The 114170-nt window shown below is 41.2% G+C and overlaps 25 non-coding genes across 25 annotated transcripts; 11 read left to right on the top strand and 14 right to left on the bottom strand.

Moving 5' to 3' along the window:
• The first annotated feature begins 14499 nt into the window (after positions 1-14499).
• Positions 14500-14587, top strand: trnay-gua (transfer RNA tyrosine (anticodon GUA)). The gene is given in 2 exon segments: positions 14500-14536; positions 14552-14587. It is a non-coding gene; the product is annotated as a tRNA-Tyr (tRNA).
• An 11274-nt stretch (positions 14588-25861) lies between these two features.
• trnag-ucc (transfer RNA glycine (anticodon UCC)) lies at positions 25862-25933 on the top strand. Its single transcript has one exon. It is a non-coding gene; the product is annotated as a tRNA-Gly (tRNA).
• Positions 25934-34542: 8609 nt separating this feature from the next.
• On the top strand, positions 34543-34614 carry trnaq-cug (transfer RNA glutamine (anticodon CUG)). The gene has a single exon. It is a non-coding gene; the product is annotated as a tRNA-Gln (tRNA).
• A 1065-nt stretch (positions 34615-35679) lies between these two features.
• On the top strand, positions 35680-35751 carry trnam-cau (transfer RNA methionine (anticodon CAU)). The gene has a single exon. It is a non-coding gene; the product is annotated as a tRNA-Met (tRNA).
• Positions 35752-36884: 1133 nt separating this feature from the next.
• trnay-gua (transfer RNA tyrosine (anticodon GUA)) lies at positions 36885-36972 on the bottom strand. Its single transcript is given in 2 exon segments — positions 36885-36920; positions 36936-36972. It is a non-coding gene; the product is annotated as a tRNA-Tyr (tRNA).
• A 1560-nt stretch (positions 36973-38532) lies between these two features.
• trnal-aag (transfer RNA leucine (anticodon AAG)) lies at positions 38533-38615 on the bottom strand. The gene has a single exon. It is a non-coding gene; the product is annotated as a tRNA-Leu (tRNA).
• Positions 38616-48567: 9952 nt separating this feature from the next.
• On the bottom strand, positions 48568-48649 carry trnas-uga (transfer RNA serine (anticodon UGA)). Its single transcript has one exon. It is a non-coding gene; the product is annotated as a tRNA-Ser (tRNA).
• A 364-nt stretch (positions 48650-49013) lies between these two features.
• trnaq-cug (transfer RNA glutamine (anticodon CUG)) lies at positions 49014-49085 on the top strand. Its single transcript has one exon. It is a non-coding gene; the product is annotated as a tRNA-Gln (tRNA).
• A 1492-nt stretch (positions 49086-50577) lies between these two features.
• On the top strand, positions 50578-50649 carry trnaq-uug (transfer RNA glutamine (anticodon UUG)). Its single transcript has one exon. It is a non-coding gene; the product is annotated as a tRNA-Gln (tRNA).
• Positions 50650-53316: 2667 nt separating this feature from the next.
• On the bottom strand, positions 53317-53388 carry trnaw-cca (transfer RNA tryptophan (anticodon CCA)). Its single transcript has one exon. It is a non-coding gene; the product is annotated as a tRNA-Trp (tRNA).
• A 10126-nt stretch (positions 53389-63514) lies between these two features.
• Positions 63515-63586, bottom strand: trnag-ucc (transfer RNA glycine (anticodon UCC)). Its single transcript has one exon. It is a non-coding gene; the product is annotated as a tRNA-Gly (tRNA).
• Positions 63587-68685: 5099 nt separating this feature from the next.
• trnay-gua (transfer RNA tyrosine (anticodon GUA)) lies at positions 68686-68773 on the bottom strand. The gene is given in 2 exon segments: positions 68686-68721; positions 68737-68773. It is a non-coding gene; the product is annotated as a tRNA-Tyr (tRNA).
• Positions 68774-70260: 1487 nt separating this feature from the next.
• LOC116682524 (U5 spliceosomal RNA) lies at positions 70261-70374 on the bottom strand. Its single transcript, XR_004330444.1, has one exon. It is a non-coding gene; the product is annotated as a U5 spliceosomal RNA (small nuclear RNA).
• A 1955-nt stretch (positions 70375-72329) lies between these two features.
• LOC116682522 (small nucleolar RNA U3) lies at positions 72330-72545 on the bottom strand. Its single transcript, XR_004330442.1, has one exon. It is a non-coding gene; the product is annotated as a small nucleolar RNA U3 (small nucleolar RNA).
• Positions 72546-76740: 4195 nt separating this feature from the next.
• On the bottom strand, positions 76741-76812 carry trnaw-cca (transfer RNA tryptophan (anticodon CCA)). The gene has a single exon. It is a non-coding gene; the product is annotated as a tRNA-Trp (tRNA).
• A 10006-nt stretch (positions 76813-86818) lies between these two features.
• trnag-ucc (transfer RNA glycine (anticodon UCC)) lies at positions 86819-86890 on the bottom strand. Its single transcript has one exon. It is a non-coding gene; the product is annotated as a tRNA-Gly (tRNA).
• A 4913-nt stretch (positions 86891-91803) lies between these two features.
• On the bottom strand, positions 91804-91876 carry trnaw-cca (transfer RNA tryptophan (anticodon CCA)). Its single transcript has one exon. It is a non-coding gene; the product is annotated as a tRNA-Trp (tRNA).
• Positions 91877-92239: 363 nt separating this feature from the next.
• On the top strand, positions 92240-92327 carry trnay-gua (transfer RNA tyrosine (anticodon GUA)). The gene is given in 2 exon segments: positions 92240-92276; positions 92292-92327. It is a non-coding gene; the product is annotated as a tRNA-Tyr (tRNA).
• Positions 92328-93067: 740 nt separating this feature from the next.
• On the top strand, positions 93068-93155 carry trnay-gua (transfer RNA tyrosine (anticodon GUA)). Its single transcript is given in 2 exon segments — positions 93068-93104; positions 93120-93155. It is a non-coding gene; the product is annotated as a tRNA-Tyr (tRNA).
• Positions 93156-94295: 1140 nt separating this feature from the next.
• On the bottom strand, positions 94296-94367 carry trnam-cau (transfer RNA methionine (anticodon CAU)). Its single transcript has one exon. It is a non-coding gene; the product is annotated as a tRNA-Met (tRNA).
• A 1062-nt stretch (positions 94368-95429) lies between these two features.
• Positions 95430-95501, bottom strand: trnaq-cug (transfer RNA glutamine (anticodon CUG)). The gene has a single exon. It is a non-coding gene; the product is annotated as a tRNA-Gln (tRNA).
• A 1152-nt stretch (positions 95502-96653) lies between these two features.
• On the top strand, positions 96654-96735 carry trnas-uga (transfer RNA serine (anticodon UGA)). Its single transcript has one exon. It is a non-coding gene; the product is annotated as a tRNA-Ser (tRNA).
• A 1684-nt stretch (positions 96736-98419) lies between these two features.
• On the top strand, positions 98420-98493 carry trnan-guu (transfer RNA asparagine (anticodon GUU)). Its single transcript has one exon. It is a non-coding gene; the product is annotated as a tRNA-Asn (tRNA).
• Positions 98494-99832: 1339 nt separating this feature from the next.
• Positions 99833-99920, top strand: trnay-gua (transfer RNA tyrosine (anticodon GUA)). The gene is given in 2 exon segments: positions 99833-99869; positions 99885-99920. It is a non-coding gene; the product is annotated as a tRNA-Tyr (tRNA).
• Positions 99921-104261: 4341 nt separating this feature from the next.
• LOC116682523 (U5 spliceosomal RNA) lies at positions 104262-104376 on the bottom strand. Its single transcript, XR_004330443.1, has one exon. It is a non-coding gene; the product is annotated as a U5 spliceosomal RNA (small nuclear RNA).
• Positions 104377-114170: the final 9794 nt, after the last annotated feature.

Below are 114170 nucleotides of genomic sequence, written 5' to 3'. Positions count from 1 at the left end.
CGCAGAATGAAGTGTTACTGGTGGGGCGTGAAGGGCACATCAGTCTAAATGCACTATAGCAAGTGCTATACTAAGTTTTAACAGCTAAAGTCCAAAACTGCAATTAAACTATAGTGGCCAGACAAGCAAGCCAATTAATACAGCTTAGCACCCACTCCATGTAAAAGGGATTTTTATGGCTGACTTTAAAGCAAGTGAGAAATCATACAATGTTGCTGCAAAAAGCCGAGCGATTTAAGGATGCACCAAATTGTGTTTAGGGGAGACTAAGAACTTTTTTCACATTTGTCATATAGAACAGGTGAATACCAGCAAACAAAGACAGTAGCTTTTACAGCCCAGTTGAGTTAGGAGGAGAAATAGAGACATTGTTTTCATGCATAGAACAACTGAGGGATCTTAGGCTGGAGCTGCATGTGAAGAGCATTTCATCTTTGTGTAACAGAGGGATGGCAACAAATTTCCGCCCATGCTGAACAAGGAATGACTTCTGTCCTATCAGGTCTGACTTACATATCTGACTGTGCTCGACAGGCCATCTAACAAGTGGATGCCATATGTGGTGGAGGACAACGGGTACTCAAAGAAAGAATCATGCATAAAGGTACTATATGCAATGTGCACCTCACTCCCACAGAAAATATGTTCTTTACCCTTGCAACCTGACCATTTATAAAAATGTGACTGTTGGCTCTATTAAGTTTAATGGTAAATGTCTTCTCTTCAGCTCCCTGTACTGTGTGGCACTGGGAAACAATGGCATAAGGGGACTGCAGTGTGTGGCTTTCTGAGCTCAAAGATTTCCTTAGGTGAACAGGATTTCTGCCCCTCAGAAAGTCTCTTCACGATTTGAGCTAATGGACATGTGGGCTTTCTAACGAGCTTTTTGAGCTTGTACAATGCATTTTCATACCTGAAAGCACTAAATCTGTCCAGAACACCATGGTTCTGACATCCTGTGCCAGATGCACAAGATTGGGAACATTGTAGGAAAGATACTTGGCACCATACAGCTCTCCAAAGTGCTTGACAAAGAGAGTAAGTATGTCATTTGCATAGTCCAAGTAGTCATCAACCAGGGCTTGCAGGACAAAATGTGTACCAATGAAAGTAACAGAAAGTTGTGGTATACAGCAGAGCTTACGATGTTTCAGAATCACTGGACCAGTATACAGTAAAACGTCTAAACTCTGTTGCCTTCCACCGATCAATCTCTGCCACTGTCCTAGGTCTGCGGGCAAACTCAATGGGAACCATATGACGAGCTTCCACAAGCCCTGTGAGAGTTTGTTTACTAGAAATGTAGCAGCCTACACGTAAGGGACCCTTGATCCACAGGAGAAGTAGGCGGCGCATGACACCCAGGCAGACAAGATGCATGTAGTCAAGGGGAAATCCGGAACCATCCCAGTGATGTGTTTTCAAGAGGGGAAGTCCCTAGGTGATGGGATTCATCTTTTCTGTCACAGAAGTCTTGATCTGTCCTTACAGGCATGTCTGTTCTTGGAAAAGTGACCCGGTTTTCTACATACAAACCATCCTCTGTGCACTTCTCACACCCGTGATATCCTGAGTGACCTTTGACACATTTAACAAAAGCCCGGGCAGGAGCATCACACACCAGTGCTGCCAGCTTGAACGTGAGTGTGATCCCGTCAAACTCAAAACCTATCTCAAGTTCATTGATCTCAAATCTGCCATTTTGATCAATCCGCCATGATCAAGAGACATATCCTCTAACAGACATTTGTGTTTCTTTAACACCACTGAAAGTGACTCCAGGGCCCAGTTTTTCAAAAGTAATCCACTAGGATTTTGGATAACGGATTGGATCAAATGTTGAAAATGGGTTTTTCAAAAGAAAAAACGGATTACACATCGGATTAGATCACATAATCTAATCTTGATTTTGATCTGGATCAAACCTTTAGTTTGGGTTTTTCAGAACCTTTTTGTAGGATTGGATCACTTTGATCCAAAAAATCTGGATTAAACTGATCCCATCAGAAGGGTGGACTCAGCGTGGATTTCATGCCCAAAATGTAATGAAAACTTTAACAATGTATCAAATAATACTATATTTGGATCATGCGTATCTTACAAGATATCCTATTTATTCATAAGTTTTATTTTATTTGTTCATCCGTCAGGCTACAGTGATTAGGTAGGCTTTAACGTAATCAGCCTTTCAGTATAGGCCTACAGCGAAGTACAAGAGTTTGGCCTCATAAATTATCCCCCAACAGCTGTCAAAATTGACCAAAAACAATACATTTTCTTCTCTAAATAATTGATATATATAAAGGCCTATATATTCATCACAATATTTATTAGTGATGCATGCAATGATTACAGAATAACCAAAAAATGCAAAGAATGGCAATCACTGATTTTTGAAATCCAAAACAAATCCAAATCAGAAATAGTGTCTAACTAACTTGTTGCACTTCCTGTTTGCTCGTTCTTGCAAAATAAACTTATATTGACCCCACACTGGCCATTCTACTTGTTGCTCTTTACATATCTATAGTTCTACATTGTGAATTCCTATCCTGTTTGAACACTGGTTATCCAGATTTGGTGATCCTGAAAGTTCCTATACGGATCAGATTGATCCAATTTGATGTTGCTTTGAAAAACTGGCTCAAAAGTAAGATGGATTACGTGATCACGGATCGCAAAAAAGGATTACTAAATCCGGATCAATTTGATCCAGATTACATTTTTTGAAAAACTGGCCCAGGATACCAAAATGGTGGTACTGGCCACCAGCTTTTTCCTGGACAAGAATCTTGCTGGACCGCAGGGTACCAAGCAATGTTCTGGCATCACTTGGTAACAGTGGATGGTACTGTCCAAGTGTTTGAAGCAATGAATTCCGTGCATTGTGAGTGATGTTATGCAACTGCCCATGCAGCCAAATTTTCCTGCAAAGTGCCTTGTTCTGTGTCTGACTCTGTGTCTGACTCTGTGTCTGGTTCAGTGTCTGGTTCATGTGCATCAAAGAACTCTTCCACTCATCGGCAGGTGTTTGGCACTCCATCTCATAGAAGTCGCTCGCATCTTCATATGCCTCCTCAACATCACAAAGGTCTGTCACACGATTCCCCTCCGCAACTTGAATTAACTGAGCTTCAACCTTGCTCTAGACCTCTTTTCTCCGTGTCCAGTATGACTGTGTATTGCTAGCCAAACTAATGTATTTCTACTGTTTAACTAATAATGCTAACACTAACTAAACTACTTACTAGCTAAATTAATTTTTTTAATTAATTTGCAATGTACACTTGTAAATAAGGTTACTCAGTATAAAAGTTAATGTATACAGTCTGGGGGACCGGTAATGGCGGCTTGCTGAGAGGACGTGTTCGCTTCGGCTCCACTACCTATATGTAAATCCTGGAAAATACTCGTTACAAGTGACACTGAACGACGTTTGGAACATCTGTGATGCCTCTCTCACAAAGGAAGCCTGGTAAAAACCCCAGCAAACCGACTCAATCGAAGTTATCTAACTTCACTTCTAAGGTGAGCTCTGAAGCTAGCTGTGAAAATAGCGAGGCTAACACCACCACGTGCGAGTCAATGGAGGAGGAAAATTGCGAGTTGAATGAGGAAATAAGACGGTTGAGACTGGTCCAGAGGCAATACTGGCTGCAATTGCAAACTTGAAATCAGATTTCTCCTCCAAACTGGATGGCATTCTATCAGCAATAGAGAATGTTAAAAAAGATGTTAACGAATGCGCCGAGCGGGTTGGTGAGGCGGAAGTGCGGATATCTGCGGCAGAGGACAACGTCACCGGTCTACAAGCTAAGGTCCAGTCCTCGAAAATAAAAATAAAGAACTCGAAGGAAAGTGTTGGACTTGGAGACCAGATCGCGACGATCTAACCTGAGACTGGTTAACCTTCCTGAGGGCGCGGAGGGAGAGGACGCCTGCGCCTTTCTGGAAAACTGGCTACCGGAGGCTCTGAACCTGGCACCGCTACGCACCACTCTGACACTGGAAGAGCGCACCGGCTTGGCCAGAAAACCACATCTAACACCGCTGCACCAAGGACTCTTATTATGAAGTTCTTAAACTACAGGGATAAAGCAACTGTGATAAGAGCTGCCAGGACGAAGGGACAGATCCTATTCAAGAACCATCCGGTGAGATTTTTTATGAGGACCTCGCAGCTGGTGTGCATAAAAAACAGAAAGAGTTGACGGTGTGAGACAACAACTCCGTGCCATGGGGATACGATACGGCATGATTCCTCCCGCTCGACTACTGGTGACACACAACGGTCAGTCTCGGATCTTTAACCAACCAGCTGAAGCAGAGAACTTTGTAAGGACTCTGAAATCAGAAAGTGGACCTGGGTGAGACAATGACATCAATACATCGCAAAGTATTAAAAGGGATGGACATTACAATACCTAAAGTTAGTAAAATAAGTAAGACTTAAAAATTTGTTTATTATATTCCCTGTTTGCTATCCCAGAAGCTCATAGACAATAGGCAATAGTAACGAGTTTCTTATTGTAGTGGGGTGGGGTAAGAGGGAAATATTCAGGCCAGTCGGCTGTTCCTCACTTTCGTGTGGACCAGCCTTCAGCTGTTAGATGGGTACCAGAGTACTAAAAGGGGGGAGGAGGGTGGGCAACAGAGTTCGAAAGGGATTTACTGTTCAGTGTTCATCATTACATGGGTATAGTTTTTAACATTCAAATGTTCTTGGTTTCTTTTTTTTAAACAATTTGAAAATAATAGGAAGCCCATTAAGTGTTATACAGTATGTCTGGTGGATTAAGAATTAAAGTGTCTTCTTGGAACTGCAGAGGATTACAGAAACTAAAAAAGTTAAGCAGATAATGACTAGGGTGAAATCTATGCACTCTGATATCGTGTTATTTCAGGAAACTCACCTGTTGTCTGGACAGGAGGCAAGGATTGCAGGAGGTGAAAGGGCAGCATATATTCAGCACCTTTTACTTCCCAAGCAAGAGGGGTTATGATTATTCTGATTCATAAATCCGTACCATTCCGTGTGACAAGGGTTATTAGAGACAAGGCTGGGAGGTACATTATTCTGCAGGGCACATTATTTCAGAAAAAATAAATCTGATAAATATTTATGCCCCAAATGTTGACGACCCAGAGTTTTTTCAAAATCTCTTTCTTACAATTTCATCTTTGTCTGGCAGCTATATTATAGCAGGAGATTTTAACTGCACAATGAACCCAGAACTGGACAGAAGTTCAGGTACTGACAACTCTCACTCTAAAAGTAGACAAACAATTCAATACTTTATGAAGGAACTTAATTTGATGGATATTTGGAGAGACATGAATCCAAAGAGCTCACAATACTCTTGTTATTCAAATACACATAAGTCATATTCACGTATCGATTTACTTTTTACTTTCTGCCTCTTTGAGACATAAAATAAGAGACTGTCAATACGATAGCATCTTAATTCCGACCATGCACCAAATCATCTTCTTTATGAGGATTTAAGACTAAGGAGAGACCCGCCTAGGTGGAGATTTAAACAGAAATGGCTCTTGACCCAGAATTTATATTTTTTGTAGATAATCAAATTAGCATCTATTTTGAAATCAATAGAGATGAAACACCACCCTCTTCAAGGTGGGAGCCTTCAAGGCCTATATAAGGGGTCAAATAATTAGCTTTACGAGCCATAAGGCAAAACAAACTTATCAAAAAACAAAGAGTTGGCAGCAGAGATTGAGCGGCTTGAGAGAGATTATTATCAAACACTATGTCCAAACACCCATAAAAAACTTCTGATACTAAGAACACAGTATAACGAACTTTCTGCCTCAAAAGCCGCCTCACAACTTTTGCGTCTTAAGCAGTCGTTCTATGATCAAGGGGAAAAACCTGGAAAATTATTAGCCTGGCGACTCCGACAATTACAAACTGAGAAAAATATTACCTCAGTTGAAAATAATCAGGGAGAGATTATTACCGATCCGTTAGAAATCAATGAAGTGTTTAAGGTCTTTTTTGAAAAACTATACAGCTCAGACATGACGCATAAGGAACAAGAGCAAAATGTTTTCTTAGAATCTCTCCAAATGACCAATATCTCAGAATTAATGAGTACAGATCTAGCTCAGTGCAGCTATACTAAAGAGGAATATCTATAGCAATAGATCACTTGAGAACAGATAAAGCCCCAGGCCAGATGGGCTGCCAACAGAATTTTATAAGAAATTCAAAGCTAAACTGCTAGCCCCCCTTTTTGACATTGTTGTGGAAGTTTCTGTTCAGCGAGGGAGGAATTTGTAGAATGAAGAAGAGACCTTGTTGAAACAAAAATAAAGACAGGCTAGAGACTGGATTAAAAGTTTGGATATTCGGTGAAAGAGTTTAATATTTTCTCGAGAGAACAATCAAACAAATGACGAGAATGGCAGTTCACAATGAAACAGAGTAACAAGTGACACCACACATTCTGGTAAATACAATCAGTAATACACTTCTTTATATGCAGTGCCCCAGAGAGGAAAACCAACCCTTGTTTGGAAACCAGTTTAATCTCAAACATAACAATCAGTGGACCTCAGGCAGACAGTTGGAGCTCTTACGTATTTCTGAATCTGTCCCTCGTGTGTCCAAGTGTCTTGACCGGTCATTCTATCTTAGCTAAAAAAGGACATCTTGTCTCTTGGATAGGCTCTGGTCTCGACCTGGGACCTGCTATGATAAACACCGTTCTAGGCAACTGTTTCTGTCAGGCTCCACGTCATCTATCCTTGTGGGACAATGCAAAGTCATAACATATCCAGTTGTCTCCTACAAAGAGATCACACTGAGGACAGATACAGGAACCAAATACTCTGAGAGGCATTGAAGATATTATTATGAATAAGTAATATGAAAATCATTGGTTAAATGTAATTTTCCCATTACAACATGTATTTAGACTCATTTGAAAAGGGAATTCTCCCTGCCTCATAAGAGGAGCCCTGATTACTTTATTACCTAAACCTGGCAAACCTTGCAACAAATGTGAAAATCTAAGACCGATAAGTCTTCTTATGTCGATTTAAAGATTCTTTGTAAAGTCCTGGCTCGTAGACTGGAGAGAATATTGCCCGAAATAATTAGTTGTGACCAAAATGGGTTTATTGTAGGAAGACAGGGATTTCACAATGTGAGACGAGTGTTAGATATCATTTATAATATGGAAGAAAAAGCAGACACTGCTTTGCTATCATTGGATGCCGAAAAGGCCTTTGATAGAGTCGAGTGGCCCTATTTATTCGAGATACTGAAAGATTTGGCTGCGGGGACAACTTCTGTCGATGGGTTAAACTTTTATACAATGAGCCTTATGCTGAAATAGTAACAAACGGAGTTATATCTAAATCATTTAAAATTAAAAGGGGTTGTCGGCAGGGGTGCCCCTGTCCCTTATATTATTTATTCTAGCAATAGAACCGTTTGCCATTGCGGTGCGGTCCCATAAAAACATAACCGGTTTGACAATAGGCCAACAGGAACATAGAATTGCTTTATTTGCTGATGATGTCATCCTTTTTTTAGAAAAACTGAAAGACTCTATTCCAGCCTTGTTATCTAATAAATACATTTGGAAAAATATCAGGATATAAAGTAAATAAAGATAAGTCTTCATTATGTTACTTAATACAGAAGAAAGAAACAGTGGTTGGGAATCCTTTCCAATTCAAAAAGGTAGACTGTTTCACATATTTGGGGATTAGGATAGTACCACATATAAATGACATTGTTGCAGTTAACTATACCCAATGGTAGACTCAATTGCTGCCTCTGTAGATAGATGGAATCACCTACCTTTGTCACTTAGTAGCAATCAATCATGTCCTTAAATCCAACATAATGCCCAAACTTCTGTATTTTTTCAGAACATCCCATTGCCACCTCTGCCAATTTATTTTCGGCCCTAAAAAATATTTTCATACGCTTTCTGTGGAATAACAGACGACCAAGGCTTCGTTTAACACTTTTGTATCTACCGTATGAGAGAGGAGCCTCAGGTGCCCCAACCCACTTTGTACTACTGGGCAGCGCAATTGAGGACTATGATGTATCATTTTTCAGATAAATGTCTCTTGCCATGGGTGATTATTGAAAATGTTCTGTTCCTCTCCCTCTACCCCAGTACATTTTCTCAGCAAACATCAAAATGCTGAAAAAAACAACAAAAAACCCTATAGTCAGAAATATGATCTTGGTTTGGTATCAGGTCAAGAAGTATTTAGGTGATTCCTCCTCCCTATCACGCTTCAGTCCAATATGGGGTAATCAATCCTTCCCTCCAGGTAGGGCAGATCCTGGCTTTAGGAAATGGGCTGAAAAAGGTTTAAAGACAATAGGAGATTTGGTGGAATCGGAGGACGGGGTTTTGATGTCATTTGAAGAGTTAAAGGCTAGTACGATATCCCAAGCAAACATTATTTTAAATATCTGCAAGTGAAAATTTTATTAGATCATCTCAAAATCGATGTGAGTCCATCCCTCTGATGTCCACCTTGGAAATTGAAATGAAGAATGATTGCATATAGGGTCAAATGATGTTGTAAAGCAACAGTCTGAATTGCTGAAACTGGACTTTAGGGAACTGCTTGACACAGTCACCCCCCTAAGCGCAAATGTGTTTATCAGTGGTCCTATACCGTCAGTCAGAAGAGGAGATGAGAGATTCAGCCGACTGTTGGGACTAAACAAAGGGCTTTCAACTGAATGTACCGTCCACTCTCTGAAGTTCATTGACAATTTAAACATTTTCTGGGAGCGCAGACATCTTTTTAAAGCAGATAGACTTTCCCTTAACAAGCCAGGAGTAAAGCTGTTCACTCTAATCTGCTTTACTTTCTGCACTACACATCTGCTCCCTCTGCCAAGGTCACAAAACAAAGGAAGACACAACAAAGTGCGGCAGTGATCCAGCACAGCCCCCGCCTGTGCAAAGATTTGACCATGGGAGACCAGAGAGCAGAGACACGAAACCTCCACTCCCCTCTTCACCCGTCCGCACCCCTCAAACCTTCCCAACCCCGAACCTTCTGAGGATTCATCGCTGTCTCTACTGATGTCTCCACACACCCTTTCCCTTATTTCCCCCATCAATTATGCACCCCTTCCACCCCCATGGCTCAACCCGGGCAAAAGTAAAACGCCAAGCACCACTACCAGGATGTCAGAAAACTCCTTCCCCCCAGACTGATAAGGACGCTTGTGTGCAAAATCTGGCAAGCACTATCTGATATGTGCCGGGCCTTGGCTGCAGGACTAGTGATACTAATGACTCTTTTCAAGACAAGCCGGGCCCTGTGGATTCAATTCTTCCTCAATTTCTGTTGTGATAGGTAATAGGAAAAGAATGGTGAATAAGCACTTAACTGCAAACTTAGCAAAATTTAGCATCCATTCCTTGTCAGCTACAGCCTGTCCCAAAAATGAAAACACACTAACACTAGCCTTACTAAACGTCAGGTCTTTGGCAGGAAATCATTTTTAATCAATGATTTTATTACTAAGCACAATCTAGATTTTATGTTTTTAACTGAAACCTGGTTAGACCATAATACCCGCGTGCTGTTCTCATCGAGTCGCTCCCCCTAACTTCAGTTTTATGAGTGAGAATAGAGTGAATAAGAAAGGAGGTGGAGTCGCCATTTTGTTTAATGACTCATTCCACTGTACGCAATATGTTATGGAAATTTTGTTCTTTTGAATATGTTGCTCTTCAATTAAGATCTTCCCCTCAAGCGATGTTTCTAAATATCTACAGGCACCTAAATATTGTGCAAACCTTCATTGATGACTTCACTGAACTGCTGTCTATTATCTGCATTAACTTTGATTGTGTAATCATTGCGGGTGATTTTAACATTCATGTTGACAGCCCCAGGACAGGGGGACAAAAGAGCTGTGTTGTGTTTTTTGAGAACTATGGACTGACTCAGCATGTGACGGAGCCCACCACAATAAGGGCACACTCTGGACTTGATTGTCTCCAAAGGTCTGAACATTTCCAAGGTTGTGGTTACTGACGTTGCTCTCTCAGATCATTCCTGTGTTTTCTTTAACGGCACTATCTCTGTGCCCAAAAGTGTCCAAACAAAGATAATCAGAAAACGGTATACACTGAAAACACCAGTGACACATTTATTCAGCTTTTCTCCTCCACACCAGCCCTCTCTGGGCTATCAGTCAGTGAGCTTGTAGATAATTTCAACTGTAAAATTACAAATGTTATTGATGCCATTGCTCCCACTAAGGTCAAAGTTGTATCTGGTAAGGAAAAGATCTCCATGGAGAAATGTCCTACTGGTGAGAACAGAAAAAAGAGAGTGTAGGAAGCTGAACGAAGGTGGCGAAAAAACAAATCTCCTGGTCCATTATAACTCCTATAAAGAGAGACTTCGCATTTATAATTGGAACTGAGGAATGCAAGAAGGTCCTTTTTCTCTGATATTATCTCTAGAAACAATAATAATTCCCGTGCTTGTTTGCTACTGTTGATAGGTTAACAAACCTCCAGTACCAGTAGCATCTGAACTTTTATCTACCAAGGCCTGCAATGACTTTGCTCCTTCTTCAAAGACAAAATTCAAAAGATTAGACAAACAGTCAGTGCCTCCATATCAAGTCCAGGATATGTGTTGTCACAGTGTTCAAGCAAAAATAGTTCCAATATGACAGAATTTCACACGATCAACCATACAAACTGGAGGACATTATTCAACATCTGAAAACCTCGACCTGTTGCCTTGATGTTCTACCAACGGGACTTTCAAAAATGTTTCCAATGTTTGACTTCTGATCTTCTACAGATTGTGAACACATCTCTTCTTTCAGGTATCTTTCCACAGGCCCTGAAAACTGCAGTAATCAAGCCACTCTTAAAAAAGAACAACCTAGACAAGTCACTAATGAGCAACTATAGGCCAATATCAAACCTTCGTTTTTAAGTAAAATCATTGAAAAAGTAGTCTTTCAACAACTCAACCATTTCTTGTCACTAAGCAACAGTTTTGATACCTTTCAGTCGGGTTTCCGACCACACCACAGCACTGAAACGGCTCTTGTCAAAGTCTTTAATGACATCCACCTTAACACAGATAATGGCAAAATTCAATCTTAGTATTACTTGATCTCAGTGCTGCATTGACACGGTCGACCATGACATACTACTAGACCGATTGGAAACTGCGTTGGCCTTTCTGGCTCAGTACTAAACTGGTTTGAATCCTACCTAAAGAATAGGGATTACTTTGTGTCTATAGGTAATTATGCATCTGAGCGTACAAATATGACGTGCGGAGTTCCGCAAGGCTCCATTCTGGGGCCTCTTCTGTTTAACATCTACATGCTTCCACTGGCTCAGATTATGGAGAAAAACAAAATAAGTTACCATAGTTATGCGGACGACACACAATTTACATAACCTTATCGCCAGGGGACTATAGTCCAATACAAAAACTGACTAAGTGCATCGAACAAATTAACGGCTGGATGTGCCAGAACTTTCTGAAATTAAATGAAGGAAAAACTGAGGTGGTTGTTTTTGGAGCAAGAGAGGAACGATTAAAAGTCTGCGCTCAGCTTCAACAACAATGTTAAAAACAACAGACAAAGCCAGAAATCTTGGTGTAGTCATGGACTCAGACCTGAACTTTAACAGCCACATTAAGACAATTACAAAGTCAGCCTACTATCACCCTTAAGAATATATCAAGGTGTTAAAGGACTTATGTGTCACAGGATTTGGAAAAACTTGTCCATGCCTTTATCTCAGTAGACTTGACTACTGTAACGGGTCTTTACAGGTCTCCCTAAAAAATCAATCAGACAGCTACAGCTGATTCAGAACGCTGCTGCTCGAGTCCTCACTAAGACCAAGAGACTGGATCACATCACTCCAGTTCTGAAGTCTTTACACTGGCTTCCTGTGTCTCAAAGAATTGATTTCAAAGTACTCTTGCTAGTTTATAAATCACTTAACGGTTTAGGTCCCAAATATATTGCTGATCTGCTACTACACTATGAACCACCCAGACCTCTCAGGTCATCTGGGACAGGTCTGCTTTCTGTCCCCAGAGTCAGAACTAAACAGGGTGAAGCAGCTTTCAGTTTCTATGCTCCTCATATCTGGAATAAACTCCAGAAACCTGCAGATCCGCTGCTACTCTCAGTTCTTTTAAATCAAGGCTGAAGACCTTTCTATTGATGCTGCCTTTCTTTAAATGACTAATCATTTCTTTAAATTTTCTTATGCTGCACTGTAAATTTTATTCTTGTGTTTTATGTTTCTCTTTGTTTTTAACTGTCTATTCATGTGTTTTACCGGTTTTTAATGCTTGTGATTTTTAACTGTTTTTTACTTGTGTTTTATCTGTCAACTGATTTTGTGTAAAGCACTTGAATTGCCTTGTTGCTGAAATGTGCTATACAAATAAGCTGCCTTGCCTTGCCTTGCCTTTAGAAAAGGAATTATTTCTAAACTATATAGCATGTTAGTGGAGGGATCCTCTGAGTCATCTCTATGGAAGCTCAATGCCTGGAGGGAGGATCTACAGGAGAACTTGCTTTTGGAAGACTGGGAGAAGGCGTGTGCTGAAGCACAAACACAAACTATCAATACACCGCCTCAAAGTACTGCAATATCATTGGCTAATGAGAACTTATGTGACGCCAGAAAAGCTAATAAATACAATGGTGCCATCCCAGACTTGTGTATTAGATGTGGAGAAGAAAAAGGAACATTCTTCCATTGCATCTGGAAATGCAGAAAGTTTTACATTCTAGGGAGATAAAACAAGCTCTAGAGACGATACTAGGTATAAAGTTAGTTCTTGACCCCAAGTTGTTCATCCTAGGTTATATCCTGACGAATCATCATGTCCCGAAAAATTATACTGCCTTGGATTTATGTTTCTACTTGCAAAAAGGGTCATAGCGCTCTCATGGAAGAGTACCAGTAAACCAAAATTCATTAAATGGATCACTGAAATATCCACAACCTTACCATGGAAAAGATCTCTTTCATATAAAAGGGAAACTATCGCTATTTCAAAATATTGGGGTCCTTTTATGGAATATATAAAAAACATAGATATGAGGGTGGCGGGTGAGTTATAGTAGCGGTTGGTCTTCTGCAGTGTCCTAAAATAATCTTTTTTATTTGTATAATTGACTACTTTACTTTGAATTGTACATTTGAGTTTGTGTTCTCTGAACCACGTACAATACTAAAATAATTTGGGCTAACTCCTGGAAAATAGAGAAACCGTTATTGTTGTATTTGTTGTTTTTTCTCAGGGTGGTTGGGGTGAGGGATGTTGTTTTCCTTTTCTCATATATTTTATATGTAATAAGTGCTGCTCTAAAATATTCTATAAAAACCTGGCATGCAAGGAAAGGAGCTGAATATTGAACATTAACCTAACTACCCTGGACTTTCCTCTGATGTGGGAGCACACTTGTGCCTTGTGTATTGTTGGAAACACTGTTGAAAAACCAATAAAGATAATGTTGGAAAAAAAAAAAAGTCATAGTATAGTATGTCAAAAATTCATAAAAAATCATAAAAATTCATAGTATAGTATGTCAAAAAAATTCATAGCATAGTATTTGAAAAAATTCATAGTATAGGATGTCGAATATTCATAAAAAGTTATAGTATATGTCAAAAATTCATATAAGCCATAGTATAGTATGACAAAATATTCATAAAATGTCATAAAAAGTCATAGTATAGTATGTCTAAATATTCATAAAAAGTCGTAGTGTAGTATGTCATAAAAAGTCCAGATTTATAGTTCTTGTTGTAAAACAAGAAGAATCTAAAGTCCTCTGGAGAATGCGGCGTTGATCCCGCTACCTCTCGCATGCTAAGCAAGCGCTCTACCATTTGAGCTAATTCCCCTTTTTCAAAAAATGTCGTAGTATGTTGAAAAAAGTCATAGTATAGTATGTAAACAAATCATAAAGTTTAGTATAGTATGACAAAAATCAGACAGTCATAGTTTAGTATGACAAATACCTTGCTGGGATTGTTCCTTTTAACCTGAGGTTCAACAATTGGTGAAAACTCCTTTCCAGCACTTTGGAGAAGAAAATCCACAAGTAATTGTGATCTCCATATTGATCAAAGTATTTGTCATTATCATTTTGGCCATAACCATGCTACTAAAAGAGATTTTATCAAACCAGGTTGGGCAAGTAACCTTTCAGCTGACTTCTTGTAAAAAAAGTAACTCAACTCAAATAAAGCTACTGCGATGGCTGGGAATCGAACCGAGGTCAACTGCTTGGAAGGCAGCTATGCTCACCACTATACCACCATCACTTGGCAATACAATGTTTACTTCAAATCTTGTAATACATCTGGGCATTGAGACTGAAAACGCTCTCTATCACTGAAAGTCCCTCCAGGGGGTACTGTGTTATCACATTCAAAAGATAGGAAGTGTGTGTATATGTACTAGCTCCCTTCGATAGCTCAGTTGGTAGAGCGGAGGACTGTAGAGGCATGTAGCTGAAATCCTTAGGTCGCTGGTTCAAATCCGGCTCGAAGGAGAAGGTTTTCTCCAGAGTTTCCCTTTAGGGATCAATCAAGAATTTCTGATTCTGATGTAGAGCTGGACGGACGACCCAAAAGCATAATACTTCTTGCCGAGACATAACATGAAACAAAAAAAAGAGGTGGGCTAGATATGAGCGCAGAAATCCTCTTACGACAGGATTTACGTGATATTCATGAAACGTTCGTATCACGCCAATCAGAGCGTAAGATGATCGTACATTGATAATGCAGCGGCTGGAAAGCTAAGAAGTGATAGTAGTATTTTGATGAATTTGCGTATGACACTCTCTTTTCCATCACATTCAATAAATAAACAAGATTATTCAATCCATGCCTCCTGTGGGAAAATAATACAATGACTGAGGTGGTGATGAACAGGGCACTCAGGAACGGCCACGTAAAAGCTGGCTTAAAGTATATACTGAATTAACCAAAGACTAAATAAGAGTGTGTGTATGTGTGACATATTATACATTATGCTTTGCAGCTGGGTTACAGCTAGGAGGGAGAGAACAGACAGGGCTATCTAGTCAGATATGCTACAGTGAGCACGGGAGGAGGAGATGGTGAGGCCAAGGACACTGAAGTTCAGGACGGTCTGATAACTCAGAGAACAGGACATACAAACTAAGGAGGGAGTGAACATAGCTGTCTGGTGAGGTAAATGATAACTGAAAATAATAAGAAGAAAGAGGGAAGAGGCAGAGCAGAGAGTGTAACCCAGCAACAGTATAGCTGACCAATCAGGCCCCACAAGGGGAACCAATATAACCCTGAGCACAATATTGTTTAAGTGCCTTTGGGGGACCTCTGTACTAGACAAGTCTCCATCAGGTCCGTGCACGTGTAACTGCTCGGAAACGCATTCATCTGTTGACCACAAGAATAAACGCTGTGTTAATACATCATGGAGTCAGTTGTCAGTTTATAGAAGGATTTCTCCAACAAATTTGGCGACCCCCGACGTGATAACGTAATTGGACAGGAGAATCCAACTGGACCTTGGCATTGTGTCCACGGTCCGGTTCAGCTCAGCCACCGGACTGACATCCCGCAGCCCGTGAAGGGGACTGAGCGGCGATACTGCGACTCGTTGGTGTGATCACTGAGAGCTCTCAACAAAAAAGGTAAGCAGAAGCCTGTTTAAAATCAAAATTCTGTTATTGGCTGAAAACTAAATTGATGTGATCACATTTCAACTGTCGTAAGTGTTGTTTTTAAGCGAAATGTATTGATTGAATGTGCTGTAATTAAAGGGATATAAACAGATGAAATGTTGGGGCATGTGATGTGATTAAACAGAGAAAAACAACTAGAGAGTTGTAAGAGAATTGTTGAATAATACGGGTGGCGGTAGGAGAGGAAAAGGGACAAATAGTCAGAGGAAAATACGTCCAGATGGTTGACGAGGTAGGAGACTGCTAAGGACAGATAGTTCAGATGAGTGATTGTGAATTGCCCCTTGGTTCTGTGTGAACATCCTGAAAAAGAGTTGCAGTTAACAGATTGTCATTGTATATTACGAGTCCACCGCGAGTGTATTTGTGCGAAGGAGTGAGAGGTCACTTTTTAAGTTGTAAAGATTATAGAGATGTACATAAAAAGGCTCTAGATGGAGTCTTAATGAAAAAGTTGTTCGTTGTTGCATGTGTGATTTTTGTTGTGGTTTGGCTTGTTGGATTTTTTCTCACTGCTTATTTGTTGTAAAATGACGACCCCTTATGGTAAAGTGTTAGTAGGGGCAGTGAAAAAGTATGGCAGTAAAGGAGAGGAGAAAGTAGCAAAAGAGATTGTGAAAGAATGGGAGAGAGGAGATGGATTGAGGGAGAAGGGGCGCCGTCCCCGGAGAAAGTGAATGAAATAGTGAAGTATGAAAAAAGTAAGTTGGAGTATGCGGAAAGGCAGGCAGAGGAGGAAAAGAAAAGAAAATGGTTTAAATTGACTAAACCAAAGCAGAAGGAGTATGAAGCGCAGAAAGAGAAATATGGGGTGGGGTTGAAAATGACAAATGCAATACAGAAACAATTGGGATTGACAAAACAAGATGACAAAAGTTCACCAAAAACTGAGACAGAAGCTGAACAGAATAAAACCGTTAGCGCAGAGAAAACCCCGCTGCCCGCTGAGGCGCCCCCGCCAACAAACCCTTTTTATCCAGATATAAGAAACCTAAGAATTTCCGCTCCACCGCCGCCGTATACAGGTCCAACGGCATCAAAACCCACAGTCCAAGCCCCAGTGGTAACTGCCCATTTACAGCCAAATGCATTACAAATAGACGTACCACAGGACCCATTGATACCGGCATTAGAGGGCCGCGTACAGGATTTAGAATGTTATCTAAATTTAATGGTACAGTCAGCGCCAGGGGGAGCAGCAGCGGCTCCACCACAACCAGCGGCTACAGTCCCAGCCGGCCCAAGCAAAGCTAGTACCCCATATTCAGCGTCTTTTTGCCAACAAAATCCAGAGCATTTTCACATGTCAGTAAAAGGACCCAGTCCACCTCACCATAGTACCCCACAAGACTCAGGAAGTAAGGAAGATAGCGAACAGTCAGACAGCAGCAGGGAAAGTGAGCAAACAGACAGAAGCTCCAGCTCTAGGGAAAGGACTAAAAAACGACATAAACGCAGGCCCAGATCTAGATCACAAAGTCCTCAAGACGTTTTTGTAGCAGGCACATTTAAAGGTAAATTTACCAACGAGGACCCTGACGAAGTTATGCTGCGAAGATCAACTAGAATAAGGGAAAAACTTAACAAAGAGTTCAGAGAGATAAAAAAGCAGCAAGAGCAGCTGCGTCGAACAGTGAATGAGCTCAGTGAGGGAGAGCAGACGCGCCACACACCAGAGGCGGGGCTACAATGCCCACTCCGCCCAGTAGGAGGAGGAGGAGGACTGTTGATGTACACCCCTTACAGTTTTGGTGACTTAGATTCTCTGTGTGCAAAACTCCCCTCCCTGACAGGAGGGGCTGAGCATTTCCTCACAGCTTTCAATAGTCTTACAGCAGGAGTGCAGCTGTGTTTGGGAGATCTCAGAGCAGTATTGGGTAGAGTAATGGGAGCAGATGAAGCTAGTGCTGCCCTCACCAGAGGGGAGCTGGACCCACTGTTCCCGCATCAGTGCCTGCATCAGCAGTAACCCCTGGCATTTGGGCTGAGCTGCACCGCATGTATCCCACAGTTGGGGATCATGCAGCATGGCATGATTTAAAAAGACTAAGTGATGAAAATTTGATGCCTATGCAGATAGAGCAAAAAAGATTTGGCAGCGTGCTATGAGGGAACCGTGGGACCAGTCCGCCGCCACAGTGGCGCTGTTCCGCCATGGGGTACTAGGGGGATTACCCACAGCAGTTCAGACACAGTTAGGAGGAGTAGTAGGCCTGCAAACAATGACCGATGCAACATGGGGCGAGAATGTGCGTCATTTCCTGTCAAAACACCAAAAAGGAGCAGAGCAACAAGAAGATGAATTAAAAAGACTACAAACTCAATTGTTGAAGAAACAACTGGAAGAATTAAACAAGCCCAAGCCCAGCAAAGCTAAACAAATGACAGTCTCACAGAACCCCCAACAGTCAGAAGCCCCTCACAGTTGCAGACATGCTGTCTTTTCTGGGCCTCACAGGATACAGCCGCTCACATATCCCTGACTATACCAACAGAACTCATCGCTGTCTCACCGCCCCCCCTCCTATGGACAACAGAGGCCGAGGCCGCCTTCTCTGACCTCAAAAGTGCCCTAGCAAGGGCAGAGACACTCACCTCCCCAGACTACTCACTCCCATTTCATATGGATGTTTCTGAAAACAATGGCTTTCTCAATGCCATTTTATTTCAGAAAAAAGGGGGAGACAGACATGTACTGATGTACCACTCATCAAGGCTGGATACAGTCAGGAGCCTATGAATGGAATCAGTGGCAGCGGAGCGGCGCCACAAAAGACAAAGATGGGATATGGAGGTCTCATCAAGGAAAGATAGCAGCATCAGCCGAGATGTGCAGAATGTTGCTACCTGAGGCACACAGACCAACACATGAAGGAAGAAAACAGACTCTCCTGAATCTGTCTGAGCTGTGGTGGCACCCCAATTTGAGGGACATGGTGACACATTTTTGTCAGGAATGCAGGGTGTGTGGAGAGCATAATGTTCAGAAACCATACACCACACTAAAAGGAGCGTACCCAGTCCCCACAGCTTGTTTTCAAGATATCAGTATAGATTATACTGATATGGGCGCAGAAAATGTGGTAGGGGGAAAAAGGTATCTTCTGGTGATGGTAGACAGGTTCTCTAGGTGGGTAGAAGCCATTCCCACCGGAAAAGAGGACGCAAAAACAGTGGTGAAATGGCTCAAAACTGAACTCATCCCGAGGTATGGGGTCCCCAGGCGAATAAGGTCAGATAATGGCACACATTTTAACAACAAACTACTAAGAGAAGTAGAACAGGCCCTGGGAATCACTCATGCCTTCGGATCAGTTTATCATCCACAGTCACAGGGAATGGTGGAAAGAGCAAACCAGACATTGAAGGCTAAGATAGCTAAGGCATGTGCAGGAAGCAAGTTAACATGGGTAGAAGCGCTCCCATTGGCCCTCATGGCTATGAGGTCCTCAGAAGGACGAGAAACACATTTGACCCCACACGAAATAATGACAGGGAGAAAAATGCCAGGACCTCCACTAGATGGAGGCCACATGCCAATGTTAGATGTTCAGCAAATAGAAATGACAGACTATATGAAAAAGCTAACATCTCTGGTTTCAGCCCTTTCTACGCAGGTCCAGTTGGCGAACAGGAAACCGCAGGAGGAAGCAACACTACCTGTCAAGGTAGGCGACTGGGTCAGGGTCAAAGTTCACAAGAGGAAGTGGACTGACCCCAGGTGGTCCGGGCCGTACGAGGTGGGGGAGGTTACTTCACACTCGGTCCAGGTTAAAGGTAAAAAAGGAGCACCTTGGCACCACCTGACACATTGTGCCCCAGCCGCACCTCCTAGCCGCCCATTGGCAGAAATTAGAAAAGCAATCCAAAATGTATAGATGGAAGAGATGTTTTGGCGGGGAACAGCCCCGCGTAGTACACCCATAACTTGGAAGGCAATGGGGTTTGGGAAAAAGACAACAGTTGTCCTAGCAGTAGTAGTAGTAGTGGGAGTTGCAGCATTAGTTCTGGGGTTGGAACATGCGTATGGGGACCGAGACCACAAAGAACAATCACCCGGTAGTGTCCAACCACCTCTCAGTAACAAAGGAAATGAAACTAGACGAGAGAGAAGAAGAGCAGTTTGGGCAGTAGTGAAGCAACACACTAAGGGCCCATCCCCAAGGTGCGGTGCCAGATTGACTCTCCCCTATGTGAGAGACTCAACCACGTCATTTACCTTTGATTTGTGTCAGGCTATAGACTGCGGGGGGTATAATAGTTTCTACAAAAACACAGATGTGTACATCTGTGACGACTATCAAAAGGTAGAGGACTGTGAAAGGAGCGCTTCCGGACAGGTGAAAGGTAGTCTCTGTAACAGCTGGTATGACGCGGGTTGGACAACAGGAGGGTGGAAACCATGGGCGAGGTTGACAGACAAAAGAGATTGGTGGGTACAACAAGATGAATGGGAGATATTATCTATACAGCGGGACTATAGTTCAGACCCCACGAAAAATCCCATAACCCTGTCAGTAAATAGAGCAATTGGGAGCAGGAACGGTCAGGATGTCTGGATGTTAGCCATAGGTGTATGGATAGCAGGAAGTGACCAGATAACCCCCCTGCAGATAAATATTTTGGATCCCCTCACGCACACACAGAATGACACTGACATGGCAGAGACTACAGTAAAACCCCCTCTGAAGGAGGAAGACGTAATAGTGCAGGACTTCTCTAAAATGAGGGTGGAAGATGTGTTAGAGTTATCAGCAGGTGCAGGCCAGGACAATTTATGGATCAGGTGGCTAATACAGAATGCCAAAGAACAACACATGGAAGGGTGCGTGGCCTGTGCCACAGCTAGACCAGTCATGTTCACTAACCCGGCCCCGTTGTTTCCTAATGAGGACCCAGCAGGATATGCATGCATGTTGAACTTCACACACTCTAAGACAGCTTCCCGCAATTGTACTACCCTAGCATCCCTCTTTCCCCCAGGCTTTGAAAAACCAGGGTATTTTACCGCCATAAAGGGGGAGGGTGCAAGATATCACTGTTTCAATCTCACCGGATCAAGCAAGCCCACAATCAAACTAGGTGATATACCCCCAGACTGGTGCAACACAACTGTACAAAACAAAACAGCCCTAGGCCCAGTGGCTAGAATAGGACTATTCTACTATTGTGGTGGTCTTAGGTTGTACTCCCAGATAAAGTTCCCAAATCAAACGTCAGGAGTTTGTGCTATGGTTAGATTAGCTATGCCCATATCTTTGGTGGGGAGTAGAGTCCACTATACCCACCATAAGGCTGTGCAACTGACCGTAAAGAGAAGGCGCAGGGCCCGTAGTATGCAAGGCCCGGCTTTTGATCCATGGGCGGGAACCCCAACCTATATAGACAGCATAGGAGTTCCTAGGGGTGTCCCGAATGAATACAAATTGGCAGATCAAATAGCCGCAGGATTTGAGAATATACCACTGCTTTCAGCCATCTCCCCGTCACTCCCAGCAAAAATGTAGATAGGAAAAATTTTGTGCATTATAATGTTTTACGCTTGAGCAATGCAACTAGGGATGCCATCGAAGGCCTGGCCGAGCAGACGGCCCCAACGTCCCTCATGGCGCTCCAGAATAGGATGGCGCTGGACATGCTGTTGGCTGAAAAAGGAGGAGTCTGTTCCATGTTCGGAGAGATGTGCTGTACGGTCATCCCTAACAACACTGCCCCGGATGGGAAGGTCACCAGGGCTTTGAACCAACTTCGAGCCCTTTCCCAGGAGATGCATGACGCCTCAGGTGTATCAAATCCATTGGAGGGGTGGATGACAACCTTTTTTGGCAAATGGAAGAATCTTATCACTGCTTGTTTGACATCTATTGCTGTTTTTCTCGCTATTCTAGTTACCTGTGGGTGTTGCTGTGTGCCCTGCCTGCGGACCATGACATCCCGGCTCATCACCACTGCCTTGTCCAAAGAAAAAGCGCCGCCTCCCTATTCCGCTGGGATGCTGCCATTACTCACCATGCCAGAGGACGGGGAGGATGTTGAGGCACTGCAGTTAGTGTAAAAAGTGTTCGCACCTAGTAGGTGCGAAAAGGGGGAATTTGTGGGAAAATAATACAATGACTGAGGTGGTGATGAACAGGGCACTCAGGAACGGCCACGTAAAAGCTGGCTTAGAGTATATACTGAATTAACCAAAGACTAAATAAGAGTGTGTGTATGTGTGACATATTATACATTATGCTTTGCAGCTGGGTTACAGCTAAGGAGGGAGAGAACAGACAGGGCTATCTTAGTCAGATATGCTACAGTGAGCACAGAAGAGGAGATGGTGAGGCCAAGGACACTGAAGTTCAGGACGGTCTGATAACTCAGAGAACAGGACATACCAACTTAGAAGGGAGTGGACATAGCTGTCTTGTGAAGTAAATGATAACTGAAAATAATAGACATGCAAGAAGGGAGAGGCAGAGCAGGGATTGTAACCCAGCAACAGTATAGCTGACCAATCAGGCCCCACAAGGGGAACCAATATAACCTTGAGCACAATATTGTCTAAGTGCCTTTTGGGGGACCTCTGTACTAGACAAGTCTCCATCAGGTCCGTGCACGTGTAACTGCTCGGAAACGCATTTCATCTGTTGACCACAAGAATAAACACTGTGTTAAATTCATCATGGAGTCAGTTGTCAGTTTATAGAAGGATTTCCCCAACACCGACCTCGACGTGATCTGATCTCCAGCGGGACACGGAAAGCTCCAGACCCGGTAGCAGCGGCGCAACCCCCCGGGAGCCCACCGCCAGTGTTGGTGGAATAGCAAGCTAGCGTTAGCAAACTAACCAACCAGCCCGCTAACAACAACAAAAAGTAATTTAAAAGGCACGCATTATACCCACTGATGGTGGTCCGTCCGTGGCTGCAAGACCTGGAGCTCACCCCATTGTTTGAGTTTGACTGTTAAAAGTGTTGAGATAATTAAAAGGTATTTATTTATAAGCGGGGTTAGTTTTCTAACGCTAGCTTGCTAATCCACCAACACTAGTGGTGAGCGGGTCTGAAGCTATCCATGTCCGTCTGCAGCTGCAGGACCTGGAGCTCACCGCCAGTGTTTCAGTTTGACTGTTAAAAAGTGTTGAGATAATTAAAAAGTATTTGTTTGGAAGCAGGCTGGCTGCTAGTTAGCCAATGCTAGCTTCCATGCTACATAAATAAGCCTGACAGAGCTGTCCCTCACAGAAAAAAAACACAGGTAAAATTAAAAAAACACTACATAAACTTTGCTACAGTGTGTTTATTTAAACATAGGTACACCTACATGTAGGGTGACGAGATTGCAAAATAAGCCTTTATATTAATATTAGCAACGGAAGCGTGCTGGGCCCATAACCCAGAGGTTGATGGATCGAAACCATCTTCTACTATTTCCTGTGCTTTGTATCTTCAGTAAGTATATATCCAGTCTGTTGATGTTTAACACAGCAACTGATGTTGCAAGTGTCTGAAGTGAAATGTCTCCACCTGCTGAAGAGTAAACTTAATGGCATGTTGAGATTATTTCACCCATAAAAAAAGAAACTACAGTGCTCATACCTTTTATTCCCGCTGTAACACACATAAAAACTAGAGTGTAATACAGTAAATATACTACACTACAAGTAATAAATACAAATACACGCCTCCAGCTGAAGAGGAAGTGATGCAGCGGCGCCTAGAAGCTGAGGAGACAGGCTTAATTGCGGGTGGTGGAACATGTCTATGTCTGTGGATCCTCATGGAGGCAGCTTGATTGATTGTTATGCTCCCTTATTTGTGCAGTATTACCAAGATCTAATTTTTTATCAAACCGGGTTGGGTAAGTAACCTTTCTGGTTATTTTTTTACAAACAAAGCAAGTAAGGTTACTCAAAAAAAGGTACTGGATGGGAATCAAAGCCATATCAACTGCTTGGAAGGCAGCTATGCTCACAACTATATCACCATTGCTGGACAATATAACATTCACTGCAAATCTTGCAACACATCTGGTTATTGAGACTCAAACATAAATGCTCAGAGATGCATCGGTGGCTTCCAGTACCTATGAGATATTACAATATTGTCCACGAAGGAACATCTGTTTGTTATAAAGGGATGTGTGACCACCATTAAATTATGCGTTGTTTGCGTTGTGTGAAGGTACGGCGCAACCGCAGGGGAACGTTACAGTTGGTTGGTTCTCTTAACGTTTAGGGAACGTTATAACCAGGACGGAACGTTCCCTAAACGTTAGTTTTTGGTTTGGTTCGAACTAACCTAAACTTTAGAGAACCAAAAACTAACGTTCCCTAACGTTTTCTAAACGTTCTCTAAACGTTCTGTGTTAGTGGGGTACTTATCGCTGTCAAAAGGTTATGTTATGTTTGACAATGATACTCAATACAGGAAACATGACAATGCATAATATTTTTTTTTATTCTTCAAGTTTGTCTTTTTGTCGTTAATGGCCACAAGTGAACAGTTCCTTTCTGCCTTTGACCAACATATTTCGGGTTGTTTTACCAGCCCCTGATTACGCACAGCAGAGCAGAGTGGCGCAGCGGGTGCGTAACCCAGAGGTCGATGGATCGAAACCAACCTTTGCTAATTGCCATGCTTCATATCAGCACTAAATATGTCTGTTGATATTTAACAAAGCATCTGTTGCTGCTAGTGTCTGAAGTGAAATGTCTCCGCCGGCTGAAGAGTAAACTTAATAGTTTGTAAAGTTCATTTCATCCATAAAAGTAGAAACTACAGTGCTCATACCTGCTGTAACACCCATTAAAACTGGCGCATAAAACAATAAATACATTACACTACAGTTAATACATACTGTAAATAGAAATATGTACGTTTAAAGTGCTTGTTGTGCTGTCTACCAGTCAGATTACCACAGGAGGTAATATCTGTTGCAGCTCTTTTAAAGACTCTACCATAATACCTGCTGGAGATGTCAGGTCCTCATACATGTAAAGCATGAGCTCTACCACTGAGCTACACCCCCTGAAGATTTTGAAATTCTTTTGACTTTTTTCTGAGATAGACTTAGACTTATCTTTATTAATCCTTTTGGGATGACTCCCGCAAGGAAATTGAAATATGCGGTGGCTTGAAATCAAACCTGGGCAAAATGCTTGCAATGCTATGGTATAAATCATAGTCGAAAAGTAACACACCTGTTGCCTTTCTGCTGGACAATACAACGTTCACTGCAAATATTGTAAGACAGATTGATAAGAAATACCTTGGTGGAGACTGGTTGCTTCCAGCACCTATGAGCTAAGACAATATTGTTTATGAAGGCACATCTGCGATTGGTATACTGTGATGTGTCATTGGTTGGCTACCACTCTTAAAATACAGCGCTCGTTGTCGGCAGGATTTGAAGCTGCGCGGGGAGACCCCAATACATTTCTAGTCCATCACCTTAACCACTCGGCCACGACAACTTGACAACTAGCTCAACCTGTTTGCAAAAAATGTTCATAAACGTTTCTATTGGTTAAGACTGTAACTTAAGATGTCATTGTAGTCACATTCAGATCACCTCAAATAAAGACACTGATGATCATTGTGTTCATAAGTGCTTCTCTTTGGGGTTGTCTTGGTTGTGAGTTCATCATCAGACACTAACACATGCAGAGCAAGTACATTTCAGCAGTTGTCCACCACTAGCTAAATAAATAAAAGAATGGGAGTTTTGGAATAGATATTCAGCACTAACTGGTACTTTCTATAGCTGAATGAGCTCTATCTGGAGGAAAAAGGAGTTGCCCCAAAGAAAGTCATTGGACTCTAATTGACCACTCATAGACTGTTAATGGCATACACTGGGATGATGGTTGTCTATTCATGAAGCCATTCATTACTTACAATAGTCAGTTTTTATGTTTCTTGTTATGTCTCGGCAAGAAGTATTATACTTTTGGGTTGTCTGTCCATCTCTACATCAGAATCAGAAATTCTTTATTGATCCCTGAAGGGAAACTCTGGAAAAGACTGCTCCTTGGAGCCAGATTTGAACCAGTCTCAATGCCCAAATGTATTACAAGATTTGAAGTGAACATCACGTTGTCCAGCGATGGTGGTATAGTGGTGAGCATAGCTGCCTTCCAAGCAGTTGACCTGGGTTCAATTCCCAGCCATCGCAGTAACTGTTTTTGGGTTGTGGTACTTTCTTTTTTTACAAGAAGTCAGCAGAAAGCTTACTTGCCCAACCTGGTTTGATAAAATCTCTTTGAGCCGCATGATTATGGCCAAAATGATAACGACAATTACTTTGATCAATATGGAGATCATGATTAATTAACACAACTATTTGTTGATTTTCTAGTTCAAAGTGCTGGAAAGGAAGGTTTCACCAATCGTTGAACCTCAGGTTAACAAGGAACAATCTCAGCAAAGTTATTGATGGAGGATTCTAGTTACTTCACCCAGTGAAGGCCAAATGCCACAGCTGTAAGACATCACATTGTTTGCCTTCCAGCTATGTAATATATGCAAATGGCAGTAGTGGGATTTGAACCCACGCCTCCATAGAGACTGGAGCCTTAATCCAGCAGCCTTAGACCACTCGGCCACACTACCTGCAATTATCAACTTTCCACATCATGACAAACACAGGCCCCGTAATCAACGTTATGCTTGTTAATGTTATTGGAAAACTTGATGTAATACAAGCAAATACTTAAGGCCCCACCCAACAGTTTTGTGATATGTGGCGGGCAACTGTATGTCAATGATCAAGCTTGTTGCTGTGACCAAGAAATCTCCAGCAAAATGACTGATGCATCATCAGTTTAAAAATTTTCTTGGATGCCAAATATTTGAATTCAAAGTCAGAATCCAATTGACATGTAAGAACAATACAATGCACGTCCAGCTTCTACATTTCCGCATGAGTCAGCTTCCCCAATTTCTGAGTAACAGGAAAATAGCCTGATAAGCATACATGTGCAGCTCAACCTCAAAAAGCCATAAAGCAAATGCTTGGGGCTTAAAGATCGAGCTCCCGCTCATTAAACAGCAGATAGGCGTAGTCTCTTTGGCGCAATAGGTCAGCGCAGTCGGCTATTAGCTGAAAGGATGGGGGTTCAAGTCCACCCAGGGATATGTGTTGCTTTGATAACCTGGAGTGTGCCAACTCTGGGATTTATCCTCCAGCTGAAGACCATAGAGACCAAAGACCAAAGATCACCCAAGTGGCCTTTAGAAACCATGTACATATGAAACTTTGCGGTCATTGGTATGCAGGTCACTTGATGTAATACAAGCAAATACTTGAGGCTCCACCTAACAGTTTTCTGATATCTGGCGTGTGCAGTAACAACACATCAAGTGCATCCAGGACCTGCGTGGTGTGCAGCTTCATACAGAGACGGGTACTATCAAGAAGGGGGGTGTTGTCCTGACCTGGAATCATTTCATTGCCACCTGAACAGGTTCATTCTATCTAAGTAGTATGTGTTTCATGATTGTACTTTTGTTTTTGAATGGTAAATGGACATATTTTAAAGAATAATTTTAGAACTGTGCTGGAATTTGCAATAAAAAACCTGACCTTTCCCATTTTGACAAACTGTTTTGATCACTTGTGGTATTTCAATGAGGTCTTTGGTCTTTGACAGTTACCTTGCAATCTAAAACTGTATATCCTATTGTCTCTGGAACAATAGTTGGCAGTTGGAGGAGTAATGGCTCTTTACAGTGAATATGCAAAAGAAGATGTTCACAAATTCAGTCCAGGTAAATGCTCAGCCCATATTCACACAGACCTAAACCTACTCACTTAATGCTGGTTACAATATTCTAATAATCAACAATGCCAGAGAAAAATGACAAAGAGTGATAACAGTTAACAAGCATTACGTTAGTTAAGGTCCCTGTGTGTATTACGATGTGAAGCCTAGTCATGTGCAGGTACTGTGGCCGAGTGGTCTAAGGCGCCGGATTAAGGCCTCAGTCTCTCTGGAGGCGTGGGTTCAACTCCCACCACTGCAATTTGCAAATGTTACATTGCTGGAAGGTAACCAATGTGATGACTTGGCGTTCGGATGAGGTTATCCCTTGTGACATAGCTTAGTGAAGTACCTAAAGATCTGTACTTGCAATGCCCTGTTTTTAATGACCACCCAATTGTAAGTGTTCAATGTGAAATACTCATTCATTGACAAAATTGTTGGTAACTGTGACGGGGCGCAAGTCAGCCGTCACGGTAGCGATACGCTACCTATACCATCCAAAGACTGAGACTGTAGGTATATATTATGTGCCCATATATGTTTAACGTGTTCATATGTTCCATACATTTTTTACAATGTTTAAAATCTTCAGTTAACCTAGCCAGTCTCCATTTCCCCACAGTAATCTCTTAGCTTTCTTGTGCGCACATTTAAACATCTAAAACTACTGTGATTTACCTGCTTATTTGAACCTGTGGCCTTGTCCAGCACAGCAGCGTAATAACAGGCACATGTTCCTGGCAGCACAGCCTCACCTCCCTCTCTCCTACCAGGAGCACAAATCCCCCCATTTATATAGGGTTGTCAATTCCCACCCCACTGCTTCAGTCCATCCCATCCTAAAGCAGGTTGATCTACTCCAAACCTTAATACCTTGCCATCTCTTAACCTATGGAACTTGGTCACCAGTTCCCTCCTATCCCGCTGACTACAAAACAGGTCAGGATTTTGCATACCTTTTTTATACAATGACCAAAAACAACCAAAATAAACATTCCTATACAAAAGAAAACCCTCTACTTGGTTTGGCCCGGTGATGTCATCCATGACCACCCTATTCCTATAAAACAGGTTATACTTAGGCCGGCCCCTCCCCAACCAATTGTCTTGCGTGGTGGAACTGAACAAAGGAACAAACAATTGTAAGTATCAATACAGGGAAAACCATGTTTCAACTTTCAACCTAATAAAATGGAACTGAAACTAACGTGACTGTGTGTTTACTTTACTAGTGACCTATATGGGACAAGTGGTGAGCAAACCCACTTCGTCACACACCCTCCCTCTTAAAACCGTTACTCATCAGAGTCAGCAATGACATTCTTCTTTCCATGTCTGTACCGGACCTGAAAACGATACGGCTTGTAATGGGAAAATTACATTTAACCAATGATTTTCATATTAATTTTTCATAATAAGATCTCCAATGCCTCTCAGAGTATATGACTTCTGTATCTGCCATCTGTGTGTTTCTCCTTGATGGGAGACAACTGGGTTTGTTATGACTCCACACCATTTCCTTGAAGAACAGATGACGTGGAGCCTGACAGAAACAGTTGTCTAAAGCTGTGTTTATCATAGCAGGTCCCAGGTCGAGACCATAGCCCATCCTAGAGACAAGATGTCCTTTTTCAGCTGAGATAGAATGACCGGTCAAGAAACTTGACACACAAGGGGCAGGTTCAGAAATACGTAAGAGCTCCAACTGTCTGCCTAAGGTCCACTAATTGTTGTGTTTGAGATTAAACTGTTTTCCAAACAAGGTTTATTTTCCTCTGGGGGCACTGGATATAAGGAAGTGTATTACTGATTGTATTCACCTGAACTGTTGTCACTCTGTAACTTGCATTGTGAGAGCTGTTCTTGTCATTTTTCCAGGCCTGATTTCAACATCTTTGATGCTGCTGGAATAAAAATTAATAAATAAATTATTTGATATTAGTTAACTATAATGGGATATGTAACTGAAGGAAGAATCACCGGGTCGTCATGGATCTAAGAAGAGGGAGCCAACTCGTGAGGATCTGCACCGCCAGTAATTTTTCGAAATATCATCCTTCCCTAAATGCCTTTGCATCTTGGATGCTTTTCTGTTGTTTAGACATGGCTACATTCACATAAAGTATCCAAAGTGCACAATACTGCACTGTAATCCGTTCAGGTGTTTACACCGAGTTCCTCCAACATGGCCGGGCATCTGGGTTGACACCCAGAGGTGCTGTGGCTTAGTTGGTTAAAGTGCCTGTCTAGTAAACAGGTGATCCTGGGTTCAATTCCCAACAGCACGTTGTTGTTGCAGAGATTACCTCTGTTTGCATCATGTCTACCCATTAAACCCTGGTTGCAAATGAAAAAGGCATGTTACGTTAACACAGACTAAAGATGATAAATTAAATTCGAGTTTAAGTCACAATATACACAAAGTTCATTCATCAGCCATTTCTGTTCATTTGGCCTAATTATGTTGTTTGTACACTGTGTACACTGTACACTGCAGCCTCTGCTACCTCTTCAGTAAGCCAGAGATCAAGGTTGTCTGATCTGGCCTCTTTTGGCAGGTGATTAACTACGCTGGAAACATTACTGGCCCAGTGGCGCAGCTCCAACCCTCCGGAGGCTCGGAGGACCTGTAGCTTGCTCATTAGCTGTGTGGCATTCCTTGATGTTGGCAGGCTCAGGAGGCAGTTATCCACGGCTCTCGTCAAAGTTTTTAATGACTTCCACCTTAACACAGATAGTGGCAAAATTTCAATCTTAGTATTACTTGATCTCAGTGCGGCATTTGACACGGTAGACCATGACATATTACTAAACCGATTGGAAAACTGGGTAGGACTTTCTGGCTCAGTACTAAACTGGTTTGAATCCTACTTACAGAATAGGGATTACTTTGTGACAATAGGTAATTATACATCTGAGCATACAAATATGACGTGTGGAGTTCCCCAAGGCTCTATTCTGGGGCCTCTTCTGTTTAACATCTACATGCTCCCACTGGCCCAGATTATGGAGAACAACAAAATAAGTTACCATAGTTATGCGGACGACACACAAATTTACATAACCTTATCACCAGGGAACTATAGTCCAATACAAAAACTGACTAAGTGCATCGAACAAATTAACGACTGGATGTGCCAGAACTTTCTGAAATTAAATGAAGGAAAAACTGAGGTGGTTGTTTTTGGAGCAAAAGAGGAACAATTGAAAGTTTGCTCTCAGCTTCAAACAAGAATGTTAAAAACAACAGACAAAGCCAGAAATCTGGGTGTAGTCATGGACTCGGACCTGAACTTTAACAGCCACATTAAGACAATTACAAAATCAGCCTACTATCACCTTAAGAATATATAAAGCGTTAAAGGACTTATGTGTCAACAGGACTTGGAAAAACTGGTCCATGCTTTCATCTTCCGTAGACTTGACTACTGTAACGGTGTCTTTACAGGTCTCCCTAAAAAATCAATCAGACAGCTACAGCTGATTCAGAACGCTGCTACTCGGGTCCTCACTAAGACCAAGAGACTGGATCACATCACTCCAGTTGTGAAGTCTTTACACTGGCTTCCTGTGCCTCAAAGAATTGATTTCAAAGTACTCTTGCTAGTTTATAAATCCCTTAACGGTTTAGGTCCAAAATACATTTCTGATCTGCTACTACACTATGACCCCCCCAGACCTCTCAGGTCATCTGGGACAGGTCTACTTTCTGTCCCCAGAGTCAGAACTAAACAGGGTGAAGCAGCTTTCAGTTTCTATGCTCCTCATATCTGGAATAAACTCCCAGAAACCTGTAGATCCGCTGCTACTCTGTTCTTTTAAATCAAGGCTGAAGACCTTTCTTTTTGATGCTGCCTTTCTTTAAATGACTGCTCATTTCTTTAAATTTCTTATGCTGCACTGTAACTTTTATTCTTGTGTTTTATGTGTCTATTTTTTAACTGTCTATTCATGTGTTTTATCAGTTTTTAATGCTCATGATTTTTAACTGTTTTTACTTGTGTTTTATCTGTTTAACTGATTTTGTGTAAAACACTTAGAATTGCCCTGTTGCTGAAATTTGCTATACAAATAAAGCTGCCTTGCCTTGCCTTCCAACAAGACAATGATCCCAAACATACAGCAAAATCTACAAAGGAATGGTTCACAAATAAACGTATCCAGGTGTTAGAATGGCCAAGTCAAAGTCCAGACCTGAATCCAATCGAGAATCTGTGGAAAGAACTGAAAACTGCTGTTCACAAACGCTCTCCATCCAACCTCACTGAGCTCGAGCTGTTTTTCAAGGAAGAATGGGCAAGAATTTCAGTCTCTCGATGTGCAAAACTGATAGAGACATACCCCAAGCGACTTGTAGCTGTAATCGCAGCAAAAGGTGGTTCTACAAAGTATTAACGCAAGGGGGCCGAATAATTTTTTCAGTTTTTTATTTGCTAAAAAAGTTTAAAATATCCAATAGATTTCGTTCCACTTCACAATTGTGTCCCACTTGTTGGTGATTCTTCACAAAAAATAAAAATTGTATATCTTTATTTTTGAAGCCTGAAATGTGTCAAAAGGTTGAAAAGTTCAAGGGGGCCGAATACTTTCGCAAGGCACTGTATGTTTAAAAAAAAAAAAAAGATAAATTGTATCTGTGACTGTAAGTATTGTTGTGCATATTTACAATAAAAATATTACAAAAAAAAAGTTATGTAATGTAAGTAATGTAGTTAGTAAAATTAAATTAATTATACCTGGGATCCTGTGTGCATTCCATGCCTCTATGACTTTTGTGATGCCAATCCTAGCCAGCTGGCATGTCTTTGGTTTGACACATAATATTTTGATGTTTTGTCCATGTTGACTTCCTCTTGGTCCCCCAGCTCTACCAAAGCTGTCTTCAAAGGGTAGTTGACTCTGGGATTCACCTCCCACCACATTCTCTCATTCACATGGATCTGTGCAGGTTTTTAAGGATAGTGTAAGTCTGCCAGCCTTCATTAGAAATGCAATTACAAGAAACCTGGATAAATTTTAACAAAACATTCATTTCACCCTTGTAGAAGGAGTCTGAAGGTAAGGCTGCCTTTTAGTATTGTGTCTGTATTCTGCCAGATTTTCCTGTATGAATAATGCCAGATAAAACTTTTTCCCACAGTCAACTCTGACCTGATCCCATAGTCCATAGGAAAGTACAGCAGGTCTGACAATCACAGACAAACATAAAATATTACCTAAACAGCATTGGTCTAAGCCATAAATCCCTAAAGTGCCAATTAAAAGTCCAAAGCATTTCATTTTTTACACACACACACACACACACACACACACACACACACACACACACACGCTTTATTTGTAGAGCACATTTCAGCAACAGGGCAATTCAAAGTGCTTTACATAAAATCAGTTAAACAGATAAAACACAAGTACAAACAGTTAAAAATCATAAGCATTAAAAACTGATAAAACACATGAATAGAAAGTTTAAAACAAAATAGAAACATTAGGACATATAAAACACAAGAAAAAAAGTTACAGTGCAGCATAAGAAATTTAAAGAAATGAGCAGTCATTTAAAGAAAGGCAGCATCAAAAAGAAAGGTCTTCAGCCGTGATTTAACAGAACTGAGAGTAGCAGCGGATCTGCAGGTTTCTGGGAGTTTATTCCAGATATGAGGAGCATAGAAACAGAAAGCTGCTTCACCCTGTTTAGTTCTGACTCTGGGGACAGAAAGTAGACCTGTCCCAGATGACCTGAGAGGTCACACACACACACACACACACACAAGGTGGTGTGACACTATGAGCTTTTTTTTTCAGACTTGTTTTTAGTTTTGCTGAAGCACATTCATGATCCCTAATACCTTTCTAAACCACTTACCCTGGTCCCTGACCCCTGCCCCCAGAGCTGGTAGCTCTGTTCCTCGGCGGAGCAGGTCGGGCCCTCTGCTCTGGCTGACTGGAGGTCGGCGGATTCAGACAAGGAGGCCTCAAAGACCAACTGCTTTAGCAGCATCTGGTCCTAGTCTTCTGGGAGCGAGGCCTCCAAAGACCAACTGCTTTCGCAGCGCCTAGTCTCTGCCGAAGCCGCTGGCCTCCAGCTACCCGGAGCAGAAGCCTGAACTTAAAGACTCAACATGGCTTGTACTTATAAGGTCCCCTATGGACGTTTTGTGACCTCACTGATGAGGTCATCGTGAACTCACAGCTGATTGGCCAGTAGTTCTTTTGATGTGTTAGAGAATGCTGTGATGTCATACACCGTAGACAATTCCAGTCAATAAAACTTATCTCATTTTATTTTTATTTATTTTTGAGGGATGAAAACAAAACATATTGTAATACATTATGAGAATAAATGTAAATGTGCTGTATTTATATAGCGCTTTTCCAGTCTTAACAACTGCTCAAAGCACTTTTACATCTACAGGAAACATTCACCATTCACACACATTCATACACTGTGGCCGGGGCTGCCATACAAGGTGCCACCTGCTCATCTGATAAACATTCATACACATTCACACTCCGATGCACAGCACCGGGGGCAGGTTTTTCTTTTTACATTCAGTGTTTTGCCCAAGGACACTTCGACAATGACTGCATGGGCAGGGATCGAACCACCATCCTTCCGATTGGCAGGCAACCGCTCTACCACTGAGCCACGGCCGCCCCGTACATTTTTAACAGTTTCTATTTTACCATATTTATGTACTTGCACTGTAGTATATTTGTTGTATTAAACTCTGGTTTTTATGGGTAATACGGTGGGTATGAGCACTGTAGTTTCCATTTTTATGGACGAAATAAACTTAACATGTCATTAGGTTTACTCTACAGCAGGTGGAGACATTTCACGTCAGACACTTGCAGCAACAGACACTTTGTTAGACATCAACAGACTGGAAATAGACTTAAGTTGGCCAGTAATTGTTGCTTTTTCATCTTTGTTGTTATTTTTGTGTGCCTTTAATGTCACACATGTGGATATTATGAAATAAACTGCATAGAAAACCTTTCTAGCAAGTTTAAAGGTTCCATGGTGTAATGGTTAGCACTCTGGACTCTGAATCCAGCAATCTGAGTTCAAATCTCAGTGGAACCTAGTTTTTAAGCCACAGCACAGGTGAAAAAGATCAACCTTTCAACTTTCCAAATCTAGTTTAAAGTGAGCTTACAGGTTTAATGTCCTTGGCCATTTAGACTGAAAACAGTACGTTAGTGGGGGCATGTTGAGGAGTCACCTGGTTGTTAATGTAATTTAAGGAGCTCCAAATTTGACAGTATTGACTGGAAGTGGTGGGCTTTGAGTTACATGGGGGATACACACTTTGCATTCAGTCTCGTAATCACTATAAAAATTAGGGATCACTGAAATTTGAACTTGTGTTGCTGCAGTCAGAGTATACAGTGCTCATCCTGAATGGACCAGTATAGTGCATCAGAATTGCTTGTTGAATGGTCTTTTAGCTTTGGAACCCCCCTTTCCCCACAGCTTTCAATTGTCAGATATGGGTGGGGGAGTGGGCACTGTGTCCAACCTTTTCTGTGTAAAAAAAAACACTAAAGACGTCTCTTGGATTAAAGACAAAACCTCTGCGGAGAACCTTTTACCAAATCCAGTTGCCCTTGGCATAGTTCTGATCTTTTGGGGTTTAGCATGGATCAGGAACCAACACATCTGGACTCAATGTGGACATTGTACGACAATATTTGACACATTTAATCCATGAAGACAGTTATCAGTTTATTTCCCATCTGGCAGGTGTAATTGTGGACACAGTTGGACATTTTGAAGATAATTGCACAATATTGACCCAATTGTCAGTCTATTTCCCATCTGACAATCAGAAAGGGTGATGCAACAAGAAATTACCAGTCCAAACCATCGTGGTAAGCCTCACTGGGTGTCCAAACTAAAATGATAAGAGGCAACTTGGTACACTCCTTACCGATGTTTATATCTGTATTCACAATGCCCTTTAAAACACCAGCCAATCACAAGTGTTACATGTGAATAATCATTGTGTGATTAATCAGGAAGCTCACATAAAAGATTGTTGCAAGGTCTACCAAATGTTTAACTTTACAACCCGTAAGCTGTTGGAACCTTGGTCCTTCCTTCAAAATGTGAATTGAAGATATTCCAGTCCCAGGACACGTAAAGCAGAGCAGAGTGGCGCAGCGGAAGCGTGCTGGGCCCATAACCCAGAGGTCGATGGATCGAAACCATCCTCTGCTAATTGCTATCTGGTCTACCACTACGTTGTATAATCCTACCAGTCACATTACCACAGGAGGTAATATCTTTTGCAGCTCTTTTAAAGACTCTACCATAATACCTGCTGGAGATGTCATGTCCTCATACATGTAAAGCATGAGCTCTACCACTGAGCTAAATCTCCTGAAGATTTTCAGATTTTTTTACTTTTTTCGAGATAGACATAGACTTATCTTTATTAATCCTTTTGGGATGACTCCCGCAAGGAAATTGAAATATCACTGAATAAAAGAAGAAATCTGGGTAAAACATGTAATGTTAATGTTGTATATGGCTTCAAAACCTGTAAATGCAACTGCGATGGCTGGAAATCAAACCTGGGAAAAATGCTTGCACTGCTATGGTATAAATCACAGTCGAAAAGTAACACACCTGTTGCCTTTCTGCTGGACAATACAACGTTCACTGCAAACGTGGTAACACAGACTGAAGCAATTCTGGGACATGGATGCACACAAATGGAAAGATAAAGGAGAGAGGAGCTCAGTGTGTCAAAGGAAGTCCCCGGCAGTCTAAAACTATCACAGTGTAATTAAGAAAGACAGGGTAAAGAGAGGAGCCTGGTTGGGCTAGAACTCTCCCCTGCTGGATTGAGCTGTACTGCACCGCCTTCCTCTAGTTTTATATTGTGTTATGTTTACTCTTAAATGTGATGAGGGTGTCTGCGTAAACTTAAGTACACAAGGTCAGACCAGACGTGAGAATTTTTGCAGCCTACGCTCACGTTCAAATTGATAAATGACAAACTTTGGGTGGGAATCGGCGTACGCCCGTCCTACACCTGTTTTAGCACATTTCATAAATGAGGGCCCATGTCAACACAATAAAGATTTCTTGAAGAATGGTTTGTCTTTTATAGTTCTAGTTTTTTTCCAATTCTTCTGGTCACACTTACTCTCTCTGGTTGCACTATTTCACATCTTTTGTCTGTAGTTCTCTATTCTGTCAGGGCTTAACTCTATCTATCCCACCTCTTTTTTTATTCTTGTTATGTCTTGGCAAGAAGCAATATGCTTTTGGGTCATCCGTCCATCTCTACATCCGAATCAGAAATTCTTTATTGATCCGCAAACATAAAATCTGGAAAAAAATGCTCCTTCGAGCTGGATTTGAACCAGCGACCTAAGGATTTCAATTTTATGCCTCTACAGTCCTCCGCTCTACCAACTGAGCTATCGAAGGGAGATAATGAATGCCTACGCATTTCTTGATCTTTCTCTACAGAAAACAATTAAACTTTCACCGGAGACTAAACTTTGATTCAGTTTGCAGCCTTCAGTCTTTACCTCGCCAAACATCTGTGAGAGAGAGAGGGTCAGAAAGCTCCCTTGATTCCACTCTGAAATCCAAACGACAAGGAAGCAATTTCAAACAGCGGGGTAAGTTAAAGTTTCAATTCTGTTGGATAAATTATTTAAATTGGACATTGAGACGGTTTGTGAGACAAATATTGACTGTGATTTAACTGAGGGATTCGGTGAAAGTTATCTTTTGTTTTGTAAAACTTTGGGTTGTGTACAAAACAGGAGAAAAGAGAAGGTATTTTTTTTTTCAATTCTTCTGGTCACACTTGGCACTATTTCACAACTTTTGTCTGAAGTTCTCTATTCTGTCAGGGCTTAACTCTGTCTACCCAAAATCTTCTTTTTATTTCTTGTTATGTCTCGGCAAGAAGTTATTATGCTTGTGGGTCGTCTGTCCATCTCTACATCAGAATCAGAAATACTTTATTTATCCATGAAGGGAAAAGAGGGTTCCTTCGAGCCGGATTTGAACCAGCGACCAAAGGATTTCAACTTTATGCCTCTACAGGCCACCGCTCTACCAACTGAGCTATCGAAGGGCACCAACATGTATGAAAGCATTTCCTATTCTTGTGAATGTGATGACACAGGACCAAATTTTGCAAAAACATTCACAAGAACTCATAAATCAATGATGAGATTTTGGGGGTCAAAGGTTCAATGTCAAGGTGACTGCGTCTTCATGTCTGTCCATCCGATTCTTGTGAATGCAAGATCTCTGAACCTCTAGAGGGAATCACTTTTTTTTTGGTATACATAACCACTTGGAGTCGCGGATGAACTGATTTCGATTTTGGAAGTCAAAGGTCAAGGTTACTGTTTCATCACATCTCCAGAACTGTACATGTATTTCTCCTGAACTGGTGTATTTGGTTATTGTAAAGCCCCAGTGGCCTAATGGATAAGGTACTGGCCTCCTAAGCCAGGGAGTGTAGGTTCAGGTACTGTCTTGGGTGATTTTCAGAGTGGCAGAGTGGCTCAGCGGAAGTGTGCTTGGCCCTCGATGGATCAAAACCATCCTCTGCTAATCTCCTTTGCTGGTGACACAATGGTAGACAATCAGAAAGGGTGATGCAACAAGAAATTGTGGCCCTCAACCTGATTTCCATGGTGAGAAAAATCATAATGTAACTGCTGTAATTGTTGACAGCACCGTGAAAAGTAATGTTCTTGAGGAAAATCATGTTCTGGCAGTTTATTTTGACAAATCGACATCCACTACCCTCAAGTCATGCTGTCTTTCCAGTGATGTGATTGGTAAGTGGTTGGGCTGTATACAGGTTTTAATCATATCCATCGGTTTAAAGATACTCACAAAACGCTGTACTTGCAATCGCGTTTCTCGCGCACATTCATGTCCTCTTAAATACAAAGAACTGCTAAGTTCTTTATTCTCAATATCAACTCTCGGACATTAGTTCCAAATGAAAACAATTGTGGTCAGAAGTGGGATTTGAACCCACACCTCCAGAGGAGACTGCGACCTTAACGCAGCGCCTTAGACCGCTCGGCCATCCTGACTGATTCGACAAATTTCCAATAAGACCTGTTTAAAAGATTATGATTTAGTTAATTAAACATGTCATGATATAGTTTCTCAGTCATCCATGTCATAGTTAACAAGGGAAGGTTTCTCAACTGTCAGCCCAAATATTTGGGCGTTCATGGAGACATGGAAGAAAGTCACCAGGGTGGCAATGTGTTTGACAATGGCAATACATTGCACGGGATGTGAAGACAATGTGCAATACAGGCCAAATCCTATGGTGGGAATCAAGATCTACCAATGTTTCTGTCAACAATGTCCACCTGAATCCAGAAATGTCCCTGCCAGATGGAAAATAGACTGACAATTGGGTCAACATTGTGCAATTATCTTCAAAATGTCCAACTGAGTCCACAGATATACCTTCCAGATGGGAAATAAACTGATAACTGTCTTTATGGTCTAAATGTGTCAAATATTGCCGTACAATGCCCACATTGAGTCCAGATGTGTCCCTTTTGGTTCTTGATCTATGCTATTACCCCAAAAGTTCACAACTAGGCCGAGGGCAACTGGACTTGGTAAAATGTTCTCTGCAGATTTTTTGTCCCTTATACAAGAGACTTCTTTTGTTGTTGTTTTTACACAGAAAGGGTTGGACACAGTGCCCACTCACCCACCCATATCTGACAATTGAAAGCTGTGGGGAAAGGGGGGTTCCAAAGCTAATAGACCATCAACAAGCAATTCTGATGCACTATACTGGCCCATTCAGGATGAGCACTGTATACTCTGACTGCAGCAACACAAGTTCAAATTTCAGTGATACCTAATTTTTATGGTGATTACGAGACTGAATGCAAAGTGTGTATCCCCCATGTAACTCAAAGCCTATCACTTCCAGTCAATACTGTCAAATTTGGAGCTCCTTCCGATTACATTAACGACCAGGTGACTCCTCAACATGCCCCCACCAACGTACTGTTTACAGTCTAAATGACCAAGGACAATAACCCTGTTAGCTTACTTTAAACTAGATGTGAAAAGTTGAAAGGTTGATCTTTTTCACCTATACTGTGGCTTAAAAACAGGTTCCACTGAGATTTGAACTCAGATCGCTGGATTCACACTGCAGAGTGTTACCCATTACACCATTGAACCTTTAAAAGTGTTGCAAGGGTTTGCCAGGCAGTTTCTTTCATAATATCCACATGTGTGATATTAAAGGCACACAACAATCACAACAATTATTGGCCAACTTAAGTCAGTTAGTTAGATAAGCGTTCAGAGGATGTGGGAAAAAGCAAGTCAAGAACAGGTTTTAAAGGACTTGCCACAGACAGTGAAGACAGCAGTAGATATGTCTACTGTGTACAAACACATGGTAACTTTACATCTGTTGACAATAAAGATGCCCATTGAGTACTTCCTGCTTCTTACAGTGCAGACGCTTTGCTGCTTGCTCCTGCTTCTGCTTGCATATTTTTGCTGATAATCGTGCTTTTCCTCTGAGAAACTATGAGCAGCGGCTCTTGGACACTCCAAAAACACTGGACTATACATTTTTTGTAGACATAGTAGGCTATTGCCATATTTTAAAATTTTTCTGCGTGAGCGTGGCCTACCAATAGCTCAAGCCTGTCCTACAGTGATTGTTGCTAAAGCTAATTAGCAGCAAGATGCCTCCTTTCTCCGTAGAAGACTACTACAAACTCCTTCAGAAGATTGCACTTCTGGAAACCAAGGTTCACCTTCTAGAAGTGAACGTGGAAGTTAACGGATCTTGTGGAAATGACACCACTTTACCATGGACCCATAACAATGGACAGAAGTATGCTAACACACGGCTAATTAGCACCAACAAGACTACAAAGAAACAGGAGGGTGGAACTGGTAATAAATCAACAAGTGGCGGTCCTCCCTGGAACTCGTCTGGTGCGAAGCCTAAGAGTAAATCATTTTCCTGGGAAATGGGAGGACGACTAACGGGCCGGGCACAGCGCCCTGAGGTTTGTGATATGACCGGCTGGCCTGCACTATCATCTGGGCAGAGCGCCTCTTCAACCCCTCTACCTAGTAGGACACAGCCGTGGACAGCTGCAAAAGGGAAAATAAGCAACAAAATGCCCCCCCAACAACCTGGTGTGCAACTGGATAACAGATTTGCTCCTCTGCTGCAGGACGCTGGGCAGTCATCTGATGACCGGGACTGCGTCTCATCACCACACAGCAGGGTAAGGACTGAGAGCAATTCAAAAAGTAAAAAGCTAACAACTGGGCCTCAAACCCTGATTGTGGGTGACTCTGCTATAAAAGATTTAAAAAACAGTAAAAACACCAAAATACTATGTTTTCCCAAAGACATGGTGTCTGACTTGACCCAAAAAATCCCAGATATCGTGGCAGAACACCCAACTGTGAAGAACATTATTCTGCATATAGGGTCAAATGATGTTGTAAAGCAACAGTCTGAATTGCTGAAACTGGACTTTAGGGAACTGCTTGACACAGTCACCCCCCTAAGCGCAAATGTGTTTATCAGTGGTCCTATACCGTCAGTCAGAAGAGGAGATGAGAGATTCAGCCGACTGTTGGGACTAAACAAATGGCTTTCAACTGAATGTACCGTCCACTCTCTGAAGTTCATTGACAATTTAAACATTTTCTGGGAGCGCAGACATCTTTTTAAAGCAGATAGACTTTCCCTTAACAAGCCAGGAGTGAAGCTGTTCACCTCTAATCTGCTTTACTTTCTGCGCTACACATCTGCTCCCTCTGCCAAGGTCACAAAACAAAAGGAAGACACAACAAAGTGCGGCAGTGATCCAGCACAGCCCCCGCCTGTGCAAAGATTTGACCATGGGAGACCAGAGAGCAGAGACACGAAACCTCCACTCCCCTCTTCACCCGTCCAGCACCCTTCAAACCTTCCCAACCCCGAACCTTCTGAGGATTCATCGCTGTCTCTACTGATGTCTCCACACACCCTTTCCCTTATTTCCCCCATCAATTATGCACCCCTTCCTACCCCCATGGCTCAACCCCGGGCAAAAGTAAAACGCCAAGCACCACTACCAGGATGTCAGAAAACTCCTTCCCCCCAGACTGATAAGGACGCTTGTGTGCAAAATCTGGCAAGCACTATCTGATATGTGCCGGGCCTTGGCTGCAGGACTAGTGATACTAATGACTCTTTTCAAGACAAGCCCGGGCCCTGTGGATTCAATTCTTCCTCAATTTCTGTTGTGATAGGTAATAGGAAAAGAATGGTGAATAAGCACTTAACTGCAAACTTAGCAAATTTAGCATCCATTCCTCGTCAGCTACAGCCTGTCCCAAAAAATGAAAACACACTAACACTAGCCTTACTAAACGTCAGGTCTTTGGCAGGAAAATCATTTTTAATCAATGATTTTATTACTAAGCACAATCTAGATTTTATGTTTTTAACTGAAACCTGGTTAGACCATAATAACAGCGCTGCTGTTCTCATCGAGTCAGCTCCCCCTAACTTCAGTTTTATGAGTGAGAATAGAGTGAATAAGAAAGGAGGTGGAGTCGCCATTTTGTTTAATGACTCATTCCACTGTACGCAAATATGTTGTGGAAATTTTGTTTCTTTTGAATATGTTGCTCTTCAATTAAGATCTTCCCCTCAAGCGATGTTTCTAAATATCTACAGGCCACCTAAATATTCTGCAACCTTCATTGATGACTTCACTGAATTGCTGTCTATTATCTGCATTAACTTTGATTGTGTAATCATTGCGGGTGATTTTAACATTCATGTTGACAGCCCCCAGGACAGGGGGACAAAAGAGCTGTGTTGTGTTTTTGAGAACTATGGACTGACTCAGCATGTGATGGAGCCCACCCACAATAAGGGGCACACTCTGGACTTGATTGTCTCCAAAGGTCTGAACATTTCCAAGGTTGTGGTGACTGACGTTGCTCTCTCAGATCATTCCTGTGTTTTCTTTAACGGCACTATCTCTGTGCCCAAAAGTGTCCAAACAAAGATAATCAGAAAACGGTATATCACTGAAAACACCAGTGACACATTTATACAGCTTTTCTCCTCCACACCAGCCCTCTCTGGGCTCTCAGTCACTGAGCTTGTAGATAATTTCAACTGTAAAATTACAAATGTTATTGATGCCATTGCTCCCACTAAGGTCAAAGTTGTCTCTGGTAAGAAAAGATCTCCATGGAGAAATGTCCTACTGGTGAGAACAGAAAAAAGAGAGTGTAGGAAAGCTGAACGAAGGTGGCGAAAAACAAATCTCCTGGTCCATTATAACTCCTATAAAGAGAGACTTCGCATTTATAATTTGGAACTGAGGAATGCAAGAAGGTCCTTTTTCTCTGATATTATCTCTAGAAACAATAATAATTCACGTGCTTTGTTTGCTGCTGTTGATAGGTTAACAAACCCTCCAGTACCAGTAGCATCTGAACTTTTATCTACCAAGGCCTGCAATGACTTTGCCTCCTTCTTCAAAGACAAAATTCAAAAGATTAGACAAACAGTCAGTGCCTCCATATCAAGTTCAGGATATGTGTTGTCACAGTGTTCAAGCAAAAATAGTTCCAATATGACAGAATTTCACACGATCAACCATACAAACCTGGAGGACATTATTCAACATCTGAAAACCTCGACCTGTTGCCTTGATGTTCTACCAACGGGACTTTTCAAAAATGTTTCCAATTGTTTGACTTCTGATCTTCTACAGATTGTGAACACATCTCTTCTTTCAGGAATCTTTCCACAGGCCCTGAAAACTGCAGTAATCAAGCCACTCTTAAAAAAGAACAACCTAGACAAGTCACTAATGAGCAACTATAGGCCAATATCAAACCTTCCGTTTTTAAGTAAAATCATTGAAAAAGTAGTCTTTCAACAACTCAACCATTTCTTGTCACTAAGCAACAGTTTTGATACCTTTCAGTCGGGTTTCCGACCACACCACAGCACTGAAACGGCTCTTGTCAAAGTCTTTAATGACATCCACCTTAACACAGATAATGGCAAAATTTCAATCTTAGTATTACTTGATCTCAGTGCTGCATTTGACACGGTCGACCACGACATACTACTAGACCGATTGGAAAACTGCGTTGGCCTTTCTGGCTTAGTACTAAACTGGTTTGAATCCTACCTAAAGAATAGGGATTACTTTGTGTCTATAGGTAATTATGCATCTGAGCGTACAAATATGACGTGCGGAGTTCCGCAAGGCTCCATTCTGGGGCCTCTTCTGTTTAACATCTACATGCTTCCACTGGCTCAGATTATGGAGAAAAACAAAATAAGTTACCATAGTTATGCGGACGACACACAAATTTACATAACCTTATCGCCAGGGGACTATAGTCCAATACAAAAACTGACTAAGTGCATCGAACAAATTAACGGCTGGATGTGCCAGAACTTTCTGAAATTAAATGAAGGAAAAACTGAGGTGGTTGTTTTTGGAGCAAGAGAGGAACGATTAAAAGTCTGCGCTCAGCTTCAAACAACAATGTTAAAAACAACAGACAAAGCCAGAAATCTTGGTGTAGTCATGGACTCAGACCTGAACTTTAACAGCCACATTAAGACAATTACAAAGTCAGCCTACTATCACCTTAAGAACATATCAAGGGTTAAAGGACTTATGTGTCAACAGGATTTGGAAAAACTTGTCCATGCCTTTATCTCAGTAGACTTGACTACTGTAACGGGGTCTTTACAGGTCTCCCTAAAAAATCAATCAGACAGCTGCAGCTGATTCAGAACGCTGCTGCTCGAGTCCTCACTAAGACCAAGAGACTGGATCACATCACTCCAGTTCTGAAGTCTTTACACTGGCTTCCTGTGTCTCAAAGAATTGATTTCAAAGTACTCTTGCTAGTTTATAAATCACTTAACGGTTTAGGTCCAAAATATATTGCTGATCTGCTACTACACTATGAACCACCCAGACCTCTCAGGTCATCTGGGACAGGTCTGCTTTCTGTCCCCAGAGTCAGAACTAAACAGGGTGAAGCAGCTTTCAGTTTCTATGCTCCCCATATCTGGAATAAACTCCCAGAAACCTGTAGATCCGCTGCTACTCTCAGTTCTTTTAAATCAAGGCTGAAGACCTTTCTATTTGATGCTGCCTTTCTTTAAATGACTAATCATTTCTTTAAATTTCTTATGCTGCACTGTAAATTTTATTCTTGTGTTTTATGTTTCTCTTTGTTTTTAACTGTCTATTCATGTGTTTTACCGGTTTTTAATGCTTGTGATTTTTAACTGTTTTTACTTGTGTTTTATCTGTTTAACTGATTTTGTGTAAAGCACTTTGAATTGCCTTGTTGCTGAAATGTGCTATACAAATAAAGCTGCCTTGCCTTGCCTTGCCACAAAACACCGTAGTGGCCATTGAGTTTCTTGCACACATTCATGTCCTCTTAAATACATAGAACTGCTTTATTCCCAATATCATGTCTCAGAAAAACAGTTGATGTCAGAAGTGGGATTTGAACCCACGCCTCCAGTGGAGACTGCGACCTGAACACATCCAACAAAAACTTTGTAGGACCTGTCTCAAAAATTATAATGTAGTAAATTAAACATGTCATGATATAGTAGGTTCTCAGTCATCCATGTCATAGTTAACAAGGGAAGGTTTCTCAACTGTCAGCCCAAATATATGGGCGTTCATGGAGACATGGAAGAAAGTCACCAGGGTGGCAATGTGCTTGACAATGGCAAATTCCTAAACGCATGCACACCACTGTATGCATGTATACCTGCATGCATTTCAAAATGTAGGCCAAGAAAAAAAGAAACAGAGACATATTCACACAAAAAAAAGAATTTTACAGCAGAAAGCCCCATTTTAAGGACACACAGCAGACCTACAATGAAATTGTAATTGCACTGCTTTGAAAATAGTAAGAACCTTCTTCATCACAAACCTGACGGTGCAGTACTTGATCCACATGGATCCACTTGCTGTCCCTCTGGCTGTTCCTCTCTCTGTCCCATTTATGTTTTCTTCCTCCTCATTCTCTTCTTCATCCTCCTCACCCTCTTCTTCATCTTCCTCACCCTCTGGAATATCCCTCTCTGTGTCAGAGCCCTCCCTTTCATCACATGCCCTCTCTCCAAACTCCCAGAACTCCTCTGGCTCTCCCTCTTCCTGCTCTCCAGTCCCTTGATTGGTTTCTCTCACTGCTGTTTTTCTCACTTTTTGTTTAATAGGGCGCTATATCACTTCCTTCTCCATGATAAATATTAAAAGAAGATAAAACGTAGGAGTATGCATTACATTTCCCTCCCTACTCAACACAGGCATAAAGCCTGTTGATTACTTTACACAAACGTAGTTATTTGTTATCGCAATGCAACAGCAAAGACGGATGAAGTTACGTGTTAACATCCAGAGATGCCAAAAGTACTCACTTCCCCTACTCAAGTAGAAGTAGAGAGAATTGTGTTAATAAATACTCTGGTAAAAGTATAAGTACTGATTTAACTTCTTAACTCAAGTAAAAAAGTAACAAAGTAAAGGCTTAGCAATTTACTTAAAATATAAAAGTAAAAGTAGCCTTATGAATGACAAAGCTCCCTGGACCAGACACATGTTACTAGAGAGCTGCTGAGAAACTACAGCGGACATGGAGAAAAGGCTCTTTATTCTTTATTCTTTATTCTTTATATGCCATTGGCTACATTTTAAATAGCCGTCTGCCAATAGGCCTAAAACATATATAAACATATAGCCTATTTATATTGACAGAGACTGGGACTCCAGGTTAATAAGATTCTCACGCAAGTATCAAGATATGAATTCAGTTGTGATTTTGTGAGAATTCCGTGAATATTGCCATTCAATTATATTCATTTTGGTATTGATGATGCACAAATAATAACTAACTCCAGTGAAATTATTTAAAATTTATTGAGGACTAGATTAGGACTGGATTTAAAGCTGATTCTGGTTTCCAATTTGGCCCAGGTGTGTCTGTTAAAACACAGACGGATACAACTTCTCTCTGTTGATGCTTTATTACAATCAATCATCAGAATAAACATGGGGGGGGGGGGGGGGGGTAGCTCTGCTATGGCTGTGTGTGTGGTAATAAAATAAATAAATAACAAGGAATCATATATGCTAGTAAATAATAACAATGAACCCACTATTAATTACATTATCATAATGAGCAAGGACATTTAACAATCGCCATTATATCGAATCAACAGCCAGGTGTAACCTAGGTAACAGGTAAAGAACACAAACAGACTAACTTTTAAATGTACCAGAACTACAGACCAATACAACAACAGGCTTAAATGAACTGACAACATCAGTTATATGACTTACAGTTCTCAAAGACGCACACATTCTCAGCTGATTATCCTCCAGACAGCTAGTCTCTTTTTTTTTTTCTTTCACTTTTTTCTCCGTGTGGCGTGAGCGCCCGCTCGTGATGTGAGGCGGGTGTCCGCGCTATTCTCCGACATGGACTCACAATTACACCTGATAGACAACCTTTAGTACAAAACTAAAGTAACAAGCCAATTTTGTAAAATGTAGGGAGTAGAAAGTACCGATATTTGAGTAGAGTAGAGTCGCCCAAAAAATAAATAGTAAAGTAAAAACACCTGAAAATTCAACTGGAGTATAATGTAGTATTTGTGTTTTTTTACTTCCTATCTCTGATGACCGTAAAGATTAATATTTACATGGTTTGCAGAACTGTACCTTCTAATAGAGGTAAGGCACCTTGGGTTATCTTTGGGCCACAAGCATTTGCTTTATGGCTTTTTGAGGTTGAGCTGCACATGTATGCTTATCAGGCTATTTTCCTGTTACTCAGAAATTGTGGAAGCTGACTCATGCGGAAATGTAGAAGCTGGACGTGGGTTGTATTGTTCTTACATGTCAATTGGATTCTGACTTTGAATTCAAACATTTGGCATCCAAGAAAATTCTGGAACTGATGATGTATCAGTCGTTTTGCTGGTGGTTTCTTGGTCACAGCAACCAGCTTGATCATTGACATACAGTTGCCGCCACCTATCACTAAACTGTTGGGTGGGGCCTTATGTATTTGCTTGTATTACATAAAGTGACCTGCATACCAATGACTGCAAAGATCAATATGTACATGGCTTGCAGAACTGTACCTTCTGATATAAGGCCACTTGGATTATCTTTGAGCTCATAGATCCTAGAGTTGGCTAACTCCAGGTTATTTAAGCAACAATCGTCTCTGGGTGGACTTGAACCACCATCCTTTCAGTTAACAGCCGACTGCGCTGACCTATTGCGCCACAGAGACTGCGCCTGGCTGATGTATTATGAGCGCCAACTTGATCTTTAAGCCACAAGCATTTGCTTTATGGCCTTTTGAGGTCGTGCTGCACATGTATGCTTATCAGGCTATTTTCCTGTTACTCAGAAATTGGAGAAGCTGCCTCTATGGTCTTCTGTAGAAGGATAAATCCCAGAGTTGGATCACTCCAGGGAGCTCGATCTTTAAGCCACAAGCATTTGCTTTATGTGAGCTTTGCTAACTGTGAGAAACTGTCACAAACGCAGATGCGAGGTGATGCAGCGGCGTCTAGAAGCTGAGGAGACAGGCTTAATTGCGGGTGGTGGAACATGTCTATGTCTGTGGATCCTCATGGAGGCAGCTTGATTGATTGTTATGTTCCCTTATTTGTGCGATATAACAGTGATCTAATGTTTTATCAAACCGGGTTGGGAGAGTAACATTTCTGGTTACTTCTTGACGAATAAAGCAAGTAACGTCACTCAAAGAAAGTTACTGGCTGGGAACCAAAGCCATATCAACTGCAACACATCTGTGCATTGAGAATGAAAATAAATGCTCAGAGATGCATCAGCGGCTTCCAGTAACTATTTGATATTATAGTGTTATCCATGAAGGCACATCTGCCGTTTGTCATAATGAGATGTGTGACCACAATTAAACAGCGCCTCTCGTTGTTGGCAGGATTCGAACCTGCGAGGGGAGACCCCAATGGATTTCAAGTCCATCGCCTTAACCACTCGGCCACAACAACCTGAAAAGCAGTGCAATACTGATTTGCACTAATATTTACACTGATTCACGAAAAAAACACGAGTAAAATTAAAAAACACTGCATAAACTTTGCTACCGTGTGTTTATTTAAATATGGGTACACTTTACATGTAGGTGTATACTTTACTGCAAATTAAACTGAGATGTCAGGGTTTCAATCTCCACCTGTGAAAAGTGCTGCTTCTTAGCCGGATTACGTCTGGCCATGTCGTAAATAGTAGGGGCGAGGACTCAAAACCGAGAATATATTGGGGCGTGATATTTTAATTGTTGTGATTGTTGTGTGCCTTTAATATCACACATGTAGATATAATGAAAGAAACTGCCTAGCAAACTCTTTTGACGGTTCCATGGTGTAATGGTTAGCACTCTGGACTCTGAATCCAGCGATCTGAGTTCAAATCTCGGTGGAACCTGTTTTTAAGCCACAGCATAGGTGAAAACATTCAACCTTTCAACTTTCCACATCTAGTTTAAAGTAAGCTTATGTTGGTGGGGGCATGTTGAGGAGTCACCTGGTTGTTAATGTAATCAGAAGGAGCTCCAAACTTGACAGTATTGACTGGAAGTGATAGGCTTTGAGTTACATGGGGGATACACACTTTGTATTCAGTCTCATAATCACCATAAAAATAAGCTATCATTGAAATTTGAACTTGTGTTGCTGCAGTCAGAGTATACAGTGTTCATCCTGAATGGGCCAGTATAGTGCATCAGAATTGCTTGTTGAATGGTCTATTAGCTTTGGAACCCCCCTTTCCCCACAGCTTTCAATTGTCAGATATGGGTGGGGGAGTGGGCACTGTGTCAAACCCTTTCTGTGTAAAAAACTAAAGAAGTCTCTTGGATGAGAGACAAAACTTCTGCGGAGGACCTTTTACCAAGTCCAATGTCCCTTGGCCTAGTTGTGCACTTTTGGGGTAATAGCATGGATCAGGAACCAAAACGGACACATCTGGACTCATTGTGGGAATTGTACGGCAATATATGACACGTTTAGACCATGAAGACAGTCAGTTTATTTCCCATCTGGCAGGTTTATTCGTGGACTCAGTTGGACATTTTGAAGATAATTGCACAATGTTGACCCAATTGTCAGTCTATTTCCCATCTGGCAGGGACATTTCTGGATTCAGGTGGACATTGTGGACAGAAACATTGGTGGATCTTGATTCCCACCATAGGATTTGGCCTGTATTGCACATTCCCTTCACATCACGCGCAATGCCATGCCATTGTCAAGCACATTGCCACAATGGTGACTTTCTTCCATGTCTCCATGAACACCCATATATTTGGACTGACAGTTGAGAAACGTTCCCTTGTTAACTATGACATGGATGACTGAGAACCTACAATAGAGTGACATGTTTAATTCACTATCTTATAATTTTTTAAACAGGTCCTACTGAACATCTGTTGGATCAGTCAGGATGGCCGAGCGGTCCAAGGCGCTGCGTTCAGGTTGCAGTCCCCACTGGAGGCGTGGGTTAAAATCCCACTTCTGACAACCAGTGTTTTCATCTGGAACTAATGTCTGACACATGATATCGTGATTAAAGAATTTATCAGTTCTTTGTATGTAAGAGGACATGAATGTGCCCAAGAAACGCAATTGCAAGTGCAGCGTTTTGTGAGAATCTTTATTGTCAACAGATGTAAAGTTACCATGTGTTTGTACACAGTAGACATAGTTACTGCTGTATTCACTGTCTGTGGCAAGTCCTTCAAAACCTGTTCTTGACTTGCCTTTTCCCACATCCTCTGAACGCTTAGCTAACTAAATGACTTAAGTTGGCAAGCAATTGTTGCTTTTTCATCTTCATTGTCACTGTTGTGTGCCTTCAATAGCATACATGTGGATATTATGAAAGAAACTTCCAGGCAAACCCTTGCAACACTTTTAAGGGTTCCATGGTGTAATGGTTAGCACTCTGGACTTTGACTCCAGCAATCTGAGTTCAAATCTCAGTGGAACCTGATTTTAAGTTGCATGTATGCATTGGCTTAAGTTAAGTGTAGTATTTTGTATGTTTTGTAGTATCTTGTTTGTGTTGTAGTGTCTATAGAGATGTGTGGTGTAGTATGGAACCATTGTCCTGTCTTTTATGTATTATGAAACTTATTGCCGCCGGTCTTGGCAGGACTCCCTGGAAGAAGAGTTACTGTAGCTCAATGGGATTGTTCCTGGTTAAATAAAGGTTAAATAAAAATAAAATGAATCTGTAATATGTCCAAACATTCCTCTCTTCATTACCGACATACTGGAAGTCGGCCATGTTTAAATGGATACTCTCCAGTTATTGTTGTTTGGTAGATTGACATTATATTTTCCTACTTTGGGGACTTTTCATTTCATATTCTTTGTCTGACATTTTCTATTCCCTGTTTGTTTTTTCTGTGACTGCATGTGGTTTTAAATCTGTTGGAGTTTCTTCAGACTAAAGCAAAGACACTGATGATGTCATCCAAAAGAAACATAAAGGACAGCAACCTGTTTCCAGAGGACACTAAAGAATGACGGAGCAGCAGGAAACAGAGCAGCTCAAATAGCAAACAGCTGATTTATTCATCTGACTCGTAGAATAACGCCAATGATTGACTTGTTTTAAATGTCTGGGAATGTGGAACAGCTCCATGCTGACTACCTGAAATAAAACAAGGCCACATGCTGACTATTGGGGACTTGATTTGATGGATTTATTCTTCCTGTTGTGTCTCTGTTTAAACTCCTAATTTAAAGGTAAAGTCAGCATCCACTAAAGGTTGTGTTGTTGCTGCTGACAGACTCAGATTATTATTCTAAGTGTGTGACAACATTATGGGATGGATCCCTACAGAGATAGACCTTTTAGTTAAAGAGGAACATCCTTTGAGTTTGGATCCTTTAGTTTCCAACCAGTGGTGATTGTAGGAACAGTGGAAAGATGAACCAAGATGGCTTGTCATATTTTGTTTTTTTCTATTGACTATAGTTGTGTTTGTTATTAACAGAAATCAACCTGTCAACATTTCTATTCATCATAAAGTTCCAACGTTAAGATTTTTGCCGCCAGTTCAAAAGGGAGCTGAACACGGAGGAGGATTCCTCCCTAACGGCCGCTCTGCTCTGCTCCGTGCCCCCGCTGTCCGGTAATAGTTAAAGCAGATAAAAACCTAAAGAACACTCAAAAGTTTAAAGATAAAACTCACTTAAGAATAGGGTGACCACCTGCTAATAAGCCAAGGGGGGACAAGTGGTATGTTTCCGAGGGACAATGTGGGACACTGCCTGGCGCAGCGGTGCCTACCCCCCCTCCCCCCCACGAGCAGACTCACTAATACTGGTTTACCCATTTCTAGCACATACCACCTTACATGGTATATTAATAATGCCCTATGCCCCTGAACATGTGTAACTGCTGATGTAAGCTCATGAATAGGCCAACCAATGTGTATTTTCTAAATAAAGATTAATATTTTGAACATTCATACAATTATAATATAATTGACAGATGCACTTCCACTTACGATTTACTTTAGCTATTTAATTTTATATTTCCTTACAATTTATTCACTTTAAATACATAATATAAAATTATAGGACTAACAGGAATTGTAGTTTCTCAACACCACAGGAACAGTTTAAACAAAAGAGTCTTCCCAGTCTTCCTTGTACCCACCTTCTCTTTTTAACTGATGGTGGGGGGGCCTCAGACTGCTCAGACTCGGGCTCTTTCTCCATTTTTTGAATTGGAAAGCGCGTTCCTAAAAGTCCCTTCCCAGTGTCTGGTATGCAAGTGCGTGCGCTGTCATGACAACGAATCGGAGGGATTTTAACTATTTGGCTGATTTACAGTCATATTCTGTACATTCTGGCTGATAGTGACGTTTAGAAGTCAGAGAGACTAAATCCGTTCAGATCACAGATCATCTCCAGTCTGTTGTTAATTAAAATCAGCATCAGATCTCATGTAGAACATTCTGAGAGCTACAATTAAAACTAGAGACTGTTCCAGCTGATATGTGGGTCTGATTATATTTTATTAAATCGGAATCGCACCACAGTGTTTTTGTCACCTCCTCTTCTGAAATTGGCTGGAAACTGTCCGACTTTACCTCAGCTTTTTGTCCCCCCCCCCCTACTGGCTGCTGCCGCCGGCTCTCTTTACAGGCGCAGTTCATCCCGAACGAGTTGTTTGTTTGGCTGCCTCGGGCTCCAAGATAGAGCGACCAACTTTTTTTTTGAGCAAGCATTGATTATGCGTGACACGGTCTCAATTTGCGGGACGTATGAATTGGGCTTCAAACGCTGTGCGCGCACGCGCTACGCGGGACGGGTGGTCACCCTAGCCTGGACGCGGAGGGGTGTGTGTCTTCTCTCTGCTCTGACTGCAGGCTGTGCCTGCTGCGCGAGGCTACTGCTAACTGTGAGTGCTTTTGGACGGGAGAGGGGCTCACGGCAGCTCCCGTGGTTGAGCAGTCTTTTTCACCTCCCATCCTGTAGTCTACTCGCGCCCCCCCAGGAGAGAGGGGGGCGCGCCCCACCGGTTGAGAACCACTGGATTAAAATAACTTAATGATCCTCAGTGGGGAAATTACAATTTACACTCAGTTACTAATCACTGACAGGGCTGAAATACACACACAAACTGCAGTAAGGACATTTGACCCCGACGTGATTTGAACACGCAACCTTCTGATCTGGAGTCAGACGCGCTACCATTGCGCCACGAGGTCTGCTGATTAATGCATGTACACATCAACTTTCGTTTTGATTAATGCATATCTGTTCTTTTTGATGCATATACACATATGCATACATGCCTATACGTTATATGCCTCTACGTTCTTTTTGAGTAATATACACATACACATAATCTTTCTTTTTGATTAATATAATTTCATCTATAATATTTATTGATCCCCAGTGGGGAAATTACAATTTACACTCTGTGTACACTTTTTCAGTAATCCCACACAGGCCTGAAATACACACACACACGCTCAGGATCTATTCAAGCACTAATGGAGAGATGTGAGAGTGAGTAGGCTACCAGCTGGACCAGCGCCTTGAGCGGTTGGGGGGGTACCTGGCAGTTCCCAGGATGTGAAGTGGCATCCAACCACACGCTGTAATTTGGTCCGCATGGGGACTTGAACTGGCGACCCTCCGGTTCCCAACGCAGCTCCCTACATGTGCCAACATTCTATTTTTTACAGGGACATATCTGATTGTAACGGCAAATGTCAGGAAATATGGAGAGGTGCATTAAGACATCTTTTTAAAGCAGATGGACTTTTCCTTAAAGGAGAATTCCAGTCAATTTCAACACGTAGCTCTGTAGTTTGTACATTAGGAGGTCTGTCAGTGGAGAGAGAAATGAAACCAATCGGTGGTGTCTACCCCGTGTTATCCTCCTGCTAGAGTTAGCACCCAACAGGCTCAAACAGGGACAGTTAGTTTAAACCTGTTTTTAGCCTCTAAACAACCAATCAACCTCACTGAATACCAACCTGATTTTCACATGTTCTTTTGCTTCAAAGGTCATACATGTAGCTATTAAACAGGACACAAAATAAACTAAATATTGCATACTTACTGTGACTTTTGATGTATTTGATTAAATGACTAGTCGCAGCTGTTATTACATAAGTGTTTGAACAGATACACCTCATTTATGGACTATATTAATAATATATTAATATTCATGAACATTTCTGAATGAATCGCCAATAGCCTTATGATGATACCTAGGCTACTCTTTGGAGGTGAAGCAGGAAGCTGAAGACGGATAACACCGTCTCGGAGTCGGCCAATCTGACCCGTCTGACAGCAAAGCACCGGGGAAACACTTCCTCAAAGCCACTTCCTGCTTCTTCCTGGAAACCTTCAAAATGAAAACACCAGATTTGGGAGAGTCTACACAAAAACATTTCAAAAGGCGGTAAAGCTTAATTTCTTCCTTCACATTTCTTAGAACCTTTCTTCAACAATGAATCGCCGATTATTGTTTCAGATCAAGTTAAAACAAAATATTACTTTGATGTTAGCGATCACTGTGAGGAGATTAATACATAAACACATCAACTTTCTTTTAGATTAATGCATATACACATCAACTTTCTTTTAGATTAATGCATAAACACATCAACTTTCTTTTAGATTAATGCATAAACACATCAACTTTCTTTTAGATTAATGCATAAACACATCAACTTTCTTTTAGATTAATGCATATACACATCAACTTTCTTTTATATTTATGCATATACACATCAACTTTCTTAATGCATATACACATCAACTTTCTTTTAGATTTATGCATATACACATCAACTTTCTTTTAGATTAATGCATGTACACATCAACTTTCTTTTATATTAATGCATATACACATCAACTTTCTTTTATATTAATGCATATACACATCAACTTTATTTTAGATCAATGCATATACACATCAACTTTCTTTTAGATCAATGCATTTACACATCAACTTTCTTAATGCATATACAATCATCCTTCTTTTTGAATAATATAATGTAATATTTATTGATCCCCAGTGGGGAAATTACAAGTTGTACCCTTTGTTAGTAATCCGGAGTCAGACACGCTACCGTTTCGCCTTGAGGTATACTGATTAATGCATATACATCAACTTTCTTTTAGATTAATGCATATACAGATAAACTTTATGATTAATGCATGTACACATCAACTTTATTTTAATTGATGCATATAAACATCAACTTTCCTTTTTATTATTGCATATACACATCAACTTTATTTTGACTGATGCATATACAGTGGCAAAACAAGCTACAATGTGAGGTAAAAGGGGAAAATTTGCCACTGACAGGCTCAGATTAATATTCTACGTGTCTGACAACTTAATGGAAAGGATTTTAAGGAGGTTGACCTTTCTGTTTAAGAGTTAGATTCTTTTTTTAAACATAAAAACATCCAAGTAATTGCGATCGCTAAACCCACCAGACTCCATGTAAATAAACAGTCATTTTAGCATCATAAAACACGCACTTCATTCAAAGTTGACAGAAACAAAATAAAACTATGAAAAGCCGTTTTGGGTCGTCTTTTCACTTTTCCAACCATCACAACTCTAGTTTTGGTTGAAATAAACCCATAGTTACCCATTTACATGTGAAAATATGTCTGCTCTATACACATTACATTTATTTACACATGTATAGTGTGATGTGTATATTCTCATAATCTTTTACAATATGTTTTGTTTTCAGCCCTCAAAAATAAATAAAAATAAAATGAGATAAGTCTTATAGACTGGAAATGTCTACGGCGTATGACATCACAGCATTCCATAACACATCTAAAGAACTAATGGCCAATCAGCTGTAAGTTCATGATGAGGTCATCAGTGAGGTCACAAAACGTCCATAGAGGACCTTATAAGTACAAGCCATGTTGAGTCTTTAAGTTCAGGGTCCTGCTCCGGGTAGCTGGAGGCCAGCGGCTTCGGCAGAGACTAGGCGCTGCGAAAGCAGCTTGTCTTGGAGGCCTCGCTCCCAGAAGACTAGGACCAGATGCTGCGAAAGCAGTTGGTCTTTGAGGCCTCATCGCCTGAAGCCGCTGTTCTCCAGTCAGCCAGAGCAGAGGGCCCGACTGGCTCCGCCGAGGAACAGAGCTACCAGCTCTGGGGGCAGGGGTCAGGGACCAGGGTAAGTGGTTTAGAAAGGTATTAGGGATCGTAAATGCGCTTCAGCAAAGCTGAAAACCAGTCTGAAAAAAAAGCCCATAGTGTCACACCACCTTGTGTTTGTGTTTGTGTGTGTGTGTGTGTGTGTGGTGTGTGTGTGGTGTGTGGTATGTGTGTAACTAGATAAAAAATTAAATGCTTTGGACTTTTATTTGGCACTTTAGAGATTTATGGCTTTGACTAATTCTGTTTATCTGTAAAGGTTATATTTTAGGTTTGTCTGTGATTTGTCCTCAGACCTGCTGTACTTTCCTATGGACTATGGGATCAGGTCAGAGTTGACTGTGGGAACAAGTTTTATCTGGCATTATTCATACAGGGTCGGCAAGATGGCTCTGTGTCGTGCGGCAGCCTGTTGCAGCACCTCCTGATTGTATGCGTGTTTTGTGTGTTTTTAGTCACTTTATTTTTTTTTTATTTTTTGGCCGGGTGCCAAACCTGAAATCCCAAAGGAACTACGAAGGAGACGCCGGGGTTGCAGAGGAAGAATAAAACGTAAAGAAAAAAGAAGAAAACACAGGCCTGCCGTCCCAGCGATCATTATGGGGAATGTACGGTCTCTGGGGAATAAGACGGACAAACTAGCAGCACTCATCAGAATCCAGAGGGAGTTCCGCGAGTGCAGCATGCTGTGTTTTACCGAAACATGGCTGCACTCGCACATCCCGGACTATGGTGAGGCGGTACCCGGCTTTTTGACCGAACGTTATAGAAAGTGGTAAGAAGAATGGAGGGGGGGTTGCACTGTATGTGAGTGAAAGGTGGTGCAACCCGGGACATGTGAATGCGAAGAAACGTTTCTGTAGCCCGGACATTGAACTGCTGGCTGTGGGGTTCCGTCCGTACTATCTCCCGAGGGAGTTTACGTCCGCCATAATGATCGCTGTCTACATCCCACCGTCTGCTGATGCGGAGGCAGCTGCTGACGTCATTAACACCACGGTCTCGCGACTCCAGACGCAGCAGCCCAACGCCTTCATTGCTATCTCTGGGGATTTTAATCATGCTTCTCTGGATAAATCCCTCCCGGACTTTAAACAATATATTAACTGCCCCACTAGAGACAATAAAACTTTGGACCTACTGTATGCAAATGCTAAGGATGCATACAGTGCCACTGCCCTTCCCCCCCTTGGCAAATCAGATCACAATCTTGTCTTGCTGTCTCCTATGTATGTTCCTTGTGTCCTGCGGCAGCCTGTCCACAAAAGGACTGTGAGGAGGTGGACTCAGGAGGCTGTGGAGGCACTGCAGGGCTGCTTGGAGTCTACAGACTGGAGCGTGCTCTGTGAGCCACATGGGGAGGACATCAACAACATGGTTGTCTGTATCACAGAATACATTAAGTTCTGTGAGAACACCACCATGCCCTCCCGGACTGTACGCTGTTTTCCCAACTACAAGCCGTGGATCACCAGTGACCTGAAAGTCCTTCTGAAGGAGAAGAAGACAGCTTTCAGGTCATGGGACAGACAGGAGCTTAGGGAAGTACAGCACCGACTGTGGGATAAACTGAGGGAGTGTGAAAACATCTACAGGAGGAAGCTGGAGGCCAGTCTCCAGCAGAGCAACATGAGGGAGGTGTGGACAGGGATGAAGGAGATCACCGGGTGTGGGGGAGAGAAGAGGACAAACACCAGGCAGCAGGGAGAGAGCAAACGAGATAAACTGCTACTTCAATAGGTTTAGCTCACAGCCATCCCCTGCCTCCTTGTCCCTTTACTTTCCCGGTCCCTAAGAAGTCGACTCCATCTGGCCTTAAGGACTACCGCCCAGTGGCTCTCACATCCCATGTGATGAAGGTGCTGGAGAGGCTGGTCTTGGCCTACCTGAGGCCACAGGTGAGTTCTTCTCTGGACCCTCTACATTTTGCCTACCAGACTTGTGTGGGAGTGGACGACGCTGTCATCTATCTTCTGCAGCGTGCTCATTTGCACCTGGATGGCGGTGGCGGCACTGTGAGAATCATTTTTGTTTGATTTCTCCAGTGCATTCAACACCATCCAGCCACTGCTACTTGGTGAGAAGCTGCAGGTGATGAGTGTCGGTCCGTCCACAGTCTCCTGGATCATTGACAACCTGACAGACAGACCACAGTTTGTCCGCCTGGACTGTGTTCTGTCTGATGTGGTGGTGAGAGGTACGGGGGCCCCACAGGAGACTGTGCTGTCTCCTTTTCTGTTCACCTTATACACCACAGACTTCCAGTACAACTCAGAGTCATGTCACCTACAGAAGTTTTCTGATGACTCTGCAGTTGTTGGGTGTATAAGGGATGGACAGGAGGGAGAGTACAGGGCACTAGTGGATGACTTTGTGGAGTGGTCTGGTAAGAATCACCTGCTGCTGAACGCGGATAAGACCAGAGAGATGGTGATCGACTTCAGGAGGAAGGGAACGGTTCCGCAGCCACTTTGCATCCTGGGAGGTGACGTGGACATGGTGGAGGATTACAGATACTTGGGTGTCAACATCAACAGCAGACTGAACTGGAAGGTCAACAGCACTGCTGTTTACAAGAAGGGGATGAGCAGACTCTATTTCCCGAGGAAGCTGAGATCCTTCAACGTGTGCAGCAGGATGTTGGAGATCTTCTACCAGTCTGTTGTGGCCAGCGCTCTGTTCTCCTCCGCCATCTGCGGGGTCAGCAGCATCGGAGCCAGCGATACAAACAGACGGAACAAACTGATCAGGAAGGCTGGCTCCGGGATCGGCTGCAAACAGGAAACTTTTGAACCGCTACAGAAAATCATACATACATTCATACCATAAGCAATAACACTTTTTAACATGTCATCACTGGGTGCTAGATAAGACTTTTGGGCACCACACTACTGCTCTAATGCAACCTGCACAATTTGGTTTATGTAGCATACATTTTTAACATTTTAACATATTATTTAAGCAGTTGCACATTATTGTTTCCCCATCCTGTACATATTCAAATATTTGTTATTTTTACTTTATTCACATTATTATTTAATGTATATTGTATGTATGTATATTTTTTCCTAGTATTTCATTTATATTTATATTCTGTGTTTTGTGACTGATTTTGCTGCTGTAACACCGAAATTTCCCATTTTTCTTGGGATCAATAAACATCTACAGTGCCTTGCGAAAGTATTCGGCCCCCTTGAACTTTTCAACCTTTTGACACATTTCAGGCTTCAAACATAAAGATATAAAAATTTTATTTTTTGTGAAGAATCACCAACAAGTGGGACACAATTGGGAAGTGGAACAAAATCTATTGGATATTTTAAACTTTTTTAGCAAATAAAAAAACTGAAAAGTGACGCGTGCAAAATTATTCTGCCCCTTTACTTTCAGTGCAGCAAACTCCCTCCAGAAGTTCAGTGAGGACCTCTGAATGATCCAATGTTGTCCTAAATGACTGATGGTGATAAATCGAATCCACCTGTGTGTGATCAAGTCCCTGTATAAATGCACCTGCTCTGTGATAGTCTCAGGGTTCTGTTGAAAGCGCAGAGAGCATCATGAAGACCAAGGAACACACCAGGCAGGTACGTAATACTGTTGTGGAGAAGTTTAAAGCCGGATTTGGATACAAAAAGATTTCCCAAGCTTTAAACATCCCAAGGAGCACTGTGCAAGCGATCATTTTGAAATTGGAAGGAGTATCAGACCACCCCAAATCTACCAAGACCTGGCCGTCCCTGTAAACTTTCAGCTCAGACAAGGAGAAGACTGATCAGAGATGCAGCCAAGAGGCCCATGATCACTCTGGATGAACTGCAGAGAACTACAGCTGAGGTGGGAGAGTCTGTCCATAGGACAACAATCAGTCGTACACTGCACAAATCTGGCCTTCATGGAAGAGTGGCAAGAAGAAAGCCATTTCTCAAAGATATCCATAAAAAGTCTCGTCTAAAGTTTGCCACAAGCCACCTGGGAGACACACCAAACATGTGGAAGAAGGTGCTCTGGTCAGATGAAACCAAAATCAAACTTTTTGGCCACAATGCAAAACGATATGTTTGGCGTAAAAGCAACACAGCTCATCACCCTCAACACACCATCCCCACTGTCAAACATGGTGGTGGCAGCATCATGGTTTGGGCCTGCTTTTCTTCAGCAGGGACAGGAAGATGGTTAAAATTGAGGGGAAGATGGATGGAGCCAAATACAGGAGCATTCTGGAAGAAAACCTGTTGGAGTCTGCAAAAGACCTGAAACTGGGACGGAGATTTATCTTCCAACAAGACAATGATCCCAAACATACAGCAAAATCTACAAAGGAATGGTTCACAAATAAACGTATCCAGGTGTTAGAATGGCCAAGTCAAAGTCCAGACCTGAATCCAATCAAGAATCTGTGGAAAGAACTGAAAACTGCTGTTCACAAACGCTCTCCATCCAACCTCACTGAGCTCCAGCTGTTTTTCATGGAAGAATGGGCAAGAATTTCAGTCTCTTGATGTGCAAAACTGATAGAGACATACCCCAAGCGACTTGTAGCTGTAATCGCAGCAAAAGGTGGCTCTACAAAGTATTAACGCAAGGGGGCCAAATAATTTAGCACGCACCACTTTTCAGTTTTTTATTTGCTAAAAAAGTTTAAAATATCCAATAGATTTTGTTCAAAAATCAACGTTAACGTTAGTGGTTAGCGATTGGCGTTAGCATAGCAAGCTAGCGATTTTTAAAAAGTTTCAGTTAGGAACATGGTTGCAAGCATGTATGGACAGGACTGTATAGACCACAAAACAAGACTGTCGTAATTTTTAAATCAATTATTTAAGCCGAAAATACCAGAAATGCGTCTCTCTGGTCGATGCGGCAGCCATTGTTGCCTGTTGCACATTGTATATCGCTACCCCTCGGTTTCAAGTAAGATGGCATTCTCCCTTGATTTTCTTCATTCATTGTCTATGGTTCCTAGGGCCATACACCCCTTACCCCTCGATCAAAAACATTATTGGGACAGCACTCACGTGAACGCTCAAGACGTAGGGAAAGGGGTAGAGGTAAGATAGAGAAATGAGATTCAGCCTAAGACCTCTTGTGTTAATCTGACTGATAGGGTTATGGAACATAGTGGTAGACCAAGGCCTCCTGTGGTAATCTGACTTGAAGGGTTTTGGAGCGTAGTGTTAGACTAAGACCTCCTGTGACACAAACTAAGCAGTATGCTCTCCCTTTTATACCTCAGGCTATTGTAGACAGCACAACAACCACTTCAAACATACACATTTTACAGTTTTTATTGTACTTATCTATACAATATTAATGCTCCAGTTTTAATGGGTGTTACAGCGGGTATGAGCACTCTAATTTCCATTTTAATGGATGAAATAAACATAACATAAAGACTGTACCCTTCAGCAGGAGGAAACATTTCACTTCACAAACATTGTTAATTTCCAACAGCTTGGGAGTGGACTTTAAATGGAGACAAAGCATAGCAATTAGCAGAGGATGGTTTTGATCCATCGACCTCTGGGTTATGGGCCCAGCACGCTTCCGCTGCACCACTGTGCTCTGCTGTACAAGGCCACAGGTTCAAATAAGCAGGTAAATCACCGTAGTTTTAGATGTTTAAATGTGCGCACAAGAAAGCTAAGAGATTACTGTGGGGAAATGGAGACTGGCTAGGTTAACTGAAGATTTTAAACATTGTAAAAAATGTATGAAACATATGAACACGTTAAACATATACGGGCATATAATATATACCTGCAGTCTCAGTCTTTGGATGGAATAGGTAGCGTATTGCTACCGTGACGGCGGACATGCGCCCTATCACAGTTACCGACAATTTTGTTAATCAATGAGTATTTCACATTGAACACTTACGATTGGGTGGTCATTAAAAACAGGGCATTGCAAGTACAAATATAAAATCCAGATTCAGAAAGGGGTCTTTAGGTACTTCACTAAGCTATGTCACAAGGGATAACCTCATCTGAACAACAAGTCATCACATTGGTTACCTTCCAGCAATGTAACATTTGCACATGGCAGTAGCGGGATTTGAACCCACGCCTGCAGAAAGACTGGAATCTTAATCAAGCGCCTTAAACCACTCGGCCACACTACCTGCACGTGACCATGCTTCACATCGTAACACACACTGGGACCTTAACTAACGTAATGCTTGTTAACTGTTATCACTCTTTGTCATTTGTCTCTGGCATTGTTGATTATTAGAATATTGTAACCAGCATTAAGTGAGTAGGTTTAGGTCTGTGTGAATATGGGCCGAGCATTTACCTGGACTGAATTTGTGAACATCTTCTTTTGCATATTCATTGTAAAGAGCCATTACTCCTCCAACTGCCAACTATTGTTCTAGAGACAATAGGATATACAGTTTTAGATTGCAAGGTAACTGTCCAAGACCAAAGACTACACGGAAATACCTCAAGTGATCAAAACAGTTTGTCAAAATGGGAAAGGTCTTGTTTTTTATTGCAAATTCCAGCACAGTTCTAAAATTATTCTTTAAAATATGTCCATTTACCATTCAAAAACAAAAGTACAATCATGAAACACATATTACTTAGATAGAATGAACCTGTTCAGGTGGCAATGAAATGATTCCAGAGACGTGGACCCTCTGGCACAGCGATACTTGGTCAGGACAACACCCCCCTTCTTGATAGTACCCGTCTCTGTATGAAGCTGCACACCAGGCAGGTCCTGGATGCACTTGATGTGTTGTTACTGCAGTGTGGCCGAGTGGTCTAAGGCGCTAGATTAAGGCTCCAGTCTCTCTGAAGGTGTGGGTTAAAATCCCACCACTGCCATTTGCATATATTACATAGCTGGAGGGCAACCAATGTGATGTCTTACAGCTGTGGCATTTGGCCTGAACTTGGTGATGTAACTAGAATCATCCATCAATAGCTTTGCTGAGATTGTTCCTTGTTAACCTGAGGTTCAACGATTGGTGAAACCTTCCTTTCCAGCACTTTGGACTATAAAATCAACAAATAATTGAGATAATTAATCGTGATCTCCATATTGATCAAAGTAATTATCGTTATCATTTTAGCCATAATCATGCAGCTCAAAGAGATTTTATCAAACCAGGTTGGGCAAGTAACCTTTCTGCTGACTTCTTGTAAAAAAGGAAAGTACCACAACCCAAAAACAGTTACTGCGATGGCTGGGAATCGAACCCAGGTCAGCTGCTTGGAAGGCAGCTATGCTCACCACTATACCACCATCGCTGAACAATGTGATGTTCACTTCAAATCTTGTAATACATTTGGGCAATGAGACTGGTTCAAATCTGGCTCGAAGGAGCAGTCTTTTCCAGAGTTTCCCTTCAGGGATCAATAAAGAATTTCTGATTCTGATGTAGAGATGGACAGACAACCCAAAAGTATAATACTTCTTGCCGAGACATAACAAGAAACAAAAAAACTGACTATTGTAAGTAATGAATGGCTTCATGAATAGACAACCATCATCCCAATGTATGCCATTAACAGTCTATGAGTGGTCAATTAGAGTCCAATAACTTTCTTTGGGGCAACTCCTTTTTCCTCCAGATAGAGCTCATTCAGCAATAGAAAGTACCAGTTAGTGCTGAATATCTATTCCAAAACTCCCATTCTTTTATTTATTTAGCTAGCGGTGGACAACTGGTGAAATGTACTTGCTCTGCATTTGTTAGTGTCTGATGATGAACTCACAACCAACTACTTGTCATGTTGTCGTGGCCGAGTGGTTAAGGCGATGGACTAGAAATCCATTGTGGTCTCCCCGCGCAGGTTCAAATTCTGCCGACAACGAGCACTGTTTTTTAAGAGTGGTAGCCAACCAATGACACATCACAATATACCAAATCGCAGATGTGCCTTCATAAACAATATTGTCTTATCTCATAGGTACTGGAAGCAACCAGTCTCCACCAATGTATTTCTTATCAATCTGTCTTACAAGATTTGCAGTGAACGTTGTATTGTCCAGCAGAAAGGCAACAGGTGTGTTACTTTTCGACTATGATTTATACCATAGCATTGCAAGCATTTTGCCCAGGTTTCATTTCAAGCCACCGCATATTTAAATTTCCTTGCGGGAGTCATCCCAAAAGGATTAATAAAGATAAGTCTAAGTCTATCTCAGAAAAAAGTCAAAAGAATTTCAAAATCTTCAGGGGATGTAGCTCCGTGGTAGAGCTCATGCTTTACATGTATGAGGACCTGGCATCTCCAGCAGGTATTATGGTAGAGTCTTTAAAAGAGCTGCAACAGATATTACCTCCTGTGGTAATCTGACTGGTAAACAACACAACAAGCACTTTGAACGTACATGTTTTACAGTTTCTATTTACAGTATTTATTACTTGTAGTGTAGTATATTTACTGTATTACACTCCAGTTTTTACGTGTGTTACAGCGGGAATAAAAGGTATGAGCACTGTAGTTTCTTTTTTTATGGGTGAAATAATCTCAACATGCCATTAAGTTTACTCTTCAGCAGGTGGAGACATTTCACTTCAGACACTTGCAACATCAGTTGCTGTGTTAAACATCAACAGACTGGATATATACTTACTGAAGATACAAAGCACAGGAAATAGTAGAAGATGGTTTCGATCCATCAACCTCTGGGTTATGGGCCCAGCACGCTTCCGCTGCTAATATTAATATAAAGGCTTATATTGCAATCTCGTCACCCTACATGTAGGTGTACCTATTTTTAAATAAACACTGTAGCAAAGTTTATGTAGTGTTTTTTTAATTTTACCTGTGTTTTTTTTTCTGTGAGGGACAGCTCTGTCAGGCTTATTTATGTAGCATGGAAGCTAGCCTTGGCCAACTAGCAGCCAGCCTGCTTCCAAACAAATACTTTTTAATTATCTCAACACTTTTTAACAGTCAAACTGAAACACTGGCGGTGAGCTCCAGGTCCTGCAGCTGCAGACGGACATGGATAGCTTCAGACCCGCTCACCACTAGTGTTAGTGGATTAGCAAGCTAGCGTTAGAAAACTAACCCCGCTTATAAATAAATACCTTTTAATTATCTCAACACTTTAAACAGTCAAACTCAAACAATGGGGTGAGCTCCAGGTCTTGCAGCCACGGACGGACCACCATCAGTAGGTATAATGCGTGCCTTTTAAATAACTTTTTTTGTTTGTTAGCGGGCTGGTTGGTTAGTTCGCTAACGCTAGCTTGCTATTCCACCAACACTGGCGGTGGGCTCCCGGGGGGTTGCGCCGCTGCTATCGGGTCTGGAGCTTTCCGTGTCCCGCTGGAGATCAGATCACGTCGAGGTCGGCAGCGGAGCTTTATAGCGATGTTTGCCCGCTGGCCGAGCCCCACTGACGGCGGACCGTCTGCGTCTGCAGGACCTGGAGCTCCAGTGTTTCAGTTTAATTGTTAAAAAGTGTTGAGCTAATTAAAAGGTATTTACAGTATTTAGAAGCGGGCTGGATGCTAGTAAGCTTATGCTAGCTTTCATGCTACATAACTAAGCCGGACAGAGTTGTCCCTCATCTGGGGATAGACTTTAATGCTTTAAAACACCAAAGCAAGTAAGCGCTGTGACTAACATTACTCTTCTGAAGTGATTTTGGAGAGGGACATCAGGTAGAAATACGCTGGTTGACTAGCATGACACCATTGTATTCATATAATAATCAATCCAGGCTAACGTGAATGAGAGTGACTGCATGTTGCTTCTTCTAAATTTAAGGTTGTGGTTGACTAGCGGGGTCAGCTCGATAGTTTGACAAATGGATCAGACCTGCACGTCATGCGCACTAGAAACAAACCGTGTATCCAAGAACAGTTCAGTCAGTGGAAATGACGTTCGATCAGACACAGCCATCTATAGTAGATTAGTGTTACGTTTCCAGTGTCGCGGCTCCGAACCAAAACGTTAGTTGGGACAGACGGACCGCTTGTTTCTTTAGGATAACTATATTAGCTTTAGCCTGGCTGGTAGCAGCTTTCTGCTTGTTTCTTGAAGCTAACTATATTAGCTTTAGACCGGCTGGTAGCAGCTTTCTGCTTGTTTCTTTGGGCTAACTGTATTAGCTTGAGCCTGGCTGGTAGCAACTTTCTGCTTGTTTCTTTGGGCTAACTATATTAGCTTTAGCCTGGCTGGTAGCAGCTTTCTGCTGGTTTCTTTAAGCTAACTATATTAGCTTTAGCTTGGCTGATAGCAGCTTTCTGCAGTGGGAAATGGCCGGGAGACGTTGTGATTATGTTGCATTAATCAGGGGATTTAGTTTGTATTTGTAGAGAACATAAAACACTGACTACTGTAGCGTCCCTGACTACCCATGAAAACTATGACATCACTGGATCAGCGGCAGCTGCTGCCTCCGGTACTTTTCTACACACGGAGAGCCTCACTTCCCATAACAATAAACCCCATCGGACTAACGTCACATCCACACGTTGCCCACATGGCTACCTGTCTTAAAGGGGAATGGTCGGATGGTAATAATCATGTAAAGGAGAAACGGTGAAAGTTTACTATTCTATCAAGCAGCAAAAAAGTATTAACGTCAACATCACCACGTCCTGCGATGCAACTATCGCGCATGCGCACATCGCGATGTCGATGCTAAAACACAATATTGTTCAGCCCTAACTGACGATATACTTCAGTAAGCTAGTTTGCCAATTTTATCTTGGGTAATGCCACATGTAAGTATATATTAGTTTATTTAGAATCCCAACATAGGTTATACTACGTACACTGTATAACAATACATTACGTGTTTCTTTATTTCATCTTACATTTTTGCTAGCCTACAGTATATACCACCGCATTACAATGTTGTGTAGTTATATTGTTTTTAAAATTATCTTTGTTTAATATCTGTGACTCATTAAGATCTAAGTAACTGGTCATTGTGTTTCATCCCAGTTTCACCCTTTGTTACTCAAATAAACGTGTTACAATGATCCCAGTCGCCAGTGCTTGATGGTGGAAGGTGTTTAGCTGCTGGTCAGATTGCACAGCGTTACGTGCGTGCAGGACAATACGTATTTCATGGTAATTTTAGAATAACAGAGGTGAAGAAGTTCCCTGGAAAATACCAGAAGCATTTCCAGGTAATCTCTGCACCTCTGTTATTGTAATATGACCATGTAATAAAAATTGAAACAGGCAGTTTTGCATTTTGCACCACTGCCTTCTAAAGCTCTAGCCAGGCGCCATTCCTTGCCTAAAACAATATAGCCAACAATATGGCTAACTAGTCAAGGAACAGCAAGAGACTTGATATTTAAGACTATAAACTGACTATGTGACAGTGTAATCTGTCATGTCCTGCCTTCTGAAGGTCTAGCCAGGCGCCATTCCTCGCCTAAAACAATATGAGTCATTCCAGGAAGTGAAGAGGAAACTCACATCTACAAAGATAAATTTGATAGCTTTAACTCCCTGATGGTCTAGTGGCTAGGATTTGGTGCTCTCACCGCTGCGGCCTGGGTTCAATTCCCGGTCAGGGAATGGTCAGGACTTGACAGATGCAGGTGTAACATTTGAAAGACTAAGTTCCTGGACTAGGTTTTGGTTGATTTGTCAAATTCTTCCTCATTAGTTTATCGCTAGAACCCCAACACTTTTAAAGAGTACCATTTCCTTTAAAGCAGACCCCCGACAGAGGATGTCTCCTTTTGTCATTATTGACGGGTCATAAACACTTCATCTGCCTCTATCTCAATAACAATTATTTTCATTTTTTCAAACAGTAACTTGTAATGGTAAATTACATTTAACCAATGATTTTCATATTAATTATTCATAATAAGATCTCCAATGCCTCTCAGAGGATATGACTTCTGTATCTTTTCTCAATGTCTTCTCCTTGTAGGAGACAACTGAATTTGTTATGTCTTTGCTTTCTCCCACCAAGGAGGGCTCGCTGATTCCACTCGGGAAATCCAAACGACAAGGAAGCAATTTCAAACAGCGGGGGTAAGTTAAAGTTTCAATACTGTTGGATAAATTATTTAAATTGGACATTGAGATGGTTTGTGAGACAAATGTTGACTGTGATTTAACAGGGATTCGGTGAAAGTTATCTTTTGTTTTGTAAAACTTTGGGTTGTGTACAAAAGAGGAAAAAAAGAAGCTAGTTTTTTTGCAATTCTTCTGGTCACACTTGGCACTATTTCACAACTTTTGCCTAGTTCTCTATTCTGTCGGGGCTTAACTCTGTCTCCCCCACCTCTTCTTGTTTTTTCTTGTTCTGTCTTGGCAAGAAGTATTATGCTTTTCGGTTGTCTGTCCATCTCTACATCAGAATCAGAAATACTTTATTGATCTGTGAAGGGAAACTCTTAAAGAAGGACTTCTCCTTCGAGCCGGATTTGAACCAGCGACCTAAGGATTTCAGATTCATGACCCTACAGTCCTCCGCTCTACCAACTGAGCTATCGAAGGGAGATAACAAACAGGAACACACTTCCCATTCTTGTTGATGTGATAACCCAGGACCCCTTGGGGGGACTTTCTGAATCATCAGGGGCTGTAGCTCAGTGATAGAGTGCACTTCCAGTCTCAATGCCCAGATGTATTACAAGATTTGAAGTGAACATTGGATTGCCCAGCGATGGTGGTATAGTGGTGAGCATAGCTGCCTTCCAAGCAGTTGACCTGGGTTTGATTCCCAGCCATCGCATTAGCTTTCTGTGAGTGATGTTACTTGCTTTATTTGTCAAGAAGTCAGCAGAAAGGTTACTTGCACAACCTGGTTTGATAAAACATTAGATCTCTTTGGGCTGCACGATTATGGACAAAGTTATAATCACGATTAGTTTGATCAATATGGAGATTATCACAATTATTTGTTGATTTTCTACTTCAAAGTGCCGGAAAGGAAGCTTTCACCAATCGAAAAAAAACCTTCGCAAAGAAAAAGCCAATACTTTATTAAAAAATGCCAGTACTTTATTAAAAAATGTTATCACACTTTGTTATTTTTCTCTGGCATTGTTGATTATTTGAATATTGTAACCAGCATTAAGTGAGAAGGTTTAGGTCTGTGTGAATATGGGCCGAGCATTTACCTGGGCTGAATATGTGAACATCTTCTTTTGCATATTCACTGTAAAGAGCCATTACTCCTCCATGTAGGGCGTCAGAATTTGGGTTTCTTGAAAATGGTTCTTTGAATACAGGTAAACTTAGAATGCTAAAACAGGACTTAGAAGAAAAGAAGAAAAATGTTTGAGGGGCAAAAATGAAAAGCACTCAAGATCTGATATAAATAGAGAAAAATAAGCAATGTTCTAATCAGTGGTTGAAAGAAGCCAAATGTAAAAAAAAAAAAGAGGGTGCATCAACAGTTAACTCCAGAGAAGACAGAAAACAAAGAAAGGACATATGAACACTGTCACTAACGCATTTTCTCTCCATCCAAGTCCTAAAGATGGCGAATAGCTGCTCATCCCACCACCACCCTACCCTCCTCCGCCATCCAGGCCGAAGGGAGAAACACCGTCCGTGTCTCTCCCAGAAGCAAGCGCCAGGAGCGGACAAGATCCCACACAGCCCCCACCTCGCTGCAAGCTCTCTCTCTCTACAAGCAGCCACGGCCCCCCCCACCTACATCTGACATTAAGATCAGAGAGGTATGATCCCATCCAGAACCGTGCCATAGCTGCAGTTTTAGGATTTCTGGATGGGGCCGTGGCTGCTGTTATGTGTATAGCTATAAATCTGCTCCTTAAAAACAATAACAGGTCCGGCACTCCTTTCCCTCCTTTCTCCTTTGGCTTCTTCATCACTCTTCTTTGCACTCGTTCCCACTTGGACCTCTACAGGAAATAAAAGATGGCTTGTTCCGGGTCTAAAATCCCTTTTCTGGGTGGGATAAAAACAGAGCTGATGAGTAAAAGCAAAGGTAAGCAAAAGCAAGTACAAAAAGCTGGGCCAAACAGCAAAACCCACCAAAAATAGTTTCAACTCATCAGCGTTCCCCTCCAAGGAAGTCTTTAGTAAAAGGCAAACGTCTCGTGCATTATGAACAGAAACCAGAGTGAGTACAGCCGTCTGATCGAGAGCAGCAGAAAACCCTAGTGGACCCAGTCCAAACCATCGCAGTAAGCCTCACTGGGTGTCCAAACTAAAATGATAAGAGGCAACTTGGTAGACTCCTTACTGATGTTTATATCTGTACTCACAATGCCCTGTTTGTCAGGTCTATTTCCCATCTGGCAGGGACATTTCTGGATTCAGGTGGACATTGTTGACAGATACATTGGTGGATCTTTATTCCCACCATAGGATTTGGCCTGTATTGCACATTGTCTTCACATCCCGCGCAATTTATTGCCATTGTCAAGCACATGACAGATTTTTTTTCCAAGCTCTCGTGTGTTTTTTCATTGTGTGACATCAAATTAAAATCTTATTTTTACAAGTGCAAATTTAAACATTTAGTTCAGATTTTTTTGTTCTGCAAGCTCTCACCTTTTGCCCCATATTTCCCTTCATATGAGTCCGAGCCAGCAGCACTAAGGAAGAGCAGCCTCTCCTACGGCGAGTGGCGGCGACCCACGGGGAAACTTTGGTTTCCCAGTCAGTTCCAGTAGGTGAGAAAGTGGTGGATAAAACGAGGACTGTGGGCCGGCGTTGTTGGTACGTGAGTGGAAATACATCCAACATGCTAACGCATATCCAACGCCATCACCCAGACATGACAATCACTGGAACGAGACAAAAAAAACTGTCCAACGTCTTCTCCCTACAGTGGTTAACCAGCCTTTAGATCCAAATACAAATAGGGCCAAAAAATCACTGAATCAATCAGGATTTCCACATCACCTTCAACGCCCCGTATCCACTCGTAGAGTAACCTGGCTTCAAGTATTTGCTGTATGTACTCAAACCTCGTTACAACATGCCATCCCGTCCACCGGGACTTCAGTGTACCGTTCCACCCCTTTAGTCGCCACCACTCGCCGTAGGAGAGGCTGCTCTTCCTTAGTGCTGCTGGCTCTGACTCATATGAAGGGAAATATGGGGCAAAAGGTGAGAGCTTGCAGAACAAAAAAATCTGAACTAAATGTTTAAATTTGCACTTGTAAAAATAAGATTTTAATTTGGAAAGTGTTCTTTCCTTTGGTATCATCTGTTGGTTTGGCAATGCCACTGAAGCACAAAAAAGGTACATTAGAAAAATAATAATAACTTCCAGCAAACTTTTGTGTATTCCATTTCCAAGTATGGAAAGTTTATACAAAAACAGGATACGGAGAAAGGCAAATAGCATTGTGGGCAACCAGAAGCACCCCCTTTCCTCCTCATTTGAACTGCTGCCCTCAGGACGACGATACTGTGCTCCTTTGTTTAAAAAAAACAGATTCAAGCTCTCCTTTGTTCCACAGGCCATTAAACTCCTTAATAATGAAGGTCCCGTCCAATGATATATATATTTTGTGTATCTATTTTATTCTCTTCTTTCTCCCAGCTGGTCTGGAACTCTACCCCCCCCCCCTTCATATTATTCTGGTTTATGGTACGAGTGGTGGTGTACATATGTTTTGTTTTTGTTTTTCCTCCTTGCCTTATCTGTGTTAATGTTGAATACCATGTGATGTGATCTGCAACCTAATTTCCCTATGGGGACAATAAACATGAACTAACTAACTTTAATACATGTCAATCAAGCTGAGCCTGTAAAGGCCACACAGTCTGATTAGTCAAGAGGAAACACCTGTGGGAGTGGAACATGGATGTGTAGAGATGGGCTTTCAAACAATGCACCTTTTTTACATGTCAAAGTAGAAAAAGCAAAGGTAAAAATAAAAATGAATTATGGCTTAACTCAGTTTACATTTTTAAACCGGACATAAGGCATTACAAAGTCAAGAAAGTAGGTGTTAACCCGTTAATGTAACCTTGTCCACCATGGACAAAACATACTTCAAGACTGACTATAACTTTACATGGTTTATTACCTTCATACAATTAAGTTTTTCACATGTCTGCTACTACCACTCTGATCATATTCCCTTCTTCAATACTCCATAAAGAAGCAAAGAACGATCATCAATGACAGAGAGCATATGAAGTGAATCATTACTCTCTGTCAGCCTCACGCTCAGAAAGGAATATCACAACTCATCATCGTGGTCAGCGAGACCAAACACTTTCGAAACACATTCCTCAAGTCAGAAACTCTAGAAATGATCCCTGAAAGTATAGTCTTGGTTAGACTGGGGGGGGAAACTGCATCTCATTCACTGCAGAGTGATTGTCACTCAGGGTTCAGAGGGACAGAAGCTAATCGTCACGTGCTCCAGATGACTCTGAGGTGAGAAAATCTATTTAGATCTTTAAAGCCCATGTTGCAGGTTAACCACCACTGTTGATTATTGGGCACAAAAAGCACTCAAGATTTGTATATCATCTCCAAATATTGTTAAAGGGGTGATATAATGCAAAACCGATTTTACCTTGTCATAGGTGAATAACGACAGTTCAGTGGGTAAATAGGACATACATAAAAGCTTTAAATCCCAATGACATGCCTTTCCTCTGAAAATCCCACATTTTGAAACTGCCGCTGAAAACGGGCGAATCCCAACAAAGCCAAAAGGTGACGTCAGGATCTCAGAACCATCAGCTTTGTCACGCCCATGGACGTATAAGGAGAACGGTCCAGCCCCAACATTTACACACAGGCCACTGACCTGAGACCAGCTCCTAATGTTGCTGGCGATAGGTCAATTAGATGTCCGACTGAGAACGCTGCTCCTGTACTCTGACGGGATTTACTAAGAAGAAAGTTTGGAATATTTCCCAGGATATTGACAATGAACCCGGGTTGTAAATGCAGAGTTCCAGTCGGTACACGGAACGGAGACACTTCTCATAGCTAGTCTTCCCAAGGAAGCAAACACTCGACGGACATGGCTGCTGTTTATAAGGAGATCCCTGTGAACTTTTCCCCCAAAGACAGTTTTCAAAACTTCGGACAATTTAAAGCAGGATTTGCTAAGCTGCGGTTGCTGTTCCGACTGTCTGGTCATCCCAACATCAAGCTGTAAGTATGATTTCGTCGCTAACAGTAACATTAGCAATGCTAACGTAGCCTGTAGCTAGCATAGGCTGAATGTGTGTTGATAACTGTAATGGCAAAGGGGCTAACGTTTCATTTTCCTAACTGTTCCATTCAAATAAATACCCCGTGTTGTCATGTAGCTCCATCTATAGTTCACCGTGCATGTTGGTCCACTTTGGCAGGTTAATTTTTATTGTATTTCAGCAAGAAAGCTAACTGCAGCTGAGTAGAATCCTGATAGTTTGGTTGCGAGCTAGCTAGCGTTAAGCTGTAACGTTACTCAGCTAGCTAGCTAGCTAAATCATCCCGTTAGCTTCGGCAACAGAACTAGAAACGTTTTCACGAGTCAATCTCGTGAAAACGGTGTGTATATAGACTGCAATGTATTGATTTGCAGTTTTTTTTTATTTCAGAGCACAGAAGAAAGTCAAGACACGAAAGATGCGGCTTGCTAAACAGATGCTCAGAGTGTGTCATCTCGGGGACACAACTGTCTCATAAGACATCTAGACCTCATGTAACCCAGGTTTACTTAGTTAGCAAAATAAATAAACTGGTTAAAAGGAAATTAATCAATAAATATGTTAACATATGGTTAAACGTTTATTGAGAACCTTTTGTAATATTTTATTCCATGGTATGTCATTTCATGAGTTATTTTGTATTAAAAAGCATGTGGACTTTTATTTTGAAAATGTGGACTTTTATTTTGAAAAGGGCACGTTGTTACGTAACCCAGGTGACTATCACTCACCAATCAGATTGTCAAAAAGTTTCTCTTGCTAGGACAGTTTGGTTTTTGCAGAGCGAGCCGCAGATGAAAAGCTGTGAGAGAAACGGAGAATAAGGTGGAAAAAACCTGTACCTTTTGAAAGCCAATTTGGTTGACTTTTGTGAAAGATATCCCATGTACTCAATTTGTCCCTGGTGAAGACGATTAGTGCATTGGAAATCGGGACTTGGCTATTTTGAGTGGGTTGAAGAAATGTTCAACCGACGTCGACCGACATCGGCTTGAGAGACACGAGGTTGAAACAAGATGGCGAGCCACCCAGTGATCTGCTGAACCGTTGTGAATACCTGAGTCACAGCGTCTCAATAGGACGTTGCTCACAATCTTCTGAACTGGTAGGATTCATCCAGTTTCTACGAATCCACACTTCTGACTAGTAGGATTTCCTTCAGCTTCTGCAAATTCTGCAGCGGACTCCAAACGAACTTTGAGTTACGGTTAACAAGTAAAAAGACGATAGGGGAGAGGAGAACTCCTTTTTCTTTTCTTATTTCTGTTGGTCCTAACCACCAATTTGTTCAGTCTTTTGCTGAATTATTATGGTTTTTTTAACTCCAAATTATTGTTTTTTTCATTTTCTTTTCCATAGGTATTACCACTTGTAAATGGGTACATTACTACATGCAAATACTCTAATTAAGAGGTGAAATTCACTGATGTGATTTAGATTAACTGAAGTTAACTAAACAAATCAAAACTCTAAACAGAACTAATTAGAGAACTAAAAAAAGGGAAAAGAAAACCAAAAGGGATTAAAACCTAAAACCAAACTGAGGTTAAAACTGAAATTAGATTAATATAGAACTAATATTGAACTTGGTATAAACTCAAAAGGTGAAAACCTAAATAACTTAACAAAAAGGGTGTTAAGTGGGATTGTATTTTGTGTAATTGTTGTCAATGGTTTTGTATGTATATGTGTATGTTAATATTCAAATAATAAGCCGGCAGTTAAAACTTATTTCCTGGTCTGTGGTTTTCTACTTTTTCTTTCAACATGTTGTAATATTAACTCTTCTGCTCCAGTAGACGAATCTAGTAGAACAATTCTGGTCCATAGAGCATAGATCACTACAACTAGTAATTACCCAACAGAGGGGTTACATTATGTTAAATACAATTAAACATAAATGTCAAAATGACCTCTTCTCGGATACACCTACACTTTTAATTTGACATTTTCTTTCAACCTTAAATATTCTAGAAATATTTTCCAGGGTGATGTCCACTTCCTGGGTTTGTATGGTTCTGGCTCCACGCCAGAGGGTGGCTTTGTATCAGTCTTAATACAACTTAATACATATTTTCCCATTATTTTTAATTTTTACATAAAATACAAAACACATAACATTTACAGCATGTACAACAGAACATAAGAACTAAGGCATCAATACAAAAGCAGAAAAGGCCTTTCAAACAACACAACTATAACTTACTAATTGCAACAAATAATCATATACTTACATACACTAAAGTCTAACATACAACAGTTACTTTCATTACATGCAAATTGTGCAGCTCTTGATGGCCACAGCACTCCACCAATGTAAAGGTATAAAGTCCTTCTCCATGTCTTCTCCGAACTTCTCCCACACCCGCTGCTTTGCCTCTTCCACAGCAGAGGCTGAAGCCCTTTGGGCCCGTCGGTACCTTGCTGCTGCTAAACAAATGGCTTTCAACTGAATCTACCGTCCATTCTCTGCAGTTCATTGACAATTTTAACATTTTCCGGGACCGCAGACATCTTTTTAAAGCAGATGGACTTAGAATTCCAGTCAATTTTAACACGTAGCTCTGTAGTTTGTACATTAGGAGGTCTGTCAGTGGAGAGAGAAATGAAACCAATCGCTGGTGTCTACCCCGTGTTATCCTCCTGCTAGAGTTAGCACCCAACAGGCTTCAACAGGGCAAGTTTTAAACCTGTTTTTAGCCTCTTAACATGTTCAAAATGTCATTACCAGTGCCTAGCCATGTGCAGTTATTCCTTCTTAGTGAACACTGCTGTAGATGTGACAGAAAGGGGTGTTTCAACTAGTGTGGACTTCACCAGAAAACAGGAAATAACCAGAGGTATGTGCACTGGCTGAATTAACGGAACTTTTATGCATTTCTTTCACATCTACTGCAATGAAATTCATTGTGTTTACTCTGAAGGAATCACTGCACATGGGGGGGGCACGTTTAATGAAATTATGGACATATTTAAAGGCTGGTAGTAGTACAGTGTGTAAGTGTATCAACTTTCTTTTTGATTAATGCACATACACATCAACCTTCTTTTAGATTAATGCACATCTTTCTTTTTGAAAAATTAATGTAATATGTATACTACTTTTTGACACAATTTACACTCTTTGTTAGTAATCACACACAGGTCTGAAAAACACATACATGCTCAGGACCTATTCATGCCTAAATGGAGAAATGTCAGAGCTGGCCAGCACCCTGAGAGGTTGGGAGGGGGTACAATGCCTTGCTTAAGAACACTAGGTAGCGCCGAGGCATTCTTGTTCCCTACTGACTGAGCTACTGCCACCCCTAAACATCTGACCCCGACGTGATTTGAACACGCAACCTTCTGATCTGGAGTCAGACGCGCTACCATTGCGCCACAAGGTCTACTGATTAATGTATGTACACATTAACTTTCTTTGAGATTAATGCATATACACATCAACTTTCTTTTTGATTAATGCATACACACATCAACTTTCTTTAAGATTAATGCATATACACATCATCACTCTGGAAGCCCCCTAGACATAACAATAGTATCAGGCTTTTCCAGGTCATGCCCTGACATTAAAGTGTAGTCATGACGTCTCTTTTAAAGGCACAGTTTCTAGAAAACTGGCTGTGTGAATTAAGCGTTTTGTTACTTTCACAGTATTTATATTGCACATCAGCCTGGTTTTGAATCAAATAAAGACACAGACATCTCCATTTTTTACAATATAGGACTTTCAAGGGATGTCTTCCATTTTTCAAAACCTGAACCCTATTTTCCTATGTTTTTGTGTCTAAGTGACTGATAGATAACAATCTTTGACACTGGTGTAGTCTTAAGCGAGAACGCTGCAGTCGGCAGCGACAAAACAAGCTACAATATGAGTTAAAGAGGAAAATGTCCAGCTTGTATATACTAGGGATGAGCGAGTACAGCATTATCTGTATCTGTATCTGTTTACCACATGAATTATCTGTATCCGGATCCGTACTCGGACTGGACCGGAAGTGGTTAGATTTAACCCGGAAGTGGGTCGGTTTGTCTTGAAATGGGCGGGGCTTTAACCGGTATGTTATTTAAAGCATGCAATTGATATGGGTTGATCAGAAATTGTTATATTTATTGCTGATTAGAAAACTATTTACATGAGCTTCAGATCAATGGTGTTGTCATGGTAACAAACAAACTATATACAGAACGTTTTGCAACAATGAATACAACACATGCGGTTGCAATTATGAAGTAAAATGTAATGAACAAGAGTTTTCATACTCAATATAACTTTCTTTTTTTAACTTTAAATTTTTTTACGATCAGTGTGATTTTTTTTGTTTTTGGTTCTTTTTTATTTTTTTTATTTCCACACCAGGTGTGTGTGTGTGTGTGTGTGTGTGTGTGTGTGTGTGTGTGTGTGTGTGTGTGTGAGTCAGCTAACAGTTAAAAAAAAAAAATTCTGATGGCAGAGACGCAACGGGAGTTGCATTTAAACCAAGCAGCACGTCTGAAACCCCACGTTCAACAGAAATCTACTGGTTACTATGTAAGGACTACAAACCCCACGTTCACCAGAAATCTACTGGTTACTATGTAAGGACTACAAACCCCACGTTCACCAGAAATCTACTGGTTACTATGTGAGGACTACAAACCAAAGTTAAAAACAAACCTGAAGCTGAAGAAACCCTAAACGTTAACGGAACAGACCCACAGACCTGATTGACTGAGGGAGCAGGAGAGAGAGAGAGAGAGAGAGAGAGAATTTCTCCATGTTCTGTGTGTGTGTGATTGATCTGAGCTTGTTTGTAGGCGGGGGGGGGGGGGGCGCTGTGATTATCACAGAACGCTGCGCGGCCAGTTGAGGAGTTATATTCAATCCGAGCATGGATATTGACTCGTATTACTCGTATAATACTTGTACTTGGCAAAAGTGCTTTATCAGTACCAGATACTCGTTTCAGCCGGGTACTCGGATCACCCCTAGTGTATACCTTCACCTTGTTGTGCTTGTTTTGCCACTGAGAGGCTCTGATTATTATTCTAAATTGTTGACAACTTTATGGAAAGGATTTTAAGGAGGTCGACCTTTCTGTTGAAGAGTAAGATTCTTTTTTAAACATTAAAAAATCCACGTAATTAAAATTGCTAAATCTACCAGACTCCATGTAAATAAACAGTAATTTTAGCATCGTAAAACACGCACTTCATTCAAAGTCGAAAGAAACTAAATAAAAACTATAAAAAGCCGTTTGGGTCGTCTTTTCACTTCTCCAACCATCACAACTCTAGTTTTGGTTTAATAAACTAGTTACCGACCTACAGGTGAAAATATCTCTGCTCTAAACACGTTAAATTAATTTACACATTTATTGTGTGATGTGTATATTCTCATAATGTATTACAATATATTTTGTTTTCATCCCTCAAAAATAAATAAAAATAAAATGAGATAAGTCTTATAGACTGGAATTGTCTACGGTGTATGACATCACAGCATTCTATAACACATCTAAAGAACTACTGGCCAATCAGCTGTGAGTTCACGATGACCTCATCAGTGAGGTCACAAAACGTCCACAGAGGACCTTATAAGTACAAGCCATGTTGAGTCTTTAAGTTCAGGGTTCTGCTCCGGGCAGCTGGAGGCCCTAAGCTTCGGCAGAGACTAGGCGCTGCGAAAGCAGTTGGTCTTTGGAGGCCTCGCTGCCAGAAGACTAGGACCAGATGCTGCAAAAGCAGTTGGTCTTTGAGGCCTCCTCGTCTGAATCCGCCGACCTCCAGTCAGCCAGAGCAGAGGGCCCGACCTGCTCCGCTGAGGAACTGAGCTACCAGCTCTGAGGGCAGGGGTCAGGGACCAGGGTAAGTGGTTTAGAAAGGTATTAGGGATCATGAATGCGCTTCAGCAAAACTAAAAACAAGTCTGAAAAAAAAAGCCCATAGTGTCACACCACCTTGTGTGTGTGTGACCTCTCAGGTCATCTGGGACAGGTCTACTTTCTGTCCCCAGAGTCAGAACTAAACAGGGTGAAGCAGCTTTCAGTTTCTATGCTCCTCATATCTGGAATAAACTCCCAGAAACCTGTAGATCCGCTGCTACTCTCAGTTCTTTTAAATCAAGGCTGAAGACCTTCCTTTTTGATGCTGCCTTACATGACTGCTCATTTCTTTAAATTTCTTATGCTGCACTGTAACTTTTATTCTTGTGTTTTATGTGTCCTAATGTTTCTGTTTTGTTTTTAACTGTCTATTCATGTGTTTTATCAGTTTTTAAGGCTTATGATTTTTAACTGTTTGTACTTGTGTTTTATCTGTTTAACAGATTTTATGTAAAGCACTTTGAATTGCCCTGTTGTTGAAATGTGCTCTACAAATAAAGCTGCCTGGCCTTGCCTTGCCTTGTGTGTGTGTGTGTGTGTGTGTGTGTGTGTGTGTGTGTGTGTGTGTGTGTGTGTAACTAGATAAAAAATGAAATGCTTTGGACTTTTAATTGGCACTTTAGGGATTTATGGCTTAGACCAATGCTGTTTATGTTATGTTTAGGTAATATTTTAGGTTTGTCTGTGATTTGTCCTCAGACCTGCTGTACTTTCCTATGGACTATGGGATCAGGTCAGAGTTGACTGTGGGAAAGAGTTATCTGGCATTATTCATACAGGAAAAGCTGGCAGAATACAGACACAATACTAAAAGGCAGCCTTACCGTCAGACTCCTACAAGGGTGAGATGAATGTTTTGTTAAAAATTAATCCAGGTTTCTTGCAATTGTATTTCTAATGAAGGCTGGCAGACTTACACTATCCTTAAAAACCTGCACAGATCCATGTGAATGAGAGAATGTGGTGGTAGGTGAATCCCAGAGTCAACTACCCTTTGAAGACAGCTTTGGTAGAGCTGGGGGACCAAGAGGAAGTCAACATGGACAAAACATCAAAATATTATGTGTCAAACCAAAGACATACCAGCTGGCTAGGATTGGCATCACAAAAGTCACAGAGGCATGGAATGCACACAGGATCCCAGGTATAATTAATTTAATTTTACTGACTACATTACTTACATTACATTACTTCTTTTGTAATATTTTTATTGTAAATATGCACAACAATACTTACAGTCACAGATACAATTTATCTTTTTTTTTTTTTAAACATACAGTGCCTTGCGAAAGTATTCGGCCCCCTTGAACTTTTCAACCTTTTGACACATTTCAGGCTTCAAAAATAAAGATATACAATTTTTATTTTTTGTGAAGAATCACCAACAAGTGGGACACAATTGTGAAGTGGAACGAAATCTATTGGATATTTTAAACTTTTTTAGCAAATAAAAAACTGAAAAAATTATTCGGCCCCCTTGCGTTAATACTTTGTAGAGCCACCTTTTGCTGCGATTACAGCTACAAGTCGCTTGGGGTATGTCTCTATCAGTTTTGCACATCGAGAGACTGAAATTCTTGCCCATTCTTCCATGAAAAACAGCTCGAGCTCAGTGAGGTTGGATGGAGAGCGTTTGTGAACAGCAGTTTTCAGTTCTTTCCACAGATTCTCGATTGGATTCAGGTCTGGACTTTGACTTGGCCATTCTAACACCTGGATACGTTTATTTGTGAACCATTCCTTTGTAGATTTTGCTGTATGTTTGGGATCATTGTCTTGTTGGAAGGCAAGGCAAGGCAGCTTTATTTGTATAGCACATTTCAGCAACAGGGCAATTCTAAGTGTTTTACACAAAATCAGTTAAACAGATAAAACACAAGTAAAAACAGTTAAAAATCATGAGCATTAAAAACTGATAAAACACATGAATAGACAGTTAAAAAATAGACACATAAAACACAAGAATAAAAGTTACAGTGCAGCATAAGAAATTTAAAGAAATGAGCAGTCATTTAAAGAAAGGCAGCATCAAAAAGAAAGGTCTTCAGCCTTGATTTAAAAGAACAGAGTAGCAGCGGATCTACAGGTTTCTGGGAGTTTATTCCAGATATGAGGAGCATAGAAACTGAAAGCTGCTTCACCCTGTTTAGTTCTGACTCTGGGGACAGAAAGTAGACCTGTCCCAGATGACCTGAGAGGTCTGGGTGGTTCATAGTGTAGTAGCAGATCAGAAATGTATTTTGGACCTAAACCGTTAAGTGATTTATAAACTAGCAAGAGTACTTTGAAATCAATTCTTTGAGGCACAGGAAGCCAGTGTAAAGACTTCAGAACTGGAGTGATGTGATCCAGTCTCTTGGTCTTAGTGAGGACCCGAGTAGCAGCGTTCTGAATCAGCTGTAGCTGTCTGATTGATTTTTTAGGGAGACCTGTAAAGACACCGTTACAGTAGTCAAGTCTACGGAAGATGAAAGCATGGACCAGTTTTTCCAAGTCCTGTTGACACATAAGTCCTTTAACCCTTGATATATTCTTAAGGTGATAGTAGGCTGACTTTGTAATTGTCTTAATGTGGCTGTTAAAGTTCAGGTCTGAGTCCATGACTACACCAAGATTTCTGGCTTTGTCTGTTGTTTTTAACATTGTTGTTTGAAGCTGAGAGCAGACTTTCAATTGTTCCTCTTTTGCTCCAAAAACAACCACCTCAGTTTTTCCTTCATTTAATTTCAGAAAGTTCTGGCACATCCAGCCGTTAATTTGTTCGATGCACTTAGTCAGTTTTTGTATTGGACTATAGTTCCCTGGTGATAAGGTTATGTAAATTTGTGTGTCGTCCGCATAACTATGGTAACTTATTTTGTTGTTCTCCATAATCTGGGCCAGTGGGAGCATGTAGATGTTAAACAGAAGAGGCCCCAGAATAGAGCCTTGGGGAACTCCACACGTCATATTTGTATGCTCAGATGTATAATTACCTATTGTCACAAAGTAATCCCTATTCTGTAAGTAGGATTCAAACCAGTTTAGTACTGAGCCAGAAAGTCCTACCCAGTTTTCCAATCGGTTTAGTAATATGTCATGGTCTACCGTGTCAAATGCCGCACTGAGATCAAGTAATACTAAGATTGAAATTTTGCCACTATCTGTATTAAGGTGGATGTCATTAAAAACTTTGACGAGAGCCATGGATAACTGCCTCCTGAGCCTGCCAACATCAAGGAATGCCACACAGCTAATGAGCAAGCCCGAGCCTCCGGAGGGTTGGAGCTGCGCCACTGGGCCAGTAATGTTTCCAGCGTAGTTAATCACCTGCCAAAAGAGGCCAGATCAGACAACCTTGATCTCTGGCTTACTCAAGAGGTAGCAGAGGCTGCAGTGTACAGTGTACACAGTGTACAAACAACATACTTAGGCCAAATGAACAGAAATGGCTGATGAATGAACTTTGTGTATTTTGTGACTTAAACTCGAATTTAATTTATCATTTTTAGTCTGTGTTAACGTAACATGCCTTTTTCATTTGCAACCAGGGTTTAATGGGTAGCAATGATGCAAACAGAGGTAATCTCTGCAACAACAACGTGCTGTTGGGAATTGAACCCAGGATCACCTGTTTACTAGACAGGCACTTTAACCAACTAAGCCACAGCACCGCTGGGTGTCAACCCAGATGCCCGGCCATGTTGGAGGAACTCGGTGTAAACACCTGAACGGATTACAGTGCAGTATTGTGCACTTTGGATACTTTATGTGAATGTAGCCATGTCTAAACAACAGAAAAGCATCCAAGATGCAAAGGCATTTAGGGAAGGATGATATTTCGAAAAATTACAGTTTACTGGCGGTGCAGATCCTCACGAGTTGGCTCCCTCTTCTTAGATCCATGACGACCCGGTGATTCTTCCTTCAGTTACATATCCCATTATAGTTAACTAATATCAAATAATTTATTTATTAATTTTTATTCCAGCAGCATCAAAGATGTTGAAATCAGGCCTGGAAAAATGACAAGAACATCTCTCACAATGCAAGTTACAGAGTGACAACAGTTCTGGTGAATACAATCAGTAATACACTTCCTTATATCCAGTGCCCCCAGAGGAAAATAAACCTTGTTTGGAAAATAATCTAATTAGTGGACCTTAGGCAGACAGTTGGAGCTCTTACGTATTTCTGAACCTGCCCCTTGTGTGTCAAGTTTCTTGACCGGTCATTCTATCTCAGCTGAAAAAGGACATCTTGTCTCTAGGATGGGCTATGGTCTCGACCTGGGACCTGCTATGATAAACACTGCTTTAGACAACTGTTTCTGTAACAAACCCAGTTGTCTTCCATCAAGGAAACACACATATGACAGATACAGAAGTCATATACTCTGAGAGGCATTGGAGATCTTATCATGAATAATTAATATGAAAATCATTGGTTAAATGTAATTTTCCCATTACAAGCCGTATCGTTTTCAGGTTCGGTACAGACATAGAAAGAAGAATGTCATTGCTGACTCTGATGAGTAACGGTTGTAAGAGGGAGGGTGTGTGACGAAGTGGGTTTGCTCACCACTTGTCCCATACAGGTCATTAGTAAAGTAAACACACAGTCACGTTAGTTTCAGTTCCATTTTATTAGGTTGCAAGTTGAAACATGGTTTTCCCTGTCTTGTTTGTTCCTTTGTTCAGTTCCACCACGCAGGACAATTGGTTGGGGAGGGGCCGGCCTAAGTATTTCCTGTTTTATAGGAATAGGGTGGTCATGGATGACATCACCGGGCCAAACCAAGTAGAGGGTTTCCTTTTGTATAGGAATGTTTATTTTGGTTGTTTTTGGTCATTGTATAAAAAAGGTATGCAAAATCCTGACCTGTTTTGTAGTCAGCAGGATAGGAGGGAACTGGTGACCAAGTTCCATAGGTTAAGAGATGGCAAGGTATTAAGGTTTGGAGTAGATCAACCTGCTTTAGGATGGGATGGACTGAGGCAGTGGGGGGGGGAATTGACAACCTTATGTAAATGGGGGGATTTGTGCTCCTGGGAGGAGAGAGGGAGGTGAGGCTGTGCTGCCAGGAACATGTGCCTGTTATTGCTACTATTAGTTTGATGTGCCACTGTCTTTAAGTTTGATGGGTTAATTATCCGTGTACTGCAGACCATGGAAATAAACTAATCACCTTTGAAAATGTGCAATGTTCGAGTCTGCCAACCTACCGCCATCCTAGCCACTCTGGCTAACTCTCCACGAATGTGTAAAACTAAAAAGAAGACACACAAGACCAAAAACAAACAAATGAACTACAGCTATTCTGATATTCCTGACCAGGCTGATGCCGGTTGGCCAGTAACCCCCCCCCCCCCCCAAATCATCAGTGTCCCGTATCAAAACCAAAAACAAAACACAAGTGCATGAACAGGAATTAATTACAAATGATTACAATAATACAGTACCAAAGCAATAATGAATGGGTACAACATGAACACAGGATTTAGGAAACGTTGCTGGTTTTTAGCCCTAAAGTGGATCAGCTGCTGTGTCCTCATGTGTGATACAGGACGGTATATGTAAAGCACGTAGCGATGTATCATAGACCGGTAATATTAAAATATATAGTCTATGCGATGTATACAGTCCATTTAAGGCAGAGAAATGCGGGACTGTTGTAAAAATCAACGTTAACGTTAGTGGTTAGCGATTTTTAAAAAGTTTCAGTTAGGAACATGGTTGCAAGCATGTATGGACAGGACTGTATAGACCACAAAATAAGACTGTCGTAATTTTTAAATCAATTATTTAAGCCGAAAATACCAGAAATGCCTCTCTCTGGTCGATGCGGCAGCCATTTTTGCCTGTTGCACATTGTATATCGCTACCCCTCGGTTTCAAGTAAGCTGGCATTCTCCCTTGATTTTCTTCATTCATTGTCTATGGTTCCTAGGGCCATACACCCCTTACCCCTCGATCAAAAACATTATTGGGACAGCACTCACGTGAACGCTCAAGACGTAGGGAAAGGGGTAGAGGTAAGATAGAGAAATGAGATTCAGCCTAAGACCTCTTGTGTTAATCTGACTGATAGGGTTATGGAACATAGTGGTAGACCAAGGCCTCCTGTGGTAATCTGACTTGAAGGGTTTTGGAACGTAGTGTTAGACTAAGACCTCCTGTGACACAAACTAAGCAGTATGCTCTCCCTTTTATACCTCAGGCTTTTGTAGACAGCACAACAACCACTTCAAACATACACATTTTACAGTTTTTATTGTACTTTATCTATACAATATTAATGCTCCAGTTTTATTGGGTGTTACAGCGGGTATGAGCACTCTAATTTCCATTTTAATGGATGAAATAAACATAACATAAAGAGTGTACCCTTCAGCAGGAGGAAACATTTCACTTCACAAACAGAGGCACTGTTAATTTTCACCAGCCTGGGAGTGGACTTTATATGGAGACAAAGCATAGCAATTAGCAGAGGATGGTTTTGATCCATCGACCTCTGGGTTATGGGCCCAGCACGCTTCCGCTGCGCCACTGTGCTCTGCTGGACAAGGCCACAGGTTCAAATAAGCAGGTAAATCACCGTAGTTTTAGATGTTTAAATGTGCGCACAAGAAAGCTAAGAGATTACTGTGGGGAAAAGGAGACTGGCTAGGTTAACTTAAGATTTTAAACATTGTAAAAAATGTATGAAACATATGAACACGTTAAACATATACGGGCATATAATATATACCTACAATATATACCTACAGTCTCAGTCTTTGGATGGTATAGGTAGCGTATCGCTACCGTGACGGCTGACATGCGCCCCGTCACAGTTACCAACAATTTTGTTAATGAATGAGTATTTCACATTGAACACTTACGATTGGGTGGTCGTTAAAAACAGGGCATTGCGAGTACAGATATAAAATCTAGAGTCAGAAAGGGGTACATATCACAATCCCAAAATCACAATCTCCACATATCACAAAACTGTTGCGTGGGGCCTTAGGTATTTGCTTGTATTACATCAAGTTTTCCAATAACATTAACAAGCATAACATTGATTATGGTGCCTGTGTTTGTCATGATGTGAAAAGTTGATAGTTGCAGTTAGTGTGGCCGAGTGGTCTAAGGCGCTGGATTAAGGATTCAGTCTCTCTGCAGGTGTGGGTTCAAATCCCAACACTGCCATTTGCATATATTACATAGCTGGAAGGCAACCAATGTGATATCTTAGAGCTGTGGCATTTGGCCTGAACTTGGTGGAGTAACTAGAATCATCCATCAATAACTTTGCTGAGATTGTTCCTTGTTAACCTGAGGTTCAATGAGGTGAAACCTTCCTTTCCAGCACTTTGGACTAGAACATCAACAAATAATTGTGATAATTAATCGTGATCTCCATATTGATCAAAGTAATTGTTGTTATCACTTTGGCCATAATCATGCGTCTCAAAGAGATTTTATCAAACCAGGTTGGGCAGGTAACCTTTCTGCTGACTTCTTGTAAAAAAAGAAAGTACAACAACCCAAAAACAGTTACTGCGATGGCTGGGAATTGAACCCAGGTCAACTGCTTGGAAGGCAGCTATGCTCACCACTATACCACCATCGCTGGACAATGTAATGTTCACTTCAAATCTTGTAATACATTTGGGCATTGAGACTGGTTCAAACCCTGCTCGAAGGTGCAGTCTTTTCCAGAGTTTCCCTTCAGGGATCAATAAAGAATTTCTGATTCTGATGTAGAGATGGACAGACAACCCAAAAGTATAATACTTCTTGCCGAGACATAACAAGAAACAAAAAAACTGACTATTGTAAGTAATGAATGGCTTCATGAATAGACAACCATCATCCCAATGTATGCCATTAACAGTCTATGAGTGGTCAATTAGAGTCCAATAACTTTCTTTGGGTCAACTCCTTTTTCCTCCAGATAGAGCTCATTCAGCATTAGAAAGTACCAGTTAGTGCTGAATATCTATTCCAAAACTCCCATTCTTTTATTTATTTAGCCAGCGGTGGACAACTGGTGAAATGTACTTGCTCTGCATGTGTTAGTGTCTGATGATGAACTCACAACCAAGACAACCCCAAAGAGAAGCACTTATGAACACAATGATCATCAGTGTCTTTATTTGAGGTAATCTGAATGTGATTACAATGACATCTTAAAGATGAACTGAACTGAAAAACTAACTTTTGATAACTTGTTGGTTATGGTAATTACAAATGAATTACACTAAAAAAAATTGTTTTAAAAATCAATATAGCTTTTTTTTAAGCAACACAAAAATTGCATTTGTTAGTATTAGAACGCTGACAATATCGATGACGTCACTGGCATGGTAGGACGCATTTGAGCCTGTGAGGGACAGGCCTGTAGTGTCTGACTACCACCACATGGAGGACAATCAGTTTCAGGCTCCACTGAAGTACAGGATCGCCTCGGGGGGAGTGACAGTGACCGGTGTGTGTGGGCGCAGCTTACTGTCATGCACTCTCCTTTATTGTATTCAAGCACATTATGCATTTTAGGAAATAGACTGCTTATATATTGTGTCCATTTAGAGAAAATAGAAAAAACATGGCTAAGGTCCTGTTCGTTTACGAAAATAGAGGCAGATAAATGGAAAATGTAATTGGACGCATTAATCTTTGGGATCGCTTGTTAGCTGCACGTAGGAGCGTTACCCCAGTTTGACTATAGATGCGCGGAGGAGTCTGGAGTTTTGCGGAGTTGGCAGATTTTTACAATGGAACTAGCAGCTGTTTCTGCATCAACAATGTGCCCTGAGACGGCGAACATCAGCTAGCTTCAGGGTGATTAGAGAGGGATGTTGGATTCTGTGGTTTAGCTGAGACGCGGACATCAGCTAGCTTCAGGGGGAGTAGAGGGACGTTGGGTTCTGTGGTTTAGCTAGCGGCTAACATCCGCTAGCTTCAGGGGGAGTAGAGGGACGTTGGATTCTGTGGCTTAGTTAGCGGCTAACATCCACTAGCTTCAGGGGGAGTAGAGGGACGCTGGATTCTGTGGCTTAGTTAGCGGCTAACATCCACTAGCTTCAGGGGGAGTACAGGGACGTTGGGTTCTGTGGTTTAGCTAGCGGCTAACATCAGGGCTGCCAACTTTTCCAAAAACCTTGGAGTGAGATTTGGGGGGGCCAACCCATATTTTGCCGCGTACAAAGCAATTTCTTTGGGTCTTTATCCTTTAGGGTTTAAATTGGGATTTGTTATATGTGGGGGGATGGGGCTCTCCCTAGGGGGGTCTGGGGGTATGCTCCCCCAGGAAAAAAATTTGAAAAATAAACCATTAAAGGGCACTTTCTGGAGAGTTTTTTTGCAAAGAAAAATGGAGAAATCAAGTCTTACATGATATGTGCAAAACTGTTGGGTTAAGAACCTTTGCATTGTTGTAGTATCAACAGGTTTTAGGGCATTCAGCATTTACATTATTAACTTCTTATGATATAAAAAACTGACCCACACAATGTGCCAAACATATTGAACCACATGAAGAGACAGTAGCATATGTCAGCAACAGCTGAGAAGATTTGGGTCTGTGGTGAACAGGTCCAGGGGTCCCTGGTGTAGGGACCAGGGACCCAAAGTTAAATTAATGATGAGGGATCAACTAAGACCACTGAAATTCTAAAGAATGAGAACCACTGAGTTACATAAGTTCTATTCCTTTAACCTTTGTGCCAATGTTTAGTAATGTTTGGCCCTCATCCTCTCTACCCCACTTAATGTTTTTACTTTTTTGTGAAAATAAAGACTATTTGTTCATTTTAAAAAACATCAAATTAATTATTTACAGTTACATTTAGAGATGCAGAGGTTAGAGATGCACAATAGTGGCCCAATGTTGCAGTATCGTATTATATATATATAATAGTATAGCTCAGATGTGTTTCACCAGATTTCTGCACATATTTACAACTTTGTGCACATTCAAAATATAACTCCCCCCATCTCTGTTGTCCGAGATTTGGAGAGTTGTAATACAGTCTGCTGTGCATGTCATTGCTCCGCTGATATGGTGGATCTCATTCAGACCGTCTGACAGACACAGAGGCCCATTTGGGTCTCTGGTCTCTGACAGAGTTTAGAGGTGTCCGTACGCTGCTCATTATCGGAGGTCTACGCATTCATGCAACGCGTCACTGCCCCCAGCAGAGCGAGTCCACTACAATGAACTGAAGTTGCTACACTACCAGCCGCGCTGCTCACCTCTATTGTTACAGAGAGAGTGGACACGAAGCGACGGACGGGTCTGTGATACTCAGAGCGCATACCTGAAGCCGGGTAAATGCACCTGGGATGGCTCGTAAAAACATTTTTCTCATTTTGCGACAATTTGAAAATTCCACAGACAGGGAGCGCTCTTGAACCCCCTCACAGTCTCTGAAAGCACAACTAGTCGATCACGAGTGGCTCAACAGGTAAAAACATAGATAAACTCATCTTTCAGAAATTTGACCGACCGGGCTGACACTTCAGCGTGAGAAATCGGGGGTGTGGCGTGTGCGCGTGTGAAACCAGTCAAATGCGTGTGTCTCACGGCCAATGCGTGAGAGTTGGCAGCCCTGGCTAACATCCGCTAGCTTCAGGGGGAGTGGAGGGACGCTGGATTCTGTGGCTTAGTTAGCAGCTAGTAAACGCATTATTATCGTCGGAGTCTGGGTTTATTTCTACAGTCTATGGTCGGAGTGCTAGCTTGTGGAGTTTGTCATAAGAGCTGCCATCGTATTTAGCTGCTAGCCCTTTCCCTCGGTCGGATCGTTGGTATCTAGCTTGGTGTTGTGTCTCAGTAATGCCCAGTGTGTCAGTCTCTGTTTTGTTGAACGCTATTAAGCCGACACGTTGGGCTTTATTTTTGTAAGTGAATATGTTCGTGTTTTGAGTGACAACAACGTTACACCCAGCCCTTTGCCTAGTAGACTTGATAGTATGCTGATAACAGGTAACCATAGCTCCCTCTCTGTTCTCTGCCTGCCGTGAGCGTTTCAGCGCCCGGTCTGCGGCAGGTAGCATCGGTGCTGTTACTTGCCGGTGGTCTATCGGTCTGCCCTGCACTGGAGCCTGCAGGCCTCAGGTTTCAGTCTGTTGGACTTAACCTCTCCAGTGACGCTGTTGTATCAGAAGCACAGCTTTCCAAATAGTCTGTCGCTAAAAAATGCTAGACTCAAAATCCAGGGGCTGTCGGAGGGCTAGCCCGTTTTAAGGCAGTTTCTTATGGCTGCGCTGCTAGTGCTAGTTAGCCGCGGAGTAGCTTACCATGCCAGTGACGTAGTAGATTGTGGAATTCCAACATGGCGGCGCCCATGTTACAAAAACAACACTTTCAACTTGCCATTTTATCCCCTTTAACAAATTCACCCATTTTAATAATAGTACCAGTGAGAAGAAATAAAATACATCTGTTATATCACCATTATTCAAATTCCAGTTCAGTTCCTCTTTAAGTTACAGTCATAACTAATAGAAACGTTTATGAACATTTGTGCAAACAGGTAGAGAGCTACTTGTCACGTTGTTGTGGCCGAGTGGTTAAGGCGATGGACTAGAAATCCATTGGGGTCTCCCCGCGCAGGTTCATTTCCTGCCTACATCGAGCGCTGTTTTTTAAGAGTGGTAGCCAACCAATGACACATCACAGTATACCAAATCGCAGATGTGCCTTCATAAACAATATTGTCTTATCTCATAGGTACTGGAAGCAACCAGTCTCCACCAATGTATTTCTTATCAATCTGTCTTACAAGATTTGCAGTGAACGTTGTATTGTCCAGCAGAAAGGCAACAGGTTTGTTACTTTTCGACTATGATTTATACCATAGCATTGCAAGCATTTTGCCCAGGTTTGATTTCAAGCCACCGCATATTTCAATTTCCTTGGGGGAGTCATCCCAAAAGGATTAATAAAGATAAGTCTAAGTCTATCTCAGAAAAAAGTCAAAAGAATTTAAATATCTTCAGGGGATGTAGCTCAGTGGTAGAGCTCATGCTTTACATGTATGAGGACCTGGCATCTCCAGCAGGTATTATGGTAGAGTCTTTAAAAGAGCTGCAGTTGATATTGGGAATGAAGAACTTAGCAGTTCTTTGTATTTAAGAGGACATGAATGTGCACGAGAAACGCGATTGCAAGTACAGCGTTTTGAGAGCATCTTTAAACCGATGGATATGATTAAAACCTGTATACAGCCCAACCACTTACCAATCACATCACTGGAAAGACAGCATGACTTGAGGGTAGTGGATGTCGATTTGTCAAAATAAACTGCCAGAACAGGATTTTCCTCAAGAACATTACTTTTCATGGTGCTGTCAACAATTACATCATGATTCATCCCCCCATGGAAATCAAGTTGAGGGTCATAATGTCTTGATGCATCACCTTTTCTGATTGTCTACCATTGTGTCACCTGCAAAGGAGATTAGCAGAGGATGGTTTCGATCCATCGACCTCTGGGTTAAGGGCCCAGCACGCTTCCGCTGAGCCACTCTGCTGAAAACCACCCCAGATGGGACTTGAACCCACAATCCCTGTCTTTGGAGGCCAGCACCTTATCCATTAGGCCACTGGGGCTTTACAATAACCATATACACCAGTTCAGGAGAAATACATGTACAGTTCTGGAGACGTGATGAAACAGTAACCTTGACCTTTGACTTCCAAAATCAAAATAAGTTCATCCGCGACTCCAAGTGGTTATGTATACCAAAAAAAAGTGATTCCCTCTAGAGGTTCAGAGATCTTGCATTCACAAGAATCGGATGGACAGACATGAAGACGCAGTCACCTTGACATTGAACCTTTGACCCCCAAAATCTCATCATTGATTTACGAGTTCTTGTGAATGTTTTTGCAAAATTTGAAGAAATTCCCTCCAGGGGGGTCCTGTGTCATCACATTCACAAGAATAGGAAGTGCTTTCATACACGTTGTTGTCCTTTGATAGCTCAGTTGGTAGAGCGGAGGACTGTAGTGGCATGAAGTTGAAATCCTTAGGTCGCTGGTTCAAATCCGGCTCGAAGGAACCCTCTATTCAAGAGTTTCCCTTCACGGATAAATGAAGTATTTCTGATTCTGATGTATAGATGGACAGTTGACCCACAAGCATAATAACTTCTTGCCGAGACATAACAAGAAAAAAAAAGAAGATGTTGGGTAGACAGAGTTAAGCCCTGACAGAATAGAGAACTTCAGACAAAAGTTGTGAAATAGTGCCAAGTGTGACCAGAAGAATTGGAAAAAAAAATACCTTCTTTTTCTCCTGTTTTGTACACAACCCAAAGTTTTACAAAACAAAAGATAATCCCTCAGTTAAATTCACATTCAATATTTGTCTCACAAACCGTCTCAATGTCCAATTTAAATCATTTATCCAACAGAATTGAAACTTTAACTTACCCCGCTGTTTGAAATTGCTTCCTTGTCGTTTGGATTTCAGAGTGGAATCAGGGGAGCTTTCTGACCCTCTCTCTCTCAAAGATGTTTGGCGAGGTTTAGAGGCAGGTGATCATCAGATCCCTGGATGCATGCCCTCATCAGTCACCGGTGGAGTCCCTTTCTGATTCCTCCTTGAAATCCTGTTTGTGACGCCAAACTGTAGTAGAAGTTTCTTGTTACAGCAAGGGAGGAATTTGGCTGGAATTAAGACTCTGTATATAGAATAAAGACTGAAGGCTGCAAACTGAATCAAAGTTTAGTCTCCGGTGAAAGTTTAATTGTTTTCTGTAGAGAAAAATCAAGAAATGCTTAGGCATTCATTATCTCCCTTCGATAGCTCAGTTGGTAGAGCGGAGGACTGTAGAGGCATAAAATTGAAATCCTTAGGTCGCTGGTTCAAATCCGGCTCGAAGGAGCATTTTTTTCCAGATTTTATGTTTGGGGTTCAATAAAGAATTTCTGATTCGGATGTAGAGATGGACGGATGACCCAAAAGCATATTGCTTCTTGCCAAGACATAACAAGAATAAAAAAAGAGGTGGGGGAGATAGAGTTAAGCCCTGACAGAATAGAGAACTACAGACAAAAGATGTGAAATAGTGCAACCAGAGAGAGTAAGTGTGACCAGAAGAATTGGAAAAAAAACTAGAACTATAAAAGACAAACCATTCTTCAAGAAATCTTTATTGTGTTGACATGGGCCCTCATTTATGAAATGTGCTAAAACAGGTGTAGGACGGGCGTACGCCGATTCCCACCCAAAGTTCGGCATTTATCAATTTGAACGTGAGCGTAGGCTGCAAAAATTCTCACGTCTGGTCTGACCTTGTGTACTTAAGTTTACGCAGACACCCTCATCACATTTAAGAGTAAACATAACACAATATAAAACTAGAGGAAGGCGGTGCAGTACAGCTCAATCCAGCAGGGGAGAGTTCTAGCCCAACCAGGCTCCTCTCTTTACCCTGTCTTTCTTAATTACACTGTGATAGTTTTAGACTGCCGGGGGACTTCCTTTGACACACTGAGCTCCTCTCTCCTTTATCTTTCCATTTGTGTGCATCCATGTCCCAGAATTGCTTCAGTCTGTGTTACCACGTTTGCATTGATCGTTGTATTGTCCAGCAGAAAGGCAACAGATGTGTTACTTTTCGACTGTGATTTATACCGTAGCAGTGCAATCATTTTTCCCAGGTTTGATTTCCAGCCACCACAGTTGCATTTACAGGTTTTGAAGCCATTTACAACATTAACATTACATGTTTTACCCAGGTTTCTTCTTTTATTCAGTGATATTTCAATTTCCTTGCGGGAGTCATCCCAAAAGGATTAATAAAGATAAGTCTAAGTCTATCTCAGAAAAAAGTCAAAAAATCTGAAAATCTTCAGGAGATTTAGCTCAGTGGTAGAACTCATGCTTTACATGTATGAGGACATGACATCTCCAGCAGGTATTATGGTAGAGTCTTTAAAAGAGCTGCAACAGATATGGTTGATTACCTGTGGTAATCTGACTGGTAGGATTATAGAACGTAGTGGTAGACTAGATAGCAATTAGCAGAGGATGGTTTCGATCCATCGACCTCTGGGTTATGGGCCCAGCACGCTTCCGCTGCGCCACTCTGCTTACATGTCCAGGGACTGGAATATCTTCAATTCACATTTTGAAGGAAAGCCCAAGGTTCCAACAGTTTACGGGTTACAAAGTTAAACATTCAGTAGACCTTGCAACTATCTTTTATGTGAGCTTCCTGATTACTCACACAATGATTATTCACATGTAACACTTGTGATTGGCTGGTGTTTTAAAAACAGGGCATTGTGAGTACAGATTTAAACATCAGTAAGGAGTCTACCAAGTTGCCTCTTATCATTTTAGTTTGGACACCCAGTGAGGCTTACCACGATGGTTTGGACTGGTAATTTCTTGTTGCATCACCCTTTCTGATTGTCAGATGGGAAATAGACTGACAATTGGGTCAATATTGTGCAATTATCTTCAAAATGTCCAACTGTGTCCACAATTACACCTGCCAGATGGGAAATAAACTGATAACTGTCTTCATGGTGTAAATGTGTCAAATATTGTCTTACAATGCCCACATTGAGTCCAGATGTGTTGGTTCCTGATCCATGCTAAACCCCAAAAGATCAGAACTATGCCAAGGGCACCTGGATTTGGTAAAAGGTTCTCCGCAGAGGTTTTGTCTTTAATCCAAGAGACTTCTTTAGTGTTTTTTTTTACACAGAAAAGGTTGGACACAGTGCCCACTCCCCCACCCATATCTGACAATTGAAAGCTGTGGGGAAAGGGGGGTTCCAAAGCTAATAGACCATCAACAAGCAGTTCTGATGCACTATACTGGCCCATTCAGGATGAACACTGTATACTCTGACTGCAGCAACACATGTTCAAATTTCAGTGATACCTAATTTTTATAGTGATTACGAGACTGAATGCAAAGTGTGTATCCCCCATGTTACTCAAAGCCTATCACTTCCAGTCAATACTGTAAAATTTGGAGCTCCTTCAATTACATTAACAAGCAGGTGACTCCTCAACATGCCCCCACCAACGTACTGTTTACAGTCTAAATGGCCAAGGACATTAAACCTGTTAGCTTACTTTAAACTAGATGTGGAAAGTTGAAAGGTTGATCTTTTTCACCGGTGCTGTGGCTTAAAAACCAGGTTCCACTGAGATTTGAACTCAGATTGCTGGATTCAGAGTCCAGAGTGCTAACCATTACACCATGGAACCTTTACACTTCCTAAAAGGTTTTCTATGCAGTTTATTTCATAATATCCACATGTGTGACATTAAAGGCACACAAAAATAACAACAAAGAGGAAAAAGCAACAATCACTAGCCAACTTAGGTCTATTTCCAGTCTGTTGATGTCTAACAAAGTGTCTGTTGCTGCAAGTGTCTGACGTGAAATGTCTCCACCTGCTGTAGAGTAAACCTAATGACATGTTAAGTTTATTTCGTCCATAAAAATGGAAACTACAGTGCTCATACCCGCCGTAACACCCATAAAAACCAGAGTATAATACAACAAATATACTACAGTGCAAGTACATAAATACGGTAAAATAGAAACTGTAAAAAATGTACATTTAAAGTGCTTGTTTTGCTGTCTGATAGTCTGAGGTATAAAAGACAGAGCTGACCGCTTAGTTTGTGTGACAGGAGGTCTTAGCCTACCACTACGTTCTATAACCCTACCAGTCAGATTATCACAGGAGGTAATATCTGTTGCAGCTCTTTTAAAGACTCTACCATAATACCTGCTGGAGATACCAGGTCCTCATACATGTAAAGCATGAGCTCTACCACTGAGCTACATTCCCTTGAAGATTTTCAGATTTTTTGACTTTTGATTAAAGTCTGCGCTCAGCTTCAAACAACAATGTTAAAAACAACAGACAAAGCCAGAAATCTTGGTGTAGTCATGGACTCAGACCTGAACAGCCACATTAAGACAATTACAAAGTCAGCCTACTATCACCTTAAGAATATGTCAAGTGTTAAAGGACTTATGTGTCAACAGGATTTGGAAAAACTGGTCCATGCTTTCATCTTCAGTAGACTTGACTACTGTAACGGGGTCTTTACAGGTCTCCCTAAAAAATCAATCAGACAGCTGCAGGTGATTTAGAACGCTGAAGGCAGAAGACCTTTCCTTTTGATGCTGCCTTTCTTTAAATGGTTGTTAATTTCTTTAATGTTTGATTTCGTATACTGCACTGTAAATTTTCTTCTTGTGTTTTATCTGATTTTATTTTTTAACTGTTTTTGTGTAAAGTACTTTGAATTGCTCTGTGGCTAAAAAGTGCTATACAAATAAAGCTTCCTTGCCTTGAATAGGTTATCAATATTACTGTAAATCAGTATTACACTGCTTTTCATGTTGTCGTGGCCGAGTGGTTAAGGTGATGGACTTGAAATCCATTGGGGTCTCCTCTCGCAGGTTCGAGTCCTGCCGACAACGAAAGCCATAATTTAATGGTTATCACAAATCTCATTATACCAAATGGCAGATGTGCCGTCATGGACAATCTTGTAATATATCATAGGTAATGGAAGCCACCAATGCATCTCTGAGCATTTATTTTCAGTCTCAATACCCAGATGTGTTGCAAGATTTGCAGTGAACGTTATATTGTCCAGCGATGGTGGTATAGTGGTGAGCATAGCTGCCTTCCAAGCAGTTGATATGGCTTTGATTCCCAGCCAGTAACTTTCTTTGAGTGACGTAACTTGCTTTGTTTGTCAAGAAGTAACCAGAAAGGTTACTCTCCCAACCCGGTTTGATAAAAAATTAGATCTTGGTTATATCGCACAAATAAGGGAGCATAACAATCAATCAAGCTGCCTCCATGAGGATCCACAGACATAGACATGTTCCACCACCCGCAATTAAGCCTGTCTCCTCAGCTTCTAGGCACCGCTGCATCACCTCCTCTTCAGCTGGAGAGTTTGCATCTGCGTTTGTGAGCTCACAGTTTTATGCCAAGAAGGGTCTGGTCTCTCCCTCTTCCCCAGATAACATTCTCTCTGTGTTCCATTCCACATGCACTGAAATCCTAGACTCTATTGCCCCTTATCGGATTAAAGCTGTTAAACCTAAGGCGGACCCCTGGCTAAATGACACCAAGTGGGCCCTCAGGCAACACTGCAGACAAGTTGAACAAAGATGGAAAGACAATCTACATGTGACACTGGGTGTATTAAGGGACAGTCTATCACATACCAGAATGCTGTGAAGGTGGTGAAGATGCAGCATCTCTCTTCTGTCATAGCTAGCAATTGCCACAAACCTAGATTGTTATTTAATACTATTAACTCCGTCATAAATCCATGCACCTCTGCTCCAACAGATGTGTCAATTAGTACATGTGAGAAATGTCTTGGTTATTTTATTGACAAAGTAGCATCTATCTGGGAAATTACCAGTGCTAATTTTAAGGTATTGTATCTGCTTCTCCTACACACTCAGCTGTGTTTGAGGAATTGAAGCCTGTGTTGAGGTTGTACAACACATGAAACCTACCAACTGTCCCTTAGACATTGTCCCAGCCAGAATGGTGAAGGAGGTTTTTAATAGCACCATTGGGGCGAGTCTTCTTACTCTTTTTAAGTTAATTGCTAAGCCTGTACTTTGGTACTTTTACTTGAGTAAAGAAGTTAAATCAGTACTTCTACTTTTACCAGAGTATTTGTTAACACAATTATATGTACTTCTACTTGAGTACGGGCAGTGAGTACTTTTGCCATCTCTGATGGTGGTTGGTATGCAGGTCACTTGATGTAATACAAGCAAATACATAAGGCCCCACCCAACAGTTTTGTGATACGGGGCGTGCAACTGTATGTCAATGATCAAGCTTGCTGTGACCAAGAAACCACCAGCACAATGACTGATACATCATCAGTTCCGGAATATTCTTGGATGCCAAATATTTGAATTCAAAGTCAGAATCCAAGTGACATGTAAGAACAGTACAATGCACGTCCAGCTTCTACATTTCCGCATGAGTCAGCTTCCTCAATTTCTGAGTAACAGGAAAATAGCCTGATAAGCATACATGTGCAGCTCAACTTCAAAAAGCCATAAAGCAAATGTTTGTGGCTTAAAGATCGAGCTCCCGCTCATAAAATGTCCAACAAGCGCAGTCTCTGTGGCGCAATAGGTCAGCGCAGTCGGCTGTTAACCGAAAGGATGGTGGTTCAAGTCCACCCAGGGACGTTTTTAGCTAACAAAGAAGCCAAAGGAGAAAAGAGGGAAAGGAGTGCCGGACCTGTTATTGTTTTTAGGGAGCAGATTTACAGCTATACACTTTGTGGCTCACACAGTGGCTAACCTTTGTTGCCATCAAAGATGCTATTTGGACCTCCAGAAACTTGCTGGTAAGAAACCACATACAGATCCCCCCATGGATGTGATCAGGATGGCTGCAGTATCTAAGTAGTATGTGTTTTATGATTGTACTTTTGTTTTTGAATGGTACATGAACATATTTTAAAGAGTGGTTTTATATCTGTGCTGCGAATTTTGGCAAACTGTTTTGATCACTTGAGGTATTTCCGTGTAGTCTTTGGTCTTGGACAGTTACCTTGCAATCTAAAACTGTATATCCTATTGTCTCTGGAACAATAGTTGGCAGTTGGAGGAGTAATGGCTCTTTACAGTGAATATGCAAAAGAAGATGTTCACAAATTCAGCCCAGGTAAATGCTCAGCCCATATTCACACAGACCTAAACCTACTCACTTAATGCTGGTTACAATATTCTAATCAACAATGCCAGAGAAAAATGAAAAAGTGTGATAAATTTTTTTAATAAAGTATTAGCATTTTTTAATAAAGTATACCGTTAGTTACGGCCCCTGTTTCTGTCACGATGTGGAGTATTGGTACTTGCAGGTAGTGTGGCCGAGTGCTCTAAGGCGCTGGATTAAGGCTCACTCTCCACTCTCTGGAGGCGTGGGTTCAAATCCCACCACTGCCATTTGCATATATTACATAGCTGGAAGGCAACCAATGTGGTCTCTTACAGCTGTGTCATTTGGCCTGAACTTGGTGAAGTAACTAAAATCATCCATCAATCACCTTGCTGGATTGTTCCTTGTTAACCTGAGGTTCAACCTGAAACCTTCCTTTCCAGCACTTTGGAGTAGAAAATCAACAAATAATTGTGATAATTAATCGTGATCTCCATATTGATCAAAGTAATTGTCGTTATCATTTTGGCCATAATCATGCAGCTCAAAGAGATTTTATCAAACCAGGTTGGGCAAGTAACCTTTCTGTTGACTTCTTGTAAAAAAAAAGCAAGTAACACAACTCAAAGAAAGCTACTGCGATGCTGGGAATCGAACCCAGGTCAACTGCTTGGAAGGCAGCTATGCTCACCACTATACCACCATCGCTGGGCAATGCACTGTTCACTTCAAATCTTGTAATACATCTGGGCATTGAGACTCAAAGTGTGCTCTATCAGCCCCTGATGAGTCAGAAATTCCCTCCAGGGGGTCCTATGTTTTCACATTCACAAGAATGGGAAGTGCATAAGTATGTGCTAATTCCCTTCAATAGCTCAGTTGGTAGAGCGGAGGACTGTAGACGCATAAAGCTGAAATCCTTAGGTCGCTGGTTCAAATCCGGCTTGAAGGATCTTGTTTTTCCAAAGTTTCCTTTCGGGGATCAATAAAGTATTTCTGATTCTGATGTAGAGATGGACAGACGACCCAAAAGAATAATATTTCTTGCCGGGACATAACAAGAAACAAAAAAAAGAGTTGCGTTAGACAGAGTTAAGCCCTGACAAAATAGAGAACTACAGACAAAAGTTGTGGAATAGTGCCAAGTGTGACCAGAAGAATTGAAAAAAACAACCATTTACTTTAAGGTTTGTACTATAAAGTACAAAAGTGGATGTGGCCTAATGCTGGAGTAGCGCCACCTATCGAATGATGTGCCAAATTTTAAACTTGGCCATTCCTCGTTAGTATAATGGACAGTATCTCCGCCTGTCACAATACTACAAGGACTCAAGGAAGTCCCGGAGAACGCGTTGGACTACTCATGAGGGGAAAGTGGCCCTTGGCTCAGCCTGTGTTCAGCGTGGGAGAAGAACTCTTGATCCTAAAAGGGAATATTGTCAAGCGATGGAAAGAGTACAACTCCTGGACATGAACAACACGTCTCAAGGCGCAGCAGTGTGTCAAGTCTGGGCACCTTAGAATTCCTTTTATGGTCTTTGCAGATAATGTGGTTCTGTTGGCTTTATCAGGCAGTGATCTACAGCGCCCACTGGGGTGACTCATGAGGGGAAAGCGGGCCTTGGCTCAGGCTGTGTTCAGCATGGCTAAGACCCTAAATCAGGCTTCCAGTACCTATGGGATAATACAATATTGTTCACGAAGGCACAACGGAGATTTTTTATAATGTGATGTGTCATTGGTTTGCTACCAACGCTAAGGATGCCTTTCATTGTCGGCAAGATTTGGACCTTCGTGGGGAGACCCCAATGGATTTCTAGTCCAGTGCCTTAAACACTCGACCACGACAACTCAAAAAGTGGTGATAAACCAACTGCTTGGAAGGTAGCTATGCTCACTACTACACCACCATCACTAGACAATGTGATATTCACTGCAAATCTTGCAACCCATCTGGGCATTGAGACTGATTTTTGCATTAATTAACATAAATGCAAGGAGGTCACGACATCCCACAACACTGTGCTATACAAATTTGCACAAATCCTTTTCAACTGCTGAGTAAAGCAGGACATGGGTAAAGTGCACAGAGTTGTTAGACACTAGAGATGAGCCGGATACTCGGCAGAAACGAGTATCTGGTATGGATAAAGCACTTTTGCCAAATACAAGAATAATACGAGTAATACGAGTCCATATCTGTGCTCGGATTGTTAGAAAATCTGACTGACGTGTAGCTGACTGTGTCTGCGTTCTGTGATAGGCTAGTCACAGCACCCCTCCCCTACACTATTCTGTGATAGGCTAGTCACAGCACCCCTCCCTACACTATTCTGTGATAGGCTAGTCACAGTACCCCTCCCCTACACTATCTGTGATAGGCTAGTCACAGTACCCCTCCCCTACACACAAAAAGATTCCTTGTGTTGTCATGGAAATACTTTTCTAATCAGCAATAAATACAACAATTTCTGTTCAACCCGTATCTATTGCATGCTTAAAATAACATACTGGTTAAAGCCCCGCCGATTTCCAGACAACCCAACCCACTTCCGGGTTAAACCCTGTCCACTTCCGGGTTAGGCCCCAGTCCGAGTACAAATACAGATACAGATAATGCTGTACTCGCTCATCCCTACCAGGTACTTTAAGATCAAAGGGTAAGATCTGTAAATGTCTCTGATAAATTGCAATTCTATTCTCCTACACAGTATTATATTTTTTATGTTAACAATACATTGCAGTTCTAGTGTTATTTGTGGTCGGTTCTGCTTTTATTTTGAAAAGCGCCATTTTCTTCTTCTTGTATTTTGTTTGACGCTACACTTCTGGTCATACTCTCTTCACAATGTGTTGCTCACGCATCGTCAGAGCGGTAAAACTTGTAAGTTATTAATCATTCATCCATTTGAATTTTGTAAAGAAAAGGTTCGCATTGTGATTTACTTTATTATTCTCGTTGTTCGCACATGGTATTTCTAAGAGCTCCAACTGTGAGAATGTGTCAAGCTAGAGAGCATGCAAGTTAATGGAGGGAAACTCGTTGATTAGCGCCCTCGGAGAGCGGAATAAGGTACGATTAATATGTGAATATGATTAATATTTTAATTGTTTGTGAATTAACATTGAAACATTTTGTACTTGTGTTTTCTGTAGTTTTCACGGTGTTCATGATACAAATGGTGCCTGGTGCTCCTTAAGAAGTAGAATTAAAGTGACACCCGTTTGTAACTCTCTGCGTCTGAGTCCATAAATCCGAGGGGCCGCTACAAGATCTTCAATCTTCTGAGGTATGATCCCATCCAGAACCGTGCCATAACTGCAGTCTTAGGATTTCTGGATGGGGCCGTGGCTGCTGTTATGTGTATAGCTGTAAATCTGCTCCCCTTTCCCTCCTTTCTCCTTTGGCTTCTTTGTCCCTCTTCTTTGCACTCGGTCCCACTTGGACCCCCACAGGAAATTAAAAATGGCTCATTCCAGGTGTAAAATCCCTTTTCTGGGTGGGATTCTCGTCAATTGATCTGCGAGTTTATGTGAATGTTCTGCAAAATCTAAAGAAATTCCCTCCAGGGGGTCCTGTGTTATCATAAATAAAAATGGAAAGTGCGTACATATGTATTAGGTCCCTTCGATAGCTCAGTGGTAGAGTGTAGGACTGTAGAGGTATAAAGCTGAAATCCTTAGGTTGCTAGTTCAAATCTGGCTCGAAGGATCCCTCTTTTCCAGAGTTTCTCTTTCCCCAACAAGTAAAATGAAAAAACACTGCATAAACTTTTCCACCGTGTGTTCATTTAAATATGGGTACACCTACATGTAGGGCTATGAGATTGCAATATAAGCCTATATATTAATATTAGGAGTATACATAAGTTAAGGATGCATAAAATAAATAAACTTCAACTGGGATTTTTTTTTTAAAAGGGATTTTTTTTTTTGCTAGTGTTAGTCCTCTAATGGCGGTTTTCCACTGCGTGGTATCTACTCGACTCGTCTCGACTTTACTCGCCTTTTTTGGTTTTCCATTACAAAAAAAAGTCCCTGGGACCTGCTAGGTACTTTTTTTGGTACTACCTCAGTCGAGGTTCCAAGCGAGCCGCGGCGATACCAAAAGGTGACGTGAAAACCTGCAGACTGCTGGTTGGTCGGAGAGAATCGTCACTTATGACTGTGTTTTTAGCAAACAAGAGTGCGGAGTGTGTTTCCAGAACAAACGGGACATTTAAAAATAATCTAGCTGGACACCGACAGATTATCCACTCTCTGCACTATTCTCACTTTTCAACTGTTCGGGCTACTAGCGGCTTCATGTCGTTTCCAATATTACACACTGTTACTTTAAAAAAACAAGACAATATATATAACAAAAGTTTTTTATTTTAGTTTTTATTTAGCTTTTCAAGTAGCGCATCAAACCCTCCCAAACTTCCGGTCTTCTTCCTCTGCACCCTGTGACAGTGTCCCCCCCTGGCTCTGCCGTCCCAGATACATCCCAGTCGTTGTCATAAGCCTCTCCGTGACTCTCATAAAGATTATACGAAGCCCAGTAGGTCAGAGCCAGAGATCTCACCGGTCGGACATCGCCCACCGGACGGTCTGCGGCGGCGAGTTTGCAAAGCGTGAATGCTCTGAAACACAAACAGTACACAGCAGACATGTTTTGGTGTGTAATCATGGTTGCTAAAGTTCATGTACTTTATATAGCGTATATAGTAAATACTGACTGCGACGCTGAACAGATGCAAATGTTAGCTAACGTTACCAGGAACCTTAACTTACCCTTTTTGTGTCGGCGAACAACCGTCATGTCGACGTCTGAACTCCGTCTGAATTCCCAAACTCCGTTTTTTTAGCGGTGATTTTTGTTGCTCCTTCAGCTTCTTTTGAAACAAACATATCTTCTGGCTGCGGCGAGTATGCAACGTGCTGTTGTGAGTTTCGCTGAAAATTACGTCATCACGCGTTGCTATGGTAGCCAGCCACGCTGAGGCTTTACTCAATCTGCAATGGAAAACGGACATAGAATGGGCCGAGCCGAGGCGAGCCGTTACCAGCAGTGGAAAAACGCCATAAGTCTCCAGTATCCTACTCTCTGACAAACTTTCCCTACTTTGTCTTGCCAATTTGTTTCCCATACCCTTCCCAATGAAATTTTTTGATCGGTCCTGGTCACAGTCAGGGGGAGTCCTGTCGTCTCAGTCGCTGTCCACGGCCCATGAAAATCGTCTTGCTTCTATTATTTAGCTGCTGTTAAGACTCTGAGTCTTGTTAAGGATAGTTCAAAGAAGTACAAAAGGCTCGGCCAAACAGCAAAGCCCACCAAAAATAGTTTCAACTCATCGGCGTTCCCTCCAAGGAAGTCTTTAGTAAAAGGCGAAATACTTGTGTGTTATGAAGAGAAACCAGAGTGAGTACAGCTGTCTGCTTGAGAGCAGCTGAAAACCCTACTCGACCCAGTCCAAACCATCGCGGTAAGCCTCACTGGGTGTCCAAACTAAAATGATAAGAGGCAACTTGGTAGACTCCTTACTGATGTTTATATCTGTACTCAAAATGCCCTTTTTTTTAAACGCCAGCCAATCACAAGTCTGTGAACAATCAATGGTTGAGTTCACATAAAAGATAGTTGCAAGGCCTACCAATGTTTAACTTTACTACCCATAAACTGTTGGAACCTTGGTCCTTCCCTCAAAATGTGAATTACAGATTGCCAGTCCCTGGCCTTGTAAAGCAGAGTAGAGTGGCGCAGTGGAAGCGTGCTGGGCCCATAACCCAGAGGTCGATGGATCGAAATCATCCTCTGCTAATTCCTATACTTTGTATCAGTATCAAGTCTGTTAACATTTAATGTCTCCACCTGGTGAAGAATAAACTTAAAGCATTAAGTTTATTTCAACCATAAAAATGGGTTCTTGTGTGCTCATACCTGCCGTAACACCCATAAAAACTGCAGCGTAATACAATTACTACACTACAGTGCTTGTTGTGCTTTCTGATAGTCTGAGGTATAAAAGAGAGAGCATACTGCTTAGTTTGTGTCACAGGAGGTGTTAGTCTACCACTACGTTCTATAACCCTTCCAGTCAGATTACCACAGGAGGTAATATCTTTTGCAGCTCTTTTAAAGACTCTACCATAATACCTGCTGGAGATGCCAGATCCTCATACATGTAAAGCATGCGCTCTACCACTGAGCTACATCCCCTGAAGAATTTCAGATTTTTTTTTTCCTTTTTTCTGAGATAGACTTAGGCTGAATAACATTTCTCCATCTTACCCCTACCCCTTGGCCCTTACCCCTACCCCTTGGCCCTTGAAACCAAGGGGTAAGTGGTAGGGGTGAAAACTACCCCTATGAAATGGGACACCACTTGGTGACATCACCATACAGTATTGATCACAAACCTCCAAGATGCCATCTCTGTCTGTTGATTGTGTGGGTTGGACAACAGTGTCATATGGATTTGAATATTTATATATTTTAGGTTCACTTTGGTAGTGCAGAGGCAGATGTTCTTATCTGTGTAGTACTTAGGTCTGTTTGCAATACATATGTGTATACACATGTATCATGTATACATACATATACACCCTGTATACATGGTGTATACATACATATACACCATGTATACAGGGTGTATACATACATATACACCCTGTATACATGGTGTATACATACATATACACCCTGTATACATGGTGTGTGTATATCTGTTTCAGTTATCACCGTTTTGAATGTCATTGATGTTCACAAAAACATTTTGTTGACAAAAATCTGTCTTTATTGGTGATAATTGAACATAACAGGCAAAAACGTTACATAAAATGATGTTACAGAACCATTGTCAACTATTAGAACCATAACTAACATGTCGCACACATAAAAAGGCTTCAAATGTGTAAAACTAAAAAATACATACAAGACAACAAACAAACAAATTAACTACAGCTGTTCTGATATTCCAGACCAGTCTGAAGCCTGTTGGCCAGTAACCCCCCCCCCTCACATATCATCAGTGTCCCATATCAAAGCCAACAACAATATACAAGTGCATGAACAATGAACAGGAATTAATTACAAATGATTACAAAATACAGTACAATGCAATATGAATGGGTACAACATGAACACAGGATTTAGGAAACGTCTGCGTTTTCAGCCCAAAACTGGACCAGCTGCTGTGTCTCCTGTGTGATACAGGGCGGTATATGTGAAGCACGTAGCGATATATCGTAGACCGTTAATATTAATATATGTATAGCTATGCAATCAATGCAATGTATACAGTCCATTCAAGGGACTGTTCAACGTTAGCGTTAGCGATTAGCGTTAGCATTGCAAGCTAGCGATTTTTAAAAAGTTTCAGTTAGGAACATGGTTGCAAGTATACGTACATGTACGTATATGTACGGGACTGCATAGACCACAAAACAAGACTGTCGTAACTTTTTAATCAATTATTTAAGCCGAAAGTACTTACATTTTTGTGTCTCTCTGGTCGACGGGCAGCCATTGATGCCTGTGTGTTTTCAAGTGAGGTCGCATCCTCACTAGGTTTCAAGGGCTATACAGCCCTTGGTCTATCCCCTTACCCTCGGTCCTAATAGGTATTGGGACAGCACTAGGTCCCGCGTGAACGCGCAAAAGCTAGGGGAAGGGGTAAGGGGAAGGAATGGGATTCAGCCTTAGGGTCAGGAGTTCTCCTCCTGAACACAGCCTGAGCCAAGGCCCGCTTTCCCCCTCATGATTCACCCCAGTGGAAGCTGTAGATCAATGCCTGATAAAGCCAAATGAACCACATAGTCTGCAAAAGAGCAGAAACGGAATTCTAAGGTGGCTAGACTTGACACTCTCCCAACTCCTGCGGCACCTTGTGACGTTTTGTTCATGTCCAGGAGTTGTGCTCTTTCAATCGCTTGAAATATTCCCATTTAGGATCAGGAGTTCTCCTCCCATGCTGAACACAGCTTGAGCCAAGGCCCACTTTCCCGAGTAGTCCCACGCGTTCGCCAGGACTTCCTCGAGGCTTGCATTGTTAGCTGGTAGAAAAATCTCCCATCGGGGAATCGAACCCCGATCTTCCGCGTGACAGGCAGAGATACTGTCCATTATACTAACGAGGAATGACCAAGCTTAATATTTGGCACATCAAGAAATAGGTGGCGCTATTCAAACATTCAGACCACAGTCAATGCATGTAGAAAATTTAGGTTTACTACATATTTGCTATCATTCAAATCCATGACAAAGCATCTGTGACTGAATCTAGTTTAAAATCTCTATTTGTAGCTTTTTGAAATTTGCAGTAAAATAAAAATGGTGCATTTTCCACACAATATGCAAAAATAAATACATTGTGTTAGTTTCCGTAGTGTAGTGGTACACGTTCGCCTAACACGCGAAAGGTCCCTGTTCGAAAACAGGGCGGAAACACATTTCTTTGTTTGTATTGACTTTGCACAATCAAACTCTGCGAAGTTAACTCTCCATGACCTTCACGGAAAAATCTCCCTGACGTGAAATTGTGGCCAGGCCTACCGAAGTTTCCCCAGTGCAGTAGTCATCACATTCAGAGATTCAGGAGTATCCTGTCGAAAATTGATGCAGAAAAACTAGTCCACGCATTTTACTTCTAAGCTGGATTACTCCAGTTCTTTATTATCAGGTTGCTTAAAAGAGTCCATAAAGATTCTTCAGCTGATCCGAATGCTGCAGCACGTGTTCTGATAGAACCAGGAAAAGAGATCACATCTCTCCTGGTTTGGCTTCTCTGCATTGGCTTCTGTAAAATCCAGAATAGAATTTAAAATCCTTCTTTCTCACTACAAAGCTCTCATGTTCAAGCACCATCTATCTTAATCAAAAAGAAAGTTGATTTCATAATGAATTGTGATGATAAATCAAAAGAAAGTTGATGTGTATGCATTTATTAAAAAGAAAGTGATGTCATAATGAATTGTGATGATAAATCAAAAAGAAAGTTGATTTGTATATGCATTAATCTAAAAGAAAGTTTATTTGTATATGCATTAATCTAAAAGAAAGTTGATGTGTATATGCATAATAAAAATTAAATTGAATGTGTATATGCACTTATAAAAAGAAAGTTGATCTTTTCTAAGCATAAAATCAAAAAGAAAATGTATCTGTATATGCATTCATCAAAACAAAAAGTTGATGTGTATATGCATTAATGAAAAAGAAAGTTGATGTTTATATGCGTAAATTAAAAAGAAAGTTGATGTGTATATGCAGTAATATCAAAGATGTTGATGGTATATGGATTAATATCAATAAAAGTTGATGTGTTTATGCTTTAATATCAATAAAAGTGATGTGTATATGCATTAATCTAAAAGAAAGTTGATGGTGTATATGCATTAATATAAAAGAAAGTTGATGTGTATTTGCATAAATCAAAAATTAAGTTGATGAGTAATGAATTAATCTAAAAGAAAGTTGATGTGTGTAGCATTTATTAAAAAGAAAGTTGATGTGCATATGCATAAATCTACAAAAGTTTATGTGTATATGCATTAATCAAAAAGAAATTTGATGTCATAATGAATAGTGATGATGACATAATGAATGTGTTATGCATCATCAAAAAGAAATTTGTGTATATGCGGTTATTAAAAGAAAGTTGATGTGTTATGCAGTTTGAATATTAAAGTTTTGAAATGCCATCAAGTTTGCCGTTCATTCATTCCTATTAATATAACTTTTGTATGGTGTGTGTGTGGTGTGTGTGTGTGTGTGTGTGTGTGATACAGTACATACATACACACAAATGGTATGGGTGTTAGTTTATTTAAAGGTTGGGAATCTAATCTTTTCTTAACGTTTCTGGGAACGTTTGTTTATGTTACAGCAAACGTTCCCATAATGTTCTACAAAGGTTGCAATGTTAAGGGAACGTTCCGTAACGTTTGCTAAAGGTTACAACGCTAAGGGAAACGTTCCCTAACATTCTCTAAAGGTTTCAACGTTCCCGTAACAGTTGCTAAAGGTTGCAAGTTCCCGTAACGTTCGCTAAAGGTTGCAACGTTCTTAGATTGTTCACCTAACATTTGCCTAACGTTCTCTTAAGGTTGTAACTTTTAGAGAACGTTAGGGGAACGTTCCGAGAACGTTTGCTGTAACCAAAAAACGAACGTTAAGAAACCTCCAATTAACCAACAGACAACCGAAATACAACAAAAGAAAAACATTCAGGAACATTCCCGCAACCAAAAACGAACGTTCGGGTAACCAAAACTTGTTAGCTGGGAATCCTGCATTGACAGACGAGCTGCCCCAATACAGCACATTATACGGTGCAGAACTCAGGCATTCACACTCTCTCAAACACCAACCGCCCCAACATGGGGCTAAAACCCATGACCTGAGATTAAGAGGTCTCATGCTCTACGACTGAGCTAGCCAGGCATTCTCAAAGTTTGACTTGCGGTCCAAACATTTCACTTACAACTTCTGAACTGTACAGTTCTAGAACGTTAGGTTGAAGTTCTAGAATGTTAAGCTGCCATTCTACAATGTTAGCTTTAATTTCTAAAATGTTAAGCTGCAGTTCTAGAAGTTAGGTTGAAGTTTGTTGGAATTTAAAATGTTTATATGGCTTAAACATGTGGGTGATTGCATTATACATTCAAGTCAAAAGGTAAAAGCATTTATTTCAGCAAAAATGAAGACATTGGTCATGCGTTAAGTTTGTTGTCATAAGTATATAGTTTGTTGTTGTGGTTGTTACATTAAGATGTTTTGCAATACTTCTGTTTTATAATATAAGATGTTCGGTTACATTTTGTTTAATCCAGCTCTACAATGTGTCAGAAGTTGAATCGATGATGTTCTTCTTTATGGCCCACTGATTTTGCTTTGCCAGTCCTGAACTGAGGGTCATAAACTTTAAGTCACATTCCAATTGAAAGATAACAAATAGGCACACACACACACCACTGTGGCCAAGAGACACCCACCCATTTGTGAATAAGACCGGGGGTCAGGAGCAGAGAGTCAGACAGATTTGGGGTTGAGCCGTGTTAGGTTGACTCTGTATTTGTCTCTAGGATACCTATGTAATAAAATGGATTCACACATCCACATCTGAGATTTTGACTACTAATTGAATGAACCCTGAGAATGGAGCAGGATTTAGCCCAACAATTTGGCGCCCAACGTGGGGCTCGAGGAAGGCACGGACCCATTTGAGTAGTGAACAACTAGGACGAGATGCGTCTCCACATTCAGCCCGGGCACTAAGGAAAGGTAAAGCAGAACCTGTTAATATCAAATCTGCAGCATTGGACATGTACAAATCTGAATGTGGAACTGCCTGTATCCTAGGTGCTAAAAATGACAAATTTGATTAAATGTTGATGTGTGAAAAAGTTTTAATTTTATGTGTGAAAACGTAGTACTTGCAAAAAATAGGTATGAAGATGTAGTGCTTACAGTAGAATATCACCTGCGCGCGGGATATTCTCCATGAAGTAAGCATGAAGGGCACCGCTAAATTGGAAAATTAGTAGCGGGAAGAGTAGTAGTTAGTAAACCAGACGAAAGGTAGTGTATTTCAAAGAGGGAATACATGAAGGTGTAGCCTCCAAAAGGGACGTGAGAGTAATTTCTAAATTGGGACATAGGAATGAAGGTAGTCTGTGTATAGATCAGATGAAAGGTACTGTATTTCAAACAGGGGATACAGGAAGGGCGTAGCGTCTGGAGGGTGAAGAAGTAGTTCTAAATTGGGCCGTAGAAATGAAGGTAGTCTGGTAAATCAGATGAAAGGTAGTATATCTCAACCAGGGGATACACTGTAACAAATTTGACTGTAGATTTACAGTAAACACCTGGCAAAAAAGTTGCCAGCAAAATCTTGTAAAATTACTGTTAGTTACTGTTAATAACTGTAAAAATATTACAGTATAAGACAGTATTCTTTTACAGGTTTTTGTGGTACATAAATTACAGCATGTTTTGTTTTTTTAAAGGAAAACATTTTTATTGTAATTTATTTTACAACATATCTTGTATTCTATTCAAATTACAGCTATTACCGGCAACTCGAGTTTCCAGGTAATAGCGTAATACTTCACAATACAGTTGTTGTTGTAAATGTTTTTTACAGCAACATTGTATTGTGAAATATTACAGCTTTTGCTGGCAACTCAAGTATCCAGCAAAAAGATGTAAATATCACAAATACAATACGTTGTTGTAAAAAAAATATACAGTTAATTAGTTTGTTACATTCACAGCTTTGCTGATGCCTGTTGTAAAGTGTTTTAAATAAGACAGGCTTGCTTTTAATCAAAAACCATTGCATTAGATCTCTTCAACTGTAAAATAAAACCCAGTAGAGTGCAACAGCATGACATTTTATTATTAAAACCAAACACAGTGTAATAATACTGTATGTTTTCAGAAGGTAACTTCTATTTTTCTTAAGAGCTATTATAATGACCATGATAGAACCAACCGATAATCGTCCGGACAGTCCGGCAAGGTTGGGACTCAAGTCTGTTCGGTGTGCTCCGTGTTTAATTAGTGAACTGATTTTCTTGGAGAGAATTTCGAGGAACCATCTGTGTACTTTTTGTCATTTGTTGACGTCTACCTCTCCCCTACCTCCCGTTGAGTAGAGAGGAGACGCAAGGGTTCATGCAGTTCCTCTCTTTCCTGTATGTTCTCATGTTTTTGGGCTCAACACTTTTGTTGTCTTGGTTCCACTTGAAGGGTTCAGTACGATGAAGCATCTGAAATCACAAAATCACATGCAAATAAACTTCATGAAAAAGTGCCTTAACTGCTCTACAAGATGCAAAATAATCCGGCTGTGCAAATCTGTATGTGGGTGTGTATATATGTATATGCATGCGGGTGTGTATGCATAAAGATCCTTTTTTGTATGTTGCTTTGAGCCATATGGGGAAGGTCGGGGTAGGGTGGGCATAGAAAGTATGCGTAACTGTAAAATGAACTTTCATCTAGGATTTCTGTGAATGCAACAGATAAAAAAGAACAAGTTATAGTTTATTTGCCTAAATTCCCAGTTACCTCAATTGCAGAACTACTTTTCAAAATGTAAATCAATAGGTCTTTATTGTCAATGTTTGAAAAACAACAAACAGTTTAACAAGCTCTCAGAAGATGTAATTAGTATTAAACGGAATTGGTTCTGCAATGATTTAAAGCATTTAGGTAAATAACTGCTAACTTACCCTTTTTATAAACTCAAAAATCATTAATTAGGGATTTACTGTAGTCACTTAAAGCAAAATAAAATCTCTGTTACTCATAATAACTAACTCTACAAAATAATGATCAACTGCATTCGACTACTAATTCTACAAGCACATAGTACCTTTGAAGGAATTTAGTGTGCAAGAGGCTTGCGCCGGTAACACCAGATTAAAGATGTAGTAGCTCGAAAACAAAGCTGCCATCCCAGCCACGAAGTTGGGATGTGGAGGCACAACCACCTGACCCCCGATGCTCAGCATCCAAACGGTTGCTGTGAGAAATTCACCAAACATAAAAAAACAAAGAAACACCAAACAGAAACACACACAGCTTTAATTAACTAACCATTAATGTGCCATTAATTATATAAACAACCCTGAAGACTAGTGCTTCACTACCAACACCCAAACTGTCACATTTAGAAATGCACAGAACATTACACATTCAGGCATATCGCATTAATGTTTTTACCTGAAAAGATTTTCAGCCATGTAGTTGATCACTGTGCAGCGATGGCGCTCTGTTCAGGATGTTCTCCTCCCTGTGGCTAGGCTAAACAATAAAAAAGTTGAAAAACACGCGTTATGTGGATATAACATTATAACATCTGTAATAAACAGTGTGTTAGGCGCCTATTGAGAGTGTATAAGCCTTATACACCACATGGCCATCATATATTGCCATGGCCGTTTTCTTCAAATAATAAATTGTTACAGCTATGTTTGGGTTGATATAATTTCTTACACAGATTTGATGTTAAATTTAGCCATTATTGACCACTCAAGAATTGATAAAAAAGATGTCAAGTTACCACCAAAATACACATTGAGCCACCAATACTTGAGATACACTGTAGAAAGGAATTATTCATTGTTGCCAAAAACGTTTGACAAGATTAAGAATTCATCAACATTTAAGAGTCCACAACAGTCTCAGTTCTAGAGAGACTAAATTCATGCACCCCCAAGGCTGTTTGGGGACCCCCACTCTGCTGAAATATTTAAATACACCCTTTTATTACAGGTGAAAATAACGGTGCACTGATGAAATAAACTGCATCTGGGATTATCCAAAAGTGGCCATGTCTGTTAAGGGAAGACTCATGGGTGCCTCACTCCCGTTTTCATTCGAATTTCTTTAGTTAAGAGGTCAGGGGTCCCCTTAGAAAAATAGCCGAGCCTTTTTCACACAGCTATCATTAACAATAATGACGATATGTTTTTAAACGGGGCCATCCTAATGTCGGACTCTAACTTAGTTCATAGGAGTTGTTAAAGTTAAATATCAACCGAAATTAAAAGGTCTATTTCAGGGGTCGTGCAAAGTCAAACGTATTATAATTTATACATTACCTGTTAAATCGAACAATATATTAATGATGGGCTTTCGTTCAATAAGGCAATTTTTTTCTAACTACGGGACTTTGTATCAACGTTAATGGGCCGTCTGCAGCCTGATCTGAGGCGATGTGGCTAATGCATACGGTTAAGCTAGCTAGTTTTTTTTTCCCACTAACGTTGACTTCAGTTTGCTAGTGTAAGCTATAAGGGTGAAGAAATGTACAGTCAGACAGTCAAATATAGCTAAATAAAACACTGTGCGGTTGGCTAACGGACTTACCAACGACCCGACTCCGGGGCGCCTGACCGTCCAGTAGCGTTAGCTACTTCTGCTGCATGCCTGCGTGACGTTAACATTGACGTTACAACACAGCTACTACGCTTAGTTAGTTAAAATAAATATAAAAAGGTTAAACGTAACGTTAACATTACACCCGCTATACTTCCTGAACATTAGCATTAAACTGCTTCGCCTGGGATTGCTTGTTCAAATTCCTTCTGAAAAGTCTCCAGCTAATGTAGCTAGCTATGAGTTAACATTATTGTAGGGCCTGCACTAGACTGAAACACGGTCAACTTAGGTTATTTCAACAAGCCATTAACAAGTTTAAACCACAAT

The sequence above is a fragment of the Etheostoma spectabile genome, unplaced genomic scaffold (assembly GCF_008692095.1).
Source record: "Etheostoma spectabile isolate EspeVRDwgs_2016 unplaced genomic scaffold, UIUC_Espe_1.0 scaffold00018807, whole genome shotgun sequence".
Classification (NCBI taxonomy): domain Eukaryota; kingdom Metazoa; phylum Chordata; class Actinopteri; order Perciformes; family Percidae; genus Etheostoma; species Etheostoma spectabile.
This window is presented reverse-complemented; position numbering and strand designations above follow the sequence as displayed.